General features: G+C 42.4%; 2 protein-coding genes and 1 long non-coding RNA gene across 3 annotated transcripts; 2 read left to right on the top strand and 1 right to left on the bottom strand.

Moving 5' to 3' along the window:
* Positions 1-2,874: 2,874 nt before the first annotated feature.
* ANKRD31 (ankyrin repeat domain 31) lies at positions 2,875-111,421 on the top strand. Its single transcript, XM_067568813.1, has 25 exons — positions 2,875-3,025; positions 3,951-4,027; positions 6,822-6,910; positions 8,373-8,419; positions 11,924-12,006; positions 13,772-13,815; positions 24,320-24,988; positions 33,093-33,385; positions 33,765-33,901; positions 35,986-36,171; positions 38,198-38,340; positions 57,539-57,683; positions 63,792-63,853; positions 64,431-65,985; positions 66,550-66,804; positions 73,802-73,993; positions 75,733-75,875; positions 80,041-80,200; positions 80,722-80,834; positions 82,017-82,104; positions 86,752-86,848; positions 97,167-98,202; positions 103,950-104,090; positions 105,750-105,843; positions 110,693-111,421. The coding sequence occupies exons 1-25, from the start codon at positions 2,922-2,924 to the stop codon at positions 110,842-110,844; spliced, it is 6,105 nt and encodes a 2,034-aa protein (XP_067424914.1). The 5' UTR covers positions 2,875-2,921; the 3' UTR covers positions 110,845-111,421.
* LOC137166907 (uncharacterized) lies at positions 96,100-98,720 on the bottom strand. Its single transcript, XR_010923867.1, has 3 exons — positions 98,590-98,720; positions 98,030-98,105; positions 96,100-96,229 (listed from the first exon to the last, which is right to left on the bottom strand). It is a non-coding gene; the product is annotated as an uncharacterized lncRNA (long non-coding RNA).
* Positions 111,422-115,934: 4,513 nt separating the features above from the next.
* LOC137166906 (small ribosomal subunit protein eS24-like) lies at positions 115,935-116,317 on the top strand. Its single transcript, XM_067568814.1, has one exon. It carries the CDS (start codon positions 115,958-115,960, stop codon positions 116,315-116,317), a length of 360 nt encoding a protein of 119 aa, XP_067424915.1. The 5' UTR covers positions 115,935-115,957.
* Positions 116,318-118,960: the final 2,643 nt, after the last annotated feature.

Here is a 118,960-nt window from a genome sequence, read left to right as displayed (position 1 = left end):
ATGGTGTTTTTGGAAGTTTCTGTATTTTATGTTGATACTACGGAGGTACCCTGGCAGCTCTATAGTTAAGGTTCCTTGAGATTCATACTTAAAGAAAGATTCTGTGTAATCTGAGGAATGTTCTAGATACAAAACACAAAATACCAATTGTAAAGAGGTGTAACAGGCTTTTGTGACCCCTGCTGGAGGCCCCAGAGTCCTACTACAGTCCAACCCAAGAAAGGGTCCTCCATGCTCCCTGCCCGCCCCTCAGTCCTGGCCCTCTGGCACTTTTCATCGGGCCCCGGCCCCATGAGCCCACCCAGCCACCCCCTCTCCATGCCCCAAACCGTCTGCATGACTTGCAGCCGGTCCTCTTCCGAACCGCGCCAAGGGCCCATCTTTACACGCTCGTGCTCCACATCCTTCACTTCCTCGCCCTTGCGTCCCGCCCTGACACAAAGTGGTGGGACCTGTTACCATCTGTGGAGGGCAAGGAGCCCCGGTGGGCCAGTCTGTATTCCAACTTGACCCCACGGCCCGCCGGGGACGTCAGTTGGTGGCTCCTTCATGCAGCCGTGAGCACGGACGTGTACTTGGCGCGGTTCACCCCTCACCCCAATACCTGCCTGTACTGCGGTGTGAGGGAGACCCTGGCGCACGTCTATCTTGAGTGCGCCAGGTTGCAGCCCCTCTTCCGGCTCCTCCAGAACCTCCTGCTGAGGTTCTGGCTGCACTTCTCCCCGCACCTGTTCATTTATGCACACCCCATCCGTGGCCCCACGAAGTCGCGGGATTGCCTTGTCAACCTCCTCCTAGCCCTATCCAAACTGGCCATCTACAAGACCAGGGAGAGGAGGTTGGCCGGGGGGGGGTGCTCTGCGACTGTGGGGCCTACTTCCGTTCCCTTGTGTATTCACGCATCCAGGCAGAGTTCCTCTGGGCAGCATCTGCTGGCTCCCCTTGACACTTTCCGGGAGTAGTGGGCGCTGTCCGGGGTTCTCTGCTTGGTGTCCCCTTCTGGCTCCTTTCGTTTAAAACTGTGACCTTCATGTCCCTTCCTGTTTTTTCATTAGTTGTCCCAAGTAATCAGTTGCGTTCCAGGCTCAGTGGCTCCTCCCCTTAGGCTGGGGCGGGGGCCTTTAGCAGTGGGCGGGCTGGTGCCCGCCAACTTCCTGGTTTGCAAATAGTGAGGCTGCATGGAAGCAACCAATCTGGGACTCAGATAAAAGGAACCACAGGGGGTTAGCAGGTCAGCTCCTGGCTGGGACCAGAGGGGTAAGGAAGGGTGCAACCAGAGTTTGGTTTGGGCTGCATTTGCTTAAGCTGGGAGAGAGAGGATCTGAGAACTTTAACCGTAAGGTAAGGGATAAAGATAAAAGGGTCCAGTGAGTAGAGAGGCCCAGGAAAGTAGCAGTGATGAATTGACACAAGTGGTACATAGCTGCTATTTATAGAGTCCCTGGATTGGAGCCTGATGGGCCTGAGGTTCCTCCACTGACAATGTGATGTAAACCTCAGAAAGGTGGGGACAAGCCTAACTCCAAGAAAGGGACAAGGCTCATTTGGAACCCAAAGCCAGGACTGAAGACCCATGTGAGGGCAGGCGTACAGTTCTGTTGTTGTATAACCAGGACGGAAATGCAAAGGAAAGGGGCAGAGCTTAGGGGCCAGATCCACAAAAGGGAATTTGGCACCTAACTGATTGGTGGGAAGTGCCTCCCTGAGACCTATCAGAATTCTCAGCCAGTGAAGACAAGCCCTGTGTTTCCTGCCACTTTCAACAGTTCCTTTAATGCCCTGTCCCTCAGAGCCTGGGATCTGAAGTTCCTGTCTGTTTCACATGCATCAGGCTGTTTTATTAATTTAGATGGAATAAATGGGCCTAAAGAGTCAAAGGTGTTAACATGACACTGTCACTGTCTAACATTAAACAATATTATACCAGTTTCAGGATTTGGTATACAATGAGCTCAGCCTGCTTAGTACCATGGTGAACACACCATTACAAATCTTTTTAACCTTTTATTAAAGATACAGTTAAAGCATCTGAAATGTAAACTAATAAGTGAGACTTTCATTTAACCAGTATCTCTTGTTTCCATTCCCTCTAGCTGGAGAGAGTCTTTAGAAGGAAGAAAACCCTTGTTTTCCAGTCTCTTAGATGGCGATAACTGTCCTCTTTGGGGAACAGAGAAGAAGTTAGTTGGGATGGGCTGGAGCTGTTGTTAAAATCTGATTCTGTTTATCAGGATGACAAAGGCTCAGTGGTGTCACGCTGGATCCCAGAAGACGGTGGGGGTGTAGTCATGATGGTAAAGCTTGTTCCTTTCCTATTCTCCTATCTTTCAATCAAGGATTGTTGGGAGACAGCTGCTTCTTTATTATTTCCCCTCAAAAGTCTTTTCTTTAAAGGACCCCCAAGGGGAGTGCTGGGTGGAATAGTCTGTCCCCTCATTCTGTTGTTTACTAGTTAGGCCTAATTTCCCACACACCAATTTTGATTAATTGATTTCCTGTGGCACACTCTTAGTGTTTACCAGGCTTGATCTTAACACAATCCGTGAATTATATTAGTAGGCCTTCTTGTTGGGACTAATTCAGTCCATCTGTCTCTGTCTCACAACTTTTTCTATCAACATTTATTTATTATAGGTTATTATTGTGTCATTTTTATGAACTTTCACTCACTCCTTAAAAGATCACAGTTAGGGTAAATTTGTTGGCCCGATAATCACAGCAAGGCTCCGCTGAGGACTACAATTCCCAGAAGGCATTGCACCACACTCTGCCTGTTACTGTTTGTGATTCAGTGCCTCAGGAATGGGAGGAGCTGCTTGAAGGAGAGGGGCTGCCTGCAGGAGCTGTCCCTGAGGGCTGAGGAGAGGAGAGGGGCTGCCTAGAGGAGCTGTCCCTGGGGGCTGAGGAGAAGAGAAGGAGCCATGAAGGAGGAAGGCGACATTTCTGACAGTGACAGTGATGAAACAGTAGTGGAGGGCTCAGTGATTGAGAGTGACCTAGATGAAGAGGAGCTGTCCATGAAGAGGTGATACATATATATGTATAGGGGCAGGTGTGACTTAAAAATGAAGTATTAATACATTTCTGGGACATATGTGATGAGCTGAATGCTGCATCTGTGCCATTTAGGGCTATCACCTTTGAAAACAAAAACAAAAACCACAAAGAACAATCCTACGGGAGGTTGTTTCATCGAAGGCAATGTAGACACCCAAAAACCTGGAATCTACCTAATATAAATCTGACTAAAATCCTAGAGGATAAAATGGTTTTAGAATAACCTTCCTAGATTCTTTGATAAATATGTATTTTAAGACTTTCTGTGACAAATTAAAGTGTAAGGAAAAAATCTCCAGAGGTTATTCCAGTTCCTTTATGGAATAGTAGCTTACTCTAGAAATAATCGCATTGATTTTTATAGGACTACATGAGAAATAATGTATTACTCAACGGGAGTAAAGGTATCAGAATCTAGCCCAAAGAAAATAAAATCAATGATAAAAGCATTGGTAAAATAAAAATATTGCAAATATAGACATTTCTTTTATGTTTTAATTTCAGAATTCTCTTGACATTGTTCTCATTCAAACTGATACTTTGGCTACTGAGAAATTAAACCTGCCAAACAGCATTGCACTTATTGTATATCCTGAGGAAATGTTGACTAAAATTTTTTGGAGATTTGTTAAAACAAAGATGTATTAATTACTCACATTCTTCTATGCCAATTTGCAGCTTGATGCAGATTTTTACAACCAGGTTCTAAACTTTTGAAAAATGGTGTTTACATTAGAAATGCTCTCCCATAATTATAGTGGTATTTAGTAAGTGATATTATAGGAAAGGAATGGAGTTAGAAAGATTGGCTTTGGTTAATAGTTTGTTGCTTGTGTTTGTACCTTTTGTAAGAGGATAATAGAACAATTTGTAGTTTTTAAATTTTTTTAAAGGTTATCTTTTGTTAATAAGGACATATCTCTAACAACTGAAACTATCTTTGCTGCTGAAATGAGAGGAGTAAATGGAGGTAAGAAGTTGTTCTTTTTTACTAGATAGTATATGTTGTTTTTCCTGAGACCTGTATTTCTCTGTCACTTTATTAATTTTTAGGCTAAACTAGTTTTGCACAGTAATGTTAAGCAGAATAATTTTGCATCTCTAATAAAACTCTGAATAACAGATAGATAGATACTTAATCCTTCAGGCAAATTTTTCAATATATTTTTAATAAATACATTTAAAACACAAATTTGATAGTGCTTATTTTCCTTCATTCTGCTTGTACATTGTTACTAAGGCTACCTGGTTTAAGAAGAGGAGGGTATGAATTTTCTTTGTTGTTGTTCAGTCAAAAGGTTTTCTACAATAGCTCCTCAAAGTAAGAGGCATAAACAAGTATGTGATGGTGTGGCATAAAATTTTCATTGGTACCTTTCCATAATTCATCCTCACCTAATCACTTTTGAGTAATGTGGTGATCCCATACTCATGTCAGTAAAAACTTGACTGGCAATGCAGAATTATACTGACTGCCTTGTAAGTGTTTGAGCTGTTCTGAACACAAAACACTAGTTTACAGAACTCTACTCTGGCTTCTTATTTGTTTCTTGGTCCAAATCAAGGCATTTTTGCATATTTTTAAGATGCTGCATGGTTTGAAACCTGTCCCCTTGAGTGATTACCTCTCACCTTATGACTACTCATAGAAGGTGTAAGCAGGGTCTGAATGAACCCTCCCCTGCTGAGATGGCTGAGGGGACGGAAATAGGTATCAGGGCCAGATTGTATCTGCATGAGCTCACCCACCCTGCTTAGGTGCTTTGATGGGAGTGCTTTGCCCGAATGATCCCCCTGGGTGGTGTTGGATTACAAATTACTCTAGTGTTAAATGCAGGGGTAATGAAATGTTGTTCCCCTTATTGTATGAGCAAAGGGCAGCAGAACTATGCTTCGCTTGTTCTGATTGAAGGGTCACTATCATCTGAACCGAACTGGCTAAGCAAGGGGCTCAGATGCCAGAGCCCTGTGAAGGTGGATGGGGGTGGGGATAGGTATTCCTGCTTGGAACTGTGGGCTCTGCCTAAGAGCCCCAGGTATGGCTTAATCTCCCTCCTCCCATTGTTCAAAGATAGAACTAATTAAGATTCCATTAGGAGCCTTTTGTTTTGTTAAGTACTTGCTAGAGCTGAAATAATCTACTATGGGACAGTGCTCCTGCCCAGCTTCAGCACTGAGGTTCATCCACTAAGAACAGACAGTCATTAAGAGCTGAAATCAGTGAGAGCTGAGAATCAGAGAGCTTGGTGAAACCTCAAGAGACTGACCTGCAGAGGTCATGGTGGAGAAGCAGGTGGTAGCAGAAGGTGACAGTGTGCAGCAGAGCGGCTGGCAGAGTGGCCCGTGGAGCAGTGAATAGCCAGTAGGGTGGCCGGTAGGCAGTGTGGCAGCGATGGCCTTCTTTTCGCCCACCCTCCCCCCAAGCATGCTGGGAGGTACATTAGCTCAGATGCACCCCTGAACTCTGGGTCTTCACTGACCAAGGACAACTGCTGGGTGTGGTGAAGAAAGAAAGGAGAGGCAAAGGACACTGCCCAATGTACTCTGGGGTGCGGGTTTTGCTCATGGTTTATGTTTATGAATCCTGCTTGCACTGTTTTCCCAAATTAATGCTGAGTTACTTCCCTTCTTTTATTAAACAATCTTCTTTCTACACTCGGACTCTGTGCTTAAGAGAGAGGCAGTATCGCCTTTTGGAGGCGTCCAGGAGGGGTGATATGTAATTTCCAGGTGTCTGGGTGGGGTCTTGAGATGGTTTTGTGTTGTATTGTTGAAAGAAACCCCTAGGTGTTGAACCCAGCCTTTGTTGCTATCAACTCCAACTGGCAGAAGAATTACACAGGTAAGGGTCTGATCCAAAGCCCCTTGAAGTCAATGAAAGTCTTTTCAAATGGCTAGGATGTTCTTGGTGTCAGTTACTAGAACTGAATGCTCTGAGGTCTGGTGATAGAGTTTTGTCAGCAGAGAGGATCTTCACCTGTGGAACTTTCTCCTTCTGGTCATCTACAGGAATTAGAGTTTCAGAGTACAATTTTAGTTTTGTCTATTTGGCTTGTCAAGTTTTTGATTTGTAGGAGTTTGGATTTGCATGTGTGCTTTTTTGTTGTCCCTGAAGATATGATGATTGCATATTTGCATTGATGGAATTTCTATTCAGCCCGTTGTAATTAGTGTTTTATTATTTGTGCTAATTTTTATCATATCAATTTCATGACAAGAAAATATGTGCTATAGTTAATAGAAGTTAATAAAATAATTAACAAAATAATGTGGATATCAGTATTGTGATTTTTGCAGCGTAAGGGGTCAAATTCAACAGAGTTGCATTCTCTTACTCTAGAGCTGATTTTTTCTCACTATGATCAGTCAGTAATTTTACTCTTCCCTTCTCACTTTGATAATTAATGTGTAAAGATGAGTACTAAAGTTTAATATTATGTGCCTGAGGACACTGACTAAAATTCCACTTATGTTAGAAAAAAAATATGGTGAGAAATGAATCACACTTTCTGATAAGTAGCCTATGTTTTAAAAATGTTGTTTGCAAAAGAAATAACTGTTCCCCCCCCCCCCCCCAAACCGGTAAATTTCAGTTCTTACATCTGCCATCTTGTGATTTCAGAATCTAGTCTGATAGAGGTGACCATTGTGAAGGTGTGATTTGTCAAATTATTTTTCAGGCAGTTGGAATTTGTAGAAATTCCTTGAGTCTGTGTAACAGTAGTGTAACAAAAGTTACTTTAACTACCTATTGTTGTGTTTAGTTTTAGAAAACCTCTCCCCAGAGATTCAGCCTGTCTGTAAATTCAGTGATTATCTAAAAAACATGAAGCAAAAGAATCAGATAAATCCGGTATGTATAGAAATTACAGCTCCTCAGCTACACACATACTACAATGAATATTATTAGAGTAACTGTGCCTGTCTGTACCTCTCCCCCTTCTGTATTTGGGAAAGAGCCAGACTGTATGTAACTGAAGTGGGTTTTATGGAAGGAGGAGTAGCAAATATGCAGTATATACTCAGCCCAGGAATGCTCAAAAGAGTCTCCTATGGAGCATTGTGGGGATGGGACTTCCTACAGTTTCAGAAGCCGGGCTACAACAGAGGTGTTGATGCTAGAGAACAAATATGCTTTGTAACATGCTCCCTTCTGCAAGTAACGTGGAAGGTAGCTGTACCCAAGTTAATGCTGCCAGAATGTCCCAGTGGTCACTCATAAGTGTTAACACTGGATATGATTTGATTTTTTTTAAATTGTTTTTTAAAACAAAAGGCATAATCTACAGTTCAGAATAGAATTTCTATTTGTGTAGTGGTGGGGTACCTATACTAGTAAAATTGCTAGTGATAATTCCAACTTCATAAATCAAATTGGCCAAGGTTAGTAAATTAGCCTGTAAAATTACCTGATGCTCATATTGGCAACCAGTTTTTTCCACCTGCAGATGACATGATGATAGAAAACTAGGAGGAAACTATAGATTGATATCATGGAAATTCCTATTCTCTATATGAGTTTCTTTAGACTTACATATGTGGGGAAATTTTTCCAGTTATACTTGTATGGTTACATCAGTGTAATCCCATGTGTGAACACCCTTAGTCTGGTATAAGAGTGACTTTTTTCAATTTAGCTTACACCCCTTTCCAAGCAACATACACTAAACCAGAAGAAGGAACTCTTACTCTAAAATAAGAGAGTCCACTTTTGAGAGGGGATGGATGGATGTGTGTTATACAGGCATAACTAAATCAATTTAAATTCACACTTTAGGTTAAAAAAAACTTTCCAGTGTAGTCAAGGCCTTAGTTTAGGGGACAATTTAGCTTACTATTAGCATGTCTCAAAGTAGTCATTATTGATGCCATTACTTCAGCCATTTCTGGAGTAGCAGCCTATCCTCTGGGAAGAAAGAGTGGTTAGAAATAATTGGGGCTAGGAGAGTATTTGCTTGCAGGACTCCACTAAGGAGGATGAATTTGAAGTGAGGAATATATTTAATTTGTACTTGGTCATTTCACAAATAAAATAGCAAAAGCTTAAAGGTATTACAATTTCATTCTATAAGGTATATTTTCATTATGACTGTATTTTGTCTTCCATGACTTGGATTTAGTAAGTATGCCATATCAATAGTTTACATAGTAATTTGGTCTAGTAGAATTCAGAATCTCACTGATAACTACTGTATTTAGGTTTTCCAAAACTACTGATAATAGGAAGAAGAAGCTAGGCAGATAGCAATGCTGAAAAATTAGATTGCTAAGTTGTTTGTATTTACCAAGTTGTTTAAACACTTTTTTCCTCCCAGCTGGCTCACGAGATGAGTGAAAATGAACAATCTCAGTCTCTGCTACAGTGAGTATAACATGCACTGGACAAAATCCATTCAGCCAAACAATAATTTCCCAGCATAACGTTTCCCTTGTATCCTCATTTGGATGGGATATTCTTTTCAGCCTTGAATTATAAAGTAGTTTTACTGATTGCTATCAAACAGTTGTGTTTAATGCCAGAGATAGCTTTATATCAAAGATGGGTGAAACCATTCTTGTGTTCATTCCTATATGTAATAGGTAGTAGTTAGGATGTATAACTAGGAATAATGGGAAAAAATTAAAGGAAAATTTAGGTTATCAGAAAAAACATCCTGACACTCAGATTTATTAGACCATGGAATAGCTTGTGAAAGCACTATCACTTGGAACACTTAAAACTAGACTACATAAAATACTAAAATCCAGTAGGGAATAATCCTGTGTTGGCAAGAAAACAGGCTGGATGATCTAATAGGTGTTTTAATACTATGATTTTATGATTATGGAAATCAGTTTGTAATTACTATGAGATAATGTTTTCTTTTTTAACTTGCTGTGTATCCGTTTATATTTCCCATACTGTATTAGGTCATTTGTCTCTTTAATCCAGTGTTCTGTCTCCAGTAGTGGCCAGTACCTGATGCTTCACCAATCCAGTAATGCACCTGTTCAGTGCATTTGATGGTATATACATGGCAGAAAAAAGCTTGTTCTTGATTCCTGCAGGCTTATGCTCTGAAGGATGCTTCTCCCTCTTACTACTGAATCTTGTGTATCTTTTCCTCTTCCTTTGGACCTAAGCCAGAAAATCTGCTAATGCGATTCTGGAGTTCTAGGATGGGCTTGAGAAAGGGCCATCACCCTTTATGGTTTGGGCAGCCCAGGTTGTGAGCTACCACAGCAAAACACTGTGAGGTACCCAAGGTTTCAGGGCAGGTGGTGACACAACCCTTCACTGGTCTGGTTTGCACTCCAGAATGTGACACACATTATGTAAAATAATTAGCAAAGCACTAAAAAAGAAATTTGATGTTGCATTCTGGGTGGAGGAGATGGGTTTATATAGCATCTAGACTTGTCCTACTCCTTTTGATAGTGCTGTAGCAGTAGCACTGGAGAGAATCAAGCATTCTATCTCGTGGAGAAGTTACATTTTCCACTGGACAGATTAAAGAGAAAACTCAGTGCTCCATGCGGAATTAGTACGCTTTGTATTCAAAGGATCTCACTAAGGAGAGAAAGGGTGCAGATAACTCCTTTCCTGTTAGATCAGACCTTCCATTTGCACTCCTACTCCCTTGCAATCCTTCTGTACTCAAGACAGACTTTTGAGCTCACGTTACTTAAACAGTGGCCATGAAGTTAGACAAATTCAGACTATAAGTAAGGTGCAAAATTTTAAGTGAGGGTAATTAACCATTGGAACAACTTACCTAGGGATATGGTGGAGTCTCCATGACCTGAACTCTTTAAATCAAGAGCGAGTGTCTGTCTAAAAAATATGCTTTAGCTCAACCAGGAGTTACAGACTTGAGGCGGGAAGTGTTTGGTGAAATTCTATGCCCTATGTTATGCAGGAGCTCACTTTAGATCTTAATAGTTCCTTAAAATCTAGGAATCTATTAAATGATTTCATTGGAAAGAGTATTTATTTAAAATAATAGCAGAGAAAGAAATAGAGTAGTTCAGTGGTTAAGAAACAACAAGGAAGATTTTTTGTGGGTTTTTTATTGATTTGTATAAAGAAAAAGACAATGAAAAGCACAAAAGGTAAATGACTTGTATGTTTCCAGTTACTGCACTCTTCACAGGATCTCTAACATAATTATGGAATTTTACAACCTGTGTAAGCTGCAAGACCAGATAATGTATTAGGGTGAGGTTAAAGTAATAAACAGGAGAAGACATGAATTAATAGGAAGACGAAGGAATGAGGAATGAGGAAACGGGGGCAGAGAATGGGGCAAAAAGGGAGGGATTAGGTAGAATGAGCTGTCTCAACATTTTTATCCAAATGTGTTCCAAAGTTCTTCAAATTCATGTAATTGCTGTGTATGGCAATAAGCTATTCTTTCTTTGGCTGCTAACTCCAACAGGTCTGAATACCACTGCTCTATTTTGGGCATAAGCCTACTCTTCCATGTTTGTAAAATCATGTGCTTCATGATCTTTTCAGCCCTGAAATATCAAAGTCTTTGTGGCGGAATTAAACCCAGTTTAAAAAGTAAATAACCTAGGATATAATTTTAGGGTGAGGTTTGGCGGCTGCAGTTGAGCACTGTTTTAACTCTCGTGTCCACCTCTTTCCACAGCTGCCTGACTGTTGGATGGTGCCATAGTGTATGCATCTGGGTTCCTTTCTCTTTGTTACAGTTCCAACAAACATCAGAGGACAAGGATTTATCTTGTGCAACCTCTGCAGTGTCCAATACATTTTGAATAAAATTTTGTATTCTATCAAGCATAGTCTGAGATCTACAGAAGCATTTTTAATATTATGTAATATGCTTTGCCATTGGGATTCTTTTTAAGGACTGTTAAAATCCCTTTCCCACACTTTCACAAAGAACTCCAGACTATTGGAGTTCCTCTTCATTAAAAATCATATATAGTGGACATGGACTTGGAGAGTTTATGAATCATTTCTAGGTTCCCAGTAGTTCTGGGGCCTCTGGCAATCCTACTGCATCTAGACCAAACTGACATGTTGGCAAATGTTTTGGTTGTAAGAATTGCCACTCTGCAGAGGGTGGCAGATCATAACATTGTTTTAAGTGTTAGAAAAGGTATAAAGCCTTCATCGCTAGTTAATTGGAAAATCCATATGATCCCTCTGCTCAGCCAGTTCTTCCAAATTATGGGCTTGTTTCCAATTGGCAAGTCTGGATTGCCCCAGATAGGTGCTTTTACATGATGTCAAAGATGAAACGGTTGCTTCTTAGTTAGGATAGACCAGACCCTTCATGAAGTCACCACTATAGGCCCATTATTTTTCTTCATTGGATAAAGAGAGGGACCGAAGAGACCCGGCAGAGGGAATTGGATGCATTAATACACGTTCATTTTCCATCCACATGGGTAAATGGGTATTACCATATTAGAACCAGTTTTACATCTGTGACACAATAAAAGCATAATAGTATTTTTGTAGTGAGAGCCAACTCTTGCGTGCTCTGGGGTGATCTGTTAGCATCCACCCCTATCTGCTGACAGGCGCCACCCTTTTCCCTCTTTAAGGAAGATTGTTAAAACTTGGCCTCTATTCTTGCACCCAGCAATTTGAGGATACAAATAATAGCCAGCCCAATTTAGGTAATTGAGAAGTGTATGTTACTGATTAAACTTGTGAGTTGGGACTTCTGACTATAATAGATCTTCAGTGCATCCACAAATAATTACAAGGAAAAATTACATTCATTGTCTTAACCCCTGCAGAGGCCTGGTTAAGACAGGGCTGAAAATTTAAGTACCAGAACGGGCAAAGGATTTTTGTGCATTGCTTCTTGAATGGCAAACTTTAAAAATTATATGTATTTCTTTTTAGGGGTGCAGTATTTGCTACAAAGATTTCTCAGCCTGGTCTTCCACTAAATGCTGTAGTAAGTAAACAGCAAAATTACGCTGTAGGTATGTTTTATGTTAAAGATACAGTAACTCCAAATTTGGCAGAAACATCTGAGAAACTGTAAATGAGTATGCATATAGACTTTGCAGGCTGGGGGGCCAGATTTTTAAAGGTACATAGGTGAAGAATTAGGTGCCAAATTCACCGCTTAGATGCCCATGGTATTTTTAAATCCACGGCTTAGCTGTGTCCTAACTCCCTAGTTGCCTGTTTTCTTATCCATTGGCACTGAAACAACTAAATGATAGTATCCTAAGTGCTGTGACAACCCCAAAGCATATGGTTGTAGCTTTGTAACCCAGAAATTGTGGTCTGGAGCAGGGGTAAGTGAAGATGGCAGTGTCCATGAGCATGCTGGCAGTGAAGACTGGAAAAGAGGATGGGGGGAGGTTCTGCTCAAATCAGTAGCAGGGTGGGGTAACAGCACCAGGGCTACTCTGGATCACTTTGGGAGTTTGTTGATGGTGGCACTCACTTTCTTCCTATGTATTTAAGGGATTTTAATGTAATTTTTCTGTTAGCATACCCTCAAAGGCCAACACTAAACCAAGAAGCAGGGGTGCTCTCCTATTCCTTCCACCCTTGTAGGAGATTGGCCCCTTGCATTCCTATAGCAGTTCAGGGTCCACTAAGCGCTTGAGTATATCCAGAGCATAAATTCAGGGTGCCTTCCCCACCAGCTAGATGATGTAAGCTATCTGTATGTGCTCGGGAATATTGTTGAGACTGATTGCTGGTCTCCGGGGACACTCTGAGACTATGGATAAAGGAACTTCCATTAGTGGACTGTGGAGCTATTGTTTCAGACAGTCAGATGTGTGTAAAGGTTAGTCAGCCTCTCATCACTTTGCAAAGTTCCAAGCTTGCCTTGCTTGGGTACGATGTCCAATTAAACAGGACAGTGCTCCCCTCAGCTTTTAAAAGTCCCATGTGTAGCTGCTTAGATGGATCCCATGCAGTGAATGGGGAGAAAAGTGCCTAACTGGTACCTGTCTTGATTCTAAAAATTCCGCTTGGCGGCAAGCCACTTAGGGAGCTCAGCCAGGTGGCTGAATGGGACAGTGCCTATGTATCTTTAAAAATTGGCCCTTTGTTCCTTTTTCAAAGATGTCCTGGAATAAAAGTTACATTATTTTTCGTGTAACTTTTGCAGGTTTGTTATAAAATAATTACTAGTCTTGGTTTTCCTAAGATATTGATATACTTCTAGGTTGAAACTAAGTTTATTATGGTAGTACTGCCTAATCAAATTGTGGGTCAATTGTGCCTGGAAGCTCCAGGGCAGTGCAAAGGGAAGGGAGGGTGTGAGAATCACAGACCCCGTGTGCCCCTTTGCTCCTTCCTACCACTCACAGGGCTCAAGACAGCCCTAAGAGGGGAGGAAGTGGAGCACTGCCACCAATCCCTATACAGCAGGCAACAGAGCTGACTCAGGGTGGGAAATATGCTGCGTTCCCTGAAACGGATGGTAGTTGATTGGTAGCCTTTGAAGGCACAGAATGATGGGTCACAGATATAAGAAAATAGAAGGTAAAAGTACTATAAAAATGAAACAATTAGAAAATATTTTGTTGTTAAATAGAACTTCCTTCACCAAACTCAGTTAGCTTCAGCCAGGGACTACCTCAAGAACGAAGTTTTAAGGGACTTTGAAACTTCAACTTATTATAAGAACCAGGAGCTACTTGATCAGAAAAGGCTGAGAAGCTCAAAAAATGAAATTCAGTGACAGTAAATTTGATTTTTTTAATTTTACCATCATTATAGGTTTAGATACAGAAATGTCTGGATTTCTGAAAACAGAGAGCAAGGTGAGTATATTCTTACAACAGAATGCATGTCAACTGTTTGATTTTATTTAATTAGCACTCACAGTATATTTTGCTGAAAAAAAATGAGAGGCCCCCCTCTGATACGTTTAGAGTATTTAAAGCAAAAATAGCAGTCTGTGTCCAAACCTTTCTGAAGCACATGTTCTTAACACAGATGCATAATTTAGTTTGAAAGCAGTTTGATGAGGGACAATACTTATTACAAGAACTACCTCTGAAGCTGAAATAGACATGAACCTGTAAACAGTGTGGCTTCCTTTAATGAGCCAGAATCACTGTTGACCTAGATGCTGAGGCCCTAGGAAACCTCTCTTGCGGGCAGACTTGTAGTTACTTAAAATGGTTGCAATTTTCCCTTCCATTAAACTAAAAAGTGCAGTAATCCAAAAAGTTGACCGTGCTAAATTTAGAGCTGCTCTTGTTTGACAAACTAATGGCTGAGGCTGCTGGTGGTAAAACTGCCTGTTTTGCTTGAGGAGTGAATACTTCTCTTGAATCTTGGCCATTGCTGGTTCAGGGAGGTGCATTTTGCATCTCTTTTTGTCAGTGGTGTTGAATCCAAAGATTTCTGTGTCATCATGCATACTGTGTGAATCCTTGCTTATGATCACTTCACTAACACATGTGTACTTCAGATATGAACCTGTAATTTGTGCAAGCTATTTTCCATACTAGAGTTATTCTCTAGTGTCAAATAACAGAAGACCAAGTATGTGCCACATACACAGATAAATCATTTACCATTGATTTTTAACCAGAGGTCATTCTGTTTATTTGGGAGGAATAAAGACACATTTTTTCATCTTGTTTAAATTATATAAGGTGGGTGAAGCAAAGTTTGCATCCAAAAGAAAAAAGTTTCATATACATAGAATTCATTTTCTTCTTAGATTCTGAGCCAGATTAACACCTGGAAAATAACAGAATCTTCTAAATTTCCCAAAATAAAATACCAAAGACAATATAGTAAAACATATATCTTGTAGTGGATTAAACTATATGACCAGGTAACCATATCATAAACAAAATCAGGAGATTCCTTTCTTTACAGTACATACTAATTTCATAAAGAAAACTTCCCTATATTGCAGAGTTGGTTCAATTAAATAAAATCCAATATGAAATTTCCTGAAACAAAGTACCAATAATTAATATTTCAAAGGATGTTGTAAGATACTAAGGAGACGGGAAGAATTCTCAGAGATAATATCTGAGAAACTAGTAGGAGTAAAAGGCTCCTTTATATTGCTTTAGCTTCTGTGAGTTTGCTTTTTCTAGTACCTGAGGCTCACACTTGCTACAGTAAATTACATTTGTCCATATTTGCTGATCTCTAGCACTATTTGATGAACAGACCAAAATGCTCCAGAAAGAACCGTAGCAAGAGGAACTGATAGCTGTTACAGTCTTCCCAGCATAGACACCTTGACTACCAGCATATCAAGTGTTACCTAGCAGCTCTGTGTTCTTGGGGAACTAGGGCGCAAAACCCCAACTCTCTCTCTCTGGCTCACCTGAATTAACCCTCCACCAGCCCATGCTTGAACCAGAAACCAAAGGCATTTCAATATGAAAAGGCAGGAGACACAACTAAAACCGTCCCATCAAGGGTGAGACAACTCCCCATGCCTCATACAGGAGACACAACTGAAACCCTCCCATCAAGGGTGAGACAACTTCCCATGCCTCATAAGCATCTCAGTTAGCACATGAATGGAGAACAGAAGCCTCATCTACATCGAAGATGGAACACGCACTGAACTCTGGGATTGGTGAATCAGGGAAGCACTGCATGTTGGGAAATCTCTGCTCTCGATGTAAATGAACTCACACCTGTACACACTCAGCTCCGCAGTTATCATACCATTCTAGTTATTGGTATGCAAAACACTGAAACCTGGTTGCATTGTGAGCCCTCTCTCAAGAAAAGACGACCTTCCAGGAATGATCAACTCCTTTTGTCCAGACATTGTTTATCCATAAACAAACCTGGCATCTACAAATCCCCATCAAAGCTCAAACCTCTGTTCTGATGCTTGGATCCAAACTCTGCATCAGTTCCACTGTAACCTGTCTTCTCTTCCTGACTGATCATGTTGGGGGCTCTGCCAGACTCAAAGCTCTCCAGACCCTGAACTGACAAGCCTGTTCCTGGGAACCTCTGAACTGCATGGAGTGGTGAGATCAACCATCCCCCCCCCCCACGCCTTCTTCCCCCAACACAACTTGTCTCTTCCCCCCCCCCCTTAGTCCAGGTATAACTTTCTACTTCTGTAATCAAACCTGGGATAGCTTTCTCCAATACCCCCAACTGTAATTGTGTAGTATTGTAAGTGTTTGATTGTTTTTCTCTCCTTGTATGGTATTACTATTAGTATCATAAGTTTTATATACCTAGCAATAAAATAACTGTTATAATCGAGCTGGTTGCCACTTTCTCTCTCTATCTCTCCAAACTTTATTTTATTCCTTTGTGTCCTTGGTCCCTATCTTGCTCTGTAGTAACGCTTCTCTTACCTAAGCCAAAGATCTCTGGAGTGCCCAAAAATCCTATGGCGTTTGCTCATCAAGGGGGTTACTGCTAGAACAATTGTGGTGTAAAGGGGCATATGAAAGGGACAGCCAGGAAGTGCTACTCTGCCTAGCCTATGGTGTCCAGGGGCAAATGAGGGTGCAGCTCAAGTGCTGTTTGACCCAGCCTGATTGAGTCCAAGGGGCAATTAAGGGGAGTAGCCAAAAAGGTGCTGTTTGGAACCAGCCTGCTCTATTCTGGTGCATTGCACGGGCATATAAGGGTAGCCACTGAGAGTGTGGTGTCACCCAGCCTGCTGAGTTCAGGGACATATAAGGGTCGGCTGAGAGTGCTGATAGTCCGGTCTGTTCAGACGCACTAAATTAATCTGAAATGTGTATGTGTGTGTGTGTATCTGTGGGGGGTTTATTTGAATCTGGTGCTGGAGGAATCCAGCCCTGAAAACCTTAAGTCCTGCAGGATAGCTCCATTGGGAGGGGGCTTGTAGCCCTATGAACACTCAAGTAACACAAGCAGTACATTAGTAGAATCACACCCCTAGAATCATACCCCCCTTCCAGGAAGGTAACCCTAATAAATGAGCATACCCCAAGGTGAAGGGCAAATCTGGTAACACAAGTTTGCCAGTTTTGCAGTTAGAACCATGAAACTTCAAAAGAAATTATCAAGATTTTGTAATTTAATTAAACATTAACATCCTAAAATGAGTCATATTTAGGTTTTATTGATTTTTTGACAAAGTAGAAGCCCTGACTATTTATTCCACCATTGGTCTGTCTTCTAAGTTTCTCATGCCCTAGTGTCTTGCAATAATCTTTATTCTAATATTTTCACAAAAGTTGGTCATCGTTGGTGTTTCAGAAGCCATAATTCTTCTTCAATTAATGCTCCTGTGCATACAATATATGGGTGCAGGATCAAGCCCTTTTTTGCAATAAACTGAATTCTTCATATTATAAAATACAGCTCTTCAAACTGGATCAAATTGTCATTCCAATGTCCCTCCTTCTCTTAGTCCCTTAAAATGTTATATAACTATAACAGTTTAAGTATATTCTTATTCTCTTTTGGAAATCATATTTATCACATTAGTAGTAATTTTCCTCCGTTACTTAACAAATTTGTTTCTCTTTCTCTCTTCTGTACCCACATTTCCCAATAGATCTTTTAATTTGCATCCTTGGTTCCTGGATTATATCCCAATGCTGCAAATTTAGTCTCTAGACTGCATATTCCAAGTTTTCCTTAAAATCCATAAATCAGTATTACGGTCCTTCTCCTTAGTCCTCCTGTCTTCTCGTTGTTTTATTACTGTTAATGGTCACTGTGGTTGATCTTATTTATATTGTTGATATTAAAATGCTGTTGCACTGTACAATTTTGCCACTTGTTGGCAACAAAAAGTTAAAAAAAAGTCTTTTGAAAGAAATTATCCTAAAATACAATGTGGATCAACAGTATGAGTAGCAAAAAGTATAATATTGGTAAAAACTGTAAGCATGTCTGTCCTCAGGCCAACTGAGGTACCTGGTTCAGAAATTTCAGACAGTCTTTCATAGGAATGAGAAAAAATTCTGTATTTTCATTGATTGAAGAACGGGCACTGTAATAGTTCAAGACAACTGCACCTGTATTTTCCCTCAGTGGTCCAGATAGGGTACCTGCTCTCAACCTTCCAGCTCCCCAATCATTGCCTTCCTTGGGCGAAATCCTATGTCTCTCTCTCTTCTAACTGAGGGTGGTATTTCCAGGCTGCACAGTTCTTTGTGTGCTTGCTCATGTCAAGTAGGTGTGTACGTGCCACATGCACAGTTCGCTGGAAAGTTTTCCCTCAGAAGTACCCGCAGAGTCGGCTCTAGTGCCCCCTGGAGTCTTGGGAGCAAGAGAATGACCTTCCCACTCGGCAAATGCTGTGCATGGCACCGTGGAGACCTCAGACCCCGGCACTGGTGCAGACATCATTCATGATCCCGGCACCAAGGATGAAGAGCCGGCACTGGGTGAGCTGTTGGAAACACAGGATCCGGGTGTCAGAGCGTCCTCCTCCTCATCGGATGAGGCAGTGATGGGAGCCCTACCTGTCCCAGTTCCAGACGACAGCAGAGCGTACCAGGAGCTGCTCGGCAGGGTCGCGCGGAACATGGGCATGGAGGTTATCCAGGAGGGGGACCCTATGGTGGACATATTAACAACTGGAGGTCCTTCTAGGGTAGCACTGCCTCTAATTAAGACAATCAAGGACAACACCGCAGCCCTGTGGCAGGCACCTGGCTCTCTGGCCCCAATAGCCAAAAGAGTAGAGGAAATATTTTCTTCCCTCTAAGGGGCATGAACATCTTTAAACACCCCCAAGATAACTTGTAGTGGCAGCTGCTAATGAAAGGGAATGCCAGGGACATCAACTCTCCACCCCGAAGGCAAAAGATGCTAAGAAGTTGGACCTCTTCGGGAGGAAAATATATTCCCCGGAGGGCTCCAACTTCGGATAGCTAACCAGCAGGCTATCCTAAGTAGGTATGCCTTCAACTCATGGCTGTCCCTAGAAAAGTTTACGGACTCACTGCCTTCTGACTCCAAGACAGAGTTTGCGGGGCAGGTCAAAGAATGTAAAGTGGTCTCTAAAGCTCTACTGCAGGTGGCTCTGGACAGTGCGGATGCGGTTGTGAGAGCAATATCATGGGGATGGCAATGAGATGGAGCTCCTGGCTCCAAGCTTGGGGTCTTCCACATGAAGTACAGGTCACCATCCAGGATCTCCCATTTGAGGGGCCAGCTCTTTTTTCCTTGCAGACTGATGAAGAGCTGCACAGCCTAAAGGATTCCCAGGCTACTCTAAAATCCTTGGGGCTTCATACATCAGCCCTGCAGAGGAGACCATTCAGGCCGCAACCTATGCCCTGCTTCTACCAGGACTCATCCAGATATGACTCAAATCACCAAAGGGGTGGAAATGGTAATGGACGGCGAACCCAAAATCCCCCTTCCAGCAGGAGCTCTGGTCAGTCCATAAAGTCCTTGGGGGGAAAACAGAACTTTTGAAGATGCCCCCAAGGACAGCGTAGCACTCACACCCCCAGATCTCTCCTTATTGTTTTCGCACCGTTTATCCCAATTTCACAATGCATGGTTCCAAATCACATCGGACCAATGGGTCCTTTGCACTATGAAACTGGGATATTTTCTCCAGTTTCATTAATTTCCCCCTTCCCACCCTCCCTCCCATTCCCTGTCCCTCTTCAGGGACCCATCCCACGAGCAACTCCTTCAGAAAGAGGTGCAGAGGCTCTTAGAAGTCGGAGTGGTAAAAGAGGTCCCCAGGGATTTCAGAGGGAAGGGGTTTTACTCCCGGTATTTCCTAATCCAAAAAGCCAAGGGAGGGCTCCGTCCTATTCTCTAGCTCCGAAACCTCAACAAGTACATGAAGAAGCGGAGATTTCGTATGGTTACCCTGTCCTCAATTATCCCATCCCTGGATCTGGGCGATTGGTATGCCACCCTTGACTTGAAAGACGCATATTTCCACGTGGCCATCTTTCTGAGCCACAGGAAATTCCTTCGGTTTATCGTCGGTCAAGTGTACTACCAATTCACAGTTCTCCCCTTTGGCCTCTCAGCAGCTCTCCGCGTGTTCACCAAGTGTATGGTGGTGGTAGCGGCATTCTTGAGGAAGAGAGGAGTGCAGGTGTTTCCCTACCTTGACGACTGATTAATCAAGGGGCGAATGAGGGCTCAGGTAGAGGGGGACGTGAGGTTCATCAGGACCACATTTGACAGGTTGGGGCTTATCCTCAATGACCAGAAGTTGATGTTGATCCCCACCAGGTGAATAGAGTTTATCGGAGTGGTACTGGATGCAGATCTAGCCAGAGCCTCCCTCCCAGAATCTCGCTTTCATGTGCTGCGCTCTCTCATAGAGGACCTGAGACTGTACACACACGTGACGGCCCGGAACTGTCTGAAGTTATTAGGGCACATGGTGGCATGTACTTATGTGGTGCCGCACACAGGACTACCTCTTGGGCCCCTGCAGAGCTGGTTAGTGACAGTGTACCGGCCAGTTTATCACAACATAGGCAATGTAGTTTCCCCCCTCCATCAGTGCAGGAATCTCTGACCTGGTGGTGCGATCTGAACGACATATGCATGGGGGTCCCTTTTTTAGCACCTCAGCTATCAGTATGCCTAGTGACGGATGCCTCAGCGCTGGGCTGGGCAGCCCACATGTGGCAGTTAAGAACACAAGGTCTTTGGTCCCAGTCAGAACTCTTGCTTCATATCAGTGTGAGAGAGCTGAAGGCAGTATGTCTGGAAGCTTCATACCTGCCAGGGGCCCAGAACACATTGGCAGACAACCTCAGTAGGTCTTTTCTCATGTATGAATGGTCCATCCGTCCAGACTTGTTGAACACCATCTTCCAGAGGTGGGGAATTCCCAAGATAGATCTGTTTGCCACAAGGTTCAACAAAAAGTGCCTTCAGTTTTGCTCTTTTCAGAAGCATAGCCCGGGGTTGATGGCGGATGCCTTTCTCATCCAGTGGACCAGCCAGCTGTTCTACGCCTTCCACCTACCCTGCTTATTCTCAGGGTTCTGTGGAAGATCAAACAGGACAGGGCATCAGTGATCCTGATAGCCCCTATCTGGCCTCGGTTGCACTGGTACACCTCACTGCTCGACCTCTCTGTAGAGAACCCAGTCACACTACCACTGCTTCCAGACCTTATCACTCAGGATCACAGGACACTTCTTCACCCCAACCTCAGGTCCCTTCTCCTCACAGCCTGGAAGCTCCATGGTTAAATCCCCTGGAGCACGCATGCTCAGAGCCAGTAAGGGAGGTGCTCTTAGGCAGTAGGAGGCCCTCCACAAGGGCCACCTATCTGGCTAAATGGAAAAGATTCTCCACATGGACTTCCCAAAGGGGCATCCAGGCTCAGTCAGCTCCACTTCCCACAATCCTGGACTATTTGTTATACCTAAAAAAGCTGGACCTAGCACAGTCATCGGTTAAGGTGCATCTCCCGGCGATCTCAGCCTTCCATCCAGGGGTGGCGGGGTGCTCTGGTTTTGCTAGTGCGATGATATCAAGGTTCCTGAAAGGCCTACATAGACTGTACCTCCCACTCACCAATCGGTCCCTCCATGGGATCCCAATCTCGTTCTCTCACAATTGACGGGACCTCCATTCGAGCCTCTTGAATCGTGCTTCCTGCTATATTTATCATGGGAAGTGGCATTCCTAGTAGCCATCACTTCAGCCATCACTTCAATTCAGAGCACTCACTTCGGAGCCACCATACACGATTTTTTTTAAGGATAAAGTTCAGATCCGTCCCCACCCAGCATTCCTGCCAAAGGTGGTGTTTCAGTTTCATGTAAATCAGGATATCTTTCTTCCAGTATTCTACCCGAAGCCACATGCTAACAATCGGGAACATAGACTACACTCCCTGGACGTCAGGAGGGCATTGGCATTCTATATAGAGGGAACCAAGCCATTCAGAAAGCCCACCAAGCTCTTTGTGGCGCTGGCAGAAAGGATGAAGGGTCTTCCGATCTCTTCCCAGATAATTTCTTTGTGGATTACCTTGTGCATCAGGACCTGCTATGACTTGGGGAAAGTGCCAGCTCCTAAGCTGATGGCCCATTCGATGAGAGCCCAGGCCTCGTCGGCAGCCTATCTAGCCCAAGTTCCAATTTAGGACATCTGCAGAACAGCCATGTGGTCCATCATCCATACTTTTGCTTCTCATTATGTGATCACTTGACAAGCCAGAGATGACGCTGCGTTCGGCAGGGCAGTGCTCCAGTCTGTAGTTCTCTTAGCTCCAACCCCACCTCCATGGGCTGGCTGGGGAATCACCTACTTGGAATTGACATGAGCAAGCACTCGAAGAAGAAAAGACTGTTACTTGCCTGTAACTGGTGTTCTTTGAGATGTGTTGCTCATGTCCATTCCAAGATCCACCTGCCTACCCCTCTGTTGGAGCCAACTGGCAAGAAGGAACTGAGGAGGCGGAGGGTCGGTAGGCCCCTATATAGAGTGCCATAGTGGCGCGACTCCAGGAGGCACCAGAGCTGACCCTGCAGGTACTTCTGAGGGAAAGCTTTCCAGCGAACTGTGCACGCGGCTCGTACACACCTACTTGGAATGGACATGAGCAACAAATCTCGAAGAACATCATTTACAGGCAAGTAACCGTCTTTTCCTTGCCTTTACGGTGTCATTCACAGCAGAGACAGGCTGCCCAAACACACCGGCTTGCTTTCTCTTCAGAGACTGATAAGAGTTACTGTCAACAATTATAAGTTACCACACAGTTCTTTCTATGTAAGCCTATTTTATTCTTAAGGTAGAAGCATTACAGAAAAATTATATTAAAACAATAAAAGAATGTACACACATACTAATAAGCTTACCAGAGAATACCCCAACACCAACATGGGCTCTGGCTGAGTAGTCCTTCCAAACCCCACCCAAGGAGTTTCTTTTGTGGCCATAATTTCATCACAGCTTCAGCTCAGAACAAACACACAGTCTTATGGGCCTTCTAACCCTTCTGTAAGGATTAGGGCCCTCTGTGAACTAGAGGTCCTGTCCATTTGCTGGATCAGAAAGAATGCCCTGAGCCAGTTTAAAATCAGGCTATTTATCTAAAAATCCTTTCTTTGTTTGTTGGTCACTGGAGAATCCAGTTTGAACTAGTATATGCATACCTGTCCAGTGGGTGGTGACAGAGGACAATAATGGAAGAGGTACATTAGCATCCCCCTCCTACTAGAGAATGTACATACAATAACACATATGCAGTTGCATTTTTAATACAATGGAACCCAAAGGTATTACACCTTGTTTAGCTTAATTCAGTAAAATGTATCTTAAGTCCATAAGGTTTGTTCAGGATATTACAGATATTGTCAGTCTGTCACAGGCACATCTGTTGGTGTCATGGCAATAAAGACTATAAAACTGATGAAACTGCCAATAGTGGCATATAGCCAATCTGTGACTGCTAAAAGCAAATATCCCCAACAGCCGGCGATGTGGGACTGGACGGGGAGGGCTCTGAGTTACTACTGAGAATTCTTTCCCAGGAGTCTGGCTGTTGGGTCTTGCCAAAATGATCAGGGTCCAATTGATTGCCATATTTGGGGTCAGATTGGCAGAGACTCTGGGGTTTGTTTGGTTTTTGCCTTCCCCTAAAGCATGGGGCACAGGTTAGTTGCAGGTTAAACTAGTGTAAATGGTGGATTCTCTGTACCTTGAATCTTTAAATCATGATTTGAGGATGTCAGTAACTCAGCTAGAGGTTATTGGTCTATTGTAGGAGTAGGTGGGGGAGGTTCTATAGCATGCAATGTGCAGGAGGTCAGACTCAATTGTCATGATGATCCCCTCTGGCCTTAAAGTCTATGAGTCCAAATAACAACATTTACCCTACTTTTTGCATAATATTTAGTATTGGATGTGGGACAAACTTTCTGCACCCTTTCAGTAGTTGCACGTGATTTAAAAACAAAACATACATATCATACTGTATCTGCTGTAGTCTGCACTTCTACTATTTGCTTAGATTACATAATGATTTAATGTCATGTTGAAAAGGGGAGAGAAATCATTCTGAGCAGTAACATAGGACATGAGTTACCTGAGAGCAGGATGAGACCTTTGACCTCAAAATAGTGCTAGATTTATTCTGCATCTTATCCTGGATCTTCAATACTAGGGGAGTATATAACTTAATTTATTTTGCTTTTATGACTAAGGGCACAGTCTAACCCCTATTAAGGTTAATGGAAATTTTTCCGTTTTGGAAATTCTTAGGACATTGTAGCTTGCTTTCTCTAAAAATTGTAAACAAAATATTATGAGTATCATAAAGAACAGTAAATGTTCGTTACTTGCTTTTATTAACATTTGTCCATTTTTGTGAATATTTTTTTCATTTAGATTTCCCAGCCATTAAATGATGAAGATGACTCTCCAGAAAGAAGTCTACTGTCAAGTGCAGTTGTAAAAGAGACATTAATGGCTCCAAAGGAATGGACACCACAAAATGTATTTCCAGATGTTTTAAAAGATGGTCAAAGTGCTAATATAACCATTACTGAGACACATACTAGGATGAAAGATAATTTTCATGAGAAGTCTGTACCTGATATTATTTTATCATCAACATTGGAGAAGATTTCCAGAGAAACATTAATTGTACAGAGTATAATGACTGATGAATTTGAAGTTAGAGATTTGCTGAAACCAATCAGTGATTCAGAGAGTCCAGAAATGATAAACCCCTGGCACGACACGTTACAGTGTCAAGGTGATGCTTTATCTGTAGACATATCAGTAGATGAGAAGAGCAATTTTCTGCCAGTAGAGCTTCTGACAGCACTGAACTCCTTTTCAGAATCTGTGATACAGCCTGTTTGTCAGTTAGTGGGGAAGGAAAGAGAGCTTAATGCTGAAGAAGAACATTTGAGATCAGAATCCAGTGTTTTCCAGACAGATGACTGTACTCAAATACCAGATAACAATTTTGAGCCTCCATTTCCTGTGAAGCAGTTGGAAGAAATAAAAGCATTAACAGAGTCTGCATTTCAGGGTGCTTTAGATGAACAAGTATGTACATGTTTTAATACCTATTTGAAATGTTTTGAGTATTTTACAGTATTTTATAGAAGAGTTAATTTTTTCTAAGATGTTGTTAGTCTTATTATAGAATTATTGCATCTGGGATTTGCATTTTTATTACATTCTTTTTAAAATTAAAAGTCTACTAATCCTTTTCAACTAATCCAATTTTTCAACTAATCCAACTTTGACACCTCAGTTATTGAATTTGTTAGAATGGAGAAATCCTGGTAAACTTTGTCTTCTTACCTCATACTATTCTGTGCTATGTTATCTACTTATACATCCCCCATCATTGTAGTATCTAAGCATTTCACAGATATTTAAAAATAGAAATAATAATAATACCTCTTTTCTCTTCAATATCTCTTCAATAGAATGACTAGCTTAATTAGCTTGAAGGATTTTTTGTATGTATGTTTATATGTGTGAGTTTCTGTGGTGTGTGTGGGAAAAACTTACTGAGGGAAAGGTGTTGATTACTAGATGTGATTTCAGTAGGATGCTTCTCCCTTTGAGATGCTAATATGGGTGGAGGTAACCTGTGGTCCTTCTTTCCTTTGCTGCCCTGATTGATTCATCTTGGTGTCTCCTGCTGTGCTGTTCTTGCAACACATGTATCATCTTGTAGAATGTAGATGATACATTAAAGGAAAGAAGAACTATAATCTCTTCTGCCCAGGTGATCCTGAGGGAAAGAGGAAGACAGGAAGCAGAAGGACCCTGTTGAGTGCAGTAGACATCCTTTACAAGTGTTGAGCCAGATTCACTGTTATGTTCCTGCTTCCTATCATAATTTTAGTGTTGCAAATCAATAATAAACCTGGTTTATCTAGATAGTTAAGATGAGTATACAGCTGTTTCGCTTTGTCAGAGCAGCATGAAGCATACTGAAAAATCTGATCTTTTATTAGTATAAGCCAGGTCTGAGTGTCGGAGTAAAGGGGGGCACATTATTTGCATGGGCTTTGTATCTGCATGAGTACAATTAAGTACTTAGCATAATTTACCTAGGTGTGGAGCATAATGGGAAATGGTTAGCAGGGCTGGGTTTGGGTTACAAACCACTTTTGTGTTAACTGCTGGGGTAATGAAATGTTGTCCTTCAATTGTATGAACAGATGTCAGCAAAACTGTGCTTAGTCAGTTATGATAGAACACTTCACCCTAAACTAAACAGAGCTTCCCAAGAGTGGCAGGCCGATGTTTCAGCCTGAAAAAGGTGGAGGAGGAGCAGTCTCCTATTGGGATTGTGGGGGCTAAGCAAAAGGGCTGACTTAGGCAGGGAGTGACTCTCACCTCCCATTGTTAAAAGGTAGACTTAATGACTCATCTTGGAGTCTTTTGTCTCTTGAAAGCAGGGACATTTCCTGTATGACAGTAGAAGGTTTACCTATGAGCTGAACTCACTAAGAGCTGAAATCATTAGGAGCTGAAATCACTAAGAGCTGAACTTTGCCTGACCACTAACAGAGCTGAGTGGGCAACAGGCAACTCGAGTGGGAGGCTAGCACAGTCGGTGCCAGCCCAGTCAACAAGGGGGGCCGGCACAGTTGGTGCCAGCCCAGGGCAGTTGGCAGAGGGCCCAGCACAGTTGGTGCCAGGCAGTCAGCGGTCGGCGGAGGGGCCGGGCACAGTCGGTGCCTGCCCAAGGCAGTCGGCGGAGGGGCCGGGCACAGTCGGTACCAGCCCAAGGCGGTCGGCGGAGGGGCCGGGCACAGTCGGTGCCTGCCCAAGGCGGTCGGCGGAGGGGCCGGGCACAGTCGGTGCCTGCCCAAGGCGGTCGGCGGAGGGGCCGGGCACAGTCGGTGCCAGCCCAAGGCGGTCGGTGGGAGATCGGCGTGGTCGTTGCCAGCGGTGGGGGACTCAGTGAGGCCCACAGGCGATAGGAGACAGTGGCAGTGGGGGCCTGGACAGGCTTGTGTTGGACCGTTACAGCCGACGGGGCGGAGTCACACCTGAGAGGTGGATATTGCAACTACAATGGTCAGTACAGGGGCAAGAAGGAAGGGAGAGGCGAAGGACACGCCCTGTACTCTGGGATGGGTTTGGGCTCATTGAGTTCATGAACTCTGTTCGCACTGTTTCCCAAACCAGTGCGGTGTTATCTCTGTTTTGCTATTAAAAGGTTTCTTTCTACACTCAGACTCTGTGCTTGCGAGAGGGGAAGTATTGCCCTTTGGAGGGCGCCCAGGGGATAGTGTGTAATTTCCCAGGTGACTGGGTGGGGGCTCGAGCCAGTTTGGTGTTGTATCATTGAGAGGGACCCCTAGATATAGAACCCGGCCCTTGCTGCTGTCGACTTGGTCTGGCAGAAGGGTTACATTAGTAACATTAAGTAACACTAAATAACCCTGAGTGTAATGATGCTTGTGATAAGGAATTTAATTACAAAGTGTCAGAAGGCTCATTCCATCAGAATTGTCACAGCTTATAAGGCTTGTTTTTCAGTAAAGTATTCATTTCTGAAATCTATAGAACAGCTGCTTGGAGCTCAGTATATGAACTTGTCTACACTTAAAATGCGAAAGTAGCATAGCTGTGTTGCTGCATGCTTTAGTGTAGACGCTATCTACACCAACAGGATGGATTCTCCCATTAGTGTAGGTAATCCACCTCCTCAAGAGCCGGTAGCTAGATCGACGGAAGAATTCATCCATCAGCCTAGCACTGTCTACATAGGGGCTTAGGTCAGCTTAACTACTCCGCTCAGGGTTGTGGATTTTTCACATTCGTGACCAGCGTATTTAAACCGACATCTTTATTCAGTATTGCAGTTAAGATTTTGAGATCTGATCCTGAAGGAAAGAGGCTTCATAGCCCCTATTTGGTTCATAATTTCTGATTCCTTCTCCAGGTAGTACTGTGTCCCATTTGCCGTTCTCCAAACTGAGGGCTTGTCTATACAAGAACTTAGTTTGTGGCAAGCTGCTGTGTAAATCTACACTGCAGTAGCCTGCTATGCACTAAGTGTCCATGTGGACTCTGCTGCTGTGCATTAAAAGTTTCCTAATGTGCTTTAATCTACTCCCATTTCAAAGCTGGGTAGATCAAAGTGCACTATGGAATTTCTAGTGCATGACAGCAGGGTCCACATGGATGCTCAGTGTGCAGCAGGCAAGGGGGGTAGATTTACAGTCCAGTTTGCCACATATAAGTATTCATATACACAAGCCCTGAGGAATGTATGGATGCAGTTTCTTGAAGGAGGAACGAGGTTAACATCCCAGTAAAAGGAATCCTCTGACTTTATATTATTTCCACAGCTTTGCACTCCTCATTGCTTTCTGAGTGTCTCCTTATTCTGAATGGAAAGACAGGAACAAAAAGGAAGGGTGTATTTGGGGGTATGTGGCGCTGGGTGGAATATAAATGACCAGACATTATATTAGTAAAACCAATATTACAGAACTGCAATAAATATCATATAGGATATGCCATGCAAGGTACCAATGGAAAAGTCATGATTTGCCGAGATTGATAAGCACGTTTACATGTATGTGTTAATTTTTTATTATAAGTTCTAAATATGTATGTTCTAAATATTTTGAGGCACTTGGAAGAGAGGAAGGTGATCAGGAACAGTCAGCATGGATTCACCAAAGACAAGTCGTGTCTGACCAACCTGATCGCCTTCTATGATGAGATAACTGACTGTGGATGTGGGGAAAGCAGTGGACATGATATACCTCGACTTTAGCAAAGCTTTTGATATGGTCTCCCACAGTATTCTTATCAGCAAGTTGAAGTATAGGTTGGATGAATGGACTGTAAGGTGGATAGAAAGCTGGCTAGATCATCAGGCTCAACGGGTAGTGATCAACAGCTCGATGTCTAGTTGGCAGTTGATACCAAGTGGAGTGCCCCAGGGGTCAGTGCTGGGGCCAGTTTTGTTCAACATCTTCATGAATGATCTGGAGGATGGGGTGGATTGCACCCCCAGCAAGTGTGCAGATGACACTAATGGTAGATTCGGAGTGGTAGATACACTGGAGGGCAGGGATAGGATACAGAGTGACCTAGACAAATTGGAGGATTGGGCCAAAATAAATCTGATGAGGTTCAACAAGGACAAGTGCAGAGTCCTGCACTTAGGATGGAAGAATCCCATGCACAGCTACAGACTGGGGACTGACTGGCTAGGAAGCAGTTCAGCAGAAAAGGATCTGGGGGTTACAGTGGACAAGAAGCTGGATATGAGTCAACAGTGTGCCCTTATTGCCAAGAAGGCTAATGGCATATTGGCCTGCATTAGTAGGAGCATTGCCAGCAGATCAAGGGAAGTGATTATTCCCCTATATTCGGCATTGGTGAGGCCTCATTTGGAGTATTGTGTCCAGTTTTGGGCCCCCCTCTATGGAAAGGATGTGGATAGATTAGAAAGAGTCCAGCAGAGGGCAACAAAAATGATTAGGGGGCTGGAGTACATGACTTATAAGGAGAAGCTGAAGGAACTAGGCTTGTTTAGCCTGCAGAAGAGAAGAATCGGGGGGATTTGATAGCAGCCTTTAACTATCTGAAAAGGGGTTCCAGGGAGGATGGAACTATACTGTTTTCAGTGGTAGTAGATGGCAGAACTAGGAGCAATGGTCTCAAGTTGCAGTGGGGAAGGTCTAGGTTGGATATTAGGAAAAACTTTTTCACTAGGAGAGTGGTGAAGCACTGGAATGGGTTACCTATGGACGTGTTGGAATCTCCATCCTTAGGGGTTTTTAAGGCCTGGCTTGACAAAGCCCTGGCTGGGATGATTTAGTTGGGGTGGTCCTGCTTTGACCAGGGGGTTGGACTAGATGACCTCCTGAGGTCTCTTCCAATCCTAATCTTCTATGATTTATCTATATTTCAAACTTGTGCGGTGTTTCTGGGTGACACCCCCACACAGGATGGCAGCAGCACTAAGCCTGCTTAATGGCCCATCAAGGGAACTCAAATGTACAATGAATCCAGTGAAAAAATCCTGGGGCTACACCTTATGAGTCACCAGGACATGTAAGAACATGCCTATGGACAGGGGACTCTGAGGCTTTTCCAGGTCATGTGCTGTGTGGCTGTGTTTGGGACAAGCCACATGGCAAAGGGACATAAAAGGCTGCTGCACCATTTCCATCTTGTCTTCATTCCTGCTTCCTACCTCAGGATCAACTCCTCTGCAACTGAAGATGTGAAACAAAGGACTGAGACCCATCCAGGAACTGGATATACAAGCCTGCAAACTCCACAATTCTGCTGAGAATGTGATATATATGGATTTTGAAGTCATTTGTATGTGTCTGATTGCTTTAATCATTTAACATCTCTCTTCTTATTTGTTTCTTTCTTTTATAATAAACCTGGTTGGCAGCGTGATATTTTGTGTGAGATCCAAATGAATATTGGTCTGTTAATGTGGCTGACCCTTTGGGGAGCAGGAGAACGAACATTTTTGATAAAGGAAAATTCTCTCTTTACTAGACCTACTCGCTAATTGGGAGCTAGAAACTGAAATGCAATAAAGGGGGCTGTGTAACTTCTTGTTTTTATCTTCTTGATAGCCTATGTGGAGGATCAGAAGCATTGTTTGTGACTAGTTGGTGAGTCTAATTGCAGTGTTAGCCACCAGTTTGAGAGAATCTGCTTCCCTTTTGCAAGCTGCCCTGACCTTGGCATTTTCAGGTGGGCTACTCTAGGCACGGATGAGTCACATTGGCATAGTCATAGCAGGATGCACGGAACCGGATCATTTGGGTTTTGGATCAGAACCCCACACTATTCCAAATTTAAAATTTGATAGTGAAAGTGTTAAAGTTTAACTGTGTCACAATGAGTGATCCATGATCATATGGGGCAATGAACCCAAAAGGGCTTAAACAATTATGTAAAGAAAGAAAAATAACCCTTAAAGGAGATATTTCAGAGCAGAGAAAGAGAAATTTGCTCATAGACAATGACCACAGAGCAGGGGCTTTACTTTCACCTGCCCCAGATGCAGCTGCTGAAGCAGAAGCAGTGAGAATGCTAGCAGTGAAAAACAAGCCACAGTTTGAACATTAACAAAAAATGGCAGATCTTCGATTGCAGGAAAAGCGAAAGATAGCTGACATGGAAAGAGAAGCTGAAGAGAGAACCCATCAAAGGCAGATAGAACTGCTGGCTGCTGAGAAAAAGGCTCATGAAAGACAGATGGAAGCAGCCAGAGTCCAACTCCAGATCCTGGAAGAGAAAAAAGATCTGCCACCATCTGATTTGAAAAGGATTTGTCCCTTTACAATGATGAGGATGTTGAGGAATTTCTGTCTTCTTTTGAAAGACTCTGTGATGTTCATTGAATTCCTGATGAGTGAAAAATCCCTGTTCCCCTCACCAGATTGACTGGTAGGGCAAGGAAGGTATTTAATGAAATAGAATTAGATGATGCGTTAAATTATGTAAAGTTTAAAGAAACTATTGCAAAGGTTTAAAATTACTTCTGAGTCTTATAGACTGAATTTAGAAATGTTAAGCTATCTGATAATTACCTATATTGAAAATGCTCATAAACTGCTTGGGTATACGAAAAAGTGGATTGAGGTGGCAAAAGTTTGTGGTAGTTATGGTAAATTATTGATTTATTTGCTAGGGAAATAGCTCCTGACCATATCAGGGCAGCAGTGCTTGATAAAAACTCTGATACCTTTTTGGAAGCTGCACAAATTGCTGATGCTTTCATAGAGAATGGGAACTATGAGAGGCATAAGTCTCAAGGGAAAAGCAACCCCTATTCATCACAGATGAAGAGGGAGGATGGGTTCAAGAATAAGATCAGCCCCAACATGGCTAGAAAATCTTATAGAACCCAGAATTTAAAACCTTTCACCTGGGAGGAAAACCTGTTACATGCCAACTGTGTGGAATCGTTGGCCATATAAAGTGAAATTGTCCAAACCGAAGGGACAAGAAGTCCCCAAGACCATCAATGCCCCGGCCCAAAATCAATTCCAATGCAGTTACTTTAAGTGCAGAGATTGGCCATATAAATGATAACACTGCCACCTTGTGTCCAGACACAAACACTGCTGGTGTTAATGTTACCACTTAGTCCAGTGGTTCCCAACCTTTTTGGCTCGAGGGCCACAGATATAATTTTTACAACCCTGAAGGGCCACAGCAGCCCCCCACCCACTGCAGTCAGACAGAGGGAGTTCAGCGAGGAGGCCTCCTTGTTGATTTCCTGTCTCCCTGGCTGCAGCAGGAAAACCGCACATGCCTGTTGACCTGTGCACTCTACCTGGGTCCCAAGGCAGTGGCTCCCTTCTGCAGCCAGGAGGATGGAAGATCAGTGCTCACCTCCCTCTGGCTCCAGCAGGGACCCAGCACCTAGGGACCCAGGCAGAGTGCTTTGCTTTCTGCTGGAGCCGGGGAAGGAGAGCGCTGATTTCCTCTCCCTCTGACTCCAGCAGGGACCCCAGCGCCTAATTGGGGACCAGAGACTGAAATGCAATGAAGGGGGCTGTATAACTTCTTGTTTTTATCTTCTTGATAACCAGTGTGGGGGATCAGAAGCACTGTTTGTGTCTGGTTGGTGAGTCTAATTGCAGTGTTAGCCACCAGTTTGGGAGAATCTGCTCTCCTTTTGCAGCCTGTCCTGACCGTAGCATTTTCAGGTGGGCTACCCTATGCACGGACGGGTCACAGCAGGGAATCTGTTTTCGCTAATAGGTGCAGTCACTAGGAGTTGACTGAGTCCATTTCCTGTAAACCACTAAACAACCATCATATTATGATTTCTGATCACTACCCACCCTAGCTGGATTGATTAATTACTTAGTGGTAGAAAATTCTTTATCCCATTACATCCCAGTCTTCTGAGTCATCCACTTCCCTTGCTCGGTGCTATTAGTGGTTCCAGGGCCTGCATAGTATAGCATACAACTCCAAAAGTATTCCTCTGTTCAAGCAATATATTTGCAGAACTCCAGTTATTAGGTAAGCTATTTATTGTAAGTGTTCTCTATCTATATTTGCATGTATAACTTAAATGATATTTTGCTTTTAACTCCTCACATAATAAACCAGGGACAGCATTTCTTTTAATTGTTTGACTACCAGTAGTTTGAAATAATACTTTTTGTCACAGCTTGTAGGTGACCAGAGGAACCAGGACTTGGTAATTTCTGATTATTGGAATGTCACCTCTGATGACAAACAAGCTAGTGGAGGAAGTTCAGGTTCAATAGAGAATGCCTCAAGTGTAGAAACTAACAAAGCAACCTCATGGACATTAAGGAAGTCAGCTCGATTAAGAGAAAACTGCACTAGAAAGCACATAGATGAAGCTTGCAGTTGTCATAAAATGCTAGAAGAAACTCATCAAAGAATATATAGTAATGATGATGAAACAGGAAATAAACTTTCATCTAAAGATTCTGGGTATGACATATATAACATAAAAAGCTTACTTCTCTTCCTGCATGAACTCTCTCTGTCTCTTCCAATTTATTTAATACATATGAAACATGCATGCCACTCATTCCTCATTTGTACTGTGTAAATGTTCATTTAAGTTGCCTGAAAGGTAAAGATTTTACATTTTCTTTAAAATACTCAAGGTCATATTCTGCACTGATTTATACTCCATTCAGTCCCATTGAAGTTTGTGTGATTACGAGAAGTATGCATCTGCACGTAATTATAAAGCTCCTTAAAAAAATTAAATGTTTACTTTTAAATCTAGTGTAACTATTATGTTGTTGTTGTTTATAGAGTGGAGAATATTTGTGTTCGTTCTAAACAAATGTCTCATCAATAGAACCCAAGAATCTCCTTATAAGGACAGCAAAGAACGGCATTCAGAGCTGGAAGCCAGTACGTACCAAGAATCAACTATGAATGTAAACAGCAAGGTTGAGCAGATGAGGAAAAGCCAAAGACTTGCAAAGAAAATTAGTAAGAGATGCTTCTGACATTTTATTGCCAGATAAGTTACTCTTTTGTTAAACTGATTCAAACAAATATACTGAACTAAAAAAGCATAAATTTGATGGATAACATTTTCAAAGACACTGAAATGTGGATTTATGAGCTACGTTTTTTTTAAAAAACCTCTATATACATTAGTTTTAATAATAATCCATGATACTTTATACCAGTTTTTATTTCACTGCTTACAGTACAGACTTCAATAATGGATCAGCTTACACACACCCTTCATAAAATTTAAGAAAAACAAACATTCAGGGGTAGAAATCTAATTTTGTAACATTGTAATTGAAATTACTGCATATTCAGAAACCCTGAAACCAAGAAATATAGTTACAGAGTACATATGTAAGTCCTGAGCCTGCAGACTGATCTGCAAAGGCAAACTCCTGTGCCTGTGCAGTCTCTCTGAAGTCAGCGTGACTCAGCATGCGCAGGAGTCCACCCACAGGAAGCAGATTGCAGGTTTCAATCCATTTTATGTACTTTTATGGCCCCCATCACAATTATATCTGTGCCACTCACATTCTTGAGATATATTTATACTGACAACACCTCTATAAAGTAGACATGTCTTATTATCCCCATTTTGCATATGAAGGTCTGAGGTATGAAGAGACTTGCTAAGGATTACACAGGAAGTCTGTAGCAGAGCACAGAATTGAACCTGAGCCTCTTGACTCCGCTAGCCACCTAACCTGGACCATAATTACTTTTAAGATTGGGATATTATGATTATTTTTATTTATACAAGTCCAGTTTGGCTTTAACTGTGTACCTAAAATATTTTAAAACTTTTATGAAGGTATAAATTATATGAACTATAAAAGTAGTATAATATAATTTGCTAATTATAAATAATTCTACCACTAGCCAGCTGCATAGAATTCATGAAGGGTTGTCAGTATTTTCACTATAACCATGTTTTTGATGGGTTTTCTAATCAGATGGCTAATATTTATTTAAAATAAAGTCAGCAAAAAGTTTTTATTCAAGAGCAAAATTGGTATTTTTTAAACAAAATGCTCAAAATAAAATGTATTTTTCTGTTTCCATCATGATTAGGTGTAGTTGGGTGGAGGCCAAATCCTCTTGCATAGAGTAAAGTTAATGTAAATGGACTTTCCTCCATTTCAAAAATATCAAAAGCCTGAAGACTGGAATCTTTATCCACAACCAGCCAGTCTGCTTGTGCAGCCTACAACCACAGAATATGGAGACGGGTAGCTCTCTACTCCCACATGAGCAAAATTTTAAGCTAGTGGATCTGCACAATGCATGGCCCATGCTCATGTCCTTGCCATGCCTCCTGCCTGGCCATAATCCATCCCCATCTCTCTGTCTTGTAGCATAGACAGCACCCTAGAACACTTCTCCACAGAAGGGACCATGCCAAATTTCCCTTTATTGGTAAAGTGTAGCCTAGTGCCCAAGGATAGCAGAAATGGTTCCACTGCATTTGAGTGCTTCCATGAGTGCATAGTGGAAATCAGGATTTGTTCCAAAGCATAATAAAAATAATGTTTGCTTCTATATTTTTTTTCGTAAACTTAGAAACATACACATGAGAATAAAATAATTGCTAATAAATGCCACAGGTCTGGTAAAGAAGAGAGGAGTGACTAAGCAACTAGCTATATATTGACTGCTTTTCTTTTAATGAATTGTAGCTCAGAAGAGCAGATTTGATCAGACTTGTTGAAAATGATTAATACACTGTGCCTAACATATAGACAGACAAGAGTTTTAAAAAAATTACACAGTTTAAAAGCCATATTCTTTCATTCTGTGCATTGAACTTATTTGATATCAGGAGGAGATTGATGCAAAGTTTATAGGGTTAAATATTATCTTTAGTAAATGAGATTGATGTTTACCTATTTTACTGGAAGAACAACTTTCTAAAATGTCTGTTTTTGATAGGTTAGTAGTTGGGCAAAAAATCATGTTGACAGGATTTTTCTTCAGAAAACTTGTATGCTAACTGAGGCAAAACAATCAACCAAATGTATTTTTTTCAGTTTACCAGGTTTTTATTTTATGTCTTTCAGCAAAACAAAATTCTGCTAAAAATGTTTCAAATGCTGCACCTGTCGTCTCCATTCCTCTTTCAAAAATCAATAGGAAAAATCTTTTTGGTGAGACCTTACTGCATAAAGCTGTTGCCAAAGATGATACCGACCTTGTATGCAAAATTATAAAAGTTGGTGCAAATGTAAATAGTCAGGACTACGCTGGTAAGTTTCAATTTTAGTTAAAAGATCATTTTATAAATTGCAAAACAAATATATAGGCATAAACAATAAATGTTCATGCTACCAGATCACAAACAGAAAGATGTTTTATAGTTGATCCAACACTTTGTTGAATTCTTATTAGTTTAACTTGATAAGTGCTCATGAGACAGGTAATAAATATGTAGATTCATATATGTAATATATACATTACCTCCAAAACTCCATGTTAATGCACTGATTTTACACCCTTCTGGTATGCAAAGTATGTAAGACAGCCCAGAATTTGGCTTGATGGATTCAGTTTTGCTCCTGTTGAAATTAATGAGAACATATGTTTTGTCCTTGACGTAAAGGATTGTGTCAGATTTAGATATCCAGAGCCCAGTCAACATTCTTGATATGTACTGGGGTATCTCCAAATGTAGGGAGACAGTTGAAGGAAAAAGCTACTATGGTCAAAGGGACCTTAGTGTGCTTTGCAGCAGGAAGTGGTGGAAGGAGGATTGGAACATACGCTGTGATCGATTCTCTGTCCTCTCCCCCAATTCACTCTGCCAATTCAATAAGAGAACTGCCATACAGAGAAGCTACTCTCAGTGCAGCTCAGGGCTTACTGACTGCCTTAATTTTTCCAAAATCCTCTTTCCTCCATTGAGTGGAATTGCTATCTTGGTGGCAGAACTGGGGGGAAGGGCAGTGGATAGTGCGGGCTGGTACCCCTGCTATGGAAATATTGTAGAGGCTGATCTATGTTTCTGTCCCTACATGTCATTCCTTGTAAGCTTTGTGCAGTACATGCATATGGGGGTGATGGCAAGAGTGGGACTGATGGGGCTGGAGCAGCTGCTGTGGCTCATAAGATTGGGCCGGGAAGCAGATAGGAACAGCTGCCTCCTGCTAAGTCTCAGTAACTCCCCATGCTCCTGATGTAGAAAACCTAACCTGCTCCCTCAGCCCATGATTTCCCTCCCTCCCCATGCAGAGCACTGCTGCTCCACCGGCTACTCAACCTCAGATTGCTACAGTTCTGCTGTCCACAAAGGTGGAAGATGGATTTGCTCCATATGACTAGAAAGGGAAATGGAAAGTGAGAAAACATTTTTCATCACATTACTTTTCATTTTACAGCATTCTTAGATATACTAAAAGCAAGAGGTCAGACTAGATGATCATGATGGTCCCTAAAGTCTAAAATCTATACATTTAGTGATGCTTAGAGATACTGAAATAGACCATCAACATGGTCCCCACCATTATTAATTGCTAGTGTCTGTTTCTGAGAAAGGAACATATGTTATACTTTACATAGTTCAGGTTCTTTATTTTCTCACTTCTCTCTTAATTATTATCTTTAGTGTGACTGAAGAAATAAAAAGACCACATAAAAAGGTTGTCAGGTATATCTACATAGCAGCTGGGAGGTATAATTCCCAGTTTGGGTAGACATACACGTGCTAGCTGTATGTTGGGCTAGCCACCTAAGTACATATCTAGGAGGACCTCGGATGAGGTTAGACTCAGATGGCTAGCTCAAGCCACCACACATGCTGCTGTAGCCTCACTGCTATTTTAGCATGCTAGCTCAAGCAGAGCTAGAATGTGTATGTCTACCCAAGCTGGGAATTACATGTCCCAACTGCTGTGTAGACAGACCCAGAGTGTAAAAGTTTTATTCACAGAGAAATTACTGGTATGCAAAGGGTAAGGGTTTTTTTCCCCCCTTTTCATTCTTGAGCCAATACACAATCTAAAATCTACATTTTTTATAATGACATGCTGTTCTTAGATACCTGCAGATTTTGGCAAAATAATTAGGACCTCTCAATACATCACTTTTGAACCATATAAAAATTTGTAACATGCTCAACTGATTCCTAAAATATTGCAATTTCTAATAAATTTAGACTATTTTCAATAATTCAAACTTTATCAAATAGACAATCTGCAAAACTGATACGAATTGGTATGAAGAATGTTATTCAAATATGAAATGTAAGCTTCAGTTGACAGTTTTCCTTTGTCATAGGCTGGACTCCACTACATGAAGCCAGTGTGGCAGGTTTTTATAAAACAGCAAATGAGCTTTTGAAAGCAGGAGCTGTTGTTAACTGTAAAGGAAGTGAACAAATAACACCAATACAGGATGCAGTTAAAGAGGGCTATTATGAGGTATGATTTCTATGTTTGGGCACAAACTACATTTTACATATCATAAAGATTCCTGTGATTGGGTCTGTGAAGTTACATAGCATTTCAGTTTCATTACACGTGCTGCTGATTATTTAGAATTTAGGGTTACATTTTAAAATTTCAGGGTATTTGGAGCTCTTGCTGCCCAACTTTTGATAAAATCCTGAGCAATGTTTTACAGATTTGTTCTTTAGTGTGTGATAGAAAAATGCAGATAATTTTTGCTAACTGTTTTGGGATATTTTACTAAATACTATACAAAAATAGCACAGAAAAGATCATCTAAATAGATAATAATACAAGTCTCATGCTTCAGGTCGTAAGATTGTTTGTGGACATTAAAATACACATTATTGCACAACTGAATATGTTTTTTGCACTGCCTTTTGAAGTATGAGACTGCTGTGGGAGACAAAATATTGGACTGAAAGTAGAACAGGGTTCTGATTGGGACTGACACCAATGTTTTTTTTCCTATACATATACCAAATGGTTGCTAGAGGTCTAGTTTAAAGGTATGACTGTTACATTATCTCCTCTACTTACTCTGTCCTTTCCCTCATTCTTGCTACCTTTGAGGTCACTCATAATCTCTATATCCTTCCTCTTCATTGACTCAGATAATTTCTATGTTAGTGACTGTATATATGCCCATGCATGTGGTGTGTCTTCTACGAGGAGCTTGACCAGTTGCTGTCAAGGGCTTCTGGTACAGAACCTGAAGTGACTCCTGATCCAATAGGATCCTGTAAGTCCAATAGGATTCTGATGAGGGCTAGAGTGAGGAGGCAGCAGGGAGCATGGAGGATGCCCCAGAAGACCCAGAGGATGAAGAGCATATGATTCTTCTTCGAGTAGTGTCCCCGTGGGTGCTCCATTCCAGGTGTTGGCGTAGCCTCAATCAGAGATTTCGCCAGCAGTGCCCGTCTGGGTCACGCATGCGCCATCCCCGTCTTGTGATGCCGTTGGTGCCCTTTTTGGTGCGTGTGACCCGGCCCCTTCAGTTCCTTCTCAACCGTCCATGGTCCAAGATGGAGCTCCCAGCGGTTCTTCACAGCCCGCTAGAAATCTTCAATAAGTCTTTTCATCTCTGTAAAGTTACTCAGTTTTACCAATAGTTTAGTTTACCTTATCTTAATCCTTCCCCCTTTAAAAATAAATAAATAAAAAATTCCCTCAGATTTACCCCTCCGTTATAAGTAGGATTATGCCGGGTTCTCTCTTCGAGTGATTGCTCATATGCATTCCAATTAGGTGTGTGCGTGCCCCGTGCACAGATTCCCGGAACCTTTTTCCTTAGCACACCCGCAGGGCCGGGTACGGCGCCCCCTGGAGTGCCGCGCTCATGTCGCGGTATATAGGGCACCGCCGGCCCCGCGGGTCCCCAGTTCCTTCTTTCCGCCTCTGACGGTTGCTGGAACTTCTGCCCCTTGCTAGTGCAAGTCGCAGTCCTTAGCTTACCTACCATTCTAGTCGAATTAGTACTTTTTGTTATTCAAAAAGAAACATCTATAGTAGTTATCTGCCCTTACAGGGCCCCTGTGGAGTCATGCCTGGCTCCACAGGCTTCAAAAGCTGCACTCTATGCTCTAAGCAATTTCCCGTGAGTGACCCTCACGACCGCTGCCTCCGTTGCCTCGGGGAGCAGCACCGTAAAGATAAGTGCAGAATCTGCAAATCGTTCAAACCTCGCACCCAGAAAGAACGGGACGCGAGGCTGAAGGCTTTACTGATGGAGTCCGCGCTGCGCCCGGCCTCCGAGCCATCGAGGTCCCCCGCACCGAGCGTCTCTTCGGTGCAGAGCGCACCACCGGCACCGCTGAAGATCTCGGTGCCGGGTAAAAAGAAGTCAAAGCGGCCAGAGATCCCGTTGACGGACTCCTCCCTGCCTCCTCCTAAGGAGACACCCCAGCCACGTGCCGTGGAGGCTCCTCCGGAGGCGTTTGCCTTGCCTACGCCTCCGTCCCCCCCTCGGCCGAGGGACCAGGGACTTGTGTCTCGGGGCAAACTCGCGCTGGGTGGCCCCGGTGGGTAGAGGAAACACCGCTCCCGATCCTCACCCAGACGGTCAAAGAGGGTGGAGAGTCGCTCCCCTCCGAGCTCCGACTCTCGGTCGTCGAGCGCCTCGGCACCGCGGCACCGTGGGCGGTCAAGAGGGCCCAAGAACCGACGCAGCAGCTGTAGCGCCGGTTCCGGCACCGACCACAGCTCGGGCTCGGGCACCCCGGTGCGGGAGGTACCCCGGCACCGTGCTGACTCTCAGGCGGGTAACGCCGCTCGTCAGGCACCAAAGGCCATGTCGACATCGGGGGCAGCGGCACCTGAGGCAGCAGTGCCGCTGATGGCACCGGCACCGACCCTAGCAGTGCAGATGATGCCGGCACCGCTTTCCGTGGCGCAGACCATTCCGGCACCGCTCCCCTCGGCACCGCTGATACCGGCACCGCTCCCCTCGGCACCGCCGATGCCGGCACCGCTTCACTCAGCACCGCCGATACCGGCACCGCTTCCTTCGGCGCCACTGATGCAGGCACCGCTCCCTGCGGCACCGCCGATGCCGGCACCGCTTCCTTCGGTACCACAGATACCGGCACCGCTACCCTCGGCACCGCTGATACCGACATCGTGTCCCTCAGCGCCGATGATTCCCGCCTTCCACACGTTTGCTCCGGGCGCGATACCCGCCGGTGCAGCGTTGACGGGAAAGCCGCGCTCCCGATCACCTTCCCGGGCGTCCGGCCGCAGGCATCGTCGCTCCCGCTCCAGAGGTGGCAAGTGGCACTACAAGAGGTCATCTCATAGACGCAGGAGATCCAGCTCCTCTAGCTGGTCCTCCTCTAGACACCGTCATAGGCGTAGACATATTTCCACCTCGTCTTCCTCTCGAAGCCATTCCCCGCCTAAGGCCCGTAAGAGGCATTCAGCGGGTTCAGGCCACAGGGACAAGCAGGGGAGGCCCTGCAGTATCCCACGCCAGGCTGGGCCCAAGGACCTTGGCAAGGGCCATACTGGGGTCCATGGGGCTCCCGCCCTGTTCACGGGGGAGAATCGCTACACTCTGGGGCGGTTCAGCCACCTCCGTCTCAACCAGCTCCGCATGTTCCTTCAGAAGCGGAGTCTGACCCCGAGGAGGGCCCATCTACAGGGCCTACCCCCTTGTCCTCTTCTTCGTCCCCAGATGAAGGGACCTCAAGGGATCACAAAGCGCCCCTTTTTGATTTTAGGGCGCATCAAGACCTCCTTAAGAGAGTGGCCAATAACCTAGGCCTAGCCCTTAGGGAGATGTCAGAGGAGGACGACCCCCTCTTTGGGCCTTCAGGGTCATCGGGTCCTTCTAGAGTGGCACTGCCAATTCATGAGAGTCTCATGAAAATAGTGAGATCTGTCTGGCAGACGCCTTCCTCCGTTCCCCCTACATCTAAGGGTACGGAGAGAAAATATTACGTCCCCAAGGAACATTTTGAGTTCCTTTATACCCACCCTGCTCCGGGTACTCTTGTGGTCGATGCGGCCAACCAAAGGGATCGGCAGGGGGGGCAGGGAAGTACTCCCAAGGACAAAGAAGGGAAGAAATTAGACCTCTTTGGACGTAGGGTTTACTCCACCGCTGCCTTACAGCTAAGGGTGGCTAACCACCAGGCGCTTCTGGGAAAGTATAACCAGAACTTGTGGGCCTCCCTGCACCGCTTTGTAGCGGCACTTCCCCCAGACCAGGCTACAGACCTTGCCACGGTGGCTCAGGAGGGGGAGGTAGTGGCCCGAGCGGCCTTACAGTCGGCCAGTGATGCCGCAGACACTGCGGGCAGAGCGATGGCTTCGGCCGTAGTTATGCGCTGCTGCTCCTGGTTGCAGGCTTCGGGTCTCTCTAATGAGGTCCAGCAAACTATACAGGACCTGCCATTTGAAGGATCAGGCCTCTTTTCGGAGAGGACTGACGATAAATTACATGCCCTAAAAGATTCCAGGGCAACCCTTAGATCACTGGGGCTTTATATCCCCCAGACAACGGGCAGGCAGTTTCGGGGTCAGCCGCAGCGCCGCCCGCCCCCCCCACCCAGACCACCGCCCAGGCCTTCCCAGCCAAGGAGGGGCCGGGAGCGTTTCAGAGGCCCCAATCGCCGGGACCGGCGGGGCTCTTCGGTGCGGGCGCAACAGGGTGGAAAAACCGGATCTGGAAATGGTAATAAACGCTTTTGACAGCGATTTTGAGGCTGGCACTCTTCCTTCTATCGGGGAGGGGGACCAGCCCTTTGATAATCGGCTTCGGCCATATCATCCGGCCTGGGAAGCAATCACTACTGACCGATGGGTCCTAGGAGTGATTCTTAATGGCTATGCTCTCCAGCTCACGGCCTTTCCCCCTAACACTCCTCCGGCCCTGTCTCCCATAGGGGTTCCGGATCACGAGGAGCGGCTAGTGCAGGAGGCTCACTCCCTATTGCGCTTAGGCGCGGTAGAGGAGGTGCCCCCGGGTGAAAAGGGAAAAGGTTTTTACTCCAGATATTTCTTAATTCCAAAGGCCAAGGGTGGGCTGAGACCTATACTGGACCTCCGTCGCCTGAATAAGTTTATAAGGCGAATTAAATTCCGTATGCTCTCACTGGCGTCCATAATTCCCGCCTTAGATCCCGGGGACTGGTACGCAGCCCTAGATCTAAAGGATGCATACTTTCATATATCTATCTTCTCAGGTCATAGGAAATTCCTAAGGTTTTGTATTAAGGGAGATCATTATCAATTTACGGCTCTCCCATTCGGCCTATCTTCGGCTCCCAGGGTCTTTACCAAATGCATGGCGGTGGTGGCTGCCCACCTCCGCCGTAAAGGAGGTACAAATTTTTCCCTACCTGGACGACTGGCTCATCAAGGGCAGGTCCAGGACACACGTCCAGAACAGCCTTGAACTGACTTGCGCCACATGCACCAGACTTGGATTGCTCATTAATGAGCAGAAGTCCACTCTCACCCCGGTGCAGCGCATAGAATTTATCGGAGCCACCTTAGACGCTCGATGTGCAAGAGCCTTCCTCCCACAGCCCCGTTTCCAAGCTATGGGTTCCATCATTGCGGACCTCTGTAGGTCTCCCACGACGACGGCCAGACATTGCCTCCAGCTGTTGGGCCATATGGCAGCTTCCACTTATGTGGTTAAGCTAGCTCGTCTTAAACTAAGACCCATGCAAGCTTGGCTGGCTTCAGTCTATACTCCTTCCAGGCATGTACTGACCAAGGTGGTCACGGTTCCCCCACAGGTGCTGTCCTCCCTGGAGTGGTGGAGATCTCCGAGGGAGGTGCTCAAGGGAGTCCCGTTCACAGACCTGACTCCGTCACTGGTCCTTATCACGGATGCCTCGGATGTGGGATGGGGAGCCCACATCAGCAAAGACCTAGGTACCCAGGGGTTGTGGTCTCCAGCGGAGAGAGCTCTACATATCAATGTCCGAGAGCTAAGAGCGGTCCGGCTGGCTTGCAGGACTTTCCTCCAGTTCCTCAAGGGCAAAGTAGTGCAAGTCCTCACAGACAACACCGCAGCCATGTTCTACATGAACAGGCAGGGAGGGGCACGTTCCTTGACCTTATGCCAAGAGGCTGTACGCCTATGGGACTTTGCAGTGAGGCACGACTTTCATCTAGTCGCCTCACACCTTCCGGGGAGCAGGAACGACGAGGCGGATCGCCTCAGCAGATCGTTCTTACCACGACACGAATGGTCACTGCATCAGGACGTAGTGACTTCAATCTTCCAACAGTGGGGTACTCCCCAACTGGACCTGTTCGCTTCATCCGCGAACAGGAAATGCCCGAGGTTCTGCTCTCTCCGGGGGCGAGAGCAGGGTTCCTTATCAGATGCCTTTCTGATTCAATGGGTAGGGGGTCTGATGTATGCATTTCCCCCCATTCCGCTTCTCCCTCAAGTCCTGCTCAAAATCAAGAGGGACAAAGCGAACGTCATTCTCATTGCCCCGGCGTGGCCAAGACAGTACTGGTACAGTACTCTGATCGACCTCTCTATCGCTCCTCCGATCCCACTTCCCAGGAGGTACGACCTGCTCTCCCAGGACCAAGGGCGCTTGTTGCACCCGGACCTGGACCCCCTCCACCTGACAGCCTGGAGGCTCTCTGGCTGACAGAGGGAGAAAGAGCATGCTCCCTACAGGTCCAGCATATTTTACTAGGTAGTAGAAAACCCTCCACGCAAATTACATACAAGGCTAAGTGGAGGCGATTTATTGGTTGGGCGAGAGACAAAGGATTCTTCCCAGATAGTTCGCCCATACAGATGGTCTTAGAGTACCTTTTACACCTTAAAACCCAGGGCCTAGCCCTGGCCTCCCTCAAGGTACATCTGGCAGCCATCTCGGCTTTCCATCAGCCATGGGAAGGGCGCTCTCTTTTTCCCACCCCATGTCAGTCAGATTCCTTAAGGGTATCGAAAGAGTATTCCCGCAAGTGAGGGATCCCACTCCTCCTTGGGATTTAAACCTAGTACTCTCCATGCTAACAGGTCCCCCCTTTGAGCCTATGGCTACATGCTCTCTATTGGTCCTTTCCTGGAAGGTATCCTTCCTGGTGGCCATTACTTCGGCCAGGAGGGTTTCTGAATTGAGGGCATTGACATCGGAGCCCCCGTACACGGTCTTCTTTAAAGACAAGGTCAGATTACGACCTCACCCAGCTTTCCTACCCAAGGTGGTATCACAATTCCATTGTAATCAGGAAATCTTCCTCCCTGTGTTCTTCCCGAAGCCCCATGGGTCGGCAAATGAGCGCAGGTGGCATTCCCTAGATGTCAGACGGGCCCTAGCACACTACTTAGAGAGAACCAGGCCCTTCCGGAAGTCCACACAACTATTTGTAGCGGTAGCAGACCGTATGAAAGGCTCTCCCGTATCCACCCAAAGAATTTCTTCATGGATTGTAGCCTGTATTAAGACTTGCTACGACAGGGCAGGGATGCCCCTCCCCGGCCCGGTGATGGCACATTCGACCAGAGCTCAAGCATCCTCCGCGGCCTTTCTAGAGAGTGTACCTCTGCAAGACATATGCAGAGCGGCGACCTGGTCGTCGGTACATACCTTTACGACCCATTATGCCATTGTCGAACAGGCGAGGGATGATGCAGCAGTGGGCAGGGCTGTGCTGAATAGAGCTGCTCGCCAGTGACTCCTACCCGCCGCCTACAGTATTGCTAAATTAGTCACCTAATTGGAATGCATATGAGCAATCACTCGAAGAGAGAAAACAGGGTTACTTACCAGTAACTGTTGTTCTTCGAGATGTGTTGCTCATATCCATTCCAAACCCACCCCCCGTCCCCACTGTCGTAGTTGGCAGAAAGAAGGGACTGGGGACCCGCGGGGCCGGCGGTGCCCTATATACCGCGACATGAGCGCGGCACTCCAGGGGGCGCCGTACCCGGCCCTGCGGGTGTGCTAAGGAAAAAGGTTCCGGGAATCTGTGCACGGGGCGCGCACACACCTAATTGGAATGGATATGAGCAACACATCTCGAAGAACAACAGTTACTGGTAAGTAACCCTGTTTTCTCCCAGCTTCAAATGCTGTACTTCATGCAGGGATGCTATGCCAGCTTCAGACGGACACTCCAAGTGCATCAGATGCCTTGGTGAATGGCATATTGCCCAGAAATGTGTCCATTGTACAAATCTAAAAGTCAGAGCCAAGCGTGATAGGGACCTCTGCCTGAAGTTAATTACTCATGGAGCAGTCGCTAAGACCTGGGCAGGGTAACGGCTCCTCACAAGAAAACACCAGAAAAAGGCATTCTACTCCACCTACAACTGAGCATGCCAAGAAAAGGAGGTCACCAGAAAAGGAGAAAGGTTTTGGTACCAGAGAGGATTAAGATTGCTCAAGTACATTGACCTTCTTGATAAGGAGAGACTTTCATCGCTCCTCTAAAGAGTTGAGAGACAAAACTAAACAACCCCATGCCGATACGGCACCGACTAAAGCAACGGTTTGCACAACGACTGTGACACCTCGGCAGCGGCACTGACTTGGACCTCGGTGCCGATAAGCTACACAGTACTGACACACGTCAACCAGACTACATCGGTACTGGTGAAAACCACAGTATTGACGGCACCAATACAACCTGAGCACCAAATGGTGCCGAGGGCACCCACGGCACCAGCGATGCTGATGGCTATGTCTACACTAGAAAAGACTACAGAGCACACTTCGGTGCTGTCATTGACAATGGAGCCGACAACTCCAGCTCCGCAAAAACATGCTCAGAAGGGCAAACATCATGGAAATGAGGAGGAATTTGTGACATCATCCCTATCACCTCTGTACGGGACTGACATCTCTCCAGTGCACTTTACTCATGAGCAATCCATGTCTCCCATCCCCTTCTCCAGTGATGAGGAGTATGATGGTGAACAGGCTACCTTTTCCCCCCAACAATTATCACCCAGAGGCCAGCCATCCAGACATCATCCACATCACAGACAATGAACATGTCCATGGTTTGTGCCTCCATGGTGTACTCCACAATACCGTATGCACTGGTTTGGCTGGGACACTTGGTCTACTTACTCTCCATTGCACAATAGACCGTCAACTTGATATAGGCACAGGGACAGATCACTTATTAGACCGACTCAAACATGACCCGAAATAACTGGTCCTGCTGACTAACAGGAAGTGAGTGCGGAGCAAGAAATGTCGCCAACCACACACAACTCATCCTCCTCACCCAATGAAACCATAGTTCCTCCACCCCTGATGACTGCAGATGATTTTAAGCAGTTCCAGGAACTGTTTAAGAGGGTGGCGGACAGTTTGGAGATCCCACTCCAGGAAGTGGCAGGGTCACAACACAAATTGCTTAAAATATTGCAGACCTCAGCTTCTACCAAAATCGCCCTTCCAATGATGATTTCATTATGGAGCCAGCAAATAACATATGGCAGACCCCCATCACCATCCCCCCCACTTGTAAAAGGGCTGACAAAAAGTATTATGTCCCTGCCAAAGATACTGAGTTCCACTTCACCCATCCAGCTCCTAACTCCCTGGTTATAGAAACTGTTAACCAGAAGAACAAGCAGCAGCATTATAAGTTGGCACCATACAACAAAGATGACAAAAGGCTGGATTTAATGGGCAGAAAGGTCTACACATCAGCTACTTTTCATTTAACAGTAGCAAACTACACCACCTTACTATTAAATTATAATCACAAAAATTATTCCAAGATATCAGAATTTATTGAATTTCTCCTGGAAGATAGAAAACAGCAATTTCAATCGTTGATCAAAGAAGGGCAACTGGTTGCAAAAACAGCATTGCAGGCTTCCCTTGATGTGGCTGACACTGTGGCTAAAACTGTGGCAACTGCTGTCGTCATGCGTAGGGCATCATGGCTTCACTCTGCAGCCCTGCCTAAACAACTGCAGACAAAAAGCGAGGACCTTCTTTTCGATAAAGCGAAACTCTTCAAAGAAAAAACGGATGAAGTCATGCATACCATGAAGGATTCCAGGGCTACGCTCTGCACCCTTGGAATATACACACCTGCAACAAAAAGAAGACCCTTCAGGTATCAGCTGTATAATTCCAGATACCAACATTACTTGCAAAACGGACGATAACGAACAATCACGCTCCTGACAAAGGCCACAGCGACGTCGACAGACTAACCAGCAGCCATCAACATCCCAGGCTGCCCCTCCAAAGCAGCAATTCTGAGGACTTGGTTGAGGGTCTGTACGACCTCCCCTGTCTTCAACAGCCAGAATCCATCTTGTTCAAACATTGACTATTGTCCTTTTACCATCACTGGGCGAACATAATATCAGACAAATGGGTACCAGAAATTATCCGATCTGGATACACTATCCCCTTTACCTCCATACTTACAACCCAAACTCCTTCCCCATCCCTCTTCAGGGACCCATCTCACAAACAACTATTACAATAGGAGGTCGATCATTTACTCCAAATAGGTGCCATAGAGCATGTTTCCTCCCAACACAGAGGAAAAGGCTTTTATTCTCATTATTTTCTCATCCAAAAGAAGACCGGAGGTTGGAGACCCATTTTAGACTTAAGAAAATTGAACAAATTCATAAAGATACAAAAATTCAGGATGGTTACTCTGGCTATTATATTGCTGGCGCTGGAACAGGGGGACTGATTTGCAGTCCTTGACCTTCAGGACGTATATTTTCATGTTACTATTCATCCAGCCCACAGAAAATACCTATGATTCACACCACTCAACAACCACTATCAATACACGGTGCAACCCTTCGACGTTTGCACTGCTCCAAGAGTCTTTTCCAAGGTCCTTGCTTTAGTAGCAGCTTACCTTCGCAGACTAGAGGTCACTATATTCCCCTATCTTGACGATTGTCTAATAAGGGCATGCACCTATATGGAAGCCGTACATGCAGTTCACACTACAAGGACAGTATTTCACAAACTAGGGCTTATGATAAATGACAAAAAATCCACCCTACAACCTGTGTAACAACTGGAGTTTATAGGGACACACCTGGATCCCTCACTGCCAGGGTGTTCCTATCAAAGATCAAATTTCAGACCATTGTAAATCTGGAATCTATAATACAAAGCTGTCCAACTCTGAACGTATGCACATGCCTTCAAATGTTGGGTCATATGGCAGCTGCCACTTTTGTAGTGCAAAATGCACGGTTGCACATGAGACCACTTCAAATGTGGCTCGCAATAGTTTACAAACCACACATACAATCCTATACAAAACGGTAGCAATGTCAAAAAAGATCAAACAATCATTAAAATGGTGGACACAGCCCAACAACCTTTAAACAGGAACTCCATTTATAAGTGAAACACCTTCAATCATGATCACAACAGATGCATCACTAATTGGATGGGGAGCGCACCTACAAGAGTATACCGTTCAAGGCAAATGGTCACCACAGGAAACGAAATGACACATAAACCTACTGGAGTTATGAGCTGTCCCCGTGCCTGTATACACTTCCTACCTCTGACAGCAGGGAAAACTATAAAGATAATGACAGACAACATAGTGTGTATGTTCTACGTCAATCGTGAGGGAGGTGCAAGAGCCAGCTCCCTATGCTCAGAGGCAATGAGACTATGGAATTGGTGCCTATTCCACAACATCAACATTTCAGCGGCATATCTACCTGGTACCCAGAATACCAGTGCAGACAACCTGAGCAGAAAATTCGGCAACAATCACGAGTGGGGAATTACACAACACAGTCCTAAAAAACATCTTTTGTCAGTGGGGCTACCCCCACAATCGATCTATTTGCAACAGCAAAGAATCATAAATGCCCTTACTTCTGCTCAAGAGCAGGTCTAGGCACACAGTCAATGGGGGATGCATTCCTTATCAACTGGAACACAGGTCTCCTGTACATGTTCCCACCTATCCCCATTATAGCCAAAACCATACACAAAATACACAAGGACAATGCAAAGGTAATAAGGATAGCACCAGCATGGCCCAGGCAACCATGGTTCACTTACCTCACACAGTTGTCGATCTGTGCACCAATTGCTCTGCCACTAGTCGACGATCTCCTCTCCCAGGACAACGGAACCATACGCCATCCACACCTGAAGAATTTACATCTCACAGCATGGTTCTTAACTGGTTCTGACAAGCTGAACTACAATGTTAGGAACCAGTAAGGAATATTTAACTAAATAGCAGAAAACCTGCCGCAAGAAAAATTTACCTTCAGAAATGGCATAGATTCGTCTTATGGTGTCAAGACAACCAGGTTAACGCACTAACGGCGTCAATCCCCACTATATTAGATTATCTCTTGGAAATCTGGATTAGCGTTTAGCTCAATTAAAGTACACCTAGCAGTTATCACCACCTTCCATGATCTTATAGATGATACCACGATTTTTGCGCACCCAATTGTCAAACACTTCATGACGGGTATACAAAATGTGTACCCAGACGTAGGTCCTCCCATAATACCTTGGGACCTCAACTTAGTCCTCAGGACAATTATCAAACCACCATTCGAGCCTTTAGCGACTTGTTCATTAATGCACCTGTCCATGAAGGTAGCATTTCTAGTCACAATCACATTGGCATGCCGTGTGAGTGAACTCAGAGCACTTATGGCCCACCCACCATATACAGTATTTCACAAAGATAAGGTGACGCTATGACCTCATCCGAAGTTCCTCCCCAAAGTAACATCATCATTCCACCTTAACCAAAACATTCATTTACCTACCTTTTACCAAAAACCACACTCTAATGCACAGGATTTGGCCCTTCATATGCTGGACATCAGACGAGCCATTGTGTTTTGCCTAGAAAGAACAAAACCTTTCAGGAAATCTTCCAAACTTTTCATATCAATTACGCAATGTTTCAAAGGCAACGCCATATCCACCCAAAGACTTTCAACGTCGATTTCCACCTGCATCCACACATGCTACACACAGTCAGGGGTAATGCCACCCCAAAGGGTCAGGATACATTCAACCAGATCAATTGCTACATCCACAGCCTTCTTGCATAGCGTACCAATTACTGAAATATGCAAACCAGCTACCTGGTCCTTGGCCCACTCTTTCATAAAACACTATGCCATCGATCAAGCATCAAGACATGATGCAGCAATCAGACTATCAGTACTCTCTTCTATTCAGCCTAACAACTCCGAAGCCCCCTTCTCCAACTGAGGGCACTGCTCGAGAATCACCTGGAGTGGAGTACCCACAGGGACACCCTACTCGAAGAAGAAGAGATGGTTACTCACCTTGTGCAGTAACTGAGGTTCTTCGAGATGTGTCCCCCTGTGGGTGCTCCACTACCCACCCTCCTTCCCCTCTACTTTGGAGTCAAACACTACGTCTCTACAGTAGAGAAGGAACTAGGTCCAGGTCCAGGTCGTGCACGCCAAAATGGGCACCAATGGCGCCATGAGACGGGGACAGCACATGCGTGACCCGGACGGGCACTACTGGCAAAATCTCCAATCGAGGACACGCCAACACCTGGAATGGAGCGCCCACAGGGACATGTCGAAGAATCTCAGTTACTGCACAAGATGATTAACCATCTCTTCTGCACCTCTCTCTGGGTGAACCTGTTGAGAAAGCCCCCCACCCCAATGAACCCGAGGAGGACCCCAAGTCATGGCTGGAACCAAAACCTGAGGCTGGTAAGTTACAATGGACCCCCTCCTTCCCTGCCAAATATACTCTCTGCATCTGGTGCTAAATGGCTGATTTTATGATCCAGGGCATTTGAAATACTATGCATTGACTTTTCCTCCCTGGATAATAGGCCAGGCATTGCTGTGTCTCTGTGAATTTGAACTGCAGTGCTGAAGCCATGGCATTGCCATGCTCTCTCCCCCTACCAAACTCCTCCACTCCCCTCCCCTTCATCCAGCCCCTGCTCCACCCTGAAATGGTCCCCGAGCAAGACGTAGTTATAAATCAGTGATTTTATTGATTTCTGATTAAACAGTATTATATATTACACTAAAGCTGTTTTCTTAAAAACAGATTATTCAGGAAAAATCATTGCCCTTATGTTTGTGCATTTCTCGGCCGGCTGTCAGACAGCAATGGTTCTGGGGCTGTACAGGCCATGGGATGGGAGGGTCAAGTTAGAAAGATCCCAGTTGGGGATGGGAAGCTGCAGAAAGGTATAGTAGGTTGCCTAAAGTTAGTAACAGTTGTCTTTTATCCTTTTAAAGATTACATCGTTTCAGTGCTTCTCCCACCTCCCTGATCTTACCATCACCTTAGAAATGGCAGCTGTGTGGAACAGGGTGAGGGGGCTAGGGATGGAGAGGAGGTTAGGTCTGGGAATAGGGAGGGAATAGACACAGATGTAGAACATTTTGGAAAAGTGAGTCACTGTAGCCCGTTCTTCCTTGGAAGATTACAAAACTGTTACTGTCCCTGTCCCTCATGTGTTGCCTCTCTCTGCACTGAGCTATGCTGCGTAAGCATGGTAGAAAGATCTGGTGTGGCAGCTGGATAAACTGAGGGTGGTGTCCCTTTGCAGTGGAGAGGCGAGGGGCTTGTTGTGCTGATCTGAAACTTAGGAAACCAAATAAAATTGTTGTTTGTCTCTTCTCTTCCCCTGTCCATTTCACCATTATTAGTCAGGCACAGGAGCAGGATTTTCTGGTGATGCTGGAGTGGCAGATGCGGGGTATTTGAGTTTGCATCTCCCTTTGCTTGGAAACTCCGTATGTTAGCTGAGAATATAGTCAACTCCCAGTTGAATTGCCTGCCAGTTCTGTAAGCATATTTTAGCAAGTTTCTGGTGTAGCAGAAACTCCAGCTGGGTCTTGAGATTCTACACCAGTGCAAATCTGCGTAGTCCACTTTGATAGCTGACTAATCCCCTTCATTTAGCAATATATAGAAAAGTGACTATTAGCAGAAACATCTCTCTGGCATAGATTGCCAGATCTCCACAGGACAGAAAGCCATTTCTCTTTTCCATTCTGTTACTTTGGAAACCGCTATGTTCTCCAAATATTAGCCAGCCTTTAAAAAATAAATTGCAAACTGGTAACTCAGCACCTTGAAGGAACTGTCATTCTTCCCCTTCCCCTCCCCGCTCCTCCATCCCCTCCCCTGCTGCCTTGAGACACTATGAACCTTTTACATTTTTAAAAACATTAGTACAGTTTACTTACTATTAGCAGCCTGTTCTCCTTCCTCATGGACTGCAAAAGTTACCTAAGAATCAAGGATAGTCTAACAGTCACATTCCTGGAATGCTGAAAAGTATCAAAATTGTGGCCTTCTACAATAAAATTATGTTATATGGGGGGATTTCTGGGCTTCTTCCAAAGGACAAAAATTCTCTTTCAGTTGGCAGGACCTTTATTAAGCTCCTGAGAGTGAAACTATTTCAGAAGGGGGGCTGGAGCAGTGCCCCAGACACAGGAGAGGCAGACTGAAAAGGACCTAGGAGCAGCTGCTTATAGGCATGGGCAGGAGAAACCAGGAACCATTTGAGTTCCTCTTGGCATGGGAGGGTCAGGCACTTCATCAGGAAGAGACACTGATATACTGGTTCTTGGAGCAGAAGGCACATCATGGGGAATGGGAGCATTCCGTCATTGAACTTGTGTCTGAATGAGTTCAAGGTCTACCTGCTGCCGAAGCTACTGAATCAGTCTATGAACTGCTACCTCCTTCTCTTCCTCTAGCTGCCACGCAGGCTGCTGCTGAGCTAGAGGATCCTGTTTCAAGGACCCCGAGTGACTGGGAAGAGAACATAGAGTCTGCAGGACTCCTGGGACCTCGCCAACCACCAGCACCCAAAACCCCTCAGAGGGGTACCTTGCTGAGTGACCAGAAGGGGAATGATGAGCCTGCAGGAGTTCCAGAACCCCACCAAGTGCCCGTCCCCTAAATCTCTTGCAGGTGACATTCCCATTTTCCCCCAAAAGTCACTTTCCCCTGTAGTTCTCCTTTTTCAGGAGGTGGGCAAGGAGACAGGTGCAGGGACATTAATATATATGGCCAGTGTTCCCAGTTGTATTCTCTTTATTTTCAAAGATTTATTTTTTACCCTTCCTCTTAAAAATATTTCATTTACCCAAATTACCTAATACTTTTAATAATTGTTATTGTATCCTAGATTTGTGTGTGGCCCCTCTGAAGCCACTGCTGATCATCCTAGGTTTCCAAAATGATGTGATCCCACCACACCATTCTGGTTCTCCTGCACCAGAAGTGATGGTCCACCCAAGGACATACCTTGGCAATACTGGCATTCACCATATCAGTACCATGTGAGCTGAATGAATTGTCACTGACCTTCATGGTCAGCTCACTTCAGTGTGTCAGAAAGTTCTGCCCAAATTCCATCCAGCATTTCACCAGTCGCCTACTCCACTGCATAACCATTTGTCCCAAAATAAAGAGCAGGAATAGAATCAGATCATCATCCCATTGCTCCATGTCTTCCACCTACTTTTCCTGGGAATAATAGTGAGAGGCAATGTAATTAGGAACTGCCATCAGCAAATGTGTGAAAGCAGAAGACAGTACCAACAACACACAGCTAAGCCGTTACTAGAGTTTCTCCTTCTGATGCACAGAACCCTGGATACAGCTCCTGAAATGGTAGCACTAATCTTATGTAACAGCAGCACCAACATGGACATGGGTAACAGCAGCACAGCATATGCAGCTACTTGGCACCGATAGGGGAGCATGCATGAGCACATATGCTGTCCAATACTCAAGTATGAAAGTCAGTGTAGACATAGCCTCATTTTCCTTCCTCACGCGTTCCATACTCAACATTCATTATTGCCTCTCCTCTACCAGTCACTTTCTTCCTTTCATTTTCCTTCACTTTTCTTCCAAGTCTAGGTGCCCTCTCCCCCACTTTCACTTTGTGTGTGTGTGTGTGAGTGAGAGAGAAATTTTTTTGAAAAAGAAAGGTAAGAGCTCAGGGAGAGAGGAAGGGACAGGCAAAAGGGAGAGAGAGGAAGAGTGAGGAAGAGAGAGAAATGAAAAAAGAGCTCCGTGAGGGCTAGAGAAAGGAAGAGGAAGCAACTAGAACTCTCCACCCATTAGTGAATGCTAGTGGGATGTGCAGCCATGCAAGCATGCAGCCTAGAAGGAAACAATGAATGACACCCAGGGATATACTACAATTGTACTCACTGCTCTGAATTATTTTCTGCTCACTTTGCACTAAAGCATTATATTTACAGGATGAATAATTTGAGTTTTAATTACTTTATTGCCATATTTTAATAAATGTGTGTCTAGTTTGTGTGTGAATTCTACAGCTGTGCATACAAATTAATTGTGTGCACTTTTGCATGCACAATTATGAAAACCGGCCCTTCTTGGTGTAATACACCGAAGAGAAATCTATTCCTGTGGTCTTAAGCAGTAAGTCAACTGAATAGTCATGGTCAGTGTGGATTTATTAGGTTCTGGTAATACCTCTGCTCTAGTTTGATAATATTCTGGATTCTGACCTCTCCTCCAGTGCTGAAGCCATGGCATTGCCATGCTCTCTCCCCCTACCAAACTCCTCCACTCTCCTCCCCTTCATCCAGCCCCTGCTCCATCCCGAAATGGTCCCCAAGCAAGACATAGTTATAAATCAATGATTTTATTGATTTCTGATGGGGATTTGCCTCTCTCTCTGAATATACAGGATGTGGTTCAGATTTGCACAGGAGCTCTGGGACTAAGCCTTACCTCTTCCACCACTAGCCAGAATATCTGTCTCCAGCAGTGCACAAAGAGAGATTCATTGCTCCTGCCTAACCCTTTTTCATCTCATGATTTGTATCTTTTTTTGGTGGGCATTAACAAGTTCTGTCCCTAAAATCTTCTCCTCCAACTCTCCAAATCCTGATGAGAATTGATCTGCTTTCTCAAGGTCTCATTGGTTCCATGATTAGGGTGTTCATCTGGGACCTGCGACACTCAGGTTCAAATTGCTGCCCTTCCACAAGCATCTTGTGTTATCTTGGATAAGTCATTAAGTCTCTTTCTGCCTCAGTTTCCCATCTGTAAAATGGGGATGATACTTAACTACCTCACAGGAGTGTTGTGAGAAAGAATACATTGAAGATTGTGAGGCTGTTGGATAACACAGTAATGGGTGTGGTATAAGTACATTGCATAGTGTGACAGGGGCTACCAGAGGGTAGTCCTAGTTACAAACCAGGAAGTGGGCGGGCATTAGCCCAAGACTGATCAAAGCCCTGTTCCCCTAGCAGCTGCCCAAGGTTTCCTTCAAGCTGATTAGGGCCAGCTGAGGCCAAGGTCAGCTGAAACCAATTAGGGTCAGCTGCGGTCAGGATCAGCTGAGACCAATTAAAGGCTGCATGGGAGCAGATAAAAGCTCCCTGCCAGCCAGGCAGGGGTCTCCTGGAGTTTGGAGGTTTGGGGAGAGTTTGGAGTTTTGGGAGAGTTTGAAGAGTGTGGAGAACGGGAGGGCAGGAGAACTGCGAGTGGCAGGAGCCAGAGAAACGCAGGGGGGTTGGCCGTTAGAGGGGCCACTTAGCCCCGATGGAAACCAGGGTAGGGAAGCAGCCCAGAGGGAAGATTTGCATAGTGCATTATAGCAGCAGCCAGCCACTGCTGTCAGCCAGGGTTTCTGGGCTGGTGTCCGAAGAAGAGGGCGGGCTCGGACACCTCCTACCCCACCGTAGAATCTAAGGTCCCGAGGACACGGCTCGGTTGGTGAACGCCCGAAGGGAGACGAGGCAGAAGCAAGATGGCTGCCATCTTAGGACTGGTGGGAGCCCCGGGCGGCCATTTTGTGCCCACCACACCAAAAGAAGTGCTTGGCCCACGGGAGCACGAAGGCCACCTTACCACAATAGATAGAAATCCCAACTAACATTGGGTAAGAAAGTGGTCTCAATGTTTTGAGCTGAGTGAGGATCTGCAGGTTGTCAGCAGTTTTGGCAGCATTCCCCTAATGTGAGGCTTTAGAGAGGATTTCATTGCAGACTGAGTGCTCCTTTATCTTAATTCTCTTCACCACTAGGTGAACAGGGGAGGTAGAGAAAGAACTCTGTCAGAGGGAGAATCACCTGCAAATTGTGAATTTAGGAAGTACTCTCCTAGTGGCTAGATGAAGAGGGTGTGACCTAACCCAAGAACTAAACTGCGTCTGGGATATGCAGAGAGAGAGAGAGAGAAACAAAACCCCGACAGGGCTGAAGTGAGTGAGTGAGGAGTCAGTCCCAGAAAGGAAATCATTAAGTTACAGATTTTCTAATACTTAAAAATAATTATTTTACATACGCCTGTTGGATAATGAGTAAAATTGGACAAAATTAAGATGGCTTTATTCACGACATTGACCTTTAAAAAAATAATTTTAGAAATCACTGTTAACAAGACACTCTATTTTTGGACCTTGATTTTAGAAAGGCAGCTGGTTATTCACTGAAGCAAACTTTCAAAAATGAACAAAATAAATGGAAGCCTTTGGAACAAACTTGCATTTAGAGGAATGTTTGGGGAGCAATAACTGGTATTGGCAAATTCTATTACTGGGAATTTTAAAACACTAGCGGTATTTTAACACTAGCGACAGGTATTGTTGTGTACACCACAGAAGTGTTTAGGATCAGAGAGGAGTGGCAAATAAAATGTTAGAAGAAATAGTAACTGAAAAGTTTTACCTCTAGGTGGCAGAGTTACTGCTTTGGTATGGAGCTGATCCATTATTCAAAAACGAGAAGGGGAAGTGTGCCTTAGATGAAGCTAATGACCAGCGTATGAGGAAACTGCTTGAAAGTTATATAACTAAATCTAGAAGAGGTTCAACATCAGGTAGGAATGAGCTATTCTGGCATATTCATTTTAGTTAGATAGAGAACAACAGAAATCTCATTGTCATATTTCTTAAAGCTTACAATTCTGTGGGCTTTGCTCTCTTGATATACTAATGAACTTTGGGAGCAGAGTCCTCTTTTTGGCTGTCTTGATTGATATGCATGTATGAGATGAAATAAAATGATAAGGTGATGAAGTCTGAGCATGTCTTAGTTGTGTATAATTTGTGTATATTGGAATAGTATATAGACTATAGAACATGCTAGACCTCTCCTGCAACATACCATGTTTTAATGAATGGAAGTTGAAAAAAGACAAGATCCACCATATCACTGAATTCATTCCCTGACAGTGCATTAATACAGTGAACTAGTAACTGATCTAGAACACATCAGATAATAAATGGATACTACACTTGAGCATAGCCAAAAGGATACGGTGCCATCTCCCTGTAATTCAGTTTCCTTCCATTGTATTTCACAGGAACAAAATCCCTGCCATAAGGGCAGATTCTGATCTCAGTTACATCATGTAAGTCAGGAGGGCCAGAATCTGATCTCTGCATTTACAGCCATGGAACTGAGATGAGCGCGTGGCCCATAATGAACAACAGCTTGGCAGCACGTTTAGTGGACAGGACTTTTTTATCCCATAAGACAGTTTTCCTTTTGGCCATTTCTTCTGTCTGAAAGATGAGCCTTTCCCATCTGTTCCATACTCTAATTACAACTGCAAAAATAACACAATTCATAATAATATAAAAAGGTAGGCTATAAAAATGCATAGGTATGACCTATATTCAATTCAGAGTGCATCTGTTACATTTTTCTCATGTATCTTTGTTAAAATACTAAGGTGATAGTTGTCTTAAATATCTAAGATAGCTGTTTTGAGCACTGATTAAGGGGAAAGGGCTTTTATGTGATATAGTGCATTCTCTAGTATATATCAATTAAATTCTTCATTGCAAACTGTAATTTAAAATAATTGTTTCATTGTAGCTTTTTATAATTTTTTTTGAATTCTGATCTTCATTCTCAATGGATTTTTTTTAAGAAAAAAAATTGCCACAAGCTCTAATTGATCACAACTTTAGTCACTTAGAGCAAGATGAAAGGAATCTTATCAGAATTGAGAGGCAGTTGTTTGTGAAAATGCTACTAAAGACCCAAACCTCCTCTCAAACAGAATTTCTTGCATTTTCTGTTGGCGGCAGTCACAAACAGGTTCACTTCTGAAAACGCCCATGTCAGGAATATCTGTTAGAGGAGTTCAGGGTTCAGCTCCCACTCGTAATCCAGAGAGAAGTGTATCTTCAGATCATCAGCTATGGTGTTCTGTATGCCTGGAAGGTAAAAAGCTGAACTGAGAATGCGATTGGCTATCCACCAGTTTCACAACTTTATTGCTTTGATCACTGATTCTGAGGGTATCGAACAAGATTAAACAAGACAGAGCTATTCTAGTTGCACCAACTTGGCTGAAACAGGTCTGGTACCCTTACATGATTCGTCTCGCTTCCAGTCCAGTTTTGGAGCTTCCAACCATCTGCTGTCCCAGGATCCTGGTCAGACTCTCCACCCCACTGTGACTATCCTCACACACTGAGAGTGTGGCTCCTCGATAGTTCTCAGGCACAGAGATTTCCTAGTCAGCAGAGGTAAAACAAATCCTATTAAAAGCAGAAAGATCTCTACTAGAAATACTTACCATCAGAAATGGAAGAGATTTCACCATTAGTGTACCTAGCATCAGTTTTCACCTGTTCATTCTTTCCTCTCCGCTGTTCTTGATTACCTGTTGGATTTAAAGAAGTCAGGTCTTTCTGAGAGTTCTGCCAGAGTTCATTTGGTGTTTGTTATAGCATTTCATTTCCCTATGCAAGGATTTTCAGTCTTTGCTTATCCCACAACAACAAGATTCGTCAAGGGATTTGGTAATCTTTTTCCACAAATTAGAGCGCCTACTCCTATATGGGGCTTGAATTTTGTCCTTAATAGTCTTATGAAACCTCCATTTGAGCCATTAGCTAAGTGTTGGCTGCTATATTTATCTGTGAAAACAGCATTCTTAGTAGCTATCATCTCTGCCCATGGGATTGGGGAACTATATGTGTTAATGGGTAGTCGTCCCTTCATGGTTTTCTTAAAGGATAAGATACCGCTATGCCAGCATCCAAAGTTCATATTTAAAATATCCTCCAATTTCCAAATTAACCAAACTATCCACCTTCCTTTCTACTTTCCAAAGTCTCACCACCCTAAAGGGGAAGCTGCCCTCCATATCTGGAACATTAGAAGGGCATTAACCTTCTATTTGGACAGAACTAAACCATTCATAAACTCTTCCAGACTGCTTACTTCAGTTGCAGACAGATCCAAAGGATCCTGATTTTCTACTCAAAGGCTTTCAAAGTGGGTTTCCAGTTGTATTCCTGTTTGTCACCAGACAGCTAATATTCAGCCCCCTTCAAGAGTAATGGCCCATTCAACAATATCCCAAGCAGTGTCCATGACACTGTGAAAATTTTTTTCCAATTACTGAAATTTGCAAAATAGTAACATATCCCTCAGTGTACGCTTTTCCAAAGGCAACGCTCCGTAAATTTCACTTGATCAGATGCTGCTGTTGGCATGGCAGTCTTTTCTTCAGTGTGGGATCCAGTTGCAAAGCTCCCTCCTCCTTCAGGGGATGCTGCTCAGAAGTCACCTGAAGTGGTGCACCCATAGGGACACTACTCGAAGAAGGAGAGGTTACTCTGCAACCTTGGGTGCCTTACAACACCTTGCTGAAATAGCTTCCACTTGGGCTGCTCACAAACAGCATTTCAGCAAGCAAGTCACACTCTGAGTGTCTGTGTGTAACTGCAGACTGCCAGCCACATTTGGGTTACACTCCAGCTCTCATTAGCTTTGGTTATACTGCAGAGTGACCCCAATGCACATCCCAGTGTGAGATTTCCCCCAGAAATATGTCCTGTACTGCCCAGCTGTCTTTTAGATAGTACACATATTTTAAATCTGTTATTTCTTGAAGGGAATAATATGCCATTTTATTATCTCAAATAGTTATTCAAACCCTTCAATTTAAACAAACGGGATTGGATAAAATAATAAATGTATTAACTACAAAGAGAGAGATTTTAAGTGAGTACAAGTTATGAGGCATGTGATGGGATGTACCAGACCTTTTGAGGCCCCCTGTTGGAAGTCTCATGGTCCTACTGCACTCCACCTCAGGAAAGGAGAAGTGAAGATGGGTCCTCCTGGCCTGCCTAGACAGACTGCAGGGAAGCAGCCAATCAGAGCACAGCACGCTCAGTTAAAAGGAGCTGCTGCGCCTGAGCAGGTAAATTGTTGGTTGGGACCAGAAGAGTAAAGAAGGACTGGAAGGCTGTTCAGACGAGGAGGCCTGGGAGAGACATTGTTCACACAGGGAACAGACCAAGAACCCTGAGGTAAAGGTGAAGAGGAAGTGGCTATGTGGAGAGTGGCGCAGAGAATAGCAGCAACTATGGAGTTAAAGGAAACAGCATGGGGCTGCTATTTGTAGTGTCCCTGGTTCGTAACCCAGAGTAGAGGGCAGGCCTGGATCCCCCATTGGCAGAGTCATCAAAGTCCAAAGAAGGGGACAACTCCTCCCCCCCCCCCCAGGGCTGGAGTTTAAACAGGCCCAGGGACAGGGCTGAAGACCCTAAAGAGGGTCAACCATTCATTGAATTCTGTTATCCCCCTGGAAGGGGACTGAAGTAAAGGAGTGACTCGGCTGGAGAGCTGGGGACTTCACAGGACCGCTAAAGGCGAAGAGTCTCCAGGGAGAAAGCCCTGGCGGCGCTGCTCTATATCAAGGCAGGCACAGACTTAAAGCTAGTCCAGAAGGGATTGAGAACTGAATCCAGAGACAAGGCTAAAGATTCTTACAAAGGCGCAGGGACAGGCCTTTTAACCTGGAAGGGGCTCCTTCATGCATTAGACTGGGTTACTTAGCCAGAGGGCTGAGCCACTGAAGACCCACGAGGACAAAAAGGGGATGCCAAGGAAAGAGTGCAGGTTCACACCCGGCCAACAGGAGATGCTCACAAGAGATGAGCGTGCACCATCACAAGGCATAAAAGTCAGAAATGGTTACAAGAAAAATAAAGATAAAATGTTTACTAATGCCTTTCTTAACAAACTATATTAGATTCAAGCAAAGTTTCTCACCACATGCTTCAGCAGATTACTGACCAAACTCTCAGGTTAAGACCCTTCTCCCAGAGTCCAACACCTGCTTCCTTTATCTCTTGTAGTACAATGAATTTAATAGGTAGGGGAGAGAGAGAGGGTTGACTTGGGGTGTTTGTCCCTCCTTTTTATAGTTTCAGTCCCCCTCTTGAAAAACATTTCCAGCTGGAAACTAGGAGACAAAAAGTCAGTGTGGAAGGATGTTCCATGCTGGGTTTTTTTCACCTTTTTGAACTCCTTTGTTTTCCCTTCCTGCTTGATGACTCTGTTTACTGCTTAAATTCAAATTAAGCAGAGCACACATTCCCGTGTTTAAGACAGATGTTTGCCAGCTTCTGTTTGGACAGGGCTGTGCAGTTTGGACATGTGTAATAACACCATATAGGGGAATCTTATAACTTCACATACAATGTTACCACACATTTTCCCAGGACACTACTGACCATCAAATTATGAGTTTTCAAATGATACCTTAAAAGGCATATTTTTCACAAAGATCATTACGGTACTGTGTAGCGTGCGAATATAGGGATGTATTCTGTCACAAGCAGTAACTGGAGTTCTTTGAGTCATGTGCCCCTATCCACCCTCTTTTCCATCTCCTTTGGAGTTTTGTCTCATGGGACTTCACAGTAGAGAAGGAACTGAGGGCATTTTGCCCATGCAACTCTTTATAGCCTTGGCATGAAGATATCTGGAACACATACATTGGTTGAACAGGCACTACTAGAGAAAATCTCAGTTCAAAGGCTCATGGGCTGAAACCTCACCTGAAGAGGAGCACCCATAGGGGGACACACCTTGTAGAAGTCCAGTTACTGCACAAGGTGAGTAACCTAAATCTGGTCTTAGTCAGGTACTGAGTTTCAGCATAGCGTATTTTAGGGCAATTTCATGATGCTTGTGGGCCATGGAGACATGCTTGTCACTATGAAAATTCTTTAGTAATTTGAACTTTATTGAAACCAGTTTCATAGCCAATCATTTAGTCACTTTTATATGGTTTGAATTGCAAATATTTTGAACATGTGAGAATTTTTACACTCCATGTTTTCTGCATAAATAATTCATTCTTTACATGTTGCGCAACTAATTAGTAATTGATAGAAGGTGAACATGTGTCTTTTATTCCTCTCCTGGTTAACTTTATAAATGCCTTAGGAGAAAGCTCCAAGCTCTAAAAAGACTATATTTAACCGTTGATGAAGCTATAAATACTGGATTTAAGTTCATTGTGGTTATAGGCTATGATTTTAATGCCTGATTTATTTACATAAATATCTAGAGCCAGATCCTGGCCCCCTATTCCTGCCCACTTATGCCACTCTGGCAACACAAACGGATGGCCAGAAAGCTAATTTAAACAACCAGCCAGGAACTACACTGATGCAGAGGGAATTCCTAGCAGGTATAGAGTTGCTGAGTTGGCTTTTACATCTGTTCCCTTCCCCTGCAGTGTAGAAGGCATGCTGGGGGTGGAAGGGACATGCAACTTGCGAGCTAGCTATCACTGGCTTCAGAATGGCTTCTACAGGGCCACGGCAGAATTGTGTAACTTGGAGAAGCCTTGTGGCTACTCTAAATTTCACTGAGGGCCAGACAGGCCACCAACCTCCTCAGGAATCAGGAAGCTTAAAGCAACATTTACTCCCTCCTCTCCTCAATTGTACCAAGCAGGCTTCTGGTACAACTGAAGATCTGAGCCCATGATTTTAATGTCTAATTTATTTGATCCTTATGGTTTTCTGTTGTTTCCAGATAGCAAATGGCTGTTAGGTTTCACTACAAGCTAGACTCTGAGTATAGGATGTTGTGCTTGTAAAGCAGAGAACTGTAACTTTGTTTTGCTATTGATTCTTTCAATCTCTTTTTTTACTTTCAGCTAAAAAGGATTTGGAGAGTACATTAAATGCTCAATGCATTAATGACACAAACCAGCATCAGGTAACTATGTTCCCTTAAAAAGAAATCATTGTCATTTGGTGGTGAATAGTCATGCACCTGCTCTTCAAAAACTATACATACTAAACATTTCATAACTAGTAATATCTGTAGCACATAATAAGGTATGGAAAGACCTCTTTTCTTTCTTGCTATAATGTTAAATGTTTTTGGTAAATGTCAGTGTAACTTAACTTGATACAGACTATGGTATTTTGAGAAATACTATATTGGAATATAAGAGTTTTCATTGTTTCTATGTTTAATTTACATCTTAAAACACTGTTTTATATTCTATTGGTGATAAGCATTCACCAGACAGAAAGTATTGTAAACACAAAAATAGACCATTTTTTTGGAAAACATATTACTGTTAATGTTATTGATGCTTTCAACATTTAGTTTAGTTTTTGTTGTGTTTCTGCTCCAATCAGATCACGAGATGTAAAATAATTACTAAGTCAAGTCCAGTTCTTGTGACTTGTAGCATTGATTATACAGTTGAAGCAGCAACCTAGAATGAAATATAGCAAAGCAATCTATCAGAAAATGAGGCTAATCATTTGTTTTGTCTTTGTAGTTGAAAGTACAGTTAGATGGCACAGTTCAGAATTCAGATGTTGGTAATAGTAAGACATCAAAGCAAGGGTATATCAACTTTGAACAAAGTAGCAAAAAGAATTCAACGAGAAATGCCAAAGTTTCTGTGATTCTCAAATATTCTGAAGATGGACTGTGGAATGAAAAAAAATCAAAAGATACAAGACTATTTCCAGTGCAGACAAAGAAATCTGCAGGGACTGTAGAAAAGATTGTCCCTATTGAGCATATCAGTGAATATAGGACAAGTGTATCTTCTCCAGATATACCTAGACACAAAACAAGAAGCAGAAGCCACAAAACACATGACCCTCATGTTGGACATATTAACTGTGAACCCAGTGTTATTATTTCTTCATCAAAAAGAATAAGTGGGTCCTCTGTGCATCATAATTGTAGTTCAGATAACATTTGTGAAGTAGGGGAAAAGCCCAGCATACCCAAACAAACAGAAATGCAAAAAGAACATGACTTCTGTAATAATGATGATCCAGTTTTAGAAGAAAGGGAAAAGATTTGTGGCAGCAACACACCTTCAACAGTAATGACAGACAAAGTGACTAGTTTACAGTGCACTGAATCATCAACTTCTGTAGGAAAAGTATCTACAGAGCATTCTGAGAATGTTGAGTTAACAGAACTTGATTCTCACTCAGTACTTTCTTTGTGTGAAAAAATCAGTGTGCCTCTTGTGACGGCAGAGCAATGTTTCATAAATCATGATAATGAATGCCATTATCTTAACCACAGTAAAGATGGTAGCATGGGTGACAAGAATCTGAATACAACTAAAAGAATAACTAGTATGCATTCTGTTGAAGAAAACATCATTTACACTGAGAATAATAGACTGTCAGACCAGTTTCTTTATTCTAAAAACTCCAGAGATCAAATTAACTTTGATATTGATAGAGACAGAATTAATGAGCAGGAACAAAATTTAAAACACTCATTACCTTTGTTTGAAGATATTTCTTTACAGGGAAACAAGTTAGAATCAGGAAGCCTAACTACACTTTCACCACAGGGAACTGTAAACGTTACTGATTCAGACTATACAGTCCTATATGAACAGTATGTTGAAAATGAGAATCAAAACATTTATACAAATATCTCTAAAGATGTAGATAACTCTATTGTGCAAACACTTCAAACAAGTACAAAAACAGTTTCATTGCCTGAATTTTCAGCAACTATTAATAGAGCTAATGTTTCTGAAAGTCCTCAGAATTTTAGCGTACTAAATCCTTTTGCTCATCAAGTAGATGAGGAAATGAGGATGGTGCTAAGTGCAGAAGAAAGTACTAGACGATGTTGCACTGAGAAAATTAAAAATGAAATGAATTCAGAGATAAACACATCTGTAGCTTTACAGCAACATGAAAAAGAAGCATTTCAAGTGAAAAGAAAGAGACAGGACCTTCAGGAAATCACCTTTGACCCAGATTTATGTTCCACTAGTTATATGAACAAGAATTCACTTCGTCCATCTCAGTTGACCCAAGAAACAGCGCAGGAAACTTCCCAAAAATCAGGTGCAAAGTTTTATTTTTTAAAACATTATTTTAGGAATTCTCTGTACACATGTTGTTGTTTATAATAGTTCTTTTAGAGCAGCACAATATGTGCAACATACATAAATGGCTAATGCGTGAAGTGCATTCCAGAAATATTGCCAGGGATGTGAAATTAATTGATTGGCCATTTTTTTTTTTGCATCCAAGCCTCCATTAGTTATTGCCTTACTAACAAAATATAACTGATATTGATATTGACTAAAGTCATGAAAATGAATACATTCTTAAGCACTCTAACTTTGTTACATAATTTTTCTTTAAAGAGAAACCAGCTGAAAACACCACATTTTAACAAAAGAAATTTTGAATCCTTATTGATTCAATTTTTACAAAGCAGTGTATAATGGAGATGAACAAAATATTCATATTGCAAAAATATTTCCAAATGTTTAGATAATTATGTTGCCTACACTACATAGACACTTTGGCATTAATTTTCATCATTAGTGAATAGAGCTGATGTTTCTGTAAGTCATGAGTGTTGTAGCACAGCTATTCTAAGTCGTCTTGTTCAACAAACAGATGAAGGAATGACTGCTGAGAGAAGTGGAGAGCAAAGCACCGGAAGATGTGCTGAGAAAAGTGAAGAAGGCACTGCAAAGAATAACATGCCTGTAACATTACAATTACTTGAAACAGAAACAATCCTAACTAAAAGAATAAGACAGGACCTTCATGAGACGATGCAAAATACAGATGTATGTGCCAATAACAATAATTCACCTAATCTAGCACAATTCAGTCAAACAGCAGAACAGGAAATGTCTGAGAAATCAGGTGAGTTGTTAATAATAATTTATAAAGATATGTTTATTTTTCAAGATCTTTAAAGAGACTTTGGTCATTTTATTATAAATGATTTAGAAAAACAAGCATAGTGCATGAAGCATATTCCCTATCCAACAAATGCCAAGTATGTGAACCACTACCAGGACTTCTATATTTATTGATAGTTATTATGTAGTTATAGGAGAGTAAGCACTTAAAAGATAAATATTTTTAATGACAAAGTCACAAGAATGAACAAAGTTTCAAGCACTTTTTCACTGTGTTGGTACTGACTTCTTTACTAGGAAAATAGCTGAATTAAAGGGTTGGTCTACATTTACAGCAGCATGTAGAGTACAGACACTGCATTCAGACTACATGGATCTAGCACAGAATCTGACAAGGATCATCTGTCTTCTCTGTATGGTTGGAGATCTCTTGCTGGGCAAGAGATAGTCTTTATAGTCTTGCAGGTTGGGCTGAGCAGCAGGTGTGTCCTGTACAGTTCTCCATTCCATTTGACCACCTAGATCACCAAAGAGATGTTTCTGCAGTTTTTATGCTGAGAACATTACAGTTGGATGCTTATACCTGTGTCTTCTTTCTGGTGGTCACAGCCTACTCATCTTCATTTACCTTGAGCTGTGTAGAATGCTGCCTGGTCCTTCTGCCTCTGGTGGTTACAAACTACCAGTCGTCCTTTCTGATTTCCACTCTCACTGATTCTTTGATCACCAGTTCCTTTCTTTCTTGAATCTGGATGGTGATGTTTCCTGAATCTGGTTGTCCAAGTACTCCTCAGCTTCTCTGATGCTCCGCAGTGTCAGTACTTGTTCTTCCAAACCATTAATCTTTTCTTTCAGCACAACTATCAACTTGCTCTTTATACACAGGAAGTTCCTTATGCCTTCAGGCAGGAAAGAAAACATGGCACATCCACTGCAGGTCACAGTAACTTTTCCATCACTGTGCCGAATGTAGAACTGTATCTAGAAAGAAAACTTATCACACTATCTTTCCCAAACTCCTTCCAAAACTCCTTTTTGCCACTCCTGTTTCATCTGTATAGTGAGATATGTATGTGTATATACTTGTGTATATATATATATATATATACATTTTTCTCCCTTCCCACTATTTCCAGTTATAGTGGGGAAGCTTTATCAAAAGCATGTGTCCTGTAGTGTAATTGCCTATGGAAGATTATTTCACAGCTCAGCTCTCCCGCATTCCCCTTCCTGTCTCTGGTTGAGAATACTATCTTTAGAGAACATTTTATTCATCCAGAATTTTGTTAGCTGCATTGGCCCATGGGAAAACAGCTCTTTTGATGAATCAGGGAAGAAGATGCCATCACTGGTGTAGCTGAAGACACTAAAGACTGGGACCATGGCTTTCAGCTGTCAGCAGAAGCGGATTGGGAACCACTAAAAGGATGAACATATATGACATATATCGGTGATGCTTCTTGGCTTGCTCTTCTTCATCAATTTTATTATCCACATGGATGGCTGTTTTTTCCTTACCTTATCTCTGCCATACCCTAGTGGACTTCCTGACCTGTTCTGTTCCTCAATAGAAATATTTTGTTCCTACATTGTCATATATGCAGTGCTCAGTATAAGTATCCTCTTCACTCATCTACAGTACATCACTCATTAGACCCCACCCATTCCTTTTCAACTTACACAGAACTAAGTAAAAATTGCTAAACTCTCCTACATTTTGATCTGTCACAAGTATCGCACGTTTCTCCCGAAATGGTTAACAGGCCATTGTTGAGGTTTTGGAATATCTGTTCAAAGCATGGATATCACTCAGTTGCATTTTTGATTTTCAAATCTGCTTTTTATGTTTGATAGGATTTTAATACTAAAAGCCACACACACAAAAATTAACATAAACAAAAAACTCCCAATAAATTGGATGCTGTATTTGCCAAGTTCCTGTCCTTTCCCACTCCCAACCCACCTGAGGATGCACTCGAGAGAGAACCTTTGTTCTTAGATTAATGGAACAGTTAGTTGCCCATTGTGCTGCTGCAAACATTTTTTAGCAAACATAAATACGACTGCTGTGCATGACAACTTCACTGGAAAACTTTGCCATTATTTGTGTTCATTTGCAGCCAGTATATTGCTAAGAGTCATTAGCTTAATGGGCTGTTTTTTTCTTACCTCTCTAAAGACTTCCTTGGACATCCTCCTGGGAGCCTAAGGAAGAAGCAGGAACCAAAGAGCAGATGATTGATTTGGGAGTTCAGAGCCAGAAGCTATTAGGCCAAAATACAGTGCATTATCTCAAAAAACCCAAAGGGTTGAGTTGAAGGGGTACATGGTGGTACAAACTGCTATTGTGTGCTCAAGAATCTCAGCTTTCATTTTGAAAAAATAAATCCCCAGCCTTAAAGGCCCCAAAGATAATGTGAGTCAAGTGCATCTGATTCAGTAGTATGTACCTGAGTTTACAGAAAGCCAGAGACAATAGCACAGAGAGCTGTGTGTGTGTCGCCTCTGTCCATTTCTAAGGAGTATTAACTCAGATACTCTGTAATGATGATTTAAATATCAGTATTGCTAATCTGCTGTGAGTTACAGCTCATTTTGGTACAGTGAGCAAGTGACACTTGACAGAGTACTACCATGTATTTTTTCCACTGTCAAGAAGTAGTCTATCCCTAGGAATGTAATGGAGCCCAGCAGGGAACTGAGGATTCACTGAGGAAAAGCAAAAACTGAAGAGATCAACAGAGCGCATGAGTATAGTCAGACCCTATGTAGGAGGAGCCAAACCCAAGGAGCCCAGTAGAATAAACATTTGTCATAGTTTGAACCTCATCACAGTATATTGTGATTGGCATCTAATTTTGGCATCTCAGATTGGCAGAGTTTATTTTCTGAAGAGATTGTAGAAGAGTACCACTATCCTTTCCAGTCTGATCTCTGCAGAAAGTTGGAACATCCACAGTTCAGAGACCAACAATCCTGTACATAAGGCCCAAGAGTTTGCACCTTGAGAGGAACCCTGCAACTGCAGGTCCTTCAGAAGAAAAAAGGAACCTAAGATACTGTCAAAAGAGGCAATTGTCAGGTTATGTAGAGTGTTGGATGGCAACTGGTGGCTATGGATGCTAAGAACTGGAGGTACAGAGGAGACAGACTCTTTGACCGGAACAGGAGATGTTAGAAATACAGTGTCTGTCTGACGGTTTATATGGGTGGTAAAAGGAGAATAAATTATCCCAAGTAAACATTGCTTAAATGGGAGTTCTAAATGAAAAAAATCTGATTTAAAAAAAAAATGAATAAAGTTTTGTTTATTTTGCCAGTTACTTTTTTGGACAAATTATAATTGTTTCATAGCTTAGTTTCCAGAAATGAGAAAAAGGATATGTTGAGCGTTGGGGAGCCTACTGACCTGACTACTTTGGTTGGAGATAGTTTTGTGAGTCTGTTTGAAACTTGGTTAGTATGATATTGTAGTACCAAGATTAGAAGCAGAAAGTATCCATAAACTGCATGTTACAATAGAAGCTTTGGAGGCTTACATAATTTGTCTCTTTCTTGAATTTTATATTGTTGTTACTCTGTGTGTAGAATCACTGAGTGATCTTGCCTTTACAAATGAGCAGTTTTGTGAGCTTGTGTTTTGTGCAATTTTTTGTTTAGTTAGCTGACCTTCCCTCTCCTTTATTGATGCAATCGTGTAAAATTTATGTTTATACAATACACTAACTGTTTTCAAATATTTTGAGTACCTCCACCTCTGCCTCATCTAGATTTTGATATATTAATATCTTCCTTTCCATCTGAGTCCATTCCACTTTTTATATTCTAGAAAACACCATGGAAACAAGATCTTACAGACTTTGAGGGCATTATAAAGTAATGCACTATGTGCTATTCAGACATCTAAAACATATTTTTAAACTATCAATTGTACATTCAGTGATCCTATGATATTTTGTGTATTTTAACTTTACAGGGGTTTAGGGATACACATTATGATGTCATAATCCAAGAACTCAGAAGCTAACTACTATCACATATAAAAAGCATGTACAGAGGAGGAGGCTTATTCATTGTTGCATGAGATCCTACAGTTAAGGTTCAGAGAGGTTCAATATTTTTATCATTTAGCCATCTGCCATTGATTTGTCCCAACTCAGGGTTAATGTAAGACAACTTGCCTGTGTATATATGTATCATAATATGATTCTGGAAAGTTGGATGCAGTTTGCAAGAAAACGGTAAGATATCTTCATAGAGGGACCCTGTCTTTCTATATTTTTGTACAGAACCTCCTAGCACAGTAGAACCATGATATTGATTGAGGCCTCTTGTGTTTGACATGTGTTCCAACAGCTTTGTAGAATCTGCCTTCTCTGTTGCTTTCATCAATCTTACAAGTTTTTGTTTTTGTTTTTCATTTGTTCTCAAGTCTTGCACTACATTATTTTACAGGGGTTATTCTGCGCTTATTTGTGGGTGGGTGGTAGATTCTTCTATGCCCAAAGTAATCCTGACTTCATTCATTACAATATTAAAATCTTGAAGTGCTGTCGTCCTGACACATTTATTGTTTTGAAGGCACTGGCCTTGTTTTCCTTGGAATATTCTCACAGGAGAGTTCTGTCCTGTCTAGAAGTCACTGGGATTGCATGGAATACAAATGAGAACAGAATTTGATCCAAAATGTTTATCATGAACTGCATATTTAGTAGCATACTAAATTTTAATATAGGTTCCAAATCCTATTCAAATGGAGTGTGTTTTCTCCATCATTATACATAATACAAAAGGTATAATATAATTTGCACAAAATTAAATGTGTGCTTCATACTACTTTTATACAGCATCTTATAGATAGGATGTAAGGACAATATGTCCAATTTTGCTTTCAGTTACACCACTGTAAATCTGGAGTAACTTCCTTGAAGTCAAGGAAATTACTCTAAATTTACTTTTACACTTTACTCTGACATGCATAAAAAGAAGCTGTTCTGATCACACAAACCCAGGACATAATATACTAAAAGACTCCAAGGGTTCCAGGTATGCAAAAATATTAGTTAAGTGTCAAATGTTAATATGCCCAGTATTCATGTATATAATGAATAAATGTTTTTGAAAACTTTATTTGAAGAATTCAGGAACATGATAAATGGGCATATTCTGCTCTCAGTTACACTGGGGCAGATCTAGATTAGCGCCAAAGAAAAATTTCAAATTTACACACATGTACATATGAGCAAAATTTAGAAACAAATCTACAATAGTGGAAAAACTTCTAACATTTCAAGTTGTCATATCTCACAAATGTCTCATCTGGTTACTCTAACACTTTACAGAATATGAAATCCTTTGACCAAGGACCACATATGAGAAATTTCAAGCAGATGGCTTTAGTTTTAGTGACATACCTATACTTCATTTCATTGTCTGACAGTCAGGTGTGACATTCCCCAGGGTATAATCTGGACTGCTGAATGGCTGTCTTCTCAGTTCTCCAACTTGGGATAGCTTTTACACTGCTTTACTAGTGAGCAGCTACTCCTAGCCAGATAACACACAACATCCAGAATGTAACTTGCTCCCAGCTGCACTAATGCTACTAGATAGCCACTCATGAACTACATTGAAGAAGAACACCAGCAGATTCCTAGTCCCAGTCTTGTCTCCCAGCAATGTGCATCTTGTACTGTTCAGGACACTACACTGTAAAGTCTGTCATTTCATCAATGGAATATGATAAACACCAACCTTGTTATCTCAAATGGAGTTTCCCCTCACACTTTAATCTAAATACATTGATTAAGATAAAACAATAAGATAAGTTTATTAACTACAAAAAGATAGATTTTAAGTGATTACAAGAAATGATGCATAGAAATCAGGATTGGTTACCAAAGAGTAAAACGCATGCTAATACCTAACTTAACAAGCCAAGTCAATTTAAAAAGCAAAAAAAAATTTGTCTCACCATCTGTTTACAGCAGTCTTTACTGGCTGAAAAGCCTTCCAGGATTACCTGTACCCTAGTTCAATGATGCTTTCTTTGTCTTTCGAGCATTGTAGCTGCCATGAGTAGAGATGGGGGTGAGGGTGGAGAGAGGTAATTTGTGGTGTGTGTCTCCTCCATTCTTATACCTTTCTCCCTTCTTTGATTATCTCCAGCTGGGGTTCAAGCAACATGCAATCTGTTTACATGGAAACCCCCCACTGTGTGTCTGCCAATATGTAAACTCCTCGCTAACACCCTTCTTGCTGCCAAGGAATGGCTGTTTAACTAAGGGATTGTCCATTTGATTATGCTTATATGAGGCTAGGGGTGCCAGTGTATCTTTGTCTCTGAAGAACTGGTTTGTGCCTGTCTTTCTAACTCTGGAACATTACAGCAATGTTATACAGTAGAAATTTATAATTTTATATACAATGTTGATACACACATTTTACCAGCACAGTAATGTTCAGCAGATTGAGTTTTCAAATGATACCTTACAAGGCATACTTTTTACAAAATTTATCATTGCCTTGTAAAAGGGAACATAATAGTCTAGATCATCACACAGTGTTATCAGGAGAAATATCAGTGCTCCTCCTCTCAGTATCTGACCTTATGCAGCTTCCTTCCCATTTCTGTCTAGAGGGGATGAAGTCCCAGCATGTAATAATATCTCCTGAAGTCAATCCTGGGAACCGAGAAGGAGTCTATGGAAAAATATGCCAACCTTCCTGTTGCTATACCACATGGTTGTGCTGAATAACCATGTAATCTTCTCCCTCCATCTCTACCCTGTTGCACCCATTATTGCAAGTTGCCTGGTACTGGATTGTAAATTCTTGGGACCAGGGTCCATGTGTACTTGATCTGTATTATATTTTTGGTGCTGGCAAGTAATAATAATTAAGAGAATGACTTTGCACAGAGTTATGCTGTTTGAAGTGAGATCAGAAGCTTGGCCCAATTTTCTAATGAGAAATGTTGCTGTTCAATATGTCTTTAGAATCTTCACTATCTAGCAAAGAAGAGATAGTAGCTCTATCTGCTCAGCCGACCCATATTACAAGAGCTGGGATAAAAAAGAGAAATGCTAAAGGGGAAAGTCGCCTGCACCTGGCTGCTAAGAAAGGAGATTTATATTTAGTGAAAACTCTTATAGCATCTGGAGTATGTGTAAATCTAAAGGATAATGCAGGTTTGGATGTTTTAAAATTATTTTTCTGCTGATCCTCTAGTGATTCAATTTGATGGCAATTAAGAGAAGCAACTTTTTTTTTAAACTTGAAATAATGTAACCAAGATTTATTAGAAAATAACTTATTTTCGTTATTGGTACCTACTTTATTAAACAAGGTTAATAACAAGGAATAATTTGTTATCCCATTGTTATCTTTTAATTTGTATTTGCAGTCTTTCAAATGATATATATGAATCTTTTGACAATAATGTGCGATATATCGACCAGAACATCAGACAATTTTATATATTAATCCTGGGGGAATTCTGTGCCAAAAAATTAAAATTCTGTACATAGTATGATAAAATTCTGCATATTTTATTTGTCAAAATAATACTATATAATCACACCATTTTCAATTATTCTGGTAATTCATTTCAAAATACCTGTCAGCAACTCTGTCTCTAACAATACAGACAGTAAAAAAGATTCCCACAGGAGCAGAGAGTTAAAAAAAACCTCTTTCGACAACACAGTTTCTGTTTCTCTGCCTCCCCTCCACCAATCCAGCCACAGGGCCTGACACCTGCATCCTCTCAGCCCCCAGCGCCCAGCTGCTGGCCCCCCCCCAACCCAGCTACCCACACCATTAACCTACAGAGCTTCGGGATCCAGAGGAGAAACAGCCTGATCCTGGCTTGAATGGAGTTTCCTACATGCCATCTCCTTCCTTCAAGGCATGTCAGGAACTACAACTGCCCAGAATCCTCCAGTTCCCCTTCCCTTCCCCCTGGCAGTGTCCTGTATTTTCAAGTTGGGGAGCTGGGTTGTGCCAGGTCCAGCAGCCCCTACTGGCAGCCAGCAGCTCTGCAGCACCAATTTTGCAGAGAAAAAGGAAATTATGCACAGAACATTAATTCAGCACAAATTCTTCATTGTGCAGTGGTGCAGAATTCCTCCAGGAGTAATATATATGTATATACACACTTGTATGTGTATATACACACTTGTATGTGTATATACATCCACATGCAACATTCATACATTACATACTGTGGTGACATCCATGTAACAAATTGCTCAAGTGTGTGATGAACTAAGGACCCGTCTGATACACAGCATTTATCGTAATACATAGCATTTATCATGTACCTCCCCTTCATTTTGCCCACTTGGCTTGTGAATGCAATAGCATTACTCAAAGTAAAGTTATCCACATGCGTAAATGCAGGATCAAGCTCTCAACCTTTGAGCCACTTCAGACAGATTCCATTAAAAAAAAAATAAATAAAAATAAAAATCAAACTACAAGGCAGAAGTTTCCTTCTTTTCCTCCTAAATGTAAAATTTCCTCCTAAATTACCCAGGCCTTAGCCCCAGGATAGCCAATATTCCATCCTGAACCCATGACTAGTTTAAAGTTTGATATCACATGATGTCACCAGAGCTAGAAATGGGATTATCAGTATTATGCTTTTGATTTCTTGTTATTTCTATGCTATTATTACTTCTGATAGGTATTATTTGCTTTTTAAAATCATACTTTCTTCAGCCAATATTGGAATAAATTTATCCTTGGAGTCAACTGAGTTACAACAGGGAAAAAATTTGGCCCAGTATCTCAGGGCAATACTTTGATTCAGATTTATCATAAACAAAGCATCTGGTTGAATACAAAAGAGTATATATTTGTCAAATACCTGTCTGTGTATTTAGACGCCAGAATCACAATCTAAATCTTGCCTTGGTTTTACTAGGCTGGACAGCAATTCATGAAGCTTCCAACAGGGGATTTACTGAGGTCATCTTAGAGTTACTAAAAGCTGGTGCTGATGTTAATAGCAAAAGCCTGGATGGGACTTTGCCAATACATGATGCTGTTTCTGGCAATTATTTCAAGGTACGATTCTCTTCACATTACCCTCCCTGGGCCTGATTTTTCAGTTATGGGCATGCAAATACCACAATTGTGCATGCTAATGAAAATGATGGTTTAAATAACTAAATCCCAAATTATTAATAGAAAACATATGTTGCTTGCATTAAAAATACATAAACTTAAGTTTTTAACCTGTCAGAATTGAAGTTCTGCATTGTGTTTCTTCTGCAACAAACAAGGACAATATGAACATCGAAATCAGAGCAGGTAGCTGCATTTCTTTTGCTATTTTATGTACTGTTGATGTTAACTGTAAGAACCAAATTCTGCACTGGGATGTGCATGTATGACGCCCATTGAAATAATGGGAATTGAACACACATATCAGAGGACAGAATTTTGCTGTCAGAAGATACAGAAAGAACCCTGTATGCCTGAAATGCAGGTCTTTGCCAGTAAGTGTAGAAATAACTGATTTTTATACAACAAGGGCCACATATTTAAAGGTATTCATGTGCTTAACTCCCACTGATTTCAAGGGGAGTTAGGCACATGAATACCTTTAAATATGTGGCCCTTGTTGTATAAAAATCCATTAACTGCCTAAATACCTTTACAAATTAGATCCTGGGCCTGATTTTGCTCTCAAAATGAGGTAAGTGAGGAGTAGCTCCACTGAAGTGAATGAGGTTACACCAGGTTAAAATAGATGCAAATGAACAAAGACTCAAACCTAGTGTTTTTAAAAATGCATTCATTTTTAATTTTGAAGTCTCTGGGTTTTTTTGTTAATGATTTTGGATCATACACAGTTTTATACATTCATGTTAAAAAGTATTTCAATTAATCTTTAAAGAAATGTGTCTTAATAGCAATTTTGTTGTAAGAAGGAATATGAGATCGTGGCTGTGACCCTTCTGTGTCCAGGGTAGCCACCTGAGAATGCCAAGGTCAGGGCAGGCTGTAAACGGAGAGCACCCTGGCACTGAAGCCAGACTTCCGAACCAGCCACAAACTGTGCTTCTGATTCCCCCAAACCGGTTATCAAGAAGCCAATCCACTAATACACACAGCCCCCTTTACTGCATTCCAGCCTCTGGCTCCCAGTCAGCCACTAGGTCCAGTAAAAAGACCAGTTATTTAAACTCTATGCTTTTTACTAAAAAGGTTCCTCCTGACCCCAAAGGGTCAGCCACAGCACCAGATCAATGTAAGTTTGGATCTTACCCAAAATATCACTGCCAGCCAATTCTTTAGTAACTAAAACTAAAGGTTTATTATACAAAGAAACAAACAAACCATAAGAGACATGTTAAAGGATTAAAATGGTTAGATACATACAAATGATTTGAAAATCCATATATATCAGGTTTCTGGGAGAATTGTGGAGTTGCAGGCTTATAAGTTCCTCTGGTATACATCCAGTATCTGGATGGGTCTCAGTCCTTTGTTTCGCAGCTTCAGTTCAGTTGCAGATGAATTGATCCAGAGGTAGGTTAGTAGAAGCTGAACAGGATTGTAGACTGGTGACTGAAGACAAAATGGATTCCCCAGGCCTCTGCCCTATATACCTTCTGGCCCTTGCCATGCTGTTTGTGGAGTTTTACAGGAATCAAAATGGAGTCCAGAGTCACATGGGCAAGTTCTGGTGACTCAAGAGGTGATGTTGCCTGTGGAATTTCACAGGAACCAAAATGGAGTTCAGAGTCACATGAGCAAGTCCTGGTGACTCATCAGATATATCTTTGGTTCCTCCCCTGAGCCCCTGGCTCCTGAGAGTGTCTTAATTGGCCATTAAGCAAGCTATTGTCCTGCCACCCTCCTGTCTAGGGTGTGTCTCAGGCAGCACAATTTGAAATACAGATATATTAAATCTGTCCCTAACTTCCATTACACATATGACACATGAACATAAATATTATCATCTTACCTAGCACATTATAACTTTTCTAACAGTATTTGACATGGCATATCTCACATGAATTATTATGATTTTGACATCCTGATGTTAAACCATATACTAAATGCCCCTCCCCAATTTACCCAGTGTGACACCCCCAACAGGAGATTGGTGTAGAAGGGAGTACTCAGAGCTCCTGAATACACCTCAAGGGCCCCCCTTATCTAGCCAGTGTGACAGTGGCATCTCCTCAATGTTAAAAGAAAGTTGAAAGCATGTTAGGACTATTTACCAGCTGGAAGGGAGAGAGATGTATCAAGCTGAAGCTACCTTCCAGTTAGCCAATTGCCCTTCTCTACATTATAGAATTACTTCAGTATAACTACGTTGCTCATGGGTCTGAATAATCCACACCCCTGAGCCACATAGTTATACTGACCTAAACGTTGGTGTAGACATGGAGATGGAGTTATTAAGCCAAAGGGAGAGCTCTCTCCTGTCGGCTTAGAGCTTCTTCACCAGAAGCGCTACAGTAGCACAGCTGCACCGATGCAAGTTTCTAGTGAAGACCTGCCCTTAATGATGGTAGCTGGTTATATTTGCCAAATTTAAAGGACCAGTTATCAGAAAAGAATGCTAGGAGAGGTTCCCATCAAAAGGTGACCTTACCTTGAGAAGTTTAACTAATGGCCAGGTAGTTGTGTCTTGCTGCTCTATTTGTTAGTTTCAGTTTCTTGAAACCCTCACTTTTCAGCAGAGAAATGTACTAACAAGGTAGTAAGACAGAATTATTACTACAGATAAAGTGCCTGATTGTTTCTTCCTAAATTAAAAGCTATCAGTGGACAAGAGATATTCAGAACCTTCAGCAATTTTACAGTTCCAGAGCTTCTAAGGTAGCATGCAATCGGGATTGAGAGAGGGGATCAAAGACATTATTTGGGGTCGGGAAGGAATTTTCTCCTCCAGCTGATTGGCAGAGGTCCTGGGGAGTTTTCACCTTCCTCTGTAGCATGGGGCACAGGTTACTTGCTGGTGGATTCTCTGTACCTTGAAGTCTTTAAACCATGATTTGAGGACTTCAATAACTCAGTCATAGGTTAGGAGTCTATTACAGGAGTGGGTGGGTGAGGTTCTGCAGCCTGCGTTGTGCATGAGGTCAGACTAGATGATCATAATGGCCCCTTTTCACCTTAAAGTCTGAGTCTATGAGATTTGGTTGCCATGAGAGCAACTCTTGGATTATTTGATCCCTTAAGGAAATCCCAAAGAATCTGGGGTATCTGAGAAGGACCAGAACATTTGCACTAAACTCCATACTGCAGTTGTACTGGGTCATTCCATCCCTCATAGCAGCATATTTCTCTTTGAACACTTACCTCACCTCCATGTGAGATAGTTTAAAGACCCAAAGTAGTAGTCTGTGTAAGTTAGTGCTGACAACATTAACCTAAGAATGTATATTTGCCATGGAAGAGTACCATATGGAGGGCCAGTCAGACATTTTAAAAAATGCATGCTGTCTTGCAAAGGGATTTTCATGGAATTGAAGCTGGGGAGAAGATGCCAAATTGGCTCGAATACACACCCTTCCTTCAGTTAGTCAAAAGAGCAGGTTTTCCGTCCCTTTCATCTTCTCTGTGACAGAAAATAAAAAATGAAGGAGATGATTTCACTGGCATGAATGGTGGAGCAGGGAGATTCAGGCAGGAAAATAAGGGTAGTTAATCTGAAAATTTTTTAGCAGTTGGGGCCCATGTGTGCACTGCAAACATATACAGCTTAACTTTAAATACTTAAATAGTCCCACTAACTTCAGTGGGACTAGTCCTTTGTTTAAAATTAGACATGTGCATACGTGTTTGTAGAATTGAGGCCAAAGTCACATCACACACCACTGATTTTAAAAAAAACCCTAAACCTCTTATTTTCTATACCTTTTTTATATTTATCCAAAATGGTTATTTGACATTTACCAGATTGTTAATTTGGAACTGATTTATGATGCTCTGTAGCAGCATATAGTGACACTATGAAGATGACAAACTAAACATGCAATTGTGACTTGGTCATATATTTATTACACAAAAATTAAAAGTATAAGAAATGGAACAAAGTAGAAAAATGCCAGATATTTTCAAGCTAGATTATTGTATCTCTCTCCCCCCCACTCCCTTCATAGGTTTCTTTGTCTTGTTAGAGTGTTAACTTGTCAGAACAGTCTGCACAACCTCTAGCACATTTTAAGGACTACTATGATGATAATAATTAAGGACTATATTATAGGCAGTCAGGATTCTACTACATCATGGAGCAAACCCTAATGAGAAGGACAAGTATGGGAAAAATGCTTTGGATGAAGCGTGCAATGATAAAATGAAGGAATTGCTTAAATCTTATGGTGCTACTGACAGTATAGTTGCTGATAAAACAACTGAGATTACTGGTATGTTAGCTGTTTCATAATGGCTTTGTCTCAAGGAAACAAATGTACACAAAAATGCTGCAAGCTTACTAGATTGTTTTCATGTCAGGGACAAGCATTTTGTAGCTTTAGTATATCCTTGATGGTTATTTATCTAGATCATTAAGACAGTAGAATGTATGGTACAAATTCTTTCCTGGTAAAGTCAGTGGAGTTATACACAGGATGTATTTGGCCCCTTAAATTTTGTTGGTCTTCTAGATTTCCCTCAGACAAACAAACCCTTGTAGTTTTTGCATGCAATATTGGAATAATATTTTTGTGGGTCTTAAACTTAAATACAGGCTCCAGAACAGTAATATTTAGCTAACTTGATTAGATCTAATTTGCATATACAATTTTTTTTTATATCATGGTCTGCCTTTGAGTCTTAGTAATTTGTATAACTGGCATCTATTCTATTACAATGGTTTTATACATATGTTTCTATATTTATTTTTAAATTATATTTGTTCTCTTAATTGTGGGGGGGGGGGGCAAAGATATAGGTTCTTCTAGGTCAAGAAGATCAACACGTACTTGTTATGATTGCTATAAAAAAGCTGATGTTCCATTGGTTTTGCACCATGATGTGACCAGAGAAAAATGTGGCACAGTAAGTATATATGTTGAATTTTTAAAATATTGTTTTACAGTGCAGTACATTTCTATTCTGTATATTGTCATCTGTTGACTGAATAATTACACCGGGTGTTTAAATAAAGTAATAATTCCTGAAGTGCATGCTGAGAGCAGTAGCATGTTATGAAGCTAAGTGTGAAACATAGTAAAGATAAGTTCAATTTGTGCAATCTGTCTCCATCTGTTTCTATTCATGATTCCGGTACATCTATACTTCCTGTACAATTAGCATGCTACATTAATATTCATATTGTTTATATGGATGGAAAATGTCAGGATCCAGGAAGTCATCTCACCAGCATTTCCAAAGTGCCCCTTTGAGGAGCACTGACTTGGCAATCAAGTTAAATGGAGAGAGTTGAAGATTATTTTGGTTTAAAACATAGTTGAAATATTTATTTGTGAATGTAGAACTCTCATTGATACATATGAGTCTGTGGCACCTCAAATGGAAGCACCAGAGGTGATGGAGAGGTCTTTCTTTAAACTATCTATACGTAGATTCCCATGCATTCCATTGCAAAAGCAGTTGCCGCCGAAAACATCCATATTGTGCTTCAGAAACAAAGATTTTATTTAAAAAAAAAAGTTCTTGCTCATATGGTTGCATGGGAAACCTTGAAAACATTAACCAAACGTAAACTGATGCAGTGTTCTGTTCCCAGATCTGCAGAAAGCCTGAAAAATGGCTCTAAATATCAACATTAATTATTCCACTGCTGATCATTTTAACAGACACTCTCAGCTAATGTGCTTATCTCAACTGCCTCCCACTTTTCCACAAGTGCCAGAAACCCCAGCTGTCCTTACACCAGCTGCCAAAATCTTCACCTTGCCCCTGACAGCTTCTGTGATGCAGTAGGCTTGTCAGTACAAAAATCTTTGGCATAACAAAAGTGCAAAATGTGGGGAAAACAGAACATACATAGTATTTAATATCAAAATAAACTACATGGGCTGCTGTTCTGGTTACGTATGTTTAAGTATTTATATTTAATGATAAACCTGTTTTCTTTATTTACATCACTCAACCGAACCAGAGTGCTGTGGAAGCCAGGAATATTGTCACAGAATTTAGGTTCAGCTTGCTGTACAGTACACAGAACCTTGTCTATACTTCTGTTACAATAAAGTTAACAATGTTTATATTTGATAGCATGAGTCCATTATTGGCACATTACAAGACATAGAAAAGAAGCAGGAAAAACTGTTGCAGTTTGAATTAAGAAACCCCAAAGATGCAGGTAGATATGAATTAAAATTCAATTTTAGTTATTGCTCTAATTATATGCAATCATTACTCTAGTATATTGCAAAGTAATATATTTGCATATATCCTTCTGGAAAATACAATTTGAGAAAACTGTTCTTGGAGAATACTTAATTCAAGACTTTTAAAGTAGCAGTTCTCAACTTCTGGCATATGAACCTTTCAGAGTACTTTCAGTCATTATCTGGGATATGACAGATGATAAAAAGTGAAAAACTATTTGAAGATATGGAAATATTGCCTTTTCAGTTTGAACAAATCAAGCTAGCCATAAAAACCATGAACAACTGAATAAGAACAACAGCATGTAATAGTCACACAATGCTCAGTAACTCATGTCTCATATTATTGAGAAGGATCCCTTATTCATCACTAGATATGGTTGTTTGGAGCCTCTCCACAGCCAAGAAGAGCTTGCATGTACATGCACAAATGAATACAGCATTTTCATTGCAATTCAGTGCAATTATAGTTGCAGGAAACCCCCAAAAAAATTATGTTAAAAAATAAAAGAAATGTGTTAGGGACAAATTCATAAGTGATGGCACTTGGAGGAGTAAATTACCTTTGCCACCTGCACCCAGTACAGACTAATCTCAAAAGAGGATACGTGATGATACAGACCTCCTGCCACCTCAAGATTTCTGCTGGTGCAGATCAGCTTTAGCTTGTTGCCGGAGATTCATAGGAGCCAGCTGGCAGATTTTGCTGAGGGAATGTATTTAATCAGTGCCTCTCTGGGCCTCACTTGACATGTGGCCTTCCAAGCTGGTGCTGTCCATTTTTCAGACAGATCTGACCCTCTGTGATCATTCTACTCCTCAAAAGAAGGAAGTTGCAGCTGCAGCTGTTTTCCATCACTGAAACCATTCCTAGTGTAACTTCTAGTGCTGGGGCCCAGTGTTTAGGTTTGCACTAGCAGAAGCCAGTGTAAACCCAAGCTGAATATAGTCTCATGTCTTTTAAACTAACTAAATTTGAGATCCTGCAAGGTCAACAGAACCCCTTTTAAAAAAATGTGAAATAGGGAAAAAGTTATTCTTGTTCATGGAGAACGAGAATGAAAAAAATACAGGTGATTGGATATAAAAGCTTTTCAATAATATCTATAGTCAATTGCTCAGCAGAGGTGGACTATTCAGTCAAATCCATGGGGTGTACAGCCAAATAAATAAATGAAAGTTGAGAACTACTGCTCAAAATGGTTAAATTTCCATGTGTTTGAATAACCAGACAGGCTCCTGTATGACGAGATTGAAGCAGATATCCACCCAGTTTCATAAAATAGAAATAAGGAGTATCAGACTTTCTCTGGCTAAGGTCACAAGAGAAATGGATACAGTGGTCTTTATTTAAGTCCCTTGTGATAAAACCACTAAATAATGTGGCACTTTTTAACATAAACAGTAGTAGTCATTCAGGAAGAAGCACAATCTAAAAGTGCATTGGGATTACTATGAAGATAAATTAGCAACACAGTTACATACAGTATACCCAGCTCTTAGAAGTCCTGTGATGTCACTTTAATAAACACAATATTTTCATAATTCCCTTATTTTAATACATACATACATGTAATACTCAGTAATGTGAGAAAATCAACTTTCTGGAAACATTCTATTTCTTTTTTTTCCCATCTCCTAATGTTCCATTTTTGGGTGTGTAACCCCTCCTGTCTACTAGCCCAACATAAGGGTGTTCAAGATAGAGAAAGTCTGTCTTGTGACTTTTTTACACAGCTTTGGGAAAATGGGTCTGAGACTACTCTATGTGCTTTGTGTTGTGTGTCAGTGTGTATTCACCTCAGACCAAACCCACTCAGACTAACCACCAGGAACAAGCTTTTATTCTGCAGGGAAACACAAAACAGGATTACAATCCATCTGCCTCCTCTCTACTTGTCTGACACATGCTCCCAGCCTCAGTCAGTGCTGGAACTCCCTGCAGGGAGAGCAGAGGATACTTTGTATAATGCAACCCCCCTTACAAATCGATCCTAGCTGCCACAATAACTGAATCCCGAAACAAACAAGCCAGCATTGTCCTTTTGCCTCTTTTAAACTCCTCTCAGGGTGTTCTTTAAGCCCCTTTTGGTCCTACCTACAGGGAAACACAGAATGGGATTACAGTCCACCAGCCTCCCTTCTGCTTGTCTCCCACATGCTCCCAGCCTCAATCAGTGCTGGAATTCCCTGCAGGGGAGGGCACAGGGCAGAGGCTGCTTCCTGGCAGGAACCAGAAAGCTCTCCCAACATGCCACAGTTTGTGGTCCACAACTTGTAGTTCCCACTGCTGCTGCTACTGTTGAAGCACACTGTCTTGAGCCCTGCTCACAAGAAAGAATACTACTACAGCTAAATGAAGTGGTAATTAATATGTATTGTGGTCCAGCTCCCAGCCTAAGTCCAAACTGTGCCTGATGTTAGGGCTACAGGTGTTAGGGTTGATAGAAACTAAAATCTTGTATTTCCTGTTTACTAATGGGTTTGATCATATTTCGTTATCAAATCATTCCACTGGCATTCACTGGGACATGTTGGTGAGATACCAGAGATACCTAAGGTTGGGAGGCACCTTGCTACCACCTGCCCTTAGCAGAAGCAAACTTTGTCTGTGCCTGCTGTGGGTCATCTCCCTGACTCCACTAGCTATGGGCAACACAAGTCCTTCCCTGCAGGCCTCCTCAGGACACATTCTCTTTCTACAGGTTAGTGAATGGCATATTCCAACCCCTGAGTCCTCTGACTGTCCACCAGCAATGTCTAGCCCCTTATCATGACAGTCACAGAATTACCAGACTTGCTGTTCCCAAAGGAACCGTACACCTCATCTTACTAGATACACCATAGATCATAGCTCCACTTAACACACAGTCCATAGATTTGTTTATAGTGAGTGTAAGTATACATTTGTTTAACAGAGATTCAAATGATAGCAAGAAGAAGTATTAGAAACAAAGGATTACATATAAAATAAAACCTTAACACAGTTACTAGAGCCTAAACGTAATTATCAAGACACTGCCGTGTCTAATTAAGTTTAGCTTACCCCAAAGTCTTTCCAGTGCTTTCAGCTAAGCCTGGCTGTAATTTTTTTTCATGAAGCAAACACACTGTCAGCTTACTTTCTAGGTGAAGGAACTCAGGTGTCTCCTTGTAGTCTCCTGATATATCAGACTAATTCTTTGATCTTAGTCATAAACCAGACACCCTCCTGCTGTGTGTCCCTTTCTGTAGTTTTTGTAATCGCTTGTCTACTTCGCATCTTGATTAGCTGGTGATTCTGTATGCAAATAGACTTCTGTTGTAATATACACAATGGTCAGCCAGGGAGATAAATGTTTCTTATCCCTTGTCTGAGCAGAACCTGTTTATCACCTTCTGGTGATAAACCTTAAGAACACAGTTTTCAGTATATGTACCTAACTCCTATACATTTTGCAGTGATTATAAAGATTAGTGTGACAAAGGCTTTCAACAGAGATCTTACTTGACACTTTGGTGAATTACTATGTAACTACCAGATTTAGGGGGATTCCTGTAACCCTTTTGCATGCAGTTGCCAGTTGGGTCACAGCTGGTAACTGCACTTGTGATGTTGTTGACTCTGTGCCAGTTGAGACCTTTCATTTTTCCATTGTATTGTAGGCCAAAGAAAAGAGGGAATCTAAAAGTATCATTTAAAAAGTGTTTCTCCTTTTGTTTCACAGAGGGATATAGCTAGTAAACTTAGTCTATATCTAATCTCTTTTTCTTTTACAGTCTTTTTATGTGAGGTATGTTTTAATATAGTATGTGAAACTATTGTACATTGATTCGGATGTCATATTTGACTTGGAGGAATAAAATCCAGGCTATTCTCCAATACATAAAATATTCAGTTTGTCAAATTCTTGCTTCTATAGTTAGGGCTGTCAATCACAGTTAATGCATGGAATTAACGCAAAACAAAATTAACTAAATTTAAAAAATAGTTGTGATTAATCGCAGTTTAAATCTCACTGTTAATAATAAAATACCAATTTAAATATTATAAATATTTTTGGATGTTTTTCTACATTTTCATAATATTTATAATACATTTAAATTGGTATTCTATTATTGTTTAACAGTGCGATTAAAACTGTGATTAATTGCAACTTTTTTTTAATCTCACTGTCAATTGTGATTAATTTTTTTAATAATTTGACAAACCTATCTATAATCTTAATGAGCTCCATCTTCAGCTGGTGTAAGTCAACATAACACCATTGATTTCAAAGGACCAAAAAGATTTAATTGGCCATCAGCCAAAAGAGAGTGTTTTAACCTACACAATTCCCTTAATTTCTGTCTGAATGTGGCCACTGGATTTCCATACTTTCTAAAATTTGAGCTATTCAAATGTAAGCTAAAGTTTAAGTTAAGATAAATGTAACTTTTTCTGTGGAGAATTTCATCTTGAGTGCTCATAAAGCAATGACTCCTAATATGCATGAAAGTATCACCTCTTGCCATAAAAATATTTTCATTTTCCAGCGGTGTTTTTGCTGCTACAGAAGTTCTAGTTATTATAATTATTTTCTGCTTAGACTGCCTCTCATTTTAATAAATAATTTTGACTATGTTAAAATGCTGAACAGGACTGTATATTCATGGCTTGTCGCAAATACAAGACACTTTGAATGAAGTGCTTGCCAAGCAGAAAGCAGAAAGGGATATCCTAGCTAAAAAATACAGGTAAGTGGAATGTAAACCGTGGTTTTATGGAAGGTTTATTTTTTTAAAAGCAACACTGATAGATCTTGTTAGAAGGCCAGCAAACAGTAACAGGGGGCAAAATTATGTTGGTCCTAACTCAGTCTCTTATCAAGTGTAACTCCTATTGGCTTTCATTGCTGTCAGTGAGAGTTTCTGCCTGATTGAGATTTTCAGGATTTGACTGACACAAGTAAAATATGTGTACAAATATGTAGTAAGAGATGCTTCTGCCTCAAAGAGCAGTCTAAATAAAAAGGCAGATAAGAGGTCAGAGAAAGGGATATGAGAGAAGATTAGAAATTGAGACTCAGAGATATTAGATTACTTTCCTAAAGTCACACAGACAATCGGTGGCAGTGTAAGGGATTGTACTCACATCTCCGGAGTCCTGTCCAAGTCCTTAACCACTCTTCATTTCACAGGTGATTCTTCTTTTCATAAGAGATAACATATATACATAAGACAGAGCATTAAAAAGTGAGGCTTTTATGTGAAAAGGAGTTAAAATTGCAAGATCATCCTTGTGATAAAAAAAATAGGGCTTGTTTATATGAATACTTAAATTGTGGTAAATTGGAATGGAAATCTACCTTGCATTAGCCTGCTGTGCAGTAATTGTACATGTGAACCCTGCTGCCACACACTAAAAGTTTCATAGTGTGTGCTTTAATCTACTCCCGTTTCACAGTGGAATAGATCAAAGTGCACACATTTTTAAATTTAAGCCCAACTTCCCGCAAACTGTGTTCATACAGACAAGCTATCAGTAGTTAAGGAGACAAGTAATTATAGCATAACTGATTTAACATTTGCACAAACCTACCAGACAGTCTTTGTGTTATTAGTGAAGCTGTGTTCTACAGCACTGAACTGATAAATATTTGTGAGTTGTTGCAAATGTCCTGCAACCAATACAGCAGCTATCTTTCAAGTCGTAATGAACTGCATGCCAGCTTTACACCACTATTTTATTATTTTGTTACACTGTCTATTAACATACAGAAAGTAAGGGGATATCATGTTATCCATTTTTCCCATCCTTCATTTAGCTGAGTCACACAATGTGAAAAGTTGTTAAACTGGGGTTCATTATTGTGCATACTTTGAAGTCATTAGTATCGTCTTTTCATGGTACTTTCTCTTAGGTCTTGTCTATATTGGAAAGTTTTGCTGTTTTAAGGTATAATTAAAGCAGGGAAGAAAAAAAACAAAACAAATTCTAGTTTGGACACAGCTATATTGGACTGTATAAAAGGACTGTAGGAAGGCGCAGTGGCCTTCCTCAGAGCCTGGGCCCACGGAAGGGCAGCAAACACCCAATTAGGCCCTAGCCAGGCCGACCGCCCAGTCTGCCTGGCAACCGGACACCTGGGCTCCGATAGGTCCAGCCGGGCGGCCAACCCGGCAGCAGGGGGGAGGAGCCTCCAGGAGGACGGCAGCCATAAAAAGCCCGCCCCACAGCCCAGAAGGGAGGAGGCGGCCGACGGAGGCAGATGCGCTGTCTCGCCGGCTACAGGGAAGGGCCGAGCCACGCCCGGCCTCCGCCGCAGGTAAGCCTCTCCCGGTCTTGAAGCCCCAGGAGCGACACCGGCAAGACACCTCGAAGGCTTGGGTCGGGCCCCCGGGCCCCCTGGACTGGCCGAGGCCGGCAGGCCTGGAACGCTGGGCCCAGCCTAGGTGCCGCAGCGATTGGGATGAACCCCCCGGACCGGAGAGCTGGGAGTACCGCCCTGAAGCCGGCTCAGACTTAGAGGAGCTGCCAGACACCCAACCTTTGGAGGCGGGGCCGGACCTGGAAGAATTGCCAGAGGCTGAACCCTACCCCCAGCCCTGCGATCTGGAGGAGCTACCCCTCGCCGAGGAGCTCCCCAATCTACCCCCCGGGGATGCCGAGGGACTGACCGGCCTACCCTGGGCGGTGTACCCCGACGACCCGGAGGAACCCAACGACACAGGTACAGGGGAACCCGGGGAGGAAGGAGCCCAGGGGCAGCCAGAGGCGTGGCTGTGCTAAGGGTAACGCCCAGTCAGCGTGTTGCGGCAGGAGCCCCGCCGACTGAGTGGCAACACCCGTGCCACTGCTAGGGCCCTGGGCTGGGACGCAGTGGAGTTGGGTGGGCCTGCGTCCCCCTCCCCTCCCCCCGACCCTTGCCAGCCCCCAAAGAGGTGAATAGCTTCTCCCGCTTACTGATCGCGAACCCACTGCTCTTTGCTCGCCCGCCCTGCCTGAGGGGCCGGGGCGAAAGACTCTTTGCTCGCCCGCCCTGCCTGAGGGGCCGGGGCGAAAGACTCTTTGCTCGCCCGCCCTGCCTGAGGGGCCGGGGCGAAAGACTCCAAAAGCTAACACTCCCCTGTTGAAATAGGAAGGCGCAGTGGCCTTCCACCGAGTCTGGGCCCGCGGAAGGGCCGCCAGGACTGGACCGGGCAGGAGCCCATCTTACAAGGACTTACACTGACATAGCTAATTCTGATCCAGGAATTGGAATAAAAAATACCAATATAAGACATGTTTACAGTTGTATGACTTCATCCACACTAGAGCTTTTCCCGGTATCATTATTTTGGAAGAAAAAAAGTCACACACACCCCTAACTTAGGGGTTACCAAACTTGTTGCCAGTATGACCCCATTTTAATTAATTGTTTCCTCCCAGGACCCCAAACAGCACAGAGATTGCCATTTTTTTTTAAAGAGGAAAATGGTGTCCTCTGCAAAGCATGACCTCACACTCATGGCACATGTGTAGTCACTCTGCATGGAGGATGCCATTGTGCTCTACAAGATGGTGCATGATGGTGCATGCAGTGCTGTTTGGTTTTGGTTGTCCAATGAAGTTCTTTTGTGTTCTCAGGCTACTTCATGATGGAATGACTGCCACTGTCCTCTATAATGGGTTAGAGATGAACCCATTCACCATCTGTACTTGTGTTAAGCAGGACTGTGTTATTGCCCCAATCCTTTTCTCCATCTATCTTGCTGTAATCTTGATTCTTATTCATGACCACCTTTCCTCTGGAATTGAGATTGAATATAGCACTGATGGCCAGCTTTTCAATCTATGCTGTCTTTACTCTAAAACTAAGGTCACCAGGACTGTTATTACCAACCTTCAGCATGCTGATGATGACTGTGCTATCCTTGAGCACACTGAGGCTGACTTGCAATCCAACCTAAACCTCTTCTCAGGCATCTATTGTAGCTTAGAACTCTCCCCCAAAATTGGGAAGACTAAGGTGCTCCACCAGCCATCTCCAGCACAAGTTGACCCCCTTCTCCCACAAATTGTCATCAGTGATGAACCTCTGCAAAACATTGAACATTTCCTTTACTTTGGTAAGCACTTCTCCCAGACGGCCAATCCTGATGTGGAGATCAAACATAAAATCCATTATGCCAGCACATCCTTCAGAAAGTTGCTCTGTCAGATCTTTATTGACAGAGATCTGCAGATGGAAACTAAGATCCTGGTCTACAATACAGTAGTCATCCCCACTCTTCTTTATGGGTGGGGGACATAAGTGACACATTGAAGCCATTTTAAGCATCTGGAGTCGTCGTTGTCAATCCCTCGATTCAAGGATGATCTCTACCATGGATTTACATATGGGTCCTGAGATGACTCAGGAGTCCAATTCTGGAACCATAGATCCACCCGCAGTAGGTACGGACATTTCCAAGTGGGTCAGCTGCCTGCTGGTATAAAGTTCTCTTTTTCCTTCCTTCCTTCCTTCTCTCTCTCTCTCCTCAGCTTCAAGGGCAAGACCCCTTTTCTCGAAACAGGCCACTGCCTGATGGAGGATATGGTTCCACTGAGGTCAATTGGTGGCTTGCTCCTCCCAACTTATGATGTCCACGTAAGTTTTCTTAAGATATTGTTTCAGTGCGTCTTTGTCCTCAGCACTGGTGATGTTTGCATTCTCTTTGCAGCTATGGTGCAAAGGTCTTCCCACCTGTTACGGAGAATCTTCCTAAGGCAATGCTGTTGGTGTCACTCCAGACGCATTTTGAAAGAGTTGGCTGTTAAGATAGCAGAAATGCTCGACTGTCTCCAAAGTCTGTCCCTCAATAGTAATTTGTGGTGGATCATGTGCAAGATCTGAGGCAGCCTAATGAAATACTTTAGTCTTCTCAATATTAAGTGAAAGTCCTACCTTTGATAGGCTTGTGCAAAAAAATCCAGTGTGGACTGAAGGTCGTACTCAGTATGTGCAAGGATAGCACAATCATCAGCACACTGAAGATCAATAATAGATGCCCTGAGGATTTTAGACTTCGAGAGGAGGCATTGAAGATTAAAAGTTGCCCATCCATTTGGACTACAGTAACCTTGTGAGACCGAGCCCCAGTGCGAGAAGGATGGACCCAGCAGCAAAGCCACTAGAAGCATCGAACTCACCTGAATGCTCTCCTTCCTCCAGGTGGATAATCAAACACTGTGGCCCCAAGTTGTGCAGGTGGCATTGGACAACCAACAGCTACAGGAGCAAAAGAGGGAGCTGAGCACTGAGAACACTGTGCTACAAACACAGCCTATGGTGCCTTTCCCCAAATAGAGTCCTGTGATACTCTTGCCCCAACGGTTTGACAGGAACCACTGCCTTCTGTTTCCCATGCATTCCCAAATCTATGCCTCTGACCTGGTCAAGGTGGCCTTGATAATCAGCCTGCTGACAGGAGACGTGTTAGACTGGGTCTCCCCCCTTGCTGGAAGGCCATAACCCAGTGCTGTCAAACAGAGACCCCTTTCGCCAATTGAAGTCAACCATTTTTAATGACCTGCAATGACCAGGGGTCTCGGGCAGAGGCAAGGCATAGTGGCCTCTTATGCAGTGCACTTCTGCCACCTCACAGCGGATACAGACTGGAATGAAGCAGTGAAGCTGTATCAGTTCCAGTGGGGCCTGTGGGAAGAAATCAAAGATGAACTGGCCCACATAGAGATGCCACCTGTGCTTCTGCTGGGGTGAGCCTGGCCACACCATCTCGGCCTGCGAAGTACAAACACTGAGCCAGCCCTCGCATGGTCAGGAGGGAACTAGCATGGACCTTGAGAGAAGAGAACTTCCCTATAACCTATTTCTCATTGAGAGGCACTTTGGCCCCCATTCAGGGGCTTCTCAGTTGCAGGTGCCTATCCAGCTGCACATCTTCGGCAACTCTTGGATTCTCCTCCAACAGGCCCTAAGTGATTTTGGAGCAGTGGACAATTTCATAGATGCAACTACAGCTCAGGCCCTAAAGCTCCCCCTGCTATGCCCAACACAATTGAAACTATTGATGGTTCCCCACTGTCTTCATGTCCAGTTGTTGAGAAGACTCTCTCTCTGGAGGCCATTATTCAAGGACACAGAGAAATAATACAATTTGGTGTGATCTATTCCTCTAATTTTCCCCTCATCCTTGGCATCTTCTGGTGAACCCTTCATGGTCCCCCTGCTCACTAGGAAGAGTAAAAGGTCACTTCTCTTTGGAATTTTGTTGACAGCATGGCCAGGGACCAGCGAACCTTGCACACAGACCCAAGTAGGCTCAAGTAGGTGTAGTCGCCAGCATTGAAGAACCCACTGGGAGAACCATGGAACCTCCCACCCATGTATCCCAACTATGCTGACATCTTTGAGAAGAAGAATGCGGAAAACTTCTCCCCATATCACGACTATAACTGCCCCATAGAACTGCAGTCTGGGTGGTTACATGTTATGTAGAAGTCTGAACTGGTGGTATTGAGAGAGAATCTCCAAGAGAATCTGTCCCAAGGATTCATCCGAATGTTGATTTCACCAGCTGGCACCCTGATCCTTCTTGTAAAAAAGGTTAGTAGCCTCTGCCTCTGTGTTGGTTACTGGACCCTAAATCAGATAATAATCTGGAACCATAACCTGCTACCTCTGATCCCTTACTTGTTGGAGTGCATGGGGACCACCTGCATATTCACCATGATCTCCAGGGAGCAATCTCATCCATATCTGAGCATGGGATGAATGGAAGACCACTTTTTGGACGTGCTATGGTCACTTTGAATATTTAGTTATGTGATTCAGACTGACTTATGCCCCAGTGAGATTCCAGTACTTCATTAACTATGAGTCCTACTGAACCAGTTTGTGGTGGTGTACTTAGATGATACATTGATCTTCTCAGACAATCTGATCAACACACCACTCAAAGCCATTTAGTCCTAGAGAAACTGCAACAGCATGTTTTCTGTGCTAAACTTGAGACGTGTGCATTCAGTCAGACCTCAGCTGAGTTCCTGGGTTTCATTCTGCCTCTAGAAAGAATCAAGATGGATCTGTGCAAGGTCCATGCTGTTTGCGATTGGGCAGCCCTCCTGAAATGTGCGTGACATACAATGATTTTTAGGCTTCTCACACTTCTACCACAGGTTCATTTTGAATTTTCCTAAAGGAGCCAAGCACCTCACTGTTCTACTCTGGAAAAATGCCCAGTTCCATTGGTCCACCTGAGTCCCAGCACATGTTTGCATTAATTGAAGCTTGCCTTTACCACCACTCCAGTACTGGCCTATCCAGACATGATGCAGGCTTTTGTTGTGGAAGCTGACACCTCTAGTACGGTGATTGAGGCAGTCTTCTTCCCAGAAGCATGGACTCAAGTAAATATTGCACCCTATCACTTACTACTCGAGAAAGCTCACCCATGCTGAGTGAAACTATAAGATTTTCATCAAGGAGCTCCTGGCAATTAAGACCACTTTTGAGGAGTGCTGGCACTACTTGGAAGGGGCCCTCTATCTGGTCCAAGTGCTTACTGATCATAAGAACTTGGACTGCCTGCGCAGGGCGAAGGCCCTAAACCAACGACGGCTCCAGTGGGCCCTATTCTTCTCCTGTTTCAACTTTACCTACCACCCTAGAATCAGAAATGGCAAGGCAGACACCTTGTCCCGAAGATAGGGCTCTGACCCACAAACCCCCAGTTCCACATTCTCAAATCCCATAATTTTCTTAATATGATTTGCTGCCAGGACCTGCTGATGCTCATCCACTCTGCCTCTGCCTCCAGAATTCCACCCAGTGAGATGGCCATTATCAATAGAGTACCACATGATACCCAAGAGATCACGTTCATAAGGGACTGCATCTGTGTTTTCTCAGGACCTGTGAGAGTGGGGGTTCTTCAACTGTGTCATGACTGCACCCTGGCAGGACACGTAGGATGATATAAAACAACAATTAATGACCCATTTCTTCTGGTGGCCCCAAATGCACCCCATGATAGAGACTTTTGTATCTTTCTGCAAGGTACGTGCCTGCACCAAGATCCCACACCAGAGAACCTGTGGTCTCCACCTCTGAACACACCATCTCAGCCCTGGGAGGCCCTTTCCTTTGACTTTGTGAAGGGACTACCAGAATCCAGTGGTTTCGTGACCATCCGATGGTGTTAGATTTCCTTTTCTAAAATGGCTCACTTCATTTCCTGTACATGTTTACTCTCTTTGAAGGAAACTGCTCAGCTTTGGATAAACAATATAGTCTGTCTTCAGGGCCTCCCAGATCATGTCACTTCTGATCTGGGGCCACAATTTACTACCCACTTCTGGCATGAGGCTCTATGTTTATTAGGAGTCCACACACGCTTGTCCTCTTCATACCATCTTCAGTCAAATGGCTAAACAGAAAGAAATCAACCAGACCTTGAACAATACTTACAATGCTACATCAACCATCACCAGGATGACTAGTCTTCACTGTTACCCTATGCAGAGTTCTCGTACAATAAAGTAGATCAGGCATCCACAGGCCACTGCCCTTCTTTATCAACTTAGGGTATTACTCCCCATTTCACCCACAACTACCAACATCCTCATCCAACCCATCTGCCTTGGACATAGTACAACACATCCATCACATCCAAGAGGAGATGAAGAAATACCTTAAAAAGGAAAGGAAGACCACAAAAGGCACACAGACAAATGTAGACATCAGGATCCTGCCTACTCCATAGAACAAAAGTTATGGCTTTTAACAGGACACCTCCACATGGACAGACCCCCTTAGAAACTAGACTATAGATTTCTTGGCCCATAGCAGATTCGGTGACAAATCAACCCATTCACTTTTGAGCTTCAACTCCCTCAATCCCTTAGAGTCCACCCTATATTCCATGTCTTACTTCCAAAATCATACACTGAGGACACATTTTCCCATAAAGCCCAATCACCACTTCCACTAATACAATTACAGCATCAAGAGGAATACATTGTACACAAAGAACTTGACTCTATGATCAGGAGGAGCAAATTATGGTACCAGATTGACTGGACAGGTTATGGCCCAAAGGAATGCACTTGGGAGCCAACTGAAAATGTTCATGCTCCTGCACTGGCTTGGGCCTTTCATTGACATCATCCAAAGGGTGCCCTTAGAGGAGGGAATGATGTCATGACCCGTGGGCCTCAAACCTGGGCCCCCAAGATGCATGGGAGCAGTCATGCTCCAACCTTTCACTTGGCAGCCCATTGGCAATAGCTCACCTGACACACATGAAGCTCACACCTAATGTGAGGCTCCACCCCAAGGAACAATTGGCAGAGTCCCAGAAGAGCTAACTGACCCACTGGCCCTACTTAAGCCAGCAACAGGAACAAGCAGCTGTCTGAACAACTGGTCTCCACCTGATTTGAACAGTGCTTTGTGATTCCTACTTCCCCAGCTTGATCTCCTGGCATTCTGACCTGGCTTGACATGTAGTTCCGGACCTCCAGTTTGTCTCTTGCCTTGGACCTCCTGGTATCCTGACCTGGCCTGACACAGGTTCCTGACTCACGGTTCTGATCTGCAGGATTTTTTCCTCCTCCTTCTGACCTCCCCATATCCCAGTCCAGCTGATCCTTGACTCCTGTTTCGGGACTGTGGACTCTGGATCTGACTAATAGTTCTGGCTACCCATGATCTGGCTATGACACTCATGGAGATCATTTAAAATTAAAGGCTATTATCAAGATATTTTTTATAATTTTTAAAATAATTGTTTTACTGGCTACCATTTATAATAACCTAGTAGAAGCTTGAAATTGAAATCTTTCTCCTTACTGCAATTTTCATTCATTGTGAGAGTGTAGGTGCACACATGTGCATGCGCATCATAGCATAGCAGGTCATGAGTTCTGGGCTGCTAATGTGAATTTTTGGGAGGAGATGTTTGGATAAAGAACATGAAAGCATTTGTTTTACAAAATAACATTTATTTGAACATTACATAGTGTCAAATTCTGGCAGACTCTTGCATCTGCATAGAATGCCGTGGACTTCAGTGTGGCTCCACCTAGGCCCATGGCTTTGTTCATGCAAAGCTCATTGCAGAATCAGGACCCACATGAGGGCTGCAGAAGGCCTGAATGCAGTAAATCAGTGTAGTGAATGAGAAGTGTGGCGACAGTATAATATCTAGTGACCGGCACTCGCCCCCGCTCACCCCCTCCCGCTCGGCAATTACAGTAGACCTGAGACCTGACCTTATCGGGACCTTTACTGACACACCTAAGATAGCACGTCTGCAATGGCAAACAATGGGACGTTGCAAAAAGCCCAGGGCAGCCATCAGCTGTTACGAATACTGCACGTAGCCCAAGTGCATAATAACTGCTGCATTTCGGCGGGTCTGGCTGAAGAGCCGTCGGCCCACCAGACTGATCACCTGGAAGCTGCTATCTCTTCAGGTATAAGTAACATTAATTTGATTATACTTTTGAAACTCATATAATCGTTACCTAGTGTACTCTGTGTCTTGTTCTTCTTCTAATCTGCTTAAGTCCCCCACATCCCCTTTGCCCCAAATAAACTTGTAAATAGTTAAGAAACTGTTTTCTCAGCGTGGTGCTTGGTAATCTGGGGATTCCTTTACCTGTCTGTAACAAGAAGAAGGGTCCAGAGGAATACTCAGAAGATTTATGTATCTCCTGTGCACTGCCCTCTGGTGATATGAGGGCAGGGGACTGGCCAGTGACTGTGGATCCAGTTTCTCAATTCCACTCATAAAGATGCATAGTAGGTTAAGAATATAATGGTAGTTTGGATGCTTCGCATCCTGCCTCCACGCTGAAGAGGAAGATTCTGATCTCTTCAGGGTTTCTCTGCCCACAGCTCATTATGAATAAGGTTTGAGGTTTGAACCATAAACTTTACAAACTATAAAAAGATCATTCAAATTTTGGACATTGGCAGAGTCCCTGTAAGATATTTCTGTTCCTTGAGAGGTTTTATTTTTAAATACACACAGTTTGTATTTTGTGTTCTGAATTAATTGTTTGTTTTATTTTTATTTCACATAGGGCTTCAGTGGAGTCTTTTAAACAAGGAGCATTGAGGGAACAACTAGTTAAACTTGCTTCTAGGCAGAAGAGTCTTTTGATTGTGGCACAAAAACAGAAAGAGCTAGGCCAGAAAATAAAAAACTATAGAAGTGCAAAGCAAGTATATTCTATATGTTCAAAAAAACAAATCCCAAACTCAATTATTTCTTATGAAAAGGACAGAAGAGATGATCTGACTGTTGATAAAATAGTGCAACCTGATGGAGTTACAGTAAGTATGGGGCCTGATGCCAAACTGACTAATGTAAACCTGGTGGAAACACCTGTCCCTGTAGAAAGTACATTTTCTGATCAGGAGTACAGCCAACATCCAAAAGGCTGCTTGGATGAGACAGGCGCAAATGAAGAGGCAATTACAAACAAAGAGGTTTCTTCTCATGTTATGGCATATGAAAACAGGTTTAGAGAATATACCTTCGATGAGACATCAAAGTCCATAGATACTATAGAAATGGTAACATTGCCTTCAGAACCTATTAATTGCATTACTCCAACAAAGTGCTCACAGCAAGAAAAAACTAATTATATAGCAATTACTGTACAAGGAAGCAAGTCTGCCAACCCCACTCCAGTAACCAGCATGTTAAATATTTCAGAAGCTGAAAACTTTGTTATCAATAATAATATCCATCAGCCAACTGCTGATTGTCCACAGGGTCTCACTAGTAAGACTCTGCAAAGATATGGAGATAAGAATGAAGCTTTCCAGAAGCAACCAATAGTAGTGGCAGAATCTGCAGAAATTTCTGTTACTCTTCAGCAAAATAGCTTCCAAAATAATAGGACCTCATGTAATGCTACAGGTCTAATCTCATATGTACCTTATCCAGTAAACATCAGTCAAAATTCTTCTTCCCAGTACTCTGATAATCAGGGTAGTGAACAACAGCAATTGAACTGCAGAGGAAACAGAAGGAAAAAAATTCAACTGAAAGATCTGCTTGAACTAGGAAAGATTAAGCCAGGAGAAAATGTTCTAGAATTCAAACTTCAGGTAATTGGTTTACCACTGAAATAATGTAAATACTACAAAAGAATGAAAAGAAATAAACCATATAATGTGGGAAATATTGAACATTATACTGTACCAAAGTGGTCTGAGTATTAAGTTAATCTGTAAATATCAAAATAAACTCCTGTATGAATAGTCAACTCTGTTGGTCCAGCCCTGTCCATTGTACTGGTGAAGTTATATTCCTCACTGAACCTTGCTGGAGACCTGAGCTTGTTGGAAGAGGGCTAAGTAGAGACCTGTTTCTCCCTCCACCCCCCAACTGTATATTTTTAAATTGTGGTTGGTTGGTTTTTAAATCCTTGTAACCCTGTCAGACAAAAAACTATTTAAAACATTCAATATTAGGAAAAAATGGGACTCCCTTACCCTACAGATCAGCACCGAAAACTGGCACTTGTCTGTGGTGTTATCTGGTCATCATCAGCAGGTGTTTGAAATGGAACAAGAAGAATAGTCTGGACTCCTCAAACTTGTAAAGGGAAAAAAGTACTATTACCCCTTTTGACTGGAGCAGTTAGCCAATATTCAAGTTTTGCAAGTAGTTTCTGTTAGGAGAAAAAATTGATGAAAGTCTGGTATTTCTTTAATGTTTATATACAAAGAATGTACAGAAAGTCCTGTGTCCCTGAACACAATAGGAATCAAACAACAGCAGACAAGTGGGGTTTTTTTGGTTGGTTCAGTTCTAAGCCTCTTTCCAGCCAGCTCTCTACCCAAAAGCATTTTTTTAGCTTTTTCTCCTGGCTACACTACAAGTGAGACTATCTTGCTCCTTTCTATGTGTACTTCTGTGTTTTTGCTTCTGCTTCTGTACACACAGCTGCAATGAAATCAATCTGCTACCTCTCCATTTGTTATCAGACCCCAGAGAAACTGGGCTCTGCCACTGTTACCTACAAAAATTTAGGACATGCCACCTATACCCTACCCAGGGCTCAAGGCATGACACAGTTAATTTTGGTACCTCCACCCTATCCCCACTGAGGACTTCAGACGTAAGGTACCTACCCTTACCCCTGGGGCTCAGGGAGAAACCTAGTCAATTTAAGTACCCACCCTTACTCACAGGGCTCAGGGCTCCACAGGTCTGTGGAATGTTTCCCAGTGAAAGAGCTTTACACAGCTGTGCTCTAAACATCTACTTATTAGCAGCACACACAGAATTCATAGGCCCAGCACATCTATTATACTCAGCACTCCCAATATACAGAAAATCTTCATCTGATGGCCAGTCAGGATCCACTCATCTGAGAGTGCCAGTGATGCCTCTGCACATCATGGTTGTGCAGTGGGGTAAGAGTTCTGGCACCTTGATGTTGATGATTCCCAAGGAACATTGTTTTTCATTTACAATATATAGGTAAAACTAACTACGTCTTTTAACTCTACTAAACCTCTCACATTATTCAATACCCCTACATAACAAAAGCTAACCAATTGCACACAGGCACCTATGTTTCCTCCTCAAGTCTTTTTTTATATTTTATCTCTTATGCCCAAACTGTAACTTATTCATGACCTTCTTTGTGCAGATGGTCAGCATAAATTTGCTGGTCAGAAGTCATTTTATGTAATTTACCATTTGCTGGGTCTTTCTGTATCTTCCCTAAACTTCCCAGCATCTGGGTGTCTCTACTTTACCACCCTTGGTGTTATAACTCTTCTCAGGGGCATTCCTGAGGTGGGGGTGCCTTAGCAGCAGCAGCAGAGCATTTTTTCTTAATTTTAGGGGTGAAATCCCTGAGTTTTACCCAAGGCTAATCAAAACTAGTTTAATATGGGAGTGAGTTAAATCCCAGGTCTACTCCCTGCCCAGACTTGCATGTGGTCTGTTAATTGGATGGTATTTTCCATTCAGCTATCACTAAACAAAGGTGCCTTTAATTGCTCCCTCATTTAGCCTGAGTGGAAAGCAGTTACCACACACCCAACAGCTTCAGCAAGGTGGTGTGATTGACCAACTCCGAGCATAAAAGTATTCTAATTTAGAAGTGTGTTCAAGTGTTTCCTTAATCTCTTTATTCAGTGTTCTCAGCACTTAATTTGAATGTTTTATTTGATATTTACACATCAGCTTTTAAAAATTTTCTACCAAGAGTTTTATAAGAAAGTGTTACAATGGGTGAAGTGCCTTCTGCCACATCATGTAATAGCAACATTCAGAATACTATATATGTAAAAAATGTTGGTCACTTTTTTATTATCTGTTTAACATTTACTGTCATTGCTAGCAGCAAAATAGAGTCGTTGGCTGGTCCTTTATACTGCATAATATTTTATTTTTAAAGTTCAGAGGTGACTTTAAGGTTTTTTATGACTAAATGTGATATTTAGGAGGACACTGTCAAGTCTTTTAGGCCAAAAATATAACTCAAAGGGATTTATCCCACTATTAGATAAACTACCATGTTAGAAATAGTTTAACAGTTTGAAAAATAAGTTATTTCACTTCTTTCTATGCTAGCTGATTATACAGGAGACACAGTAATGCACACCATACATCTAAGAACAAGATAAAGTCCCCTGCCTTCAAATATAGAGCAGATTTACAAGGTCGTTGCTACAGAACTGACTTTAGTGCTTGAACAATGATAGAATTATTGAGTGGTGGTATTGGTTGAGTTAGTGGCTATAAGTTCCCAGCTGTATCAATTAATTTGCAGTTCAAAGGTGCTGATTACCCAGCTGAAGGTTCTTTTCACCTAACTGGCTGAGTCTGTAGGAAATCAGCTATAAAAGCAGCCAAAGGCTGGGAAAAGTTCTTTGTCTGTATCTGTGACCTACTGACTCTCTTTGATGGATGGATTTTTGATGGAAGCAGTCATTTTATGCATAATCCTACTACATGATATGACAATCTCTTAACTAGTAGGACACAGAGGTTTTCTTTATACTAGGTCACTATATCAATCATCAGTATATGCAAGTGTTTCCTTTTGTAACATTGCTCCAAAATCTGTGAAAACCTAGCTGGAAGGATAAAGATATCCGTCTGCCTATTGCCATATCTCAAGGCTCTTCTAGTTATGGTCTCCAATATTAACCCTGGCCTTTAGGACTTGCAAGCTGAGGAGGAGAATGTAGCTATTCTGTGTGCAGAACAGTTGTATTTCTGCATCTTGATGAGAATATCACTCACACATCCCTGAGGTGCTGTGGTTACCACAGAGATTAGTTCTTAGAGGCAAAGACCTAAGAGGTCTGTTGCTTTGTGCAGAGGAAAAGCACAATAAAGTTTCCTCCTTTGCGATTATGAAAAACCATATGGTAACAGTATGTTGAGAGTTGGTGGTACTTTTTAGGGTTTACCTTGGGTTCACAGGGTAGTTTTGAACAGTATCTAACCAGAGATGGGCCTAAGTTGTAGAGATGAGATCTGAATCCAAGCTTCCTCAAATCACTGTTGCAAAAAAAAGTGAACATCATTCTGGGATGTATTAGCAGGAGTGTTGTAAGCAAAACACGAGAAGTAATTCTTCCACTCTACTCCACACTGATTAGGCCTCAACTGGAGTATTGTCTCCAGTTCTGGGTGCCACATTTTAGGAAAGATGTGGACAAATTGGAGAAAGTTCAGAGAAGAGCAACAAAAATGATTAAGATCTAGAAAACATGACCTATGAGGGAAGACTGAAATAACTGGTTTTGTTTAGTCTGGAGAAGAGAAGACTGAGGGGGGACATGATAACAGTTTTCAATATATAAAAGGTTGCTACAAGGAGGAGGGAGAAAAATTGTTCTTGTTAACCTCTGAAGATAGCACAAGAGGCAATGGGCTTAAAATGCAACAAGGGCTGTTAAGGTTGAACATTAAGAAAAACTTCCTAACCATCAACGTAGGTAAGCACTAGAATAAATTGCTAGGGAGGTTGTGGAATCTCCATCATTGGAGATTTTTAAGAGCAGGTTGGACAGATATCTGTCAGGGAGCGTCTAGGAATCAAGATAAAGCTAATCCTGCCTTGAATGCAGGGGACTGGACTAGAAGACCTCTCAAGGTCCCTTCCAGTCCTACAATTCTATGATTTAGCATGTTCTGGTTTAGACACTATAGAAATAGAGCCAACCCACACATTTTGGGGATGTTGGGGGGACACGGGATAGAGGGTGGACCAGTGATCCCCTATCAGGCCCATCTTTTGTTCTAACACTTTGACCCCATACACACCAATCAGCCTAACCTTGTTCGTGCACAATGTAGTTTAAACCTTGCTTAAATATGTTAGCTGAACTTGATTTTAAGCCCAGTGTAGATATCACACTGTTAACAAGCAATATAAGCCAGGCTGCATGTTAACTACACTGGAAATACATAAGCAAAGTTACTCATGTGCTTAGGTGTTTGCAGGATTGTATTCTATTAGTATTATTAAGGCAACAATACTTATAATCTCTCTTTTCATTAACATTGCATAGTATAAAGACCAACTTCTCTTTTTTTTTTTTTTTTTTTTTTTTTTTTAAATTATCAAGCTTAATATTTGTGCAGCTAATGATTTGGATGTTGTAGTGTTCGGTATTTTTATCTCGGTGGCGGAATGGAGCACACTGGCAAAAGGATGTCAAAGTGCTTATTTATTACCTGAGATAGCATAAGAAAGACAGACAGGAGCGGGAGTCCTGTACCATACAGGAACTGCAGCTCCGGCACAAGCCTTAAGATGAAAAGTACAATGAAAGTACAATTAACCACAAGGATATAAAGTAGCAACTTATAGGCACAGGACTTATTATTATCATAAGCTGAGCAACCGCAGCAGCAGCTGCAGTTAGCGAACAGAGAAGTGAACCTTAAGCAAGGAAGAGACCTGCCAAGAGGATACCTACAGCAATATACTCCTGGGGGCCCATCGATGTAAGAAGCTAGCCTTATTTAAGCGTGTGCAGGAACACTTATCACCAAGAACGAGGGAGACCCATACTTCGTTCTGATAAGCGGGTGACGTACGGGAACCGCCTGCCCGAGGCATCCGCTAGCGCCTCCACGGATCCACGGAGAGTCTCCGCTTGGGAAGGCTCTCGGGGGATTGATATACCCTTTTCCCCCTCACCTTGCAGCAAGCTTTACCCAGTAATACATGACGTATATCTCAATCCCAGTAGGGATTGGGCCTTAACACTTAGTTGCTATTAGTTTATTGGTAGTTAGCTAGGGACCTTCTGGAATAAGGTGACGTTAGTTGTTTACTTCAAAGAGAGCTCAGCCATAGTCTTACTTCTCCTTTATTATTACTAAAATAGGGACCTTTTAGCTTATCAAGCATTAGCAAATGTCTGTGGTCGTCTCAGGATGCTCCAGACCCCAAGGCACTTCCTCCTCTGGCCTAAGGTCGGGCAGAGGGCAGCGTCTGGGTTTTGCTCCTGAGAGGTCTTAACTCTTGCTTTTCTGGCTTAGCATTGCTTTTAGGGCCTTGCTCTTGTCAAACTATACTGATTTCGCGTTACAAAGTCTTGCGCGCCCTAACAGATGTGATTGTATTATATTTTTAAAGTTGCTCATACCATGAAATTTCTCAGTTTACAACTGAAATATTTATTTATTTTAATTTATGATAGTGGCATGAGTTTCTTAAAAAAACCTAGAACAAAGAAAAGATGTAAAATAGCTAGCTGCAACTTTTAGTTCATATGGTATGAACTTTTAGAATTTGGCTTAAATTTTAAGGATATTCATTTTGATTTGTCAATGTAACTGAATTTTTTTCTTGTTTTTTTTCATTTTTTAGGACTTCAGCCATAAAGCTACTCTTTTAGGAGATGGCAAAATCAGAACAAACAGCAGCAGAATTCATGGGAATCCAGTTCAGTGGGTTAAAGCATTATTGGGAAATGACATATCTGTGAGCTGGAAGTATGTGTGGAATAAGGTAGGCTCACTGTTGTTTCTAAAAAATCTCTTAAAAGCTGTTGTATTCTGTTGTAGACAGAGTGGATTCTCAATCTTCGATACCTGCTATTAGCTTTGTGATCAGGTGGAAATTCCTCTAGTGTGAAAGTTCTAAGACATAAAGCACCAGACAGCTAAGTAGTCCCCCAAGATCTGCCAGCACTTTTGCAGCATTTGTCCCAGCTCATATGGGCACTTGAGCAGCTTTGCCCTGCATCCTTTTCAGCATTTCTATGTATCAGTCCTCTGTTAATTTTTTTTAGAATTACATTTTGTTCCCTCAAGATGCCAACTCTCTACATTGCAACTTATCTCAGCACCCTTGGATAGTAGATAACGGCACAGCTGCACCCTCGTGAATGCTTGCTTGAGCAGCACACCCAAACCATTGGCCCTGTGGTCTGCTTCTACATGGGCACCATATCCAGTTGCATAAGTGAGGCTCTGAGCATCATCCAGCCTATGGTCTCTGGAGACTTTGGAACATTTTTGTAGTGTTTAGCCTTTGGCTGCTGTCAGTGCATTCATGCTTCAGACCTAGTTGATCTCCTTAAAGGTGATGAGATTTTTTTAAAATTGGGTTTGTGCCTTTTTTTATTTCTTTAAGATAGATAAAAGAGGCTTGAAGAGGTTAAAACATTTTTTCCTGCTTATGTTTTTACCTTATTATATACATGAAGTCTGTTACTACCTGTTTTTTCTGGAGGGTGACTCAGAACATGTCTTTAGTGAGCTTTAACTCCTTTATTAAAAGGGGTAAGGAAAACATTTAGTTAAATAGGTGTTAACAAAAATAAAAATAAAAAAGAGATTTAAACTGTCTGACTTAAATGTCCCTTATAGTTGCCAGTTTTCACTCTCTTGACTCTTATGTCATCATTTAACTATTTGAACAACAATTACAATGTTTGATTTTAAAATGTTACAGAATTTGGTTCTACCATAACACTCCTTTCCATCCTCCATTTTCTTTACCATAAATGAGATGCAGATTCCCATAGAAAGTCCATACTTAGATACACTTTTGGAAAAGTTGTGTACTCCATTTTATCTTGTGATGCTGGTTATAGCACAACTAGTGTTGGCACATTTACCATTTGTACTTTCTTCTGTGGTAGATATAGTGCATTTTGTATCAATGCTTGCTCCTTCAGCATTGACTCTTTAACTTTCTTACACCAGTGCATGTTTCCTGTGACCATTTTAGAGCCAAGAGAGCAGTGCTAAGGAAAAGCAAATGAAAAGTTGCTTGGATTCTGAGGAAACTAGTAACTCTTTCGAAGCCGAGTAAATACAACCTTTTCCCAGTCTCCAAGTCACAAAATGATTTTATGTGGGATTTGAACTCATGTCCCCTGGCTAGTAGGATCCGAATGGATCTGATGTTCAAAAATAGACATCTTCAAGTGCAAATGCAAAAATTGCATTTCATGTAACAAACCTAATTTTTGCATGCATTATCTATGTAAATTTTATATTTACAATACGCACTTGCAGTAAGTAACAGCATGCGCAAATTAGGCTCATAGTTGCATACACTTAATTTGGAAAGAAACCTGTTACTTTTGACTCTTACTATCATAGAAAATACAATGTAAATAAAATAACCACTAACTGATACAGATTTGTTTGTACACAGGTCACGTATCTTGGAACAGAGCTGTCAAAAATTCATCTTGAAGAAGCTCGTATTCCTAATGAACCAGAATTACCATCACAACAAAAACCTTCTGGTATGTACAGACTAAAACCTAATTTCCACTTTGGCTGGAAGTAGCAGAAAGTGGTTTCTAAAGAGCTCAAGCTTCCACAGTTCACTCCTTACTGGTTTGTTTTAGGAATTACCCTCATTACATTCCTTGGCCTTGAAAAATTCTTTCAGAAATTGATCTGGATAGCAAAAAAAGTATTCCCTTCTCCCCTTAACACAATGCAGTGTGCGGAAGGAATCATTTTTAATGTCTTGGATGCCAAAACGTTTTATTTAAAAATTACTTAAAACATAGAAAAACAAAGGTCTTATTAATCATTGTAATTGTTTAGTGTGCTAATAAACTAATGCAAACTATGCAAATAATGCTTTTCAAAGAGAAGAAATTAACTGCTTAGGTGGAGACCCCTAGAAATACTCAAAAGATAAATTACTAATCTGAATTTTTCTCTTTCTAACAATATACAAGAATAAATGATAAAACAGGGTATATTAATTCATCTGGTTGGCCCAGATTCACTTAGACATTTTGACACTGGGGATTGCCACACCTAACTTTTAGGCACCTAGAAAATCACAAGAACAGCACTGCAATCACAAGTTAAGTGCCTAGGCTCCCTGTACATTAAATGCGGGGAGATAGGTGCCTTGCAAGGCATTCCACAAAAGCCAGCATGCTAGGCAGGAAGCCACATAAGGTGGCCAATGGGAGATGCCAATCAAAGGAGTGTGTGCTAAGCCCTGCCTCTCTCACAGAGATATGTGTCTAAGTCCAGGTTGCATGGAAGTGCCTACATCTGCTAGCTAGCAATCCACAAATCAGGGCAGGATAGGCATTCCTTCTCATAAATTGCATGCAGGGCCAGATCTGGTAGATATGCTCAGAGGGTGTCTAACTCCACACAAAATAGCTGGAGGAGGAGGAGGAGCAGTACCTCCATTATGACCATTAGCTCAATGTTTAGGATACTCATCTAGGATGTGGGAGATCATCAGTTTAAGTCTCTGGTCTGCCTGATGAGAAGGGATTTGAACAGGGTTCTACCATCTCTAACCACAGGGCTAAAGGTCATAAGGCAAGTCCTCCTCCTCCAGTAGTTTTGTATGGAGTTAGGCAGCCTGTGAACATGACTACTGGATCAGATCCCAGGTCTGAGTTAGGTAAAGGAGCAGTGGTGTATGGAGTGTCTCTGGCACCTGGGGGCCAAGCCTACAGTTCCACCCCCCCCCCCCCAAGCCTCACGCCCCCGGTCCGGGTGCAGCCCTCTAGTTGCCCTGGGGAGGGGAGGTCTGTACCTGCTGGGGGAGGAGGAGATGTGAGACAAGGGGGGAGCGCAAATGCAGGCTTGGCTCCACTGTCCTGCCCTCCCCACACTTACCCGGTGTGTAGCACCAGCTTCTCCCACTGCAGCCCTGAAGCCCGGCGCCGGCTTGGATGGGGCAGCCTCACCATGGCTTATGTACAGCCCTCCTGCTAATGCACCCCAGCTTGATATTAGCCTTTTTCGTAACTGCATCAATTGTTAACTCACATTTAATTTGTGATCATCTATAATCCCCAGATTCTTCTCAGCAGTACTACCACCTGCCCAGTTATTCTCCATTTTGTAGTTGTGTATTTGATTTTTCCTTCCTAAGTATAGTATTTTGTACTTGTCTTTACTGAATTTCATCTTATTGATTTCAGACCAATTCTCCAATTTGCCTAGGCCATTTTTAATTCTAATCCAGTCCTCCAAAGTAAACCCATCCAGTTTAGTGTCATCCACAAATTTTATAAGCATACACTCCGCTCCATTTTTCAAGTCACTTAATGAAAATATTGAATAATAGCTCTAGGACTGACCCCTACAGGATGCACTAGATACACTCTCCCAATTTGACAGCAGAGCATTAATAACTACTCTGAGTACAGTCTTTCAACTGGTTGTGCACCCACCTTATAGTAATTCCATCTAGACCATAGTTTGCTTAAGAGAATGTCATGTGGGACTATATCAAAAGCCTCACTAAAATCAAAATATTTCATATTTACTACTTCCGACCTATCCAATAGGCCAGTAACCCTGCCAAAGAAGGAAATTAGGTAGGTTGGGCATGATTTGTTCTTGACAAATCCATGTTAGCTATTCCTTATAACCCTATTATTCTCTAGGTGCTTACAAAGTGATTGTTTAATAATTTGTTCCAGTATCTTTCCAAGTATTGAAGTTAGATGAGTGATCTATAATTCCCTGGGGGTCCTCTTTATTCCCCTTTTCAAAGATAGGTATTAGGTTTGCCCTTCTCCAGTCCTCTGGGACCTCGCCCATCCTCCATGAGTTCTTGAAGATGATTATTAATGATTCCAAGATTGCTTCAGCTAGTTCAGGGGTTGGCAACCTGTGGCATGTGTGTCAGAGGTGGCACGCGCAATGATTTTGAGTGGCAGACCGCACTGCTCCCAGCCCCAAGCAGGGTTGAGTGGCAGCTGCTCCCCGCTTCCGGCCCTGGCCCAGAGGTGCCCTGCTGGCCAGAGCCACGCCGCTCCAGGCCCCAAGCAGGGCTGCGCGGTGTCCGTTCCCCCCTTCCAGCCCTACATGGGCTCAGTGGTGCCCTGGCCATTGTACAAGGCACTGGTAAGACCTCATCTAGAATACTGTGTACAATTCCGGTCACCTATGTTCAAGAAAGATTAATTCAAACTGGAACAGGTGCAGAAAAGGACTACTAGGATGATCAAGAGAATGAATGGAGAGGCTATTTTACGAGAGAATAATAAAAGAGCTGGCTTGTTTAGCTTAGCAAAATGAAGGCTGAGAGAGGAGAAGATTGCTCTCTATAAATACAGCTGGGTGGTAAACACTAGGGAGTGTGAAGAGCTGTTTAAGCTAAAAAAAAAAACAAAAAACATAGGTACGAGAACAAATGGATATAAACTGGCCATGAATAACTTTAGGCTGAAAATTAAAAGATGGTTTCTAATTATCAGAGGAAACAGGTTCTTCCAATAGAAGTAGTGGTGGCAAACAATTTAACTAATTTTAAAATGGAGTTTGATAAATTCATGAATGGGATTATATGATGGGACTACCTGTCATATATCAGGGACCTGGACAGAGTGACCCAGGAGATCCCTTCCAGTCCTATGTTTCTATAATAATGATAGCCCTTATTTTTCCAACACATTACCTATAGTCAGGAAGATGAGTAAGTGGCTCCCTCTGGAGCTACTGCCTGCTGTTTCATAGATTGATTGGTAAAGGTCTTTGTGTGAACAGCATTGTAATAACCTCTTCAGAGATACACATACAATTTATTTGATGCTGTAAGCCTTTGTGGGGGTTCAGGGTATGTGAATACATGCTTGGACATCAGATTGTAGATCCATAGTACTTCTTGTTCTTCTGTATCTTGTGTTCTGCAGTGAACATATTGAAGAATTGTATGCAGTGTTTTTGTAGCCATGTTTGTCCCACGAGGTGAGTGAGGTAATTATCTTTTATTGGACCAACTTTGGTTGGTGTGAAAGACATGCCTTTGAGCTTACACAGAGCTCTTCTTCAGGTCTGACCTCACCCACCTTGTCTCTCCCTAGTATTGAAGAATTATCAGTTGAGTCTTTAAGGTACTTGGTGAAATCCTGGTCCCACTGAAGTCAAAAGGAGTTTTGCCATTTTCCCCACCATTCAAGATCCTTCTTTTGTGATTTTTTCAGGGTGGTTGTGGTTCTTTGTCAGAAAGCATGTCTTTAAGGACAAAAAGTAACGTAACTGAAATCGAGTTAGCATAACACAATTGAAAAGCCCCATTTAAATGCAGGCTAACACATCTGAAGCCATGTGGTTGCCAAGTGGGGAGTTTAGGCTACAACATGGCGAACTAACAGCGCTTCTAGTGTTAGTATGCATCTTATTAGGGCTTTTCAATCATGCTAAGATAACTTTATTGAGCTAACAAGAGGCCAACACACATCCTTTTTGTCTGTTAAGACAAGGCCAGAGAGCCCTGGACATTTGAACAAGGACTGAACACTGATCTTTCCATTCTGGTGCCACTCTTATTCTCATGCCAACCCTCTTCCTCCTCCTAAGAGCAACTGCTAGGTGTAACAACTTTGCCTGGTTAGCAGTTACTTTGTTGAGTGCAGCCCTTTTTAAAGCTCAACCTTCATTACTTTGAGCTTTGCTGTTATTGTAAGACCTGCCACTCTTTCAGTGATTGTTGTATCCTGAAGCCCAGTCAAAACTATTCTGACTTGTAGCCATGATATTGTGTGCAAATGTATGTAAGGAAGAAAGGATAAACAAAACAGTAAATAAAAAGTACAGTTCTCCAAAGACCTCCATTCACTGACTATTGGATTTGAACAGCAAATTCCATACTGCTGCTGACCTGCTGCCTTCTTACATCTTTCATGGTTGAATTTTTACAGTTGACATTGCTAATGTTTTTAATAATGCACACTAAAACTCATAGGGCCAAATTCTACACTCAGTTACCCAATCTTCTTCATTTTATGCATTTTAAATAGGATTCCAATCCTCCAATTACTCGGGTGACTAGTCTAATAGTGATTACTCACATACATGAGTGCTGACAGTATTGGAATCTTAGGCCTGATCCTGCAATTTACTGTGTACAGGTGCGCTACTGAATCCATGTACAGCCCCACTGAAGTCAACAGGGCTCTGTGGGTGCAGCAGTGTGCCTTCACTATAAATTGCAGATCAGGGTCTTCGATTGTAAGATCCCAGGGTAGGAGATCTGTCACAGATTATATGTCTATAAAGAGTCATTCAGACCTATGGTCCTATATAAATAATGGAATGAATAACTGGATCTTATTTTAATGTAATGTTTTTAATCATTTGCTTTTTTATTTCTAACAGGATCATCCCTCCAGTCTGATTCAGTAAAAAACTCCATAAGCTTTCTTCAGTTAAATGAGATATTATTAATAAATAATGAGGAATTTCTGCCATGTCACATGATGGATCAGCATTGGAAGTTCTATGTAGAATGTGAGAATTTTGGATTTTAAGAACTCTTCTGATTTATAATAGTTTTTCTTCATCACCAGTTAAGAGTAAAACTGACTTTTTAGAATTAAATTGCCTTGTTACTAGCATCTAAATAGCTGCCTTAGCCTGGTGGTATGAATGTAAATTAGATATACTAAATATTACTTGGGATCTGGATTTAATACAAGAAACTTAATTTGCAGCTGGTGAAGATAATTGTCAACGCTGAACTCATATTTTGCTTTACTATTGAGACAAGGGAGTGTAGAGGCAAACAAAGTCCTTTTATAAATTTGGTACGCACCTTAGGTCATACTCAGCCCTAGTGTAAGTGAATGCAACTCCACTGACTTAATTGGCATTGTACCTGCTTATACAAGGGATTAATATGTCCTCACATGTTCAGATAAAAGCACTGCCGGTCATTTTTGCAACTAACCTTAGAGGTAGTCTGCTTGAGCGTGTACCACCCTAAATGACTGCAAAGGTTAATGTACTAATATAAGCAATTTTGTTAAGCAAAATTAAGATCAGCAACTTTTAAAGTAGCCAGTTGCTTTGCTTTACTTGACCTAGAAATATATAAACATTTCTAGAAGGGTTTTGTTTTTTTGTTTTTTTTGGGGGGGGAGGGGAGAGGTGTGGTTAAAAGCAAATTTTTTTCATCATTTGAAGTTCTCAAATGTGAGGTTTCTCTGATTATCAGTTGTATTCAGTCTGAACTGACAATGTAAACACTAGTGCATGGCAGAAAGTGCAATGAGGTCATTTACTGGTTAAATAACTTTTTTTTAAATCTAAGAGCAACTGCCAAATTCACCTCAACCTCCTGAGAATGTGTATTTGTTTTAATTTTAAAAGTCTGAGTCTTCCCCAGTAGCATATTTATGGAACATTTGATTACCACAAGAGTGCTCTGCATTCAAATTGCATTCTTGCTCTTTCACTCCCTGGATTACAAGAAATAGAAAAGATGCAGAGCTAGCGCCCAACACTCTTAACTCCAGAGAATGGGGCAGAGTGAGAGACTCATGCCAAAACATGGCAGCCTGTAATGGTTATCTGGCGTGTGAGTTACTGTCCAGAAGGGAGTTGAGTACTGCCTCAGGCAAAAGGAGACTATCAGGGCATGAACTGGAATAGGGAAAGGAGAGGGATGCTTCTAATGAGAAGTGTGTTAATATTGTGCCCTGTCATGCATTACAGCCATTGATAAGGCCTTAAAGATTGAAAAAATACAAATGGTCATGAAGCCAAAAAGTTAAAGGCTGTTGAGTGGTAGGTATTTAAAGATTAGTTTCCACATAAAAAGGAGATAAAGCTGCAATAGAAAACTTGAAAGCAAGGTCAGTTTAAAGTAAATGGTTATTCAAATATTGTTCATGTCTTGTTTAGACAAGGCTACTATCTTATTTAAAAAATGCCCTTTGACCATCTGATCTACTTATTGCTTGTCAGCTTATTTAGAATGTTTTCTTTGTTATAAGATATTTAATAAAATTGTTAACAAAAATTGTAAGTTCTTGACAGTAATACTTTGTTTTAGCCAGTATAACAACATTGCACATGATCAAAGTGCAGATTGAGAGGCAAAAATATTGGCTCACATGTTAATTCATGGGTGGGAGGAACAGGATGTAAAGTATTATTCATAAACTGCTGTTTCCACATGTGAAAATAAAAAAACCTTAATTTCTTTTATTTTTTTTTCAGTGTTCACATATTCACTGTAAGTAAGTAATGGAGTTAAAGTGTACATTTGACAACAAGAAATTAATCTGACCTAACTACCAATTCATAAAATTAGAAAACCTAGTTTTGTACTTTAAAAATCCACACTCTTTTCATAACTTAAAGAAATAGGACATGAGAAGGGTGGTGTCTTTGTAAATGCTTTGCTTTTCATTCCAACTATGCTTTTGCATTAAAATTTGAGCTTTTACAATTACATGCTAAGGAAGCACAGCTGATATTGGGCCCTATGCAATACAGGCAAAATCACCAGACCCCTGTTAAGTGGGAATCTAACGTGTTGCATTACACCCCAGGTGACAGACAATAACGGTCAGTCCTCCCAACCCTTCTGCTTTTAGCAACTGGCTAACTCCTCTTATTTAGTAAATGATTTCTCCTTTCCTATGCTCTGAATGAATATACAACTCATGCTATGCAGGTCAGAGGAGTCAGGAAGGATAATTCAAAGAGCAGGAATCAGCTGATACCCCTGCTACTGTAAAGGAGAAATTTCAGGGCCTAGGAAGAGTAAAGGAGGCAAAGGGGAGATGAAAATAAGTGAGAGAGAAAGCAAAGGGGATTGACAAAGGAATAAGGAGGGAGAGACAGAAACATGAGACCAGCTGGGGACTAGATAATAGAATATAGATTAATGCATTTTAAAGCCAGAAGGGATACACCACTATGGTAGTCTGACCTCCTGAATAAGACAGGCCATAGGTTATGAAAGAACTGTGTAGGGAAGAGAAGCAAGGGAGAAGTGACAACAGAACAAGAAACAAAAAGGAAAGAGTAAAATTCACCCAGTGGAAAGGCCAGTACAAGGGTTACACAGGAAGTGGTGCACTGGCCCTCTGCACAGGGGTGAATTTTACCCAGAGAGAACAGAGCAAGTCAAGAGACATGGAAGAGTAAAGGCCAGATTTTGAATGGTATTTAGGTGATTAACATTGAAGATAGATGCCTAGTGGGATTTTCAAAAGCACCTGAGCACTTAAATCCCATAGGTATTAAGCATCTAGGCACTTTTGAAAATCCCCCTAGGCAGGTCTCTGCATATTTAGACATCTAAAAATCTTTAGAAATTGCTCTAAGAGCTCAAGTTTTACAGCAAAAGCACAGTTTGAATGAGCAACAGAGCTAGGAAGGGAGAGTTGATTTTGAATGAGACAAAGGTTTGGTCTACAGTTAGGTCGACATAAGGCAGCTTACGTCGACCTAATTATGTCACGCACTACAGCCTTTCTCCCACTGATGTAAGTGCCCCACTACACCGACCTAATAACTCCACCTCCATGAGAGGCATAGGGCTTACGTCGGTGTAGTTAGAGCGATGCAGTGTCAGTGTGGACACTGCAGGTTACTTACATCAGCTGTTGGCTGTCATTCTTGTCAACTTCACAGCTCCATGCTAGAGCCCTGATATTGACAAGAAAGTGAGGCAGATGGGGGGTCTAGCTGAAGCCTGGCTGCCTGGGCTCCCTGCTGGGCTGCTGCCCAGGCTCCCTGCTGCCCACTGGGTTCTCCCCTCAGAGCCAGGCTGCCTCCTGAGGCTCCCAGCTCTCTGCCAGGAGCAAAGTTGCCCTCCTTCCCACTCTCAGCTCTCTGCAGGGATCCAGGAGCCTCAGGTTAGCACCCCACACTGCCCCTCTTAAGTCGGAGGAAGTGCTCCTGGTGAGGACATGCATCATCGACAGAAGAAGGGCAATATGGACATGAACCACTGCAGTAATTACTGCAGTGCCTGTAAGTCAATCTAATGTAGGTCGACTTAAGTTTTTAGTGTAGACATGCCCAAAGATACAAGTGTCCCGTTGTCTGGAGTGGCTCATGACCATGAGGCCCAATCTCAGGGCAGACTGTCAAAAAAGCAAGGCAGAAATCCCAGACTGGTTGTGTGTTCTATAATTAGATTTCACCAACCCAGTAACAAGTGTGAAGTCCTAAAGCACTATAACAGTTTTACCATGAAGTCACAGACTGTCCCTGGGGCATTCCAGTCTATGTCATAGATGGTCAATTTACACCAAAAAATAATCATAATATTCATGCTACTTCCAGCCCCAAAGGATTAGTCACTTACCCCAAATCAATTTTACTCAGATCTCAAACGAAAGACAAAGCCTGTAACCAATCCTGTAATAAACTAACTAAAGATTTATTAACTTTCTGTAATAAACTAACTAAAGATTTATTAACTAAGAAAAGAAAGAGGAAACATTCATCCACAAATGAGTTACAGTCTTAGATTTAAAAAGGTAATATAAACTTCTCTAATAAGCAACTCTATATGTCTTTTAGAGCTGACCTATACCAAGCAGCATGGGGATCTCTTGCTTATGTTTTGGATTCTTTGTCCCCCCTAACCCCTCTGTGTTCAGACAGCATAAAGAGACCAAGTTTCTCTTTGTCAGGGATTTTTTGATCCCCTTCACCCTAGAATCCAAGCTGATGGGATGAGATCATGCACAGGTTTCCCCTTCCTGGAGGGAGTTAGGAATACAGTCAACAAGGTCTCTGTCCTTTGGTGCTACACAATGCCTCATTTGCCTTCAATGGGCCATCTTGTGTGCAAGATGAGCACTTTACCTTAATTAATGCTTCTTTTCCTGTTTGGTGAGTTACACAATTACAGAGGTTTACAGTGCAAACACTCAGTATAACTTTAACCATGGGATGCAGATATTATAAGTAGGATTAATACATCCTACAAGCATTCCATAAAGCCTAAACACTAAACACATTCTTATAATGCTACTATCTATTTTAACTATACTCACCCACAGGTAAGCCAGACTGGTGCCCATGTATGTATTTGTAAGTGTTTTGTGAGGACCTGGCATGAGCTGGGCCCTGGTCTGCTAGCGTCACAACAAGGAACATGATTCTTTTTGAGGAGTCATGGGGTCAGTTATATTTTCCAGGAAAAAGAAAACAGACAGAGAGAGACAGGAAGAGAAAGATGAGAGAATACATTGAAGAGACTGAGCAAATATTAGATATGAAATGGAAAAGTAAAGAAATGAGAAAACAAGCAACAGGGGCTTGATTCTGTGCTGAGTTGCATCTCCTGCAAACACAGACACCCCTCTGGATTACTTAGGGAGCAAATCACTCAGATTTTGGCCCTATACATGTTTAGTTGGGTATTTTTATAATTATGCCACAGAGATGAATGATCGCTCACCCCAATTTTCAAGTCCTAATTTGAGACAGAAGGAAAAACTTAACATTTAAACAATTAAAATAAATTAAGGGAAGAAAAAATAGAAACAAAGAGGCAGCAGTGACTGATGCCATTTTGCCTGCTCCCTGGAGGGAAAGAGGCTGTTTCTCTGATCACCAAAGGCCAGCCCCCGAGATGAATGACACACAGTGATCATCAGAACCAGGAAGTTCATGACAAATAGACTGCTTCAGCATAAGCAGATGGTGATTGTTGTTCTTCATTCTGGAAAGGCCACAGTTCCCAAAACTGAAATCAGGGAAAAGCTGGCAAAAATGTACAAGACAAGCCTAGATGTAATTTTTGTCTTTGGCTTCACAACCCATTTTAGTGGTGGCAAGACAATAGGCTTTGGCATGATTTATGATTCCCTGGATTATGCAAAGAAGAATGAACCAAAGCGCACACTGGCCAGGCATGGCTTATATGAAAAGAAGAAGACTTTGAGAAAACAGCGAAAGGAGCATAAGAACAGAATGAAGAAAGTCAGGGACACAGCCAAAGCAACTGTTGGTGCTGGCAAATGGAAATAACAGAAACTAAATTATCCTGTGACAGTAACAAGAGAAGATGATTCTGATCTTTCAGAAGCTTCTCAAACAAACTATACAAACTGTGGGGGGAGGAGGGGAGAGGAAAAATGCTAAGGTCCAGCAGCCAGTCAGCTAGTAATAAAAATTCAGATGCCAGATAGTCCAGTTTAAGCTCCTGTGCCTCATCTACTTAAATGGACTTGGGGCCCAAGTGTCTCAGAGTACCTCTCTCTTACCCAGGCATATTGGCTGCAATAAACAGAGGGGCTTAGGTTAAAAACTTGCTCAGAAAACTTCTATACATGTATATTAACAATAGCCCCACGAACAGTTTCTTATTTTTAAGAACAGAGTAAAAATAATTTCAGCAAGAGTCCCTCAGGTTATTTTGGCAAGTAGTGTCTGCCCCCTTTTTTTTATTTCAACAGTGGAGAACGGAGTTATTAAATTGAAAAAAAAAAATCCATTGAGACTATTGGTGGAGAGGAAGGGACTTGAAGGATACAATGAGAGAAGAGATCTTTATGCCACCAGAGCTGTTCAGGGCTTTGGAAACAAGGATAAGAAGTGTTGTAGGTTGTCTCATACTTAAATTGTAAGCTCCTTGGGGCAGAGGCAGTATTTTTGTTCTGTGTTTGCCAAGCGCATAGTGCAGTGGTTCCCAACCTTTTTGGCTCAAGGGTCACAGATGTCATTTTTACAACCCTGAAGGGCCACCAGTCTCTGCCAGCAGTCTCTCCTCCCCCACCACTGCAGCCAGATGGAAGGAATACAGTGAAGAGGCTGCCTCCTCGCTGATCTCCCATCTCCCTGGCTGTAGCCCTGTGCACTCCACCTGGGTCTCTAGGCAGTGGCTCCCTTCTGCAGCCAGGGAGATGGAGGATCAGTGCTCCCCTCCCTCAGGCTCCAGCAGGGATCCCAGTACCTATGAACCCAGGTGGAGCACTTTGCCCTGCTCCCTGCTACAGCCAGGGGTCGGGGAGCGCTGATCTCCCATCCCTTGGGTGCAGCAAAGAGCCTGCACTGGTCTTTTAGCCCTGCAGAAATGTGTTCTGCCTAGATCCTTAGGCAGCGGCTCCCTTCTGCAGCCAGCAGGAGGGGAGCTGTGGGCCACTTTTGGCCCCTGGGCCACAGGTTGGGAACCATTGGCCTAGCACAATGGGGCCCTGGTTCATGACTTGGGATCCTAGGGACAATGGTAATACAAATAAAAATAATACATTTAATACAATGGGTTTAAGGAAGGCAGTGGAGCAATTGAAAGGGGACTGTAGCTATTTTTTTGTATTTGACTGAGTTTTTGGCCTTCAAAAAGTTTCACCAGTTATATCAATATAATTATGCAAGTATAGTTTAACTGGAGTAACTGCCTAGGTCAGTGCTTTTATTGTGGTATAAGTGTAACATTTCTGGTTTACATCAGTTAGGAAGGGGTTTAAGCTGCATATACTGTCTTGTGTAGATAAGGCCTTTGTCTCTTGTGCCAGTGAGTTCCAGAGGTTAATTAGATGTTGTATAAAAAAGTATTTTATTAGTGTGAACTGTGTTGCTTTTAAGTGGTGTTAGTTATCTCCTTGCTCAAAGGCCAACATTTCCTGGGGACTGATTCATGGACCTTATTTTTTATTACAGATTAGATCCAAAGGGTAACTCCTTTTCCTTCCAGCCACATGGCTATTCTTTCCATAAGTAAATTCCCTACTAGCTGTTGCCAACAAACTAGGGTCCCCTAGCCAAGCTTTGCAGTTGCATGTTGTCCCCAGAAAAGTTTTAAGACTTGCTCTGCAGACAGGACACCGACAAGAAGTTAGGCAAGAAAAGGTGCGGGTCCTTTTCTGTGATTTCAAGCAATGAACAATTAAGTGGCTAAAATATTTAAACAAATCACTTGTGCCAACAAGTAAAATGTTGGAACAAACACAGAATAACTAACGCAACTAAAAACAGTGGGTGAGCTTTTTATTATTATTTCACTTCCACCCAAATTCATACTTAGAGCTACAGCCTGTCCATAAATTATATGATGGGGTGGGTGGGTCCTTACATTGTGCTTGTTTCAGTGTTACAAAGTGAGTGTGCGGTGTGGCGGATGCTTAAAAATCACCAAAAAATGTGTTAGCAATTTATGGTGAGCTCCTTACCCTGTATATGCCTTCACCCCCCCTCCCCATGTTTTTGCCTAGACATCCCAGCAGCCATAAAAGTATTGCTTTCCTCAGTCAACACTTCACACTGCCATAACTTTCAGAGTCCTCCCCTTAGGGCTTATCTGGGAGGAAACTGCCTGCGTTAGTTGAGGTTTGATGTCAATTCACATAATCTCAGTGACTGTCAGCTTCATAAACCCTATCCAAAAATCTATCCCTTTAAAAATAAAGAAGTAGCCCACTACACTATTTCTAAGCATATCTTCTCCCAAATTTAGGTCACAAACATGAAGCGAAGGATGTTACTTGAGATGTATATAAATTCACTGCTGCAGGGTTCTGAGCTCCAGCAGCTGGGATAGACAGACTCGATGCTGTGAAAGGAGTAAGCCCTTTTAAAAGGCAACAGTTTAGCAGCGAGTTTCCTTCCCCCTTTCACCATTTCCCTGATCGCCAAAGTCATCCAAGGGTGGAGGGGCTCCTCTCTCCCCTCCGG

Source organism: Emydura macquarii, unplaced genomic scaffold, assembly GCF_026122565.2.
Source record: "Emydura macquarii macquarii isolate MOO-44397 ecotype Brisbane River unplaced genomic scaffold, CSIRO-AGI_Emac_v2 contig_2897, whole genome shotgun sequence".
Lineage (NCBI taxonomy): Eukaryota > Metazoa > Chordata > Testudines > Chelidae > Emydura > Emydura macquarii.
This window is presented reverse-complemented; position numbering and strand designations above follow the sequence as displayed.

Excerpts from the sequence above, each read along its gene's own strand:
- LOC137166906 (XM_067568814.1), top strand. The coding sequence starts at position 115,958 with ATGACAAATAGACTGCTTCAGCATAAGCAGATGGTGATTGTTGTTCTT.
- ANKRD31 (XM_067568813.1), top strand. The coding sequence starts at position 2,922 with ATGAAGGAGGAAGGCGACATTTCTGACAGTGACAGTGATGAAACAGTA. Across the intron at positions 82,105-86,751 it reads AAGAAACCCCAAAGATGCAG|GACTGTATATTCATGGCTTG; the intron begins GTAGATATGAAT and ends AATGCTGAACAG. Across the intron at positions 98,203-103,949 it reads TTCTAGAATTCAAACTTCAG|GACTTCAGCCATAAAGCTAC; the intron begins GTAATTGGTTTA and ends TTCATTTTTTAG.